Source organism: Somniosus microcephalus, chromosome 13 (assembly GCF_052327205.1).
Source record: "Somniosus microcephalus isolate GS21.2 chromosome 13, FLI_Smic_1.0, whole genome shotgun sequence".
Lineage (NCBI taxonomy): Eukaryota > Metazoa > Chordata > Chondrichthyes > Squaliformes > Somniosidae > Somniosus > Somniosus microcephalus.
Window position 1 is genome coordinate 191,229,598 of NC_140999.1, and position 144,179 is coordinate 191,373,776.

The window sequence follows — 144,179 nt, forward strand, 5'->3', positions numbered from 1 at the left end:
TATAACCAGGAATAACATCAGAATGACAAAGTGACAACACAAGAGAAGCTTCAACTAACATTTCCTGGGTTGTAAAAAGAAAATTCTCTTCAAAGGTATTTTGCCAGGGCCTTAAGTGGAATATAAATTAGATGCAACAATTAATTTTTCCTATTCAGTATAAAATGAATGGAGATTTATTGTGAAGTAAAGGGATGAGCAAAGTATTAGCAAAAGTGCATAAATATACTACTCAATATGATTCTATAGTAAGTTTCAAAGGGCAATTGGACATGCACTTGAAGAGGACCAGTCTTCAGGGCTATGGGGAGAAAGCTAGGGAGTGGGACTAATTGGAGAGCTCTTTCAAAGGGATAGCACAGGCAAGACAGGCCGAATGGCTGTAGGATTCTATGAGGCAGAAATTCCGGTCCCTACGGGTGAGTACACAGTGTGTACCCACCCGCAGGGCCAACGGAAATGCCGGTTTCAGGCATGCACTGCGCATGCGCTGGAAACCGGCATTTCCGATCTGTCAAGAAAGCTCTTGACAGATCCTCTGGCTGCCCTGGAGAAGGGCCTCTGCGGGCAGAGAGTTCCATTTTTTGGAGACCCTCCGCCCGCAGAAAACACTTACAATTCTTGCGCCTGGTAAAAGCAGGTGCAAGGCCTGCTTTTACCAGAGTAAGAGTTGAAAAAAAAGTTTAAAACATTTTTTTCCACTGATTTATCATTTAAAAATACTTTAAAGAAAGGTAAGTTTATTTTTATATAAAATGTTTGTTTAAAATACTTAATTTATGTAATTTAAAGTAATTTTAAAAATGTGATTAAAAAAAAAGTTATTTCAAGTTTGACTGTTTTTGGGGGTGACCTCCATTCATATAATTCGCAGGTCTTCCTGTCAAATGTATGAAGGGAGATTCCCTTCTCTGATTGGCTCCCCATGGCCCACGTGATGCTGGGGGACGCTGCGAACCGCCTGCGCCTCGGGGATACGTGGGCCCTGCGCACCGGCAGTTTGGAGAGGCCCAGCAACGGAACTCTGTGCCTCCCGGGAGCCCTCCGGTCCAGGCGCAGATTTTAATTTTTTTTTCCAGATCGTAGCCCTCCGCCCGCGGGAGGCCTGCGAACGGAATTTCTGGGCCTATATTGTGCGGAATCCTGGAATTCCATTTCCACAACGCAACAAATTTACTGAAGTAATATTATGATGTGGGCATAACTGGCAAGGCCAGCACCTCTTGTCTACCCCTGGTTGCCCTGTTGTAGCAGTTTGATATAACTGGGTGGCTTGCTAGGCCACTTAAGAGGACAATTAAGAGTCAACCATGTTGGCGTGGGACTGGAGTCACATATAGGCCCAGACCGGGTAAGGACGGCAGGTTCCCTTCTCTAATGGACATTCGTGAATCAGGTTTTTTTTTTAACGACAATCCGACAGCTTCATGATCCCTTTTACTCAGACCAGCTTTTTATTTCTAGATTTTTAAAAATTCTAATTCTCAAACTCCCATGGCAGGATTTTGAACTCCCGCCTCTAGATTACTAAAATAAAAAACAGAAAATGCTGGAAATACTCAGCAGGTCAGGCAGCACCTGTGGGGAGAGAAACAGCGTTAACGTTTCAGGCCGATGACCCTTTGTCAGAACTTGGAGAAGTTGGAGATGGAACAGGTTTTTAAGCACGTCTAGGGGCTGGGAAAGGCGGGAGGGGAGGAAAGGACAAAAGGGAAGGTTATTTCAGATTTCCAGCATCTGCAGTATTTTGCTTTTCTCTAGATTACTGGTCCAGTAACAACAACTACCCTATCCTAATTTACATTACTGACTCACAGTAAGAATATGACACACTTTGCCGAGTTCTGAGCCTCACGTGCACTGTGACAGAAGGAAAGAAGGCAAAATCATGATATATCAAAGACAAAATTGCTTCATTTCTGTCACAATTTATGGTCGTTTTTTGCTTTTGCGAGCTGTATGCAGTCAGTCAGACCCGAGAGTGACCAGGGACTTTGTTTTGCTTTTTGAGCAGTGCAATTTTGCACAAGTTTGAAAATGAATGGGTTAGTATTCTACTGCATAGATGAGAGTGGGTGTAATATCCCTCACCATTGCACTAAACACAATCCAACAACAGGGGGCAGCCTTTATGCATGAAATTGACCCACCGTTTTTACTAATCTAACTCCGTAAAGCTCAGACATTGAAAGAAACAGTTTCAAGATATTGTACCGGTTTAATTGCTAGCTGCATACTCTAGTTAAGGTCTTTCTGATCTAATCGAGGTGTTTAAAAAGATTCAGGGATTCGCTAGGGTAGGTACAGGGAAACTATTTCCTCTGGTGGGGGAATCCAGCGCAATCTTACGATTAGAGCCAGGCTGTTTAGGAGTTGAAATCAAGAAGCACGTTTTTTTTGTTGCACAAAGGGTAGTGGAAATCTGGAACGCTCTCCCCCAAAAGGCTGTGGATGCTGGGGGCCAATTGGATCTTCTAAGACTGAGTTAAAACGAGTTACAATCTGTAACATTTGCCAGTTCAGGCAACAGGGTCACCGACCTGAAACGTTGACTCTGTTTCCCTCTCCACAGATGCTGCCTGACCTGCTGAGCGTTCCCAGCAATTTCTGTTCATATATTTCAGATTTCCAGCATCCGCAGTATTTTGCCTTCTGTATAAATAAGGGTATCGAGGAATATGGAGCAAGGGCGGGTAAGTAGAGTTGCGATACAGATCAGCCACGATCTAAATGAGTGGCGGAACAGGCTCGAGGGGCTGAATGGTCTCCTCCAATTCCTATGATCTGGGGTTAGATTTTCATCTTTACATCCTGGATATTAGGCTATTTCAAAGAACTCACCATGTCTGGATTATTAGTCCAAGCTTCTAGATCACTAGAAAGACTTGTATTTATGTAGAATCGTAGAATCACACAGCACAGAAGGAGGCCATTCAGCCCATCGTGCCTGTGCCGGCTCTTTGAAAGAGCTCTCCAATTGTGCCTTTCACAACCTCAGGACGCCCCAAAACACTTTACAGCCAAAAAAACTGATTATCTGGTCATTATCACATTGCTGTTTGTGGGAGCTTGCTGTGCGCAAATTAGCTGCTGCGTTTCCCACATTACAACAGTGACTCCACTTCGAAAGTACCCCATGAAGTGCTTTGGGACATCATGAGGTCGCGAAAGGGCATCGTATAAACGCAAGTTCTTTCTTTCAATCCTTTAAAAAAGGCAAGTCCTGTTAAATTCTGAATCTTTCAGCCCCGCTGTTTTTAAAAATAAAGACATCTTGGGAGGTTCAGTGCTGGCAGGACACGGGCTCCTGGGTGTGGTTTGCATGTTTTTAATCTTAGAATACCAGCAGGGAGGAGGTGCCAAGAGAGGGCTTTGCACTCTTCCCCCCGCCGCCCCCCCCCCACAAGGAGCAAGGGAAAATCTGAGCTCGGTCAATCAAGCTGGTGCTGAGTCCCTGCCAGCCCTGGATAACAAAGACCATTGTTAGACACATGGGAACAGGCCGATTCCTTGTCTTCATATCAGGGGAGCCCTGTAGACTTAAGAGATCCTTGTTCAACAGAGAAAAAAGTGGGCAGGTGGGCGTTTGTTAAATAAACCTACCTAAATTGTCCCCATCAACTGTTGCACTTATAGTTTGAATCTAGTTCCATCAGGCTCGTAACTTCCAACTGTTCACCAGAAGGAGGCTTGACTTCCCGATTTAGTCCAGACTCACCAGTGTATATGCCAGCAATCGTACAATTAAGAGGCACAGTGGGGAGGGCCCTGTTTCTTACTTCTCCGATTAAATTACATCGGTAAAGCCAATTCAATAAAGTGGAAATTCATTTTTTTTTACATATATCCATTTATACACATGTTTGGGTTGCTTGAAATGAAATGCCGAGGCCCTAAGCTCTGGAATTCCCTCCCTTAACCTCTCCGCCTCTCTCTCTTTTCCTTTTAAGATGCTCCTTAAAGCCTACCTCTTTGATCAAGTTTTTGGTCACCTGTTCTAATAACCCCTTATATGGCTCGGTGTTTGATGATGCTCCTGTGAAGCGCCTTGGGACTTTTTTGCTACTTTAAATGTGCTAGAGAAATACAAGTTGTTGTTGTTGAAATGAGCAAACTGCACGCACAGCAAGCTCCCACAAACAGCAATGAGATAAATGACCAGATTATCTGTTTTAGTGATGTTGGGTGAGGGATGAATATTGGCCCCAGGACACTGGGGAGAACTCCCCTGCTCTTCTTCGAAATAGTGCCCTGGAATCTTTTACGTCCACCCGAGAGGGCAGATGGGACTTGATTTAACGTCTCATCCAAAAGATGGCACCTCCGATAGTGCAGCACCTCAGGAAGGATACACTGGCCTCGGAGGGGGAGCAGCGCAGATTCACCAGAATGATACCGGGGGCGAAAAGGGTTAAATTATGAGGACAGGTTGCACAGACTGGGCTTGTATTCCCTGGAGTATAGAAGATTAAGGGGTGCTCTAACTGAGGTGTTTAAGACGATTAAAAGATTTGATAGGATAGATAGAAACTATTTCCTCTGGTGGGGGAGTCCAGAACAAGGGGGCGAAACCTTAAAATTAGAGCCAGGCCATTCATGAAGCACGTAGAGAGCGTTACCAAGAGAGAGTTACCAAGAGAGCGTTACCATGAGAGCGTTACCAAGAGAGCGTTACCAAGAGAGAGTTACCAAGAGAGAGTTACCAAGAGAGTGTTACCAAGAGAGCGTTACCAAGAGAGAGTTACCAAGAGAGAGTTACCATGAGAGCGTTACCAAGAGAGCGTTACCAAGAGAGTGTTACCAAGAGAGCGTTACCAAGACAGCGTTACCAAGAGAGCGTTACCATGAGAGCGTTACCAAGAGAGTGTTACCAAGAGAGCGTTACCATGAGAGCGTTACCAAGAGAGCGTTACCAAGACAGCGTTACCAAGAGAGCGTTACCAAGAGAGCGTTACCATGAGAGCGTTACCAAGAGAGCGTTACCAAGATAGCGTTACCAAGAGAGAGCGTTACCAAGAGAGAGCGTTACCAAGAGAGCGTTACCAAGAGAGCGTTACCAAGAGAGCGTTACCAAGAGAGAGTTACCAAGAGAGTGTTACCAAGAGAGCGTTACCAAGAGAGCGTTATCAAGAGAGCGTTACCAAGAGAGAGTTACCAAGAGAGCGTTACCAAGAGAGCGTTACCAAGAGAGAGTTACCGAGAGAGCGTTACCAAGAGAGCGTTACCAAGAGAGCGTTACCAAGAGAGAGTTACCAAGAGAGAGTTACCAAGAGAGCATTACCAAGAGAGTGTTACCAAGAGAGCGTTACCAAGCGAGCGTTACCAAGATAGCGTTACCAAGAGAGAGCGTTACCAAGAGAGAGCGTTACCAAGAGAGCGTTACCAAGAGAGAGTTACCAAGAGAGCGTTACCAAGAGAGCGTTACCAAGAGAGCGTTACCAAGCGAGTGTTACCAAGATAGCGTTACCAAGATAGCGTTACCAAGAGAGCGTTACCAAGAGAGCGTTACCAAGAGAGCGTTACCAAGCGAGCGTTACCAAGCGAGCGTTACCAAGATAGCGTTACCAAGAGAGAGCGTTACCAAGAGAGAGCGTTACCAAGAGAGCGTTACCAAGAGAGCGTTACCAAGAGAGCGTTACCAAGAGAGAGTTACCAAGAGAGCGTTACCAAGAGAGCGTTACCAAGATAGCGTTACCAAGATAGCGTTACCAAGAGAGCGTTACCAAGAGAGCGTTACCAAGAGAGCGTTACCAAGAGAGAGTTACCAAGAGAGCGTTACCAAGCGAGCGTTACCAAGATAGCGTTACCAAGATAGCGTTACCAAGAGAGCGTTACCAAGAGAGCGTTACCAAGAGAGCGTTACCAAGAGAGCGTTACCAAGCGAGCGTTACCAAGATAGCGTTACCAAGAGAGAGCGTTACCAAGAGAGAGCGTTACCAAGAGAGCGTTACCAAGAGAGCGTTACCAAGAGAGCGTTACCAAGAGAGAGTTACCAAGAGAGCGTTACCAAGAGAGCGTTACCAAGAGAGCGTTACCAAGAGAGAGTTACCAAGAGAGCGTTACCAAGAGAGCGTTACCAAGAGAGAGTTACCAAGAGAGCGTTACCAAGAGAGCGTTACCAAGAGAGCGTTACCAAGAGAGCGTTACCAAGCGAGCGTTACCAAGATAGCGTTACCAAGAGAGAGCGTTACCAAGAGAGAGCGTTACCAAGAGAGCGTTACCAAGAGAGCGTTACCAAGAGAGCGTTACCACGAGAGAGCGTTACCAAGAGAGAGCGTTACCAAGAGAGCGTTACCAAGAGAGCGTTACCAAGCGAGAGCGTTACCAAGAGAGAGCGTTACCAAGAGAGCGTTACCAAGAGAGCGTTACCAAGAGAGCGTTACCAAGAGAGAGTTACCAAGAGAGCGTTACCAAGAGAGCGTTACCAAGATAGCGTTACCAAGATAGCGTTACCAAGAGAGCGTTACCAAGAGAGCGTTACCAAGAGAGCGTTACCAAGAGAGAGTTACCAAGAGAGCGTTACCAAGCGAGCGTTACCAAGATAGCGTTACCAAGATAGCGTTACCAAGAGAGCGTTACCAAGAGAGCGTTACCAAGAGAGCGTTACCAAGAGAGCGTTACCAAGCGAGCGTTACCAAGATAGCGTTACCAAGAGAGAGCGTTACCAAGAGAGCGTTACCAAGAGAGCGTTACCAAGAGAGCGTTACCAAGAGAGAGTTACCAAGAGAGCGTTACCAAGAGAGCGTTACCAAGAGAGCGTTACCAAGAGAGAGTTACCAAGAGAGCGTTACCAAGAGAGCGTTACCAAGAGAGCGTTACCAAGAGAGCGTTACCAAGCGAGCGTTACCAAGATAGCGTTACCAAGAGAGAGCGTTACCAAGAGAGAGCGTTACCAAGAGAGCGTTACCAAGAGAGCGTTACCAAGAGAGCGTTACCACGAGAGAGCGTTACCAAGAGAGAGCGTTACCAAGAGAGCGTTACCAAGAGAGCGTTACCAAGCGAGCGTTACCACGAGAGAGCGTTACCAAGAGAGAGCGTTACCAAGAGAGCGTTAACAAGAGAGCGTTACCAAGAGAGCGTTAACAAGAGAGCGTTACCAAGAGAGCGTTACCAAGAGAGCGTTACCAAGAGAGCGTTAACAAGAGAGCGTTAACAAGAGAGCGTTACCAAGAGAGCGTTAACAAGAGAGCGTTACCAAGAGAGCGTTAACAAGAGAGAGTTACCAAGATAGCGTTAACAAGAGAGCCTTACCAAGAGAGCGTTACCAAGAGAGAGTTATCAAGAGAGCGTTACCAAGAGAGAGTTATCAAGAGAGAGTTATCAAGAGAGAGTTACCAAGAGAGAGTTACCAAGAGAGCGTTACCAAGAGAGAGTTATCAAGAGAGAGTTATCAAGAGAGCGTTACCAAGAGAGTGTTACCAAGAGAGAGTTACCAAGAGAGAGTTACCAAGAGAGCGTTACCAAGAGAGAGTTACCAAGAGAGAGTTACCAAGAGAGCGTTACCAAGAGAGAGTTATCAAGAGAGAGTTATCAAGAGAGCGTTACCAAGAGAGAGTTACCAAGAGAGAGTTACCAAGAGAGAGTTACCAAGAGAGCGTTACCAAGAGGGCGTTACCAAGAGAGAGTTATGTAGAGGGCGTTTCCTACAGGACATTGGTGTAGAGGGCGTTATAGGGAGGGCGTTACATAGAATAGTCTGTGGTTAAGTTAAAAATTAGGAATAAAAAGTGGAGTTAGCTGGAACAATTTCACTCAGAGCAATTGCTTTGTGGAAGGGGAATTCTCCACAATCCCGCCCGATTGAGGGAAAATTCAGGGGGTGAGGCCTACCTGCTCTGACCAGGATTTCCCTGCTGCTGCCTTTGCTGGGAGGCCCCTGGCCGCGCCTTCTGTACCTGCCACACGCAAATGGTGGTTGGGGCCATGGAGCCCGTGTTCCCGCTCGACGTCCTTCCTGTCTGTCCCACTTACCGCCTCCCAAGGCCGCCAATGTGGAAGGAGGCGTTAGTCCCCGAGCTCCCCCAATGGAAGGAGAGGACCTCGTGTCAGCTTCCTCTCCTTCCATTGGGGGACCAACACCTACCCGCTGATGGCCTCAGTCTCGGCCGAGGCCTTCAGTGGGAGCTGTGCCACCATCGTTCGGACATTCTGCCCATTTTAAGGTCCCTGGCCTCCTCTTCTGGTGCTGATACGACCCCCCGTCCCCCCTCGTCTTGCCCCCCACCTTGCAGGATCACTGGCATTTTCCACCGCCAGACTGACGGGCTCCCCCTTGAAGGCAGGAATCCGGCCACGCACACGGAATGATCTCCGACTCAGGAAAATGGGTCTGGTTGGGGCAGATCCAGAGGGCGGATGGAATTTCCCCTCATTCTCCACCCGAAACCGGGCGGGATTGTGGAGGAGCATTCCCCTTCCACAAAGCAATTACTCTTTGGGTGAAATCGTTCCACCTAACTTCTCCCACCTCCCCGAACACCACACTGAAGAGGAGAATTCCTCCCTTCCCATGGAATGAGTTACTGGGAAAGGAGGGCATTGAAGCTAACACTGTAAATGGGTTCAAGGGACAAATAAGATACATTTCTGGAGAGCGAGGTGGCTCAGGAATGTAGTGAGAAGGTAGGTGGGTCTTTCAAAAAGGGAAGGGCTTGTCTAGGCTGAATAGCATTTTCTATTTCTTAACAGTTGTTATGTTCTTAAAGTTCTCACACACTGGATAGAAATCAAGAGCAGGAACCCCAGACTGATTTTCCCCTCATTAGCCTAGGGGTATTGAGATTAATTGTTGTCTAGCTCATCTGACAATAATTTAGCACCGAGCTTTCTCTCAGTTCAAGTCCATGATCCAATGCAATGTGGGACTCTGTCTCTCACACCAATCGCATTCCTAGACTTCATCTCCATATAGTGCACATGGGTGCAGTTTCATTCATAAAACTCTTCCGAATTATCCCAAGAGACTTTAAAAGATGCTCTTAGTTACTCTGGGAGTGTCCAACATTTTCTTTACGAAAGCGAATGCTAAGACCCGAATGTTAACCCCACCTCCCCGACGAAAATGGGATGGGCGGGGGTCAAGTCTGGGCGGTGTCCTTACCTCCACGTTTGTGCCACGCTCCCGCCCACAATTAATTTAACTCCTGGGTTTCGGAGGTGCTTGCGGCAGGCAGGCGCGGGCCCACTAAATGTGCAAAAGTCGGAGGGGTCCTTCATCGCAGTTAGGAACCCAACGGCATTTTAACTCGGGATCGCGCGAGTCACGCTGAGGGCTAGAATCGCTGGAAAAACATGCCGGCCAACAGGATCGGGGCCAGAAAAATTATTAAAATTACTTTTTGTGTGGGGGGGGAGAGACAAGGCAGAACCAGGGAACTATAGGCCTATTGGTTTGACTTCAGTTATAGGTAAGATGCTCGAAGTGACCATAAAAGATGCTCTATATGATCACCTTGAGAGAGAGAAGGGTTTTTCACGGACACTCAACCTGGCATCTGGGAAATGGTCATGTCTTACTACTTTGTTTGAATTTTTTGAAGAAGTCACCAGGTTAGTTAATGAGGGTAGCTCAGTAGGCATTGTCTATCTGGATTTTCAGAAAACATTTGATAAGGTCATTGACAAATGTTTCTCCACAACATAATAGACTGATTTCAAACATGAGCTAGTCTCGGATAGCCCCATCTTATCCTACTTTCTCTCTCTTATGTGCAGGGACAGCACGGGTTAGATACAGAATAAAGCTCCCTCTACACTGTCCCATCAAACACTCCCAGGGAAGGCACAGCACGGGTTAGATACAGAGTAAAGCTCCCTCTACACTGTCCCATCAAACACTCCCAGGGCAGGTACAGCACGGGTTAGATACAGAGTAAAGCTGCCTCTACACTGTCCCATCAAACACTCCCACGGCAGGTACAGCACGGGTTAGATACAGAGTAAAGCTCCAACTACACTGTCCCATCAAACACTCCCAGGGAAGGTACAGCATGGGCTAGATACAGAGTAAAGCTCCCTCTACAGTGACCCATCAATCACTCCCACGGCAGGTACAGCACGGGTTAGATACAGGGTAAAGCTCCCTCTACACTGTTCCATCAAACACTCCCTGGGCAGGTACAGCACGGGTTAGATACAGAGTAAAGCTCCCTCTACAGTGACCCATCAATCACTCCCACGGCAGGTACAGCACGGGTTAGATACAGAGTAAAGCTGCCTCTACACTGTCCCATCAAACACACCCACGGCAGGTACAGCACGGGTTAGATACAGAGTAAAGCTCCAACTACACTGTCCCATCAAACACTCCCAGGGAAGGTACAGCATGGGCTAGATACAGAGTAAAGCTCCCTCTACAGTGACCCATCAATCACTCCCACGGCAGGTACAGCACGGGTTAGATACAGGGTAAAGCTCCCTCTACACTGTCCCATCAAACACTCCCTGGGCAGGTACAGCACGGGTTAGATACAGAGTAAAGCTCCCTCTGCACTGTCCCATCAAACACTCCCAGGGCAGGTACAGCACGGGTTAGATACAGAGTAAAGCTCCCTCTGCACTGTCCTATCAAACACTCCCAGAGCAGGTACAGCACGGGTTAGATACAGAGTAAAGCTCCCTCTACACTGTCCCATCAAACACTCCCTGGGCAGGTACAGCACGGGTTAGATACAGAGTAAAGCTCCTGCTTTGATTCAACCAATGTGCTTGGATCCCATTCTCATGAGAGCTCCCCCTACCGTCTGATTTCCCCCCTCCTAGTTTCCCAATACCATCCATGCTTTGATATTGCTGGTTGATTTTGGATTGATGGCTCAATATGATCCAAGTTACAACTTGGTCAAAATAATTTTACAGAGGATTCTTCCAACTGAGAGACAGGAGAGAAATTATTTTATGCAGCGTATTGTTATGATCTGGAATGCATTGACTGAAAGGTTGGTGAAAGCAGATTCAGTAGTATCTTTCAAAAGGGAATTGGATATATACTTGAAAAAGAAAAAAAATGCAGGGTTAAGGGGAACGAGCCGGGAGCTAGCCACGGGTATTAAAGGCTCCGGAACCAAGGCGGGTAGACAGAGTTAAGATACAGATCAGCCATGATCTGATTGAATGGCTGAACAGGCTGAATGGCTTCTTCCTGTTCCTATGAGTGGGACTAATTGGAGAGCTCTTTCAAAGAGCTGGTACAGGCACGATGGGCCGAATGGCCTCCTGCTGTACTGTAAGATTCTACGAGAAGGCAAACAAACCTACCCACGAGTCTGGCAAATGGCGCAAGCCCTTGAGATGCCAACCAACACTGGGTCGGATTTTCCGATTGGAGGCTTCCTACGGGCGGATGTCTCCGATCGGAAAAAAATCTAAGAAACATAGAAGATAGGAGCAAGAGTAGGCCAGTCGGCCCCTCGAGCCTGCTCCGCCATTCAATGCGATCATGGCTGATCATCCAAATTCAGTACCCGGTCCCTGGTTTCTCCCCATACCCCTTGATCCCTTTAGCCTTAAGAAATATATCCAACTCTTTCTTGAATATATTTAATGTATTGGCCTCTACGGCCTTCTGTGGTAGAGAATTCCACAGGTTCACCACTCTCTGGCTGAAGAAATTCCTCCTCATTTCTGTCCTAAATGGCCTACCCCTTATCCTTAGACTGTGACCCCTGGTTCTGGACTCCCCGACCATCGGGAACATCCTTCCTGCATCTAGTCTGTCCAGTCCTGTCAGAATTTTATAAGTTTCAATGAGATCCCCTCTCATTCTTCTAAACTCCAGCGAGTACAAGCCCAATCGACCCAATCTCTCCTCATACGTCATTCCTGCCATCCCAGGTATCAGCCTGGTGAATCTTCGCTGAACTCCTTCCATGGCAAGAACATCCTTCCTCAGATAAGGCGACCAAAACTGCACACAATACTCAAGATGTGGTCTCACCAAGGCCCTGTACAACTGCAGCAAGACATCCTTGTTCCTGTACTCAAACCCTCTCGCTACGAAGGCCAACATGCCATTTGCCTTCTTAACCGCCTACTGCACCTGCATGCTTACCTTCAGCGACTGGTGCACAAGGACACCCAGATCTCGTTGCACTTCCCCTTCTCCCAATCTAATGCCATTCGGATAATAATCTGCCTTCCTGTTTTTGCCACCAAAGTGGATAACCTCACATTTATCCACGTTATATTGCATCTGCCATGCTTCTGCCCAATCACCCAACCTGTCCAAATCATCCTGGAGTTTCTCGGCATCCTCCTCACAGCACACACGCCCACCCAGCTTTGTGTCGTCTGCAAATTTGGAGATATTACATCTAGTTTCCTTGTCTAGATCATTAATATATATTGTGAATAGCTGGGGTCCTAGCACCGATCCCTGTGGTACCCCACTAGTCACTGCTTGCCACTCGGAAAAAGACCCGTTTATTCCAACTCTTTGCTTTCTGTCTGCCAACTTACCTCCTGGCTCCGTAGGTACCGAGACATCTGCTCCTGGGTCTCTCCTGGTGTATGTGCGCAGAGGCCCCGGTATCCCAGGGGCGCAGGCGGTTCGCAAGCGTCCCTGGGGTCACGTGGGCCATGGGGAACCAATCAAAGATGGGAATCCCCCATCATACTTTTGACAGGTCTCTCCGCACAGACCTGTCAAAAGTATGAATGGGGATCACTAAAAAACAGTTAAACATGAAATAATTTTTTTTTAAATCATGTATTTAAAATTACATTAAATTAAATATTTTCAACAAAAATGTAATTTCTTGAAAAAAAGAATTAAAGTTTTTTACGAGGCTAAAAATAAACTTACCTTTTTTAAAAGTATTTTTAAATTATAAATGAGTGAAAATTAAAAAAAAAAAAATTTTTTCACTCTTATTCTGGTAAAAGCAGGCCTTACGCTGCTTTTACCAGGTGTAAGATTTCTAAGGGTTTTCAGCGGGTGGAGGTTATGCAAAAAGTGGAACTCTCCCCCCGCAGAGGCCCTTCTCCAGGGCAGGCGGAGGATCTGTCGAGGATTCTTCACAGATCGGAAGTGCCGGGTTTTAGCGCGTGCGCTGTGCATGCCTGAAACCGGCACTTGCGAGGCCCCTACGGGTGTGTACACACCCGTGAGAGTCGGAAAATCTGGCCCAGTAATAACTGGGCACTTTGGATGCCACTCGGGGAATCCAGAGAGGAGAGGATGCAAAAAAATCAAAAATAAATCTTTACCCCCCCCCCCCCCCCCCAATGAACGAAGTCGATGTCTGCACAGGGGAGAACACGGGATGGAACACTGCTGGCAGAAATTAGGCAACATCAGGAGAATAAACATGCTGTTTTGAGTTGAGGAGAGTGCTGTCACGTAAACTTTCATGTGTTTTTTTTCGCTTGTGGTTTTTGTAACAAAACGTGAGGATTCACAGTGAAGTGGTGAGTTCACTTTCCCAACGAGGCCCCCGTCCATCTCGCACAACCCTGACACACGATGGCTTTGCCCCCTCGCCTATCTCCTTACTCACAGAGCGCTACCAGTTACAGAACGTGACACCAGGCATTCTGTTCAACAGATTGCTCCCTCTTTACCGGCCTGGAATACTACCGAGCATCTGAGGAATGAAGCTGAGTTTGCTGGTTTGGGGATTCTAGAACCAGGGGGCATAGCCTAAAAATTAGAGCCAGGCCTTTCAGAAGTGAAGTTAGGAAACACTTCTACACACACAGGGTGGTAGAAGTTTGGAACTCTCTCCCGCAAACGGCAATTGGTGCTAGATCAATTGTTAATTTTAAATCTGAGGTTGATAGATTTCTGTTAACCAAAGTTATTAAAGAGATAAGGGCCAAAGGCGGGTATATGGAGTTATGTCACAGATCAGCCATGATCCCATTGAATGGCGGAACAGGCTCGAGGGGCTGAATAGCCTCTTCCTGTTCCTATGAATCCCACTATGAATTAGGAGTTCACAGCAACACCGGGGCCAGTTTTTACTCGGGGAAAGTCAGGGTTAACGGTGGGTGAGTGTCTGAAAACAGCCTTCCCGCACAGCTTTACAACATTACCAAAGTGACTACACTTCAATAAGCACTTCATTGGCTGTAAAGCGGCTTGGGACGTCTGGTGGTCGTGAAAGGCACTTAATAAATGTGAGTCTTTCATAAGCCCCAAGTCCCGCTGTGACTTTCATGGAGCCCTATGGCTTGACACAGGTGGTCGGCCTCTTTCCCCCGTCCGTACCGGGGTCCTACTGGCGTAGTTAGGACCCGTGAAATGGCCAGAATTTTTTTTTAAAGTTGAATTATTATTTTTGGCGGAGCAATTTTTCAACCGACCGCTGCCCGACTCTCTGCCTGAGAAATGAGGCGGCCAGCAGCTTAAAGTGGTAGTGAGGGCACCATTCACGATCCATCCATTTACACCAGGCTTTGAGAAGCCTAACCAGCGTATCAAAGATTCTCCGGCCCGCTGCCGGCTCATTCGAGGTCTCATTGGGATCGTCTCCCACCCACCCCCCCCACCTAGACCTGATCGACGGCCAATTTTCTGTCCTCCCACAACCAGCAAGCTGCAGCGAGGGTAGGGTGTGGAGTGGGGCAAAGACTCCTGCACTCTCCACGGGATGCCAGTGGACCATTTCTCTCTTAGTACGCAGCAGAACATTCACGGCGGCAGAATTGGATGGCACACTTTTCTTGAAATAACAACAGGAAACGCTGGAAAAACTCAGCAGGCCAGGCAACATCCGTGGAGAGAGAAACAGAGTCAACGTTTCAGGTCGAAACCCTTCGTCAGGACTGGAAAAAAGCAGGAAATGAAACAGATGAAGAAGCAAGTAGGGGGCTGGGAAATGGGGGAGGGGATGAAAGAACAAAAAGGAGGTCTGTGAGAGGTGAGGAGACATTATGAAATATTCAAGGTGAGACGAGATGGTAATGGGACAATTAAAGAGACAAAGGATGGCTCTAGATGAAGTGTGAAATGCGCTGGCAGAGTGAAAGACCAGCTGCCATGTGGGGGGGAAAAAAAAGGAAAAGGCACAAACCAAAAGTGTGGATAAAAAATATATATAAAATTATAATAGGGGCCGAGGTTATGAGCTGAAATTGTTGAACTCGATATTGAGTCTGGAAGGCTGTAAAGTGCCTAATCGGAAGATGAGGTGCTGTTCCTCGAGCTTACGCTGAGCTTCCGTGGAACAATGCAAGAGGCCAAGGACGGTGAGGTCCGAGTGGGAATGGAGCGGTGAATTAAAGTGACAGGCGACCGGAAGCTCGGGGTCACCCTTACGGATTGAATGGAGGTGTTCCGCAAAGCGGTCACCCAATCTGCGTTTGGTCTCCCCAATGTAGAGGAGACCGCATCGTGAGCAGCGAATACAGTATACTAAATTGCAAGAAGTACAAGTAAATCGCTGTTTCACCTGGAAGTGGTGTTTGGGGCCCTGGACAGTGGGAAGGGGGGAAGTATAAGGGCAGGTGTTACATCTCCTGCACTTGCACTTTTCTTGAAGATGGTTTTTGTGGCAGTTGTACAGATGCTGAGGTGCTGCCTGGCTGGCTCTGCCCATTAGACCAGCCGCTGGCCCCAGGCCAGAACGACACAGGCTGCTACCAACCCCGTGTAATTACAGGAAGTGAGCTCGCTGTGCAGTGGGCTGTTCAAGCCACACATAGTCTGGGCCTCAGATGTTCCCCGCGTTATGCCCGTCAGCTTCTTGTAAAAGGCAGATCAGAAGATACACAATGAGAGGGGCTCTGATACAGGGAGACACCGACTGGTTCTTCCTCAACACTCCTTCTTGGGCCAGTTTCGTGAGAGTGCAGCCTACGTCATGCCTGTTGCCTTGGTTTCACCTGCCAATCTCACGGTTACAGTAGCCACGAAATATCAAAGCTGACAGATACACTGTGACCTAGTTATTGCATCCTGTAACATTGTACACACAAGCCAAGTCTCCTACTAAGCATAACATAAGAAATAGGAGCAGGAGTAGGCCATTCGGCCCTTCGAGCCTGCTCCGCCATTCAGTAAGATCATTGCTGATCTTCAACCTCAACTCCACTTTCCTGCACTATTCCCATATGCCTTGGTTCCCTTAGTATCCAAAAATCTATCGATCTCAGCCTTGAATATACTCAACGACTGAGCATCCACAGCCCTCTGAGGTAGAGAATTCCAAAGACTCACAATCCTTTGAGTGAAGAAATTTCTCCTCATCTCAGTCCTAAATGGCCGACCCCTTATTCTGAGACTGTGACCCCTGGTTCTAGACTCCCCAGCCAGGGGAAACATCCTCCCTGCATCTACCCTGTCAAGCCCCTTAAGAATTATATATGTTTCAATGAGATCACCTCTCATTCTTCTAAACTCTAGGGAATATAGACCTAGTCTACTCATTGGACAATCACCTGACTCCCGGGCTGGGAAGCATAGTCACGGACGTATGTTGTCTACATCTGGGTGAGGTTATCAGTCACCAGCTGGGAAGAATCTCCAGTATCCGCAGGCGGGGAAGATCCAGGATAATCAGTCAGCGGAAAGGTTCGAGCAAAGACCAATGCAAGAAGTGGCACTCAGTTTACGTAACAGTTTCCAACAACTTCAGTTTGCTCTTCAGTCTATCGGTGCATTCAAATAATGTGGGCACCATAGATGGACATTTAAGGATGGCATTATAAGTCCTTGCAGAATAACAGGCATTGACTGGCATTGTTACATTTCGGTGGTGAGACATCACCTAACTATTAATTGAACGGAAGTCCTTTCTGTTAATGTCGGCGATGGAGTTGACGTGAGAAGCTTTGATGCCTGTATGGTGCTATCTATACTCATCGTTTTCTCATCATTGAATCTTCCCTGAATCCAGTTCCGAACTTGCTGTTCAGTCCCAGCCAGCAGTACATCCCCTAAAGTACGTTTCCTTTGGCTGATCCTTTCAGATGAGACGTTAAACCGAGGCCTCGCCTGCCCTCTCAGGTGGATGTAAAAGATCCCACGGCACTATTGGAAGAACAGTTCTCCCCGGTGTCCTGGTAAAATATTTATCCCTGAACCTACATCAATAAAAAAAAGATTACCTGGGTCATTTATCTCATTGATGTTTGTGGGAGCTTGCTGTGCGCAAATTGGTTGCCGCGTTTCCTACATCACAACAGTGACAACACTTCAAAGGTACTTCATTGGTCGTGAAGCGCTTTGGATGTCCTGAGGTCGTGAAAGGCGCTATATAAATGTAAGTCTTTTTGTATTTGTCCATTCTGCTGGTATCGGATTCCACGCCATGGGTCTCACATTCCACTGTGAACCCCCCTTATTTGAAATAGTGGCCGTGGGATCTTTTACTCCCACCTGAGAGGGCAGACGGGGTCTCGGCTTGACATCTCATCCGAAAGACGGCACCTCCGACAGTGCGGCGCTCCCTCAGTACTGCACTGGGAGCGTCAGCCTTAGATTTTTGCGCTCAAGTTTCTGGAGTGAGATTTGAACCCACGACCTTCTGACTCGGTGGCGAGAGTCATACTCACTGAGCCACCCACCCCCCATTTTACTTTCTATTGACTTCGATGGAGGATAAAATTGGGGCGGGGTATAAAATGCGCGCCCACCTGACCGTTAGTTCCCTGCAGGACGGTTTAGGTTAAAATTGCCCCTAAAGGTCAAAAGGAGCTGCTGCACAAGGCAGATAGTTGGAAGGTGGGCAGAGGCACTGACCGTCCATAGGTTCAGCTTTCTGCCTTATTTGTTAAGGGCATCAAGACTCCCATTTGTCCACCTGAGAGGGCAGACGGGGCCTTGGTTTGATATCTCATCTGAAAGACCGCACCTCCGACAGTGCTGCACTCCTTCAGTACTGCCCCTCCGACAGTGCGGCGCTCCCTCAGTACTGCCCCTCCGACAGTGCAGCGCTCCCTCAGTATTGCCCCTCTTACAGTGCAGCGATCCCTCAGTACCGCCCCTCCGACAGTGCAGCGCTCCCTCAGTACTGCCCCTCCGACAGTGCAGCACTCCCTCAGTACTGCCCTCCGACAGTGCAGCGCTCCCTCAGTACTGCCCCTCTGACAGTGCAGCGCTCCCTCAGTACTGCCCCTCCGACAGTGCGGTGCTCCCTCAGTACTGCCCCTCTGACAGTGCGGGGCTCCCTCAGTACTGCCCCTCTGACAGTGCGGCACTCCCTCTGTACTGCCCCTCCGACAGTGTGGCACTCCCACTGTACTGCCCCTCTGACAGTGCGGGGCTCCCTCAGTACTGCCCCTCTGACAGTGTGGCACTCCGTCAGTACTGCCCCTCCGACAGTGCAGCACTCCCTCAGTACTGCCCCTCCGACAGTGCGGCACTCCCTCAGTACCGCCCCTCCGACAGTGCGGGGCTCCCTCAGTACTGCCCCTCTGACAGTGCGGCGCTCCCTCAGTACTGCCCCTCCGACAGCGCGGCGCTCCTTCAGTACTGCCCCGCCCACCGTGCGGTGCTCCCTCAGTACTGCCCCTCCGACAGCACGGCGCTCCCTCAGTACTGCCCCTCCCACCGTGCGGTGCTCCCTCAGTACTGCCCCTCCGACAGTGCGGTGCTCCCTCGGTACTGCACCAGAGTATCAGCTTAGATTATGCACTCAAGTCTCTTGGAGTGGGACTTAAACCCACGACCTTCTTGTAGTGATCAATAACATGTCATTCTGTGGTGGACACTAGGTGGAGCAGTAGAGCTGTATAGAACTGTATGTATAAAACTACACTACCCAGCTGTATAGATATTAAGACTACATTACCCATGAGGCTAGGCTACCCACAAGGCAACAGTCAAGATGGCAGCCTGCACACAGAAGCACAAGGCTGCATCTCTACAGATACTGTACCAAGTCCACATGGCTCAATAAAGTAACTAGCAAAAGCTAGCTGTGTTCATAATAAGAATGTCTAGTTATTAATGAACATAACATGGTACCAGGGTGGTGAAGATCTGCTGAAAATTGTGAAAAGCGACATGGAGAATTTGAAGCCACCAGAGCGTTTGAATCTCACAGAAAAAATCGACTACAACTGGCAGACTTTTAAACAGCAATTCGAACTCTACATTGCAGCCATCGGATTCGGTACGAAGCCAGACGCAAGGAAGATAGCGTTGCTGCTTATGGTTGCAGGCCCACAGGCGATAGAGGTATTTAATACATTTGTATTTAATCCAGAGGAGAACAGAGAAAAATTAGAAGATGTGCTAAAAAAATTTGATGCACATTGCTCTCCCAAAAAGAATGAGACCTATGAAAGATACATCTTCTGTTCTCGAACACAGCAACAAAATGAGACTTTTGTTAGCTTTATAACTGATCTGAAACTGAAAGCACAGACATGTAATTTCTCTTAGCTCAAAGCATCCATGATTCGTGACCAGATTGTGTTTGGTATTCATGATAAAAAAAGTCAGGGAACGTCTGTTGAGAGAAACCGAACTAAATTTGGAAAATGCAGTGAAAATATGCCAAGCCAGCGAGCTAGCTTGAAATCACGCGAAGACTTTCAGTGAAATCAATAATGATGCGAATGTAATGAGTGATAATGCTGCTGTCGGTGCTGTGTCCTACAAGGGGAAGAAACGTGGGCAGAACAGAAATGAAAAGCAATCGGAGGATGAAATTTTTAATTGTAAACGCTGTGGTTACAAACACCAGTTAAGACAATGCCCAGCATTTGGAAAAATGTGCACAAAGTGTAATGGAAAGAATCACTTTGCCAAACAATGCTTTTCAAAAGTAAAAACGACGAAAGGGCAACGAGTTAATGTGATTGAGGACACTGATTTAAGTGAGACATTTTTTGTAGGAATGGTGTCGTGACGATATCAAAAAAGATACAGAAAATGTGCAGCCCTCAGAAATAGACAATGCTGAACATAAAGTTAATGCAGTAAAAGAGGACAAATGGATGATCCCACTGCAGATAAATGGAGCATTAGTTACATTGAAACTGGACACTGGGGCAAAAGCAAACTTAATCAGTATGAGTGACATTAACAATATGAAAGAAAAGCCCAAAATACAGAAAAAGTCAGTACTACTGAAGGACTATAATGGACAGAAAATAGATAGCTTAGGTGTATGCAGACTTAAAGTGACAGTCAAAGACAAAGTGCATCATCTCATGTTTACTGTTGTGGCTGAAAGGCTTGATTCACTACTGGGTGACAAAGCTTGTGAAGACTTAGAACTGGTCAAGAGAGTCTACCGTATAAACTGTGCCATAAGCAGACCAGATGACTCAGGTGATGAAGCAGAGAGCCCATCAAGGATGAAAAGGCCAAAGGGTATCCATGTCTTCAAAAAGCCTAGTTTCTCCAAGAAGAAAGAAAAAGACTTCAAGGTCAAAGAGAAGCCAAAGGAAGAAAAGCACAAAGAGGAAAAACACAAGGAGAAAAAGTCCAAAGATATAACCGCAGCAGATGTTGTTAAGCAGTGGAAAGAGAAAAAGAAAAAGAAGAAGCCTGCACCAGAGCAGGAAGCAGTTCCGGTGGATACTCCTTCTTCCCTCAGGCCAATCTTTGGTGTTCCATTAGCCGAGGCTGCTGAGAGGACTATGCTGTATGATGGGATCCAGCTGCCAGCAGTTTTTCGAGAGTGCATTGACTACATTGAGAGTTATGGCATGAAGAGTGAAGGAAACACTGAAACCTTCTCCAAGCAAAGATCGCAAGGAGACCTCAATCTATACAAGAGCAGATTGATGACAATGCCGCAACTGCATCTTGTCATTCACCGCCAGAACAATCTCATGAAGACACATCAGACTTACCCGTGTTGAGAAGATCCACACGTGAAGTAAAAGAGCCTGATAGACTTAATCTTTGAGTACAATGTAAAGCTTTGAAAATGTGTTGACTGTTTTGAAAATGTTTATGTTTATAGAGCACTAACAAAAGTGTTACTGATATTATCTTTATTGTTTTCTTGAAAGTTGATTGATATTGATTTTGTTAAACCTCCAAAGAAAGGGGGATGTAGTGATCAATAACATGTCATTCTGTGGTGGACACTCGGTGGAGCAGTAGAGCTGTATAGAACTGTATGTATAAAACTACACTACCCAGCTGTATAGATATTAAGACTACATTACCCATGAGGCTAGGCTACCCACAAGGCAACAGTCAAGATGGCAGCCTGCACACAGGAGCACAAGGCTGCATCTCTACAGATACTGTACCAAGTCCACATGGCTCAATAAAGTAACTAGCAAAAGCTAGCTGTGTTCATAATAAGAATGTCTAGTTATTAATGAACATAACACTTCTGAGTCAGAGGCGCGAGAGCTACCCACTGAACCACTGTTGACACCTAAAAGAAGAAGGTGACGGCAGAAGGGGAGCTGAGAAGCAGGGGTGTAAAGTACAGGGAAACAAGCCTTTTGGAATATAGAGTTATAAGGGTAGTACGGGAGATAGCATCTAAAGCAAGGGCAGCACCCTGCACCGCAAATATGCTAAAAGCAGCTGAAGCAGTATAAGTCTCTGGGCTGACATTGCAGGGGCTGATGAGTGGATTCATTAAATAGGACCCTCAAAGTTTCATAGGATAGGGTAATCCACTCTGGGCCCAGTTGGTAGCCAGTCTGCAAACAGCAGCTGGCAGCAGGAGTTAAAGGGGAAGATGGAGAATGGGAGAAGTTTGGCGATAGATAAATCGAGGAGGCACGCTAATACGCATGGAGATCATGTGCCACATCGGTGGGGTGCGAGGGTCTCAGAATGGCACGGACAGCGGTCGGAGCAGATTGCCAGGCTGCCCTATTGGTGTGTGGTCTAAAGACAAAAGTAGGAAAAAGAGAAAATATTAATGAGACGCTGTGGTTAAGGTTCTGACTGCAAAGAGGTTCCAGTTATTTGCTAATTATGCAGCCGTCCCTTTATCTTTTTGCTTTATTGGAAGACAGATCAGAGTGCATGTGTGCCCATAGGGGAGGCTTCATCTGTGGGACTTGTGACGTGATTCTCTGAATTTTGAAGACCAGCCCTTGGTCAGTGTAGGAGGTGAAGTGGAAAGTGTGCTGTGGAAACAGAACAGGCAGTCACTGTGCACAATGTTTTGGTTTCTTAACCTGAGTATAATTTTGCTCATTCAGGAGAAATAAAACAACGTGCGACCTGTAATTAAAGTACTAAAATGGCGGTCGGGGGCGACTCTGTCATTAGCACAGGCTCCCTCTGGGCTGCCTGCTGATTCCATTGACAGTAAACTCCAATTTTTTTTTTGTTGCAAATCGAGGGAGTATTTTGGATGTCGTTTCAGAATGAAACGATTTAAATGTTAAAACGTTAGTGACTCATAGGCTTTATTGAAAGGTAGAGGATAAGAGACAGAAGCTTGTGCGAGTTTGATCTTTGGAATTCACATAGGGGTGAATTGAGACCTTGCGGGTTATTTCTCAGAATCTGCACGGTGGTCTCTGGGTGCTAATCCCAATGCCGCTTGGCTAAACCGCCTAATTCAACCCGTTCTGCCGCCATTCAAATCGCCCGTCTGTGTCTATTTTCTAAAAGAACTGGCATTTTCCGCCACTGCCAATGTTACACACGGACCAGGGGTTGGGCGGGGGGAACGGTTCTGCTTATTCTTTTCAATCTCCCGCCTCAGTCCTGCGGCCGCGGCGGGTCAGGCTGGAGGAGCCTGCTGAGGGTTCCCAGTGCTGGAATCCCACTCACTTTTCGCAATCTTACCTCACCGGCTTCCGTTCCCATTCTCGCACAAAAGGGGAGCAATCAAAGGCAGCAAATACTTCCGCCCATCCCCGAAACATTATTCGATCCAGGACATGCGAAGACAGCAGCGACCTGGCAGGGAGCTGGGCGACTCGATAAATCATTAATTAGAGGAAGGTGAAACAGAGGGACCAATGAAAGCGAGAGCTGGGGTGAAGGTCAACGCTTCACTCCTTTTACCGTGGGTGAGAGTAAAGGTTAATAAGAACATAAGAAATAGGAGCAGGAGTGGGTCATTCAGCCCTTCGAGCCTGCTCCACCATTCAGTAAGATCATGGCTGATCTTCGACCTCAACTCCATCTTCCCGCACTATCCCCATTTCCTTTGACTCCCTTCATATCCAAAAATCTATCGATCTCTGTCTCGAATATACTCAACGACTCAGCATTCACAGCCCCCCTGGGATAGAGAATTCCAAAGATTCACCACCCTCTGAGTGAAGAAATTTCTCCTCATCTCAGTCCCAAATGGCCGACCCCTTATCCTGAGGCAGTGACCCCTTGTTCTAGACTCCCCAGCCAGGGGAAACATCCCCCCATCATCTACCCCGTCAAGCCCTGTAAGAATTTTATATTTTATATAATTCAGCGGTTTCTGCTGTGCTCTGGGCTGTTGTGTAAATCCCTTCCTTTCAATTGCCCAGGTATTGTTACTGCACTTCCACTAGCCTGGGTCTCTGAGTGGGATTTAATTAGCAATGTGTTTCAAGGGGGTTCAGCTCCCACCTCAGGCTAATGCAAGATAACTGCACCAATGGATTTTTTTGTTTTGTTCTTCCTCTCTTCTGGATTTTGCAATTGTTCTATACCTTTCTAAATCATTGGTTAGGCCTCAGCTGGAGTATTGCATCCAATTCTGGACACCACACTTTAGGAAGGATGTCAAGGCCTTGAGGAGAGTGCAGCGGAGATTTAAAAGGAAAGAAAGAAAGAAAGAGAGGGGAGAATTCCGCTGCTCTACTTGGATATAGTGCCATAGAATCTTTTACATCTATCTGAGAGAGCAAACGGGGCCTCGGTTTAACATCTTATCTGAGACACAATTCTGACAGTGCAGTGCTCCCTCAGTACTGCCCCTCCGACAGTGCAGCGCTCCCTCAGTAGTGCCCCTCCGGCAGTGCAGCACTCCCTCAGTACTGCCCCTCCGACAGTGCGGCGCTCCCTCAGTAGTGCCCCTCCGACAGTGCAGCGCTCTCTCAGTACTGCCCCTCCGACAGTGCTGTGCTTCCTCAGTGCTGCTTCTCCGACAGTGCTGTGCTTCCTCAGTATTGCCCCTCCGACAGTGCGGCGCTCTCTCAGTACTGCCCCTCTGACAGCGCAGCGCTCTCTCAGTACTGCCCCTCCGACAGTGCAGCGCTCTCTCAGTACTGCCCCTCCGACAATGCAGCACTCTCTCAGTACTGCCCCTCTGACAGTGCAGCGCTCCCTCAGTGCTGCTTCTCCGAAGGTGCTGTGCTTCCTCAGTATTGCCCCTCCGACAGTGCGGTGCTCCCTCAGTGTTGCTTCTTCGACAGTGCTGTGCTTCCTCAGTATTGCCCCTCCGACAGTGCGGCGCTCCCTCAGTACTGCCCCTCCGACAGTGCGGCGCTCCCTCAGTACTGCACTTCTGACAGTGCAGCGCTTCCTCAGTATTGCCCCTCCAACAGTGCAACCCTCCCTCAGTACTGCCCCTCCGACAGTGCAGTGCTTCCTCAGTATTGCCCCTCTGACAGTGCAGCGCGCCCTCAGTACTACCCCTCCGACAGTGCGGCGCTCCTTCAGTACTGACCTTCCGACAGTGTGGCGCTCCCTCAGCACTGCCCCTCCGACAGTACGGCGCTCCCTCAGTACTGCCCCTCTGACAGTGCAGCGCTCCCTCAGTACTGACCTTCCGACAGTGTGGCGCTCCCTCAGCACTGCCCGTCCAACAGTACGGCGCTCCCTCAGTACTGCCCCTCCGACAGTGTAGTGCTCCCTCAGTACTGCCCCTCCGACAGTGCGGCGCTCCCTCAGCACTGCCCCTCCGACAGTGCAGCACTCCCTCAGCACTGCCCCTCCGACAGTGCAGCACTCCCTCAGTACTGCCCCTCCGACTGTGTGGCACTCCCTCAGTACTGCCCCTCTGACAGTGCAGCGCTCCCTCAGTACTGCCCCTCCGACAGTGCAGCACTCCCTCAGTACTGCCCCTCCGACAGTGCGGCACTCCCTCAGCACTGACCCTCCGACAGTGCGGCACTCCCTCAGTACTGCCCCTCCGACAGTGCGGCGATCCCTCAGTACTGCACTGGGAGTGTCAGCCTAGATTACTTGCTCAAGTCCCTGGAGTGGTGACCGTGAACCCACGACCTTCTGACTCAGCGACAAGAGCGCTACCCACTGAGCCACAGCTGACACAATGAATTTACTGATGGTTCTGCGATATTTTGCACTTGCTGTCTTAATTTACTGCAGCTGGAGCAGGCCATGTGTTGTGGTCAGTTCTGGTGCAGGTTTGTGAATGCTTGTCACACACGTTGGATGCAGAAACTCATCTCAAGAGTGAAAAATGTCTCAAAAAATGGTGAGACCGAGCTAGCAATTGGAGCATGGTCGAACCGGTAAAGCAGCTGACTTTCACTGGCTGGTTACTGTCTGCTCCTCTCCTCCATGGCAAAGTGTAATGTTGGGATGTCTCAGTTCAAAGGAAGTGTTGAGAAGTACAGGGAGTTAAACCCAGTGAAGAGTCAAGCCTGGGGGGTGATGCACTAACAGAAAGCTCAGCACTGGATTTAGAATCCGTCGAACCGCACTGTGAATCTCTCGGTTACAATGAGGAATCTCTGGGGTAGATGTGTGTGATAGTGTAAAACGGGTGATCGCGACTCAACAGCGCGTTTTACATCTCCCCACTGTAAGGTTTTGCAAAATTTCGGAAATTTTGGCAGCCCCCGAAGATTATTTGATTAAAAGAAAACCTGGTTGGAATGTACCTTAAAAACCCAGGGCATCAAAAATGGCTGTCAGGCCTCGTGGCAGAAGACAAAGGCAGCCTGTCTGAACATTTCCCATCACTGACTGAAGTACTTGAGGTACTTAAAACTGTCAATCAACTGCGGTTTAGGAAGTTCAACAGAGGAACAAAAGGATTGTTTGTTTACACGAGCTCTCTACAATGTTGACTCAAGGGCTTAAGTACATAAAGCTGTCAATCAGTTGCGGTTGGGCGGTAACAACAAGACAATGGATTGTTTACAAAGCACTTGAGTGTTGTTGACTGAACACTTAAGGATTTGTTTGTCCAGCACTTGAGACATTTTAAACTGAGCACAAACCAGTTTAAACAAATGGGAAACACATTCAAACCCATTACAGTCAATGGGGACAGATCGGTCCCTTTTGTATAGCCCAGATACATCCAGATTTGGGCGCGAAGATAACGGCTCCCAATGGGGTATAAAGATAGCCCCTCAGGAAGCCATTCTCTCTCTCTCTGCCGCCTTGCTTCCGATGCCCTGCCCACAAGAGGAACAGCTCAACAGCCCGCCCAAAGAAGTGGAATACCAGCAGTTACTTTTGAATTACTGGGGTATCTCTACTTCGGGGCGGTGAAGAATCTAAGACAGACTGCAGGGGCACGGAGCAGGCGTTCACTGGTGAGCATAAGCTTTCTGGCCCATTACAAGGCAACCTAGATAGGTATTAGGGGTGGGAATTAAAGGGAAATTTTGTTAAATTGTAATTTTAGTCAATTTTTCCTTGATGTGTCCGCTTCTCCTCCCCATTAAGCAAAAGTGTGCTGTATTAAGTAAAGGTGTGCTGTATTAAGCAAAGGTGTGCTGTATTAAGTAAAGGTGTGCTGTATTAAGCAAAGGTGTGCTGTATTAAGCAAAAGTGTGCTGTATTAAGCAAAAGTGTGCTGTATTAAGTAAAGGTGTGCTGTATTAAGCAAAGGTGTGCTGTATTAAGTAAAGGTGTGCTGTATTAAGTAAAGGTGTGCTGTATTAAGCAAAGGTGTGCTGTATTAAGCAAAGGTGTGCTGTATTAAGTAAAGGTGTGCTGTATTAAGCAAAGGTGTGCTGTATTAAGCAAAAGTGTGCTGTATTAAGCAAAGGTGTGCTGTATTAAGCAAAGGTGTGCTGTATTAAGTAAAGGTGTGCTGTATTAAGCAAAGGTGTGCTGTATTAAGTAAAGGTGTGCTGTATTAAGCAAAGGTGTGCTGTATTAAGCAAAAGTGTGCTGTATTAAGCAAAGGTGTGCTGTATTAAGCAAAGGTGTGCTGTATTAAGTAAAAGTGTGCTGTATTCATCATTATTTTCAATTTATTCTTTATTTCAATAAGTACTGGTCTTCTTTGCACCCAACCACGAGTCTCGTTTTGTCTACATCGCTACTGAAATAAGTCCAGCGGTCAGAACCAGAAAAGGGAGCGATTCAAAACCGCACGGGGCCTGGAGCAGCTCAGATACTTCTGACTGGCTAGAGACAAACCCCAGGGGCAACCAAAACCAAAATCACACCTAACCCCCCCCCTTTTTCTACACCCCATTTTAATTTTAATTGAAGATCTGGAACGCGCTGCCTGAAAGGGTGGTGGAAGCAGTTTCAATGGTAGCTTCCAAAAGGGGAATTGGATAAATACTTGGAAAAGAAAAGAAACATTTGCAAGGGCTACGGGGAAAGCGAGGGAGAGTGGGACTAATTGGATAGCTCTTTCAAAGAGCCGGCACAAGCTCGATGGGCCGAATGGCCTCCTTCTGTGCTGTATCACTCTATGATTTTATGTAAAACGGGCTGCCGATTCGCTGTCACCAGTTTTACATTATCGTACAAAGTCAAAATCTACCCCTCTGTCTCTGTTTCTAAGGTACAGTTCGTTCCTTTAAGCCTCTCAGACCAGGACAGTACATCCAGATAAACCACACTGTCACACTCCTCCCTCAGCCTGTGTAATTCTGTACTCTGGGTGTTATGATTGATTCTGTAATAATATTGATTAAATCTATTCTCGAAAAATCAGCAAACACACGCACACATTTAGACAAACACACACTTACACACACAACTTGGCTCTCTGGCAACTGCGCTAAAATGCTGTATTTAGTATTTACTTATTTAATCGCACTTGTTAAATTTACTACGATTTCTGTATCCAGTTCCAATCTATGTATCTTCAATGATGTCAGTAATCTGCCACTGAAAGCTACAGGGTGGATTCTCCTCCACAAGAGGGCAATGTGGAGCATTCAAATTTCTCTTTCTCGCATGCATGCACACACTTATACACTCACACACTTATACACACACACTTATATATACACACACACACTTATACACACACACACTTATACACACACACTTATATATACACACACACTTATACGCACACACTTATACACACACACACTTATACACACACACACACTTATACACACACACAGACACACTTCGACACAGACAAACACACACTTATACACACACACTTATACACACACACACTTAAACACACACACTTATACACACACACACTTAAACACACACACTTATACACACACACACTTTAACACACACACTTATACACACACACAGACACACTTCGACACAGACAAACACACACTTATACACACAATAGAAACATAAAAGATAGGAGCAGGAGTAGGCCATTCGGTCCCTTGAGCCTGCTCCGCCATTTAATGAGATCATGGCTGATCATCCAAACTCAGTACCCTGTCCCTGCTTTCTCCCCATATCCTTTGATCCCTTTAGCCTTAAGAAATATATCTAACTCCTTGAATATATTTAATGAATTGGCCTCAAGTACCTTTTGTGGTAGAGAATTCCACAGGTTCACCACTCTCTGGGTGAAGAAATTCCTCCTCATCTCTGTCCTAAATGGCTTACCCCTTATCCTTAGACTGTGACCCCTGGTTCTGGACTCCCCCGCCATCAGGAACATCCTTCCTGCATCTAGTCTGTCTAGTCCTGTTAGAATTTTATACATTTCAATGAGATCCCCTCTCATTCTTCCAGCGAATATAAGCCCAATCGACCCAATCTCTCCTCATACGTCATTCCTGCCATCCCAGGTATCAGTCTGGTGAATCTTCGCTGCACTCCCTCCATGGCAAGAACATCCTTCCTCAGATAAGGCGACTAAAACTGCACACAATACTCAAGGTGTGGTCTCACCAAGGCCCTGTACAACTGCAGCAAGACATCCTTGTTCCTGTACTCGAACCCTCTCGCTACGAAGGCCAACATACCATGGCCTAGAAATTCAGTCGCGTTTGCGCCCACTTAGGGGCGAAAGAGTGGGTTGCGCCGGAAGTTTTTTAGTGCCCGAAATTAAGTTGGTCCCTAACAGCGGCGTTAGCCGGTAGCGCTGCGCCGGCACCGATGACGTCATCGGTGTGCGCAGCGCCCCGGCTCCAACGCGGTTCCGTGCCGAAGGCCAAATTCAGTTGCGGCCGCCTCGCCCGCAGCGGCCGCAAACAACGTTTGAAAAATGGGGCCTTGCAGCTCCGAGAGGCCGGCGCATAAAGGTGGAGGGGCGGCCGGCCGCTTTCCCGGCGGCCGCATGGCCTCACCTCCCTCCCCGGACTCCTGCACTACCCCCCCGCGGCATTGCTGTCTGACTCCCGCGAGCCCGGCACTTCTCCGTGGTGCCGGGCTCATTTGCCGGGGGAATCCAGCGGCGATCTCACGGCTGCAGGCAGCTCCTCCTTAAGAGAAGGAGGAGGCCTGCAGTACCCCAGCCTGCCGCACCGCATCGGGTGGCGCAGCGGCAGCTGGACGCCTGAAATAGACTTTCATCGCCCCAAGCGAGGCGGCCAAACCCTGCAATAGCGCCCGCCTCCGTCTTGGCCCATCGCAACTGAATTTCAGGCGGGCGCTACGGGAATCCGGGCGAGCGCTAAATTTCGGGCGCTAAAGACCTGGCGGGGCCTTACTGAATTTCTAGGCCCATTTGCCTTCTTAACTGCCTGCTGCACCTGCATGCTTACGTTCAGCGACTGGTGCACAAGGACACCCAGGTCTCGTTGCACTTCCCCTTCTCCCAATCTATTGCCGTTCAGATAATAATCTGCCTTCCTGTTTTTGCCACCAAAGTGGATAACCTCGCATTTATCCACATTATACTGCATCTGCCAAGCATCTGCCCAATCACCCAACCTGTCCAAATCATACTGGAGTTTCTCGGCATCCTCCTCACAGCACACACGCCCACCCAGCTTTGTGTCATCTGCAAACTTGGAGATATTACATCTAGTTCCCTTGTCTAGATCATTAATATATACTGTGAATAGCTAGGGTCCTAGCACTGATCCCTGCGGTACCCCACTAGTCACCGCCTGCCACCCCGAAAAAGACCCATTTATTCCTACTCTCTGTTTCCTGTCTGTTAACCAATTTTCAATCCATGCCAGTATATTACCCCCAATCCCATGTGCTTTAATTTTGCACACTAACCTTTTATGTTGGACTTTATCAAAGGCCTTCTGAAAATCCAAATACACCACATCCACTGGTTCTCTCTTATCTATTCTACCAGTTACATCCTCAAAAAGCTCCAGTAGGTTTGTCAAACACGATTTCCCTTTCATAAATCCATGTTGACTTTGTCTAATCCCGTTGATATTTTCTAAGTGTCCTGTTATCACATCCTTTATAATGGACTCCAGCATTTTCCCTACTACTGATGTTAGGCTAACCTAGAGAGAACCTATAGTTCCCTGTTTTCTCTCTCCCTCCTTTTTTAAATAGCGGGGTTACATTTGCCACCCTCCAATCTGCAGGAACTGTTCCATAATCTATAGAATTTTGGAAGATGACAACCAATGCATCCACTATTTCCATGGCTACCTCTTTTAGTACTCTGGGATGCTGATTATCAGGCCCTGGGGATTTATCAGCTTTCAGCCCCATTAATTTCTCCAGCACTATTTTTTTACTAATACTAATTTCCTTTAATTCCTCCTTCTCACTAGACCCTTGATTCCCTAGCATTTCTGGGAAGTTATTTGTGTCCTCTTCCGTGAAGACAGAACCAAAGTATTTGTTTAATTGCTCTGCCATTTCCTTGTTCCCCATTATAAATTCTCCCGTTTCTGACTGTAAGGGACCTACATTTGTCTTCACTAATCTTTTTCTTTTTACATACTTGTAGAAGCTTTTACAATCTGCTTTTATGTTCCTTGCAAGTTTACTCTCATACTCTATTTTTCCCCTCTTAATCAATGTCTTGGTCCTTTTTTGCTGAACTGTAAACTGCTCCCAATCCTCAGGCTTGCTACTTTTTCTGGCAACTTTATATGACTCCTCTTTGGATCTAATACTATCCTTAATTTCTTTTGTTAGCCATGGTTGGGCCGCTTTTCCTTTTGTGTTTTTGCACCAGAAAGGAATGTATAACTGTTACAATTCATGCATTTGCTCCTCCATCGATCCGATGTAGTCCTTTTTACACACTTAAACAGCACCTTTCATGATCTCAGGATGTGACAAAGCACTTTACAGCCAATTAAGTACTTTTGAAGTGGAGTCACTGTTGTAATGTAGGAAAAGCGGCAGCCAATTTCCACACAGCAAGCTCCCACAAACAGCAATGAGATAACAACCAGATAATCTGTTTTTTTAGTGATGTTGATTGGGGGATAAATATTGGCCAGGACACCGGGGAAAACTCCCCTGCTCTTCTTTGAAATAGTGCCATGGGATCTTTTACATCCACCTGAGAGAGCAGACGGGGCCTTGGTTTAATGCCTCATCTGAGAGACGGCACCTCCGACAGTGCAGTGCTCCCTCAGCACTGCACTGCCACGTCAGCCTGGATTATGTGCTTAAGTGGAATTCCCACAGAACGGGTAGACTAACTCTGCCAAGCAGCAATGCCCAAACCATCTGGTCCTACACTTCCACAATCAGTTCTTCAAATGACATCTCTTGCCATCTAATGCTGAACTCCTGCGATATTGTACCCAAGGATAAATGCTAAGAACCACGTTCACAGAGGACAGTGTGTTAGAATGTAGTGCTAACCAGTCTGGTAGAAATTGTGAACCGGAGGCTGTTGCGCTAGTAATTTCTGCGATGCTTTCTCCCCGATCTCTGGCAGTAACCTCGGCAGAAACTCCAGGGGAATTTCTAACCCCTTTCCAGCTGGCATCTAAATTGCCTCGTTTTGGGCAACGTATCCCAGCGCTGAATAACTGCTCCTACCTGTGGTGTCTGCTGCTCCCCTGGTGACGGGGAACAGCTCATCTTGTGGTGTCTGCTGCTCCCCTGGTGATGGGGAACAGCTCATCCTGTGGTGTCTGCTGCTCCCCTGGTGACGGGGAACAGCTCATCCTGTGTGGGTTTGGCTTGTGCCTCAATCCAATGTGCTGCATTTAAACAAACAACAGGTTTGTTATCCCGAGCAAAAGCACGGCTGGTTGCTGCTTTGAAGCCTTCTGTGTGTGTGTGTATGTGTGCCCTGTAATTGTTCCCTGTCTCACTCACACACACACACATCAACAACAACACCAATTTGCATTTATATAGCACCTTTAGCATAGTAAAAAAAAAGTCCCAAGGCGCTTTACAGGAGCGTTCTCAGACAAAATTTGACACCGAGCCACATGAGGAGCTATTAGGACAGGTGACCAAAAGCTTGGTCAAAGAGGTGGGTTTTGAGGTGCGTCTTAAAAGAGGAAAGAGAGGTTTAGGGAGGGAATTCCAGAGCTTGGTGCCCAGGCAGCTGAAGGCTCGGCCACCAATGGTGGAGCGATTAAAATCGGGGATGGGCAAGCGGCCAGAATTGGAGGAGAGCACAGATCTCGCAGGGTTGTGGGGCTGGAGCAGGTTACAGAGATAGGGAGCGGCAAAGGCCATGGAGGGATTTGAAAACAAGGATGAGAATTTTAAAAATGAGGCATTGCCGGACCGGGAAAGTAGGTCAGCGAACGCAGGGGTGAGGGGTGAACAGGACTCGGTGCGAGTTAGGGTACGGGCAGCAGAGCTTTGGATGATCTCAAGTTTACGGAGGCTGGAGGTGGGAGGTTGGCCCAGCAGAGCTTTGGAATAGTCGAGTCTGGAGGTAACAAAGGCACGGTGAGGGTTTCAGCAGCAGATGAGCTGAGGCAGGGGCGGAGATGGGCAGAAGTATGTGTGGAAGTTGGTGATAACACCTCCCGCCTCTCCCCCCCCGCCACCCCGCCCTCGCCCCCCCCCCCCCCACATCACTCCTCACCCCATAACCGTTGGGTTGATGTGACGGTGGAGCATTTTTTAGCAGGTGCTTTTTCTGGCAGGTCTAATCACAATTAGTTATTGTTTCTTAAATGCCTGAAAGCAAAATCGGTTGAAAGAATGTATTTAATTTAACAATTGCACGTTGCACAACCGATTACAACACTCTCAAAACAGTGACTACATCCAAAATAGTTTACTTGCGTGCAATATCCCTCTTGCTGTTGCTGTGTGTGGGACTGTGTCATTAGAGAACATTTCCTGTAACATTGGGCTTGTGAGCATCAGCAACAACAGGAGAATTCAATTACCTTTTAAACAGAACGTTTTTAAAGGGGACTGGAATTCATAAGAAACAAGAAAAACTTTTGACCAGTCCTTTTTTTTCATTTGCCACCATAAAACGATGATGGGATGTGATGTCATGGTGATAGATGTTGTTGACCTTTTATTTTAGCCCCGCCCCCCAATAAATAAGCTCAGCCAGAGATGTCTTTGTGAAGTTTACATCTCTTTAAGTGCAAGAAATGATTGAGGGCAGTCACTTACCCCCCTCCGATCCCGGCTGCCTTCCCACTATGTCCCGATGTTAACCGGCAGCAAGGCAGCGGGTTCTCCTTTAAATATGCAAATTGGGGGCCTGGTGACATTATCGGTCTGAACTGCGGGGGGGGGGGGTGGTGGGAGCAGGAATGGCCACTCCGTCAGGACAGACCTCCCAGGAGGTGGATCGTAGGTCAGTAGAGGCCCAGGCAGGTAAGTGTGAAAAATATAATTGCTGTGCTTCTCCGGGCCTCACAAGGAAGCCTTGGGCCCCCCTCGCTCCACCAATCACAGCCAGAGATCCCCACTCTCTCCGCCAATCACAGCCAGATATCTCCCCTCTCTCTGCCAATCACAGCCAGATATCACTCCTCTCCCCCCCAATCACAGCCAGATATCCCCCTCTCTCCACCAATCACAGCCAGAGATTCCCACCCTCTCCACCAATCACAGCCAGAGATCACTCCTCTCCCCCAATCACAGCCAGAGATCTACCCTCTCTCCGCCAATCACAGCTAGAGATCCCCCCTCTCTCTGCCAATCACAGCCAGAGATCCCCCCTCTCTCTGCCAATCACAGCCAGAGATCCCCCCCTCCCCCCAATCGGGGCCAGAGTTCCACTCTCTCCCCCAATCACGTCCAGGTCCTCCCCACCTCCTTCCAATCAGATCCAGGACCCCCCCCGCCAACCTCCTTCCAATCACGGCCAGAGTTCCCTCACTCCCCCCCCCAATTGCGGGCAGGGACCCAAGCCCACGGGTCCCTGGCTGCGGCCACCTGCCACTGAATTCCCGCTCCTGAAGAATTTAAGTAAATGTGGCATGGCCTGTTAAGATCCGCGTCCCCGGTCTCCTCGGGTACACCTCCCCCTTTTCAGAGCTCGACGTAATGAACCCAGCCCCTCCCCCCTTTAAAATCAGGGCCAACATCTCCACAGGAAAACATGCCACAGCAACGGCTAACAAGATACAGAGGTTGTCAATCACAGTGTCTATATTATCCGTGCTTCTGGTTATATTAGGTTCCATTAGTGCCCAGATTATGAGCTCCAACTTGAAGTAAAAGTTAGCGTTCGGTGGTCAAGGTAACTGATTAAAGTTTCAGGTTAATGGGTTGACCAAGCAATGAGCTGCCCGTGTGTAACTACCAACATCAATGGTTGCACAATCCCAGAATATGTTGACACATCTGTGCACACCTCTGTGCTCGCTGACCTACATTGGCTCCCGATCCGGCAATGCCTCGATTTAAAAATTCTCATCCATGTTTTCAAACCCTACCATGGCCTTGCCCCTCCCTATCTCATAAACCTCCTCCAGCCCGACAACCCGACAGATCTCTGCGCTCCTCCAATTCTGGCTTTCTGCGCATCACAGATTTCGATCGCTCTACCATTGGCGGCTGGGCCTTCAACCGCCCGGGCCCTAAGCTCTGAAATTCCCTCCCTGAACCTCTCCACCTCTCCTCCTTTTAAGACCCTCCTTAAAACCTACCTCTTTGACCAATCTTTTGGTCACCTGTCCTAATATCTCCTCATGGGGCTTGGTGTCAAATTGTGTTTGATAATCGCTCCTGTGAAGTGCCTTAAGACATTTTATTACGTTAAAGGTGCTATATAACTACAAGTGGTTGTTGTGTGCCGCACACTAGAGAAGAATGGAGCTCATCATTGACCATGAGCTTCTTCCACAGCCTGCCGGTTGGATGTGGTAAGCTACCCTGTATGAACAGATGGAAAGTAGATGCTTTGGCATCTGTAGCACATGTCTTCAATAATTATATGCTTGTGGTTCATTCTTCCTGGCACTTGGACCTTGAAAAGACAAAAGAGAACTGTGTTTAATGAGTTCCGGGCTTCCGAGGAGCAAATATTAAAAGTTCTGAGGACGGAAACATAGGCCATTAACTGAGAGGCAGCAATGAAAGAGAAAATAACCACAGAGAGATACCCAGAGGGGTTAGAAAAGAATCAGTTACAATGTATGCTATGGAGAAGGAATGAGTAATGTGCGATCTAAGGTGAGTAGGATGGTGAAAACCCTTTGATGCAAAAATGATGGGAAATGAGAAAAATGGAAATGCGAGGCACCTCTGAGTCAGAAACATAGAAACATAGAAGATAGGAGCAGGAGTAGGCCATTCGGCCCCTCGAGCCTGCTCCGCCATTCAATGCGATCATGGCTGATCATCCAAACTCAGTACCCTGTCCCTGCTTTCTCCCCATATCCCTTGATCCGTTTAGCCTTAAGAAATATATCCAACTCCTTCTTGAATATATTTAATGAATTGGCCTCTACTGCCTTCTGTGGAAGAGAATTCCACAGGTTCACCACTCTCTGGGTGAAGAAATTCCTCCTCATCTCTGTCCTAAATGGCTTACCCCTTATCCTTAGACTGTGACCCCTGGTTGTGGACTCCCCCGTCATCGGGAACATCCTTCCTGCATCTAGTCTGTCTAGTCCTGTCAGAATTTTATAACTTTCAATGAGATCCCCTCTCATTCTTCTAAACTCCAGCAAGTACAAGCCCAATCGACCCAATCTCTCCTCATACGTCATTCCTGCCATCCCAGGTATCAGCCTGGTGAATCTTCGCTGCACTCCTTCCATGGCAAGAACATCCTTTCTCAGATAAGATGACCAAAACTGCACACAATACTCAAGGTGCGGTCTCACCAAGGCCCTGTACAACTGCAGCAAGATATCCTTGTTCCTGTACTCAAACCCTCTCGCTACGAAGGCCAACATACCATTTGCCTTCTTAACCGCCTGCTGCACCTGCATGCTTACCTTCAGCGACTGGTGCACAAGGTTGTGGGTTCAAGCCCCACTAAAGGGATATCAGCACATAATCCAGGCTGACACTTCAGCGCTTTACTGAAGGAGCGCTGCACTTTCGGAGGTGTCGTCTTTCGGATGAGACGTTAAACTGAGGTCCCATCTGCCCTCTCGGGTGGATGTAAAAGATCCCACGGCACTATTTCGAAGAAGAGCAGGGAAGTTCTCCCTGGTGTCCTGGCCAATTTTTATCCCGCAACCAACATCACTAAGAAAAAAAACCAGATTATCTGGTCGTTATCACATTGCTATTAGTGGGAGCTTGCTGTGCGCAAATTGGCTGCCGTGTTTCCTACATTACAACAGTTACTACACTTCAAAAAGTACTGAATTGGCTGTAAAGCTCTTTGGGACATCATGAGGTTGTGAAAGGCGCTATATAAATACAAGTTCATAATTTCTTTTTTTTGATTAAGGGAAATTGGAAGGAATTTTGATGTTTGTTCACTCCTCCCAGGAAATCAGAACAGTTGAAAACCTAAAGAGTGATGGTGGGAAGTCAAGGGGCAGAATACCAAGGTCTGACTAGGATCACCATTACAATCTTTGTTAAGGAGAAAAACAGAGATATTCGTCAAACTGCTGTCAAGAGGAGTGGGCATCAGCTGAGTATGAAGAGAAGCTAAAGCTTAAGGGGTTAAATTTCCATGGGGGTTTTCCCGACTGTCCTCTGTAAGTTTGACGGAAGACCCATGGGAGCCCCAGTGATACGGCCAAAACCGTGTAGAGCTGGGGAGATGTCTGATCTCAGGGAAGCAGCTAAGATAAGGCTGGCGTACAAATTGGAATACTAAGTACCTGTCCCAAGTAAGCAAGAGAACGCCCCTTCATAATACAGGAAACTCTTTCGTATCCGGCACCGACGGGACCGGGATGGTGCCGGTTGATTAAAAATTCCGGATGACGGAGAGGGTTATCTACCGAGGCTATTTTTAACAAACAAAAATTAAAAAATCAAGAAATGTGCAGTATACAGTAATTGGGTACTCACCTACAGAATGTTGTGTTAAATGGATGGTGGAAGAAGCTTGATTAAGTACAGTACTGCCAGTTGAGGGTAATCCATAACTCTTTAATTGCTTAACAGTAAAACAAAACTTATAAACGACTGTATACTGTAGTTTTCGGAGTGAGAATTTTGCCGGTTAATAGAGAATTCCGGATATTTAGGTGCCGTTTAAACGAGAGTTTCCTGTAGTGCCGTGGGGTCTTTCACTTCTCCCTGAGAGGGGCAGACGGGGCCTCGGTTTAACGTCTCATCCGAAAGACGGCACCTCCGACAGTGCAGCGCTCCCCTAGTACTGCCCTGGAGTGTGTCGGCCTAGATTTCTTGTAACTTTACTTTGCCATATTCAGTGTTGGAAGTGTATAACCGTTATGTAGTTGTCTATAATGGCAAACACATGGAAGTCTGTAGAAAGCTGCAAAGTCTCAGCAGCTGTCAGCATATCAACTGTCATGCATCTCACCCCAGTTTGTACTGGTGGCCCATGGAATCCAACCACACGACAGTGCGAGACATCATGTGCATGCCAAAACAGTTCGAACCTTGTAAAAAGTTGTGCCTTGGTTTGGTGTGTTTGATAGTTTAGATGCCTACACACACACACGCACGCTGTCAGGCAGGGCACACCGACTAGCGGTAAAGAGAAGGAAGTCTAACTGAATTTCCCTCCACCCTATTATACTGAGCCCGATTGTAGCCTCTTCCCCCTCTTATGTTCATTAATAACTAGACATTCTTATTATGAACACAGCTAGCTTCTAGCTAGCCATTTATTCAGTACACGTTCTCTAGGTACAGTATCTGTAGAGATGCAGCATGTGTGCTCCTGTGTGCAGGCTGCCATCTTGACTGTTGCCTTGTGGGTAGCCTAGTGCCTCATGGGTAATGTAGTCTTAATATCTATACAGCTGGGTAGTGTAGTCTTATATACATACAGCTATATACAGTTCTACACAGCTCTACGGCTCCACCTAGTGTCCACTATAGAATGACATGTTATTGATCATTACACCCCCGACCACCTTGGCTGAGGTTAACCTACTCAGAACCCATCAGTGATCGAGCCTGAGAACTTTCAGTCTATACGTTTTCGGTGGGTTATTTATAAGTATATGCTTCCGACATGTCTTCCTTTTTCCTCAACCGAGGATTCCCCTCTACTGTAGTTGACACAGCCCTTGACCGGGTTCGTTCCATTTCCCACACTTCTGCTCTCACCCTTTCCCCTCCCTCCCAGAACCACGATCGGGTTCCCCTTGTCCCCACCTTTCACCCCACCAGCCTTCACATTCAACGGATCATCCTCCGCCATTTCCGCCACCTCCAACGAGATCCCACCAGCAAACGCATCTTCCCCTCACCTCCCCTTTCAGCATTCCGAAGGGACCGTTCCCTCTGCGACACCCTGGTCCACTCCTCTATCACCCCCAACAGCCCTTCTCCTTCGCCCGGCACCTTCCCGTGCAAGCGCAGGAGATGCAACACATGCCCTTTTACCTCCCCCCTTCCCACTGTCCAGGCCCCAAACACCCCTTCCAGGTGAAACAGCGATTTACTTGTACTTCTTGCAATTTAATATACTGTATTCGCTGCTCACGATGTGGTCTCCTCGACATTGGGGAGACCAAATGCAGATTGGGCGACCGCTTTGCGGAACACCTCCGTTCAGTCCATAAGGGTGACCCGGAGCTTCCGGTCGCCTGTCACTTTAATTCTCCGCTTCACTCCCACTCTGATCTCTCTGTCCTCGGCCTATTACATTGTTCTAATGAAGCTCAACGTAAGCTCGAGGAACAGCACCTCATCTTTCGATTGGGCACTTTACAGCCTGCCGGACTCAACATTGAGTTCAACAATTTCAGATAATAATCCCTGCCCCCATTTTTCATGCTGTATGATTTTGCCATCCCCATTTGAACATTTTATCTTTCCTGCCTCTTGCATAAGCACAGGATGTTCTTTCAATTCCTTCCTCCCCTCCTAACGCCCCCCCACTCCCTGTCTCTGCACCTGCTTAATATCTTTTCCATCTCCAGCTTTTTCCAGTTCTGACGAAGGGTCCCAGACCTGAAACATTAACTCTGTTTCTCTCTCCACGGATGCTGCCTGGCTTGCTGAGTATTTCCAGCATTTTCTGTTGTTATTTATAAGTACAGGTGGGGGGGGGGGCGGCTATTTTCAAAGTGCACGTTGGCGATGCGGAACCGTGCTTGCCAGCAGTGCGTATTGGGAAACTACAGGCAGCGTGCCTGTGATTTTCCGCGAACATCCATTGTAAGTTATTGACTCAACACCTCGACTTTCCCCCTGGCATCCTTCTGAAACACCACTCAGATACAAGCTTCCACCCCTTCTCTGTCTCCTTGATTCCAAGGGGGTGTCAGCCATGGCTCAGTGGGTAGCAAGCACTCTCGCCTCTGATATCAGATGGTTGTTGAGTTCAAAGTCCCACTCCAGAGACTTGAGCACATAATCTAGTGCAGTGCAGTGCTGATGGAGTGCCGCACTGTCGGAGGTGCCATCCTTCGGATGAGGCGATAAACCGAGGCCCCGTCTGCCCTCTCAGGTGGATGTAAAAGATCCCACAGCTACTATTCAAAAAAGAGCTGGGGAGTTCTCCCTGGTATCCTGACCAATATTGATCCCTAAACCAACATCACTAAAACAGATTATCTGGTCATTATCACACTGCTGTTTGTGGGAGCTTGCTGTGTGCAAATTGGCTGCCGCGTTTCCCACATTACAACAGTGACTACACTTAAAAAAGTACTTCATTGGCTGTAAAGTGCTTTGAAATGTCCTGAAGTTGTGAAACGCGCTGTAGAAATGAAAGTCTGTCTTTTATTAGAAAGTGAAGTTAAAGAGACAAGGGGGAAAAGTTTGGTTGGTTTGCGCCTCCCATTAGCACCTTTCTTTCTTTCTCTTTCTTTCTCTTTCTCCCTTTCTTTCTCTCTCTCCCTTTCTCTATTTCTCTCTTTCTTTCTTTCTCCCTTTTCTTTCTTTCTCTCTTTCTCCCTTTCTTTCCCTCCTCTCATCTCCTGCAATTCCACAACTGTACCAGAGGGCACAAGAGGAGGAAAATGATCAACTATGAGGATGAGAAGAAGACAGGGAGGATGATGATGAAGAGCGAGCTGACAGGCTCAAGCCCGTTCAGAAGTTCTTTAAATTTGAAAAGGTTGAATAAAGCTGGGAACCGGGAAGGACTCGCTCTTCCTACCCTGAAGGATATTGCCCCAAACCAGGAGGCACGCTCGTATTTCCCACATTGGCTGCTTCACGTGGGCTTTGATGGTTAGTCTCTGATGGAAGCTCAAAGCTTTCTTTTGTTTCCTGAGTCCACTTGGAATTACATCAGCAGCAGAAATATTTTGGCGCAATATGACTAAGACCTTCAAGGGCGTGGAAGTTACAGTGGTTATTATGGGTGACAGTCTTGTCTGTTTGGAGAATTAAATCCAGTGGTAATGAATGTCTGGAGACAGTATTCAGCACTCTGCTGGAGTTGGGACTGAAATTAAGCAAAAATAAATGCCAGCTACATGAGCATGGCATGGAAAACTTTGGACCATCTCATCAGTCTTATGGATGATTGAAAAAAGAACCACTCGAATTTCTGTAGCTCCTTTCACAACCTCAGGAAGTCACAGGCAATGAAGTACTTTTTGAAGGTAGCCACTGTTGAAATGTAGGAAATGCAGCAGCTAATTTATGCACAGCAAGCTCCCACAGACAGCAAGGTGAATAATGACCAGATGATCTGTTTTAGTGATGTTAATTGAGGGGTAAATATTGATCCAGGAGACCAGGGATAGCTCACCTGCTCTTAGAGTCATAGAGTCATAGAGTTTTACAGCACAGAAAGAGGCCCTTCGGCCCATCGTGTCTGCGCCGTCCATCAATCCCTGTCCAGTCTAATCCCATTTTCCAGCATTTGGTCCATAGCCTTGTATGCTATGGTGTTTCAAGTGCTCATCCAAATGCTTCTTGAATGTTATGAGGGTTCCTGCCTCTACCACCCTTTCAGGCAGTGAGTTCCAGATTCCAACCACCCTCTGGGTGAAAAAGTTCCTCCTCAAATCCCCTCTAAACCTCCTGCCCCTTACCTTGAATCTATGCCCCCTTGTTATTGACCCCCCTACTAAGGGGAAAAGTTCCTCTTTATCTACCCTATCGATGCCCCTCATCATTTTGTACACCTCAATCAGGTCCCCCCTCAGCCTTCTTTGCTCCAAGGAAAACAACCCCAGCCTGTTTAGCCTTTCTTCATAGCTGAGGTGCTCCATCCCAGGTAACATCCTGGTGAATCTTCTCTGCACCCTCTCCAAAGCAATCACATCCTTTCTATAGTGAGGCGACCAGAACTGCACACAGTACTCCAGCTGTGGCCTCACCAGCGTTTTGTACAGCTCCATCATAACCTCCCTGCTCTTATATTCTATGCCCCGGCTAATGAAGGCAGGTATCCCATATGCCTTTTTAACCACCTTATCTACCTGTTCCGCTGCCTTCAGGGATCTATGTACATGTACACCAAGGTCCCTCTGACCCTCTGTACTTCCTAGGGTCCTACCACTCATTGTGTATTCCCTTGCCTTATTTGTCCGTCCAAAATGCATCACCTCGCACTTTTCAGGGTTAAATTCCATTTGCCACTTTTCCGCCCATCTGACCAACCCGTTTATATCATCCTGTAGCCTGAGGCTTTCCTCCTCGCAATTTACCACCCCACCAATTTTCGTGTCATCTGCGAACTTACTGATCATACCTTTTACATTCTCATCCAAATCATTTATGTAGATCACAAACAGCAAGGGACCCAGCACCGATCCCTGAGGTACCCCACTGGACACAGGCTTCCAGTCACAGAAACAACCTTCGACCATCACCCTCTGCCTCCTGCCACTCAGCCAGTTTAGGATCCAACGCGCCAAGGCACCCTGGATCCCATGGGCTCTTACCTTCTTGACCAGTCTCCTATGCGGGACTTTCTTCTTCGAAATAGTGCCATGGGATCTTTTGCGTTCACCTGAGAGAGCAGACGGGGCCTCGGCTTAACATCTCATCTGAAAGGCGTCATCTCTGACAGTGCAGCGCCCCCTCAGCACTGGCACTGGAGTGTCAACCTAGATTTTTGTGCTCAAGTCTCTGGAGTGGGGCTTGAAACCCACAATCTTCTGACTCAGAGGCGAGAGTGAGACCCACTGAGTCACTGGCTGACTCTCTTAAGTACTTGGATACTTGGCCAGCTTTCTACCAGATTTGGAATTGGGCCTAGGAACAGGCATTTGAGAAAGTTAAAAAAATTATATAATTAACAACAATGCCAAAGTGTAAAGATGTAAGCAAAGCTACCGGGCACACAGTTGTGCTTTGGGAGGATTGTTGCTGCATCACCATAGAAATCAGCTTTTATCAGAAGTGGAAAAAAAATATCATCCTTGGGTAAGGGCTTGTTGATTTATTGATTGAATTTATTGGATAATTACAGGGGTTAAGCACTCGATGCCCTCCATAAACTTCTCCGTTTCTCTACCTCTCCTCCTTTAAGACGCTCCTTAAAACCGACCTCTTTGACCAAGCTCTTGTTCACCTGCCCTAATATCTCCTTATGTGGCTCGGTGTCAAATTCTGTTTGGTAACGCTCCTGTGAACCGCCCTGGGACGTCTTACTGTGTTAAAGGTGCTGTATAAAAGCGTTTTGTTGATGTTGTTGATGATACCAATAATCAACAGCCAAGATTTGGACAAGGCATCATGAAGATTGCAACGTCTTAGAATCATAGAACCTTACAACATAGAAGAAGGCCATTCGGCCCACCGTGCCCTCTGCCAGCTCTTTGAAAGAGCTCTCCAATTAGTCCCACTACCCCCCTGCTCTTTCCCCATAGCCCTGCACATTTTTCCTTTTTAAGTACATATCCAATTCCCTTTTGAAAGTTACTATTGAATCTGCTTCCACCGCCCTTTCAGGGAGCGTATTGCAGATCACAACAACTCGCTGTGTGAAAAAATGTCTCGTCTCCCCCTGCTGTTTTTGCCAAATATCTTAAATCGGTGTCCTCTGGTTACTGACCCTCCTGCCAATGGAAACAGTTTCTCCCGATCTACTCTATCAAAACCCACCATGATTTTGAACACCTCTATTAAGTCTCCCCTTAAACTGCTTTGCTCTAAGGAGAACAATCCCAGCTTCTCCAGTCTATCCACACAACTGAAGTCCCTCACCGCAGGTACCATTCCAGTAAATCTCCTCTAGACCCCCTCCGAGGCCCAGAATTGGGCACAATACTCTAGTTTGAGGGCTAATCAGTGTTTTATAAAGGTTTAGTGTAACTTCCTTAGCGTAACTAAGTGAGTGGGCAAGAACATGGCAAATGGAATAAAACGTGGAGAAATGTGAAGTTATCACTTTGGTAGGAAAAATAGAAAAGCAGAGTATTTTTTAAATGGTGAGAGATTGGGAAATGTTGGTGTTTAGAGGGACCTGGATGTCCTTGTACCTGAATCACTGAAAGTTAACATGCAGGTACAGCAAACAATTAAGAAAGCAAATGGTGTGTTGGCCTTTATTACAAGAGGATTTGAGTATAAGAGTAAAGGGACTAAAAATTCGGTTGCTTTGCACCTCCCGTTAGTGCCCTAAGAGGGCGCTAATGGGGCGCAAAGCAACTAGCACCTACGAGCGGCGCCACCAACGCCTCCCGCGAAATTCAGTGGGAGGTTAGCGACGGCGGTAACCGTTAGTGCCCCGCGGCGCTGCGCCGCCGGCGATGACGTCATCACCGTGCGCAGCGCCCCAGCCGTGATCTTCGGTAGCGCCCCCTGACTTACCGCTGGACGCTATATCCGACAGGGTCAGGGGGGCCTACCTGCGGCCGGGGCGGCGCAAATTAAAGTGGAGGTGCCGGGCGGCCATTTTTGTTGCTGGCCGCCTGCCAGCACCTGCCCCCATTGCCGTCCCCGGCCTCCTCTGCAGCCCATCCGCGAGGTGCCGGCTGCACCCCACCTCCCTCTTGGGGCGCTACCAATGAATTTCGGTCGCGGGGGTGCTAATTCTTTCGGGGCGCGACCCAATTTTTCCTCCAAGATGCCTTACTACAATTATATCGGGCCCTGGTGAGACCACACCTGGAGTATTGTGTACAGTTTTGGTCTCCTTACCTAAGGAAGGATATACTTGCCATAGAGGGAGTGCAATGAAGGTTCACCAGACTGATTCCTGGGATGGGGGGAGATTGTCCTATGAGGAGAGATTGAGTAGACTAGGCCTATATTCTCTGGAGTTCAGAAGAATGAGAGGTGTTCTCATTGAAAAATACAAAATTCTTTCAGGGCTTAACAGGGTAGATGCAGGGAGGATGTTTCCCCTGGCTGGAGGGTCTAGAACCAGGGGTCACAGTCTCAGAATAAAGGGGTCGGCCATTTAGAACTGAGATGAGGAGAAATTTCTTCACTCAGAGGGTGGTGACTCTTTGGAATTCTCTACCCCAGAGGGCTGTGGAGGCTCAGTCGTTGAGTATATTCAAGACAGAGGTCGATAGATTTTTGGATATTAAGGGAATCAAGGCGTATGGGGATAGTGCAGGAAAGTGGAGTTGAGGTAGAAGATCAGCCATGATCTTATTGAATGGCCATGGTGTGGAGATGCCGGTGTTGGACTAGGGTGGACAAATGTAAGAAATCACACAACACCAGGTTATAGTCCAACAGCTTTATTTGAAATCACAAGCTTTCAGAGCGCTGCTCCTTCGTCAGGTGAAGTGGAGAGATGCATAAAAACACAGCTTATATAGTCAGAGAATAATGTCAGATGTTTACAGGTGATCTTTCCAACTGCCATTTATCACACCTCGGCAGAGAGATAATCACAGCAATCAAAGGTGCGAATGGTGTCCAAACAGGTTAGTCAGGAAAACATTACATCAAAGAACAATGAGGTGGGGTCACAAGGGGTCAAATGTTGCAGATGCTGGGGTCTGTATGAAAAACAAAAAAACAGACAAAAAACATTTTTTTTGCTGGAAATCACAGCAGGTCCGGTCGCATCTGTGTGGAGAGAACAAGCCAATGACGACTCGAGTCTGGATGACACTACATCAGGTGGGGTTACATGTAGCGTGACATGAACCCAAGATCCCGGTTGAGGCCTTCGTCGTCCAGTACTTCCCCGGAGCAGAGAAACTACGCCATGTTCTTCGCAGCCTTCAACATGTCATCGATGACGACGAACACCTCGCTAAGGCCATCCCCACGCCTCCACTACTCACCTTGAAACAGCCACCTAACCTCAAACAGACCATCGTTCGCAGCAAATTACCCAGCTTTCAGGAGAACAGCGACCACGACACCACACAACCCTGCCACAGCAACCTCTGCAAGACGTGCCAGATCATCAACACAGATACCATCATCACACGTGAGGACACCACCCACCAGGTACGGTACATACTCATGTGACTCGGCCAACGTTGTCTACCTCATACGTTGCAGGAAAGGATGCCCCGGAGCATGGTACATCGGCGAGACCATGCAGACACTGCGACAACGGATGAACGGACACCGCGCAACAATCGCCAGGCAGGAGTGTTCCCTCCCAGTCGGGGAACACTTCAGCAGTCAAGGACATTCAGCCTCCGATCTTCGGGTAAGCATTCACCAAGGCGGCCTTCGAGACACACGACAACGCAAAATCGTCGAGCAGAAACTGATAGCCAAGTTCCGCACCCATGAGGATGGCCTCAACCGGGATCTTGGGTTCATGTCACGCTACATGTAACCCCACCTGATGTAGGGTCATCCAGACTCGAGTCGTCATTGGCTTGTTCTCTCCACACAGATGCGGCCGGACCTGCTGTGATTTCCAGCAAAAAAAATGTCTTTTGTCTGTTTTTTTGTTTTTCATACAGACCCCAGCATCTGCAACATTTGACCCCTTGTGACCCCACCTCATTGTTCTTTGATGTAATGTTTTCCTGACTAACCTGTTTGGACACCATTCACACCTTTGATTGCTGTGATTATCTCTCTGCCAAGGTGTGATAAATGGCAGTTGGAAAGATTACCTGTAAACATCTGACATTATTCTCTGACTATATAAGCTGTGTTTTTATGCATCTCTCCACTTCACCTGACGAAGGAGCAGCGCTCCGAAAGCTTGTGATTTCAAATAAAGCTGTTGGACTATAACCTGGTGTTGTGTGATTTCTTACATTATTCAATGGCGGAGCAGGCTCGAGGGACTGAATGACCTACTCCTGCTCCTATTTCTAATGCCTCTATTAATAAACCCAAGGATCCCGAATGCTTTTCTAACCGCTTTATCAACTTGCACTGCCACCTTTTTATGTGCTTTATGCTGTTTAGTGTAAAATGGGAGCATGTTCCAGGGAAAGAGATACCTGTAGTTGACGCACTATCCAGGAACCCAATTCAGGATACAGGTGGATTGGACACAAGCCGATATTGATGCAGTTAAGGACTTAGGGGGGAATTTTCTGGGGGGTCAGCGGGCGCGATCGGTGGCGGGTCGGGTGGGATAGTGTTTTTTTTTTGACAGTGGGTCGGGACCCCGCTGTGCATCTGCTGCGACGGGCCTTTCCCAAATGTCGGGTCTGTCAGCACTGAGCAGACCCGACAGGCAGCGGCGGGGGAGGCAGTTCAGGTCATTATTAACTTGTTAACAGAGGATTAAGAACTATTTTGAGCTCGCCAACGGGGTCCATGCTGCTCAGGGATCACATCTGTTAAGCTGGGTGGGAGTTGAATGGCTATTGAATCAGCTCATTACTTGACAGCTTGAAATGTGCTATAAAAGCTCCCATCTCACAGCTGTTCACTTTCCAAGCTCAGAAGCTATTGCTTACTGCATTTGGAAGACAGATTGAGCTTTATGCAGGTTGCAAGTGTTTGGAGCAAACTCTCTATCCAGTGTCACCTCATTGGAACAACCTCTCTCACCACTGACAGATCGCTTTTGTCATCTCAAGTTCACCTGCCATCTATCATCTATTCTATCAGCATGGGTACAGTTTATACTCTCTCAACTTGGTCCTCAGAATTCCACCACGATCAGCCCCAACACCAGCAGCACCAGGCACACCAGCAGCACCAAAAACAACACCAATCTTCTCCACAATCAACTGATGCTGCACAGGACACAGGGCATCAGCACCCGACCACATTGCTGCCTGGGATGCCAGGGATGGCCTCACCATGGCCAGATTTACTTCACTTGACGCTGTACACCCTGGCCGCAACATGTTGTGCCAGGTTAACACCACCCCACACCAGCACCACAAAGCATCCCTACAATGCCCAAACCATTCCTTTCACACTCATCAGCATTGCGGGGGGTAATGTTGGGCCAGATATTCCGATCCCTACGGGTGGGTACGCGCTGTGTACCCACCCGTAGGGACATCGGAAATGCCGGTTTCAGGCATGCACTGCGCATGCGCTGGAAACCGGCACTTCTGATCTGTCAAGAATGGTCTTGACAGATCCTCCGCCTGCCCTGGAGAAGGGCCTCTGCGGGCAGAGTGTTCCGCTTTTTGGAGACCCTCCGCCCACAGAAAACCCTTACAATTCTTGCACCTGGTAAAAGCAAGGCGTAAGGCCTGCTTTTACAAGGATAAGAATTGAAAAAAGTAAAAAAAAAACTTTAAAAAAGGTAAGTTTATTTTTAGCCTGATTAAAAACTTTAATTATTTTTTTCAAAAATTTAAATTTTTGTTTAAAATAGTTAATTTATATAAAGTCAAATCATTTTAAAAAGTGGTGTTTTAAAAAAAAATTATTTAAAGTTTTACTATGTTTTGGGGGTGATTTCCATTCATAGATTTGACAGGTCTTCCCTTCTCTGATTGGCTCCCCATGGCCCACGTGATCCCAGGGACGCTGCGAACTACCTGCGCCTCTGGGATACCTGGGCCCTGCGCACCGGCAGTTTGGAGAGGCCCAGCAGAGGAACATCTGCGCCTCCCGGGAGCCCTCCGGTCTTGGCGCAGATTTTTCCAGATCGCAGCTCTCCGCCCGCGGGAGGCCTGCGATCGGAATATCTGGGCTGTTATGTCTCACCATTCACTGCAACTCACTAAGCCACTTCCAAAGGTGCACACAGATCTGTCCAAAAACGCAAAGTGTTGAAAATAAAGATGTTATTGTTTGACAGCACATTTAGAGAAACTTCACATGAACATTGTCTAAAACACACAAGTACCTACCCTTGTGTGTTGTTAGTTAGTATGATTGGACTAGGATGATAGTGAGTGTGAGGGGTGGCTAGTGAGATGGGGAAGTGATAATGTAGATAGAGAGGGATGGGTGGAATTGCAAGGTAATTTGGTATGAGTAAGGATGTGCAGGAGTAGGGTAGGGAAGGTAGAGTGATGGGGATGTGAAGAGTGGCACAGCAGGATGAGGTTGAGTGTGGCTTTGCAGTAACGTTTCATGATCTACCGAGATCATTGAAAGGTTTGCGCCACTGCAGCCTAGTCCTCCTAATGACATCCCTGCTTGTGCCCTCCTGTGCAATGTGCAACCAGGTTGCGTTGGTCTCCTGGGATGTCTCTTCCTCCCATTGGAAGAGAAAAGGACCTCCCTGCGTGCTGTGACTCATGTCAGAGGCCGGGATGGAGCCAGCAGTGAGGCCGCAACCCACCACCGACCTCGCCCGCCACCAACCCGCCAAGGTAGGAAAAATCATGGCTAATGTCTCAGAAAAGAGCTACACTTCTAAGAGGAACAACATTTGCAGACAGATATCCTCAAATGGATCTCGAGTGTACTACAGAACGGTGGCATAAGTATATGTAGTACAACAACAGAAAATGCTGGAAAAACTCAGCAGGCCAGGCAACATCCTTGGAGAGAAACAGAGTCAACGTTTCGGGTCGAAACCCTTCGTCAGGACTGAAAAAACACAGGAAATGAAACAGATTAAAAGGCCAGTTTGGGGTCTGGGAAATGGGGATGAAAGAACAAAAGAGAAGTGAAGAGACATTAAGAGGTATTCAAAACCAGACGAGATGGTAATAGGACTAGTAAAGAGACAAAAGACGGCTCTAGATTAGGTGTGAAATGCACTGGCAGAATGAGAGATAGCTGCCATGTGGGAGAGAGAAAAAGGGGGAAGGGCACAAAACAAAGGTGTGGATAAAAAATATATAAAAATGTAATAGGGGCCGAGATTATGATCTGAAATTGTTGAACTCGATATTGAGTCCGGAAGGCTGTAAAGTGTCTAATCGGAAGATGTTCAACAATTTCAGATCATAACCTCGGCCCCTATTACATTTTAATATATTTTTTATCCACACCTTTGTTTTGTGCCCTTCCCCCTTTTTCTCTCTCCCACATGGCAGCTGTCTCTCATTCTGCCAGTGCATTTCACACCTCATCTAGAGCCGTCTTTTGTCTCCACTAGTCCTATCACCATCTCGTCTGGTTTTGAATACCTCTTAATGTCTCTTCACTTCCCTTTTGTTCTTTCACCCCCCATTTCCCAGCCCCCAAACTGACCTTTTAATCTGTTTCATTTCCTGTGTTTTTTCAGTCCCGACGAAGGGTTTCGACCTGAAACGTTAACTCTGTTTCTCTCTCCACGGATGTTGCCTGGCCTGTTGAGTTTTTCCAGCATTTTCTGTTGTTATTTCGGATTTCCAACATCCGCAGTATTTTGCAATCGTAAGTATATGCAGTGTTCCTGATAAATTGTGAGAATATTGTGGTGTAGGAGGACTCCCAGTACTGAGTGGTTGGTTAGTGTAGTGGAGCAGGTGTGTAATCCCTGCTACAGTGAGGAGCGAGATTCGTGACAGTATCCATGAGAGGTGCGAAAAGAAAAAAGAAGGAACTTGCATTTATATAACAGAACCTCAGGACGTCTCACAGAATCACACAGAATCACAGAAACCCCACAGTGCAGATAGAGGCCATTTCGGCCCATCGAGCCTGCACTGACACATATCCCACCCGATCCCCGTAACCCCTACACCAACACATATCCCACCCTATCCCCGTAACCCCACGTATTTAATCCCCCTAACACTAAGGGTCAATTTTTTATCATAGCCAATCAACCTAACCCGCACATCTTTGGACTGTGGGAGGAAACCGGAGCACCCGGAGGAAACCCACGCAAACACGGGGAGAATGTGCAAACTCCACACAGACAGTCACCCGAGGCCGGATTCGAACCCGGGTCTCTGGCGCTGTGAGGCAACAATGCTAACCACTATGCCACCGTGCTGCCAAACAAAGCGCTTTACAGCCAATGAAGCACTTTTTGAAGTGGAGTCACTGTTGTAATGTAGGAAACGCGGCAGCCAATTTGCACACAGCAAGATCTCACAAACAGCAATGTGATAATGACCAGATAATCTGTTTTAGTGATGTTGGTTGAGGGATAAATATTGGCCAGGACACCGGGGAGAACTCCCCTGCTCTTCTTCGAAATAGTGGCCATGGGATCTTTTACATCCCCTTGAGAGAGCAGACGGGGCCTCGGTTTAACATCTCATCCGAAAGACGGCACCTCCGACAGTGCAGCACTCGGAGTGTGTGTTCAAGTCTCTGCAGTGGGACTATGAACCCACAATCTGCTGACTCAGAGGTGAGAGTGCTGCCCACTGAGCCACGGCTGACCGTGAAGGTTTGATGATGTGCCAAGAAAAGGACAGATCTATCCATGTGGTGCCCAGGCATCAGCCAGGATATCAGAGAGAAAGTTTCTTCATGGGAGTTCTGTCAGCTTAATTAAACTAACTCAAAAAGAACGATCCTTTGATGACAGGGGCATTACCAGAGAGGCCTTGGGAGGAGACTTTAGTGGGTTGTGCGAGCACAGACGTAACTTGCAATTAGCGACGGCTATTTCAGACTTTTCAAAATAGCTCATCCATCGGATATAACAAGTCATCACGCTATTGGAAAGTTTAAGAAGATATAAAGATCTAAAACTGGTTAGGCCCCAGCAGGAGTATTGTGTCCAATTCTGGGCACCGCACTTTAGGAAGGATGTTGAGGCCTTGGGGAGGGTGCAGAGGAGATTTACAAGAATGGTTCCAGGGGATGGGGCAGCACGGTGGCATAGTGGTTAGCACTGTTGCCTCACAGCGCCAGGGACCCGGGTTCGAATCTGGCCTCGGGTGACTGTCTGTGTGGAGTTTGCACATTCTCCCCGTGTTTGCGTGGGTTTCCTCCGGGTGCTCTGGTTTCCTCCCACAGTCCAAAGATGTGCGGGTTAGGATGATTGGCTATGATAAATTGACCCTTAGTGTTAAGGGGATTAAATACGTGGGGTTACGGGGATAGGGTGGGATATGTGTAGGAGTTACGGGGATCGGGTGGGATATGTGTCGGTGCAGGCTCGATGGGCCGAAATGGCCTCTATCTGCACTGTGGGGTTTCTGTGATTCTGTGATTCAGTTACGTGGAGAGACTGGAGAAGCTGGGATTGTTCTCCTTAGAGCAGAGAATGTTGAGAGGAGATTTGATAGAGGTGTTCAAAATCATGAAGGGTTTTGATAGAGTAAATAAGGAGAAACTGTTTCCAGTGGCAGGAGGGTCGGTAACGAGAGGACACAGATTGAAGGTGATTGACAAAAGAACCAGAGGCGAGATGGGGAAACACGTTTTTATGCAGCGAGTTGTTGTGATCTGGAACGTGCTGCCTGAGAGGGTGGTTGAAGCAGATTCAATAGGAACTTTCAAAAGGGAATTGTATAAATATTTGAAGGGGAGAACAAGTGCAGGACTATGGGGAAAGAACCAAACTCTACCAAAGAGCCAGCACAGGCGTAATGGGCTGAATGGCCGCCTGCTGTGCTGCATCCTTCTATAATGCTATGATGTTTCCTTATGTCAAGTGTCAGCTGTGGCTCAGTAGGCCATGCTCTCGTCTCTGAGTCAGAGGTTTATGGGTTCAAAGTCCCACTCCAGAGACTTGAGCACAAAAATCTAGGCTGACGCTCCAGTGCAGTGCCGAGGGAGTGCTGCACTGTCGGAGGTGCCGTCTTTCAGATGAGACGTTAAACCGAGGCCCCGTCTGCTCGCTCAGGTGGGTGTAAAAGATCCCATGGCACTATTTTGAAGAAGAGCAGGGGAGTTCTCCTCGGTGTCCTGGCCAGTATTTATCCCTCAATCAACATAACAAAAACCAGATTATCTGGTCATTATCACATTGCTGTTTGTGGGAGCTTGCTTGTGCCACATTTCCTACGTTATAACAGTGACTACACTTCACAAAGTACTTCATTGGCTGTAAAGCACTTTGCGACGTCCGGTGGTCGTGAAAGGTGCTATAGAAATGCAAGTCTTTCTTTATTGTGGTATTCCTGTGGAACCTTTTTACCATTCATGAAACACAGTCCATATCCACAGTTTTGGACACCCAGAATGTAGTGTCACTGCGTACAGATTACTACCAGTCCCTATTATCCATCAGCTCACTGACGGCCTGAGAGGGTTATATCAACTACAAAAAGAATTCTGAAACAAGTGGACTCTTTTCTAGTGTTACTCAATTAACGAGCAATGCTAATTGCTGCTACAGGTAATTACCCAGCTCTGTCAAAGATAGGAAGTAAGATTAAAAACACCGGCCCCTAAATATCCATGGCCGTTCGGGTCTATTCCTGCCCCAATGATGGCGGAGGGATGCTGGGAACAGCTGGAAATTAGCTGGATACACGGTTACGCCTGGTTGTGACCTAACGTTGAACTTTCCAGGTAGGTGGGGGGCAGGGACTCCGACCGCTGGAGATTCCGTACCTCAAGCTTTCTTTGGTTTCTGGCTCGATCTGACACCCAGCTCTACCTCACTTCCACCTCTCCCGACCCCGCCACTCTCCCTCCCCCTCCCCCGACCACTCCACTCTCCCGACCCCTCCACTCTCCGACCCCTCCACTCTCCCGACCCCTCCACTCTCCGACCCCTCCACTCTCCCGACCCCTCCACTCCCCCCACCCCTCCACTCCCCCCACCCCTCCACTATCTCGACCCCTCCACTCTCCCGACCCCTCCACTATCTCGACCCCTCCACTATCTCGACCCCTCCACTCTCCCGACCCCTCCACTCTCCCGACCCCTCCACTCTCCCGACCCCTCCACTCTCCCGACCCCTACACTCTCCGACCCCTCCACTCTCTCGACCCCTCCACTCTCCCGACGCCGACACTCTCCGACCCCTCCACTCTCTCGACCCCTCCACTGTCCCGACCCCTCCACTCTCCCGACCCCTCCACTATCTCGACCCCTCCACTCTCCGACCCCTCCACTCTCCCGACCCCTCCACTCTCCCGACCCCTCCACTCTCCCGACCCCTCCACTCTCCCGACCCCTACACTGCTTGCCCGACATCCAGTACTGGATGAGCAGAAATTTCCTCCAATTAAATATCGGGAAGACCGAAGCTATTGGGGGAAAAATTCGGTTGCTTTGCGCCTCCCGTTAGCACCTGGGGTGCAATGCAACTAGCACCCGGGCGCGGTGCCGCCAACGCCTCCTGCGAAATTCAACGGGATGTTAGCGGCGGCGGTAACCGTTAGTGTCCGCGGTGCTGCGCCGCCGGCGATGACGTCATCGCCGTGCACAGTGCCCTGCTCGCGCCCCAGCCATGATCTTCGGTAGTGCCCCTGACTTACCGCCAGACGCTATGTCCGATGGGGTCCGGGGGGCCTACTCGCGGCCGGGGCAGCGCTAGTTAAGGGGGAGGTGGCGGGCGGCCCTTTTTGTTGCTGGCCACCTGCCAGCACCTGCCCCCGCTGCTGTCCCCGGCCCCCGTGAAGCCCCCCACCCCTCCCCGCGGGGAGCTGGCTGCTCTCAGTGAGCCCGGCCCTCCTCTTGAGAGCCGGGCTCATTTGCCGGCATTCCCGATCCCTGGTGGCCCAGCTGGGTGCCAGGACGCGCTGCACCAGGCCCCTGCCCTGCAGTACCGCGGCACGGCGCCCTGGCGAAGTTAGCGCCCCAAAGGGGGCGTGACTCAATTTTTCCCCCATTGTCTTCGGTCCCCGCCACAAACTCTGACCCCTAGCCACCGACTCCATCCCATCCCTGGCAGCTGTCTGAGGCTGAACTAGACAGTATGGAGGGTAACGAGACGTTACCACGTGGAGCAGTGCGAACGTCTTTTTGCCCCTCGTGCATGCCCAGCGCCAAACCTAACAGAGGCTTCAAATTCCTGGTTTTCTGTTCCCTCTGGCTACACTTGTACCCGTGGCCTGGAGAGACCGCAACTCCTGGGGCATTGCTCTTGGTCGCTAGACCTCCCCCTCCCCCAGTGATTGCGGCCTATTCCTGTATCTAACAGATGGTATTTTTTGGTTTATTGAGACTGTAATAATCATTCGCCTGTCAACCACTGGTGTCGACCGTGGCTCCGTGGGTGGCACTCTCAGCTCTGAGTCAGAAGGTTGTGGGTTCAAGTCTGCGCTCCAAGCACTTGAGCACAGAAATCTAGGCTGACGCTCCCAGTGCAGTGCTGAGGGAGGGCTGCACTGTCGGTGGGGCCGCCTTTCGGATGAGACGTTAAACCGAGGCCCCCGTCTGTCCACTCAAGTAAAGGATCTCGTGGCACTATTGGAAGAAGAGCTGGGGAGTTCTCCCCGGTGTCCTGGGGCCAATATTTATCTCTCGACCAACATCACTAAAACAGATTATCCGGTCATTATCTCATTGCTGTTTGTGGGACCTTGCTGTGCGCAAATTGGCTGCTGCGTTTCCCTACATTGTAACAGTGACTACACTTCAAAAAGTACTTAATTGGCTGTAAGGTGCATTGGAATGTTGTGAAAGGCGCTATACAAATGCAAGTTCTTTCTTGCTTTTCTGTTTGCTAACTGGCTGGTTCTTCACTGCGAACTTGCGAATGATGGAGATCCCAGACCATCCCACTTGATTCACTGCCACTAACTGGCGTGCCTTTCATCGGGATTTTATTGATAGCCCCCTGCACGGCAGCTAATGTTTAGCGCTCTTAGCCTGTTTACTAAAACCACCGCCTCGCTTGGCTGACGCGCCACAGAACGTTTTCATTTTTGTAGATCCTGTCTTTGCGGCAGGGGTGGTCGGGACCTCTTCAACTCGGACCTCCCTCCTCCTACATTGGTACTAACGCGGCTTCCGAGAGGTGTAAAGAATGCCAGATTGAAGAAAGTCAGGTTGCCCACCTTGTCGGGCCCTCATCACATTGGCAGGTAATCTCAGCTTTTCAAGGGCTGCTGCAGATTTGGGAATTTCCCCCACAAGCAAAAATGGAGGGAACAATCATTTTTTAAAAATTAATCTCTCCTAAAGGCTGCTTGCCTCAACATCCGCCCTTCAACCTTAAGGATGGACAGTCTGGTTTGCGGGCTTGGCTATTGATAGAGTCAGTGCTGTTCTACGTTCAGCTGGTATTGGTGAGATATCGATCAATGGGTTTTTCACTCCCTTCCCTCATTGACTTTAGTTTCCTGATTTGAGCAGGATTCTCCTGATTTCAGGCCAATGTTGCTGCTGTCTTGATCTAATAACAAAAGGGGTAGAGTTTCTGCTTTGGGCGCAACTTGGGTGTTCGGGGCGCAAATTGTGGCCGAAATTGCACCCGTTTTTTCTCTCGTGTTTCCGCTCAAATTCGTTTGCCTATCGGCGAATGCGAAACCAACAATACTCCAGCGGAATCACGTGGCGCTTTAATGCGTAATATATATTTTTAAAAATTTGCTTTAAAAAAATTCCGATGATATATTTAAGAGTGGTAACTTGGTGCAGTTTGATTAATAGAGCTGAAAATGGGATTATCAAAATAAAAAAAACAGGGTGGACAAAGGGTGAGCCAGTGGATGTGGTGTATTTGGATTTCCAGAAGACATTCGATAAGGTGCCACATAAAAGGTTACTGCATAAGATAAGAGCTCACGGAGTTGGGGGTAATATATTAGCATGGATAGAGGATTGGCTATCTAACAGAAAGCAGAGAGTCGGGATAAATGGGTCATTTTCCGGTTGGCAAACGGTAACTAGTGGGGTGCCACAGGGATCAGTGCTGGGGCCTCAACTATTTACAATCTACATTAATGGCTTGGATGAAGGGACTGAATGTAATGTAGCCAAGTTTGCGGATGATACAAAGATGGGTGGGAAAGCAAGTTGTGCAGAGGACTCAAAGAATCTGCAATGGGATATAGACAGGCTAAGTGAGTGGGCAAACATTTGGCAGATGGAGTATAATGTGGGAAAGTGCGAGGTTATCCACTTTGGCAGGAAAAATAATAAAGCAAATTATCGGTTGATTCCGGAGATGAGGGGGTTGACTTATGAGGAAAGGTTGAGTAGGTTGGGCCTCTACTCATTGGAATTCAGAAGAATGAGAGGCGATCTTATCGAAACATATAAGATTGTGAGGGGGCTTGCTCGGGTGGATGCGGTGAGGATGTTTCCACTGATGGGTGAGACTAGAACTAGGGGGCATAATCTTAGAATAAGGGGCTGCCCTTTCAAAACTGAGATAAGGAGAAACTTCTTCACTCAGAGGGTAGTAAATCTATGGAATTTGCTACCTCAGAGAGCTGTGGAAGCTGCGACATTAAATAAATTTAAAGCGGAGATAGACAGTTTCCTAGCTGATAAGGGAATTAGGGGTTACAGGGAGAGGGCAGGGAAGTGGACGTGAGTCTAGGTTCAGATCAGCCATGATCCTATGGAATGGTGGAGCAGGCCCGAGGGGCCGTATGGCCTACTCCTGCTCCTACTTCTTATGTCTTATCTTATGTTTATTTAAATGGAGAGAGATTACAATATGCTACAGTTCAGAGGGACCTGGGGGTCCTTGTGCATGAAACACAAAAAGTTAACATGCAGGTACAGCAAGTAATCAAAAAGGCAAATGGAACATTGAACAACTTCTCCTTTAACTCCACTCATTTCCTCCAAATTAAAGGTGTTGCTATGGGTACCCGCATGTGTCCTAGCTATGCCTGCCTTTTCGTGGGCTATGTGGAACAATCTTTGTTCCAGTCCTACTCAGGTCCCCTCCCTCACCTCTTTTTCCGATACATTGATGACTGTATTGGTGCCGTTTCCTGCTCTCGCCCCGAACTAGACAATTTCATTCACTTTGCCTCCAATTTCCACCCTTCCCTCACCTTCACATGGTCCATCTCTGACTCTTCCCTTCCCTTCCTCGACTTCTCCGTCTCCATCTCTGGGGATAGGTTATCGACCAATATTCACTACAAGCCCACTGACTCCCACAGCTACCTGGACTACACTTCCTCCCACCCCGCCTCCTGTAAGGGCTCTATTCCATTCTCCCAGTTTCTCCGCCTCCGCCGCATCTGCTCTGACGATGCCACCTTCCACACCAGTGCTTCCGACATGTCTTCGTTTTTCCGCAACCGAGGATTCCCCTCTACCGTGGTCGACATGGCCCTCGACCATGTCCGTTCTATCTCCCGCACTTCTGCCCTCACCCCTGCCCCTCCCGGAACCACGATAGGGTTCCCCTTGTCCTCACCTTTCACCCCATCAGCCTCCGCATTCAACGGATCATCCTCCGCCATTTCTGCTACCTCCAAAGTGATCCCACCACCAAACACATCTTCCCCTCCCCTCCCCTTTCAGCATTCCATAGGGACCGCTCCCTCCGAGACACCCTAGTCCACTCCTCGATCACCCCCAACAGCCCTTCCCCTTTGCCTGGCACCTTCCCGTGCAAGTGCAGGAGATGTAACACCTGCCCCTATACCTCCCCCCTTCCCACTATCCAGGACCCCAAACACCCCTTCCAGGTGAAACAGCGATTTACTTGTACTTCTTGCAATCTAGTATACTGTATTCGCTGCTCACGATGCGGTCTCCTCTACATTGGGGAGACCAAACGCAGATTGGGTGACCGCTTTGCGGAACACCTCAGTTCAGTCCGTAAGGGTGACCCCGAGCTTCCGGTCGCCTGTCATTTTAATTCACCGCTCCATTCCCACTCAGACCTCACCGTCCTTGGCCTCTTGTATTGTTCCACGGAAGCTCAACGTAAACTCGAGGAACAGCAAATCATCTTCCGATTTGACACTTTGCAGTCTTCCGGACTCAATATCGAGTTCAATCATTTTAGATCATAACCTCGGCCTCTATTACTTTTTTCCTTTAAATTTTTTCCACCCCTTTGTTTTGGGTCCTCCTTCCCCCCCACCCCTCCTTTCCTTTTGTTTCTCTCTCTCACCTGGCAGCTGTCCTTATCCTGCCAGTACACTTCACACCTAATCTCAGCTGCCTTTTGTCTCCACAGGCCCATTACCATCTCATCTGGCTTCTAATACCTTTTATTGTCTCCTTTTCTTCTTTTGTTCGATTGCAGCTTTGCCTTCAATCTTTTTATTTTCTTTCCAGTTTTGAAGAAGGGTTTCAACCCAAAACGTCAACTCAAATTTCTCTCCACGGATGTTGCCTGACCTGCTGAGTTTTTCCAGCATTCTCTGTTGTTATTTTATTTTATTTTTTTAAAATGGAATGTTGGCCTTTATTTCAAGAGGGTTGGAGTATAAAAGCAGGGAAGTCCTGCCACACCTTGAGTACTGCGTACAGTTTTGGTCTCCTTATTTAAGGAAGGATATAATTGCATTGGAGGTGTAATGATCAGTAACATGTCATTCTAGAATGGTACACTAGGTGGAGCTGTATGTTTAGTAGGGGGCTACCCACAAGGCAGTAGTCAAGATGGAGCCTGTACACTAGTCCACATGGCTGAATAAATGACTAGCTCAAGCTAGCTGTTCATAATGAAAACGTCTATTTATGAACATAACATGGTACCAGGATTGGTAATATCTGCTGAATATTGTGAAACACGACATGGAGAATTTGAAGCCACCGGAGGGTTTGAAACTCACGGGGAATGTTGACTGCAATTGGCAGACTTTCAAACAACAATTCGAACTCTATATTGCTGCCATCGGGTTCGGTACGATGCCAGATGCAAGGAAAATAGCGTTACTGCTCACGGTTGCAGGCCCGCAGGCGATAGAGGCATTTAATACGTTTGTATTTGATCAAGAGGAGGATAGAGAAAAAATGGACGATGTGCTAAAGAAGTTTGAAACACATTGTTCTCCCAAAAAGAACGAGACCTATGAGAGGTACATGTTCCGTTCATGGACACAGCAGCAAAATGAGACTTTTGATAGCTTTGTGACCGATCTGAAACTGAAAGCACAGACATGTAATTTCTCTGAACTGAAATCATCCATGATTCGTGACCAGATTGTGTTTGGTATTCATGATAAAAAGGTCAGGGAACGTTTGTTGAGAGAAACTGAACTAACATTGGAGGATGCTGTGAAAATATGCCATGCCAGTGAGCTAGCTCGGCAGCACGCAAAGACTTTCAGTGAAATTAATAATGATGCGACTGTAATGAGTGACTGTGCTGCTGTCGGTGCTGTGTCTTACGAGGGGAAGAAACATGGGCAGAACAGAAATGCAAAGCAATCGGAGGATGGAATTTTTAATTGTAAACGCTGTGGTTACCAGCACCAGTCAAGACAATGCCCAGCGTTTGGAAAAATGTGCAAAAATGTAATGGAAAGAATCACTTTGCCAAACAATGCTTTTCAAAAGTAAAAACAAAGAAAGGGCAACAAGTCAATGTGATAGAGGACACTGATTTAAGTGAGACATTTTTTGTAGGAATGGTGTCATATGACAATATTGAAAAGGATACAGAAAATGTGCAGCCCTCAGGAATGGACAATGCTGAACATAAAGTTAATGCAGTAAAAGAGGACAAATGGATAATGTCACTGCAGGTAAATGGAGCATTAGTTACATTGAAACTAGACACTGGGGCAAAAGCAAACTTAATCAGTATGAGTGACATTAAAAGTATGAAAGAAAAGCCCAAAATACAGAAAAAGTCAGTACTACTGAAGAACTATAATGGACAGAAAATAGATAGCTTAGGTGTATGCAGACTTAAAGTGATGGTCAAAGACAAAGTGCATCATCTCATGTTTTCTGTTGTGGCTGAAGGACTTGATTCACTACTAGGTGACAAAGCTTGTGAGGACTTAGAACTGGTCAAGAGAGTCTACCATATAAACTGTGCCATAAGCAGACCAGATGACTCAGTGGATTCTGTAGTGAGTAATTTCCAGGATGTGTTCCAAGGATTTGGAGTTCTGCCATTCACTTACAAGATCCAGCTAAAGGAGGATGCTCAGCCAATGGAACATGCTCCACGAAGAGTTCCAGCACCCCTGCGTGACCGGCTCAAGAATGAACTGGACAGAATGACCACACTAGGAGTCATCAGGAAAGTCGAAGAGCCAACAGACTGGGTTAACTCCATGGTATGTGTAAAGAAAAAAAACAATGATGTAAGAGTATGCATGGATCCAAAGGACTTAAATGCAAACATAAAACGTGAACACTACCAGATTCCCAAGCAGGAAGAAATCACCAGTGAAATGTCAGGTGCCAGATACTTCACAAAACTCGATGCCTCACAAGGATTTTGGCAACTAAAACTGGATGAAGAGAGCACCAAATACTGTACCTTCAACACACCATTTGGCAGGTATTGTTTCCTCAGAATGCCTTTCGGGATAATATCTGCATCTGGAATCTTTCATAGAGTGATGGAACACATAATTGAAGGTCTGGAAGGAGTTCGGGTCTATGTTGATGACATCATCATCTGGGGCTCCACACTGAAAGAACACAATGAGAGACTGACTAAAGTGCTACAGAGCATACTCCGGAATGGACTGAAGCTCAACAAAGCCAAGTGTCAGTTTGGCGTCCAGGAAGTCACTTTCCTAGGAGATAATCTATCTGGTAAAGGAATAGAGCCAGATATGGAAAAAGTAAACGCCATACTCAAAATGTCCCGACCCACTGACAAAAAAGGAGTGCTACGCATCATGGGGATGATAAACTTCATTGGAAAGTTCATTCCTAACTTGTCAGCCAAGACAGCCTGTCTGCGAGACCTGGTACATAAAACAAATGAGTTCGCATGGACAGAAAGACATGAACAAGAGTGGATGAACCTCAAAACAGTGCTGACAACCACACCTGTACTCACCTTCTTTGACCCAACAAAGAGAATCAAAGTGTCAACGGATGCATCAAAAGATGGCCTAGGCACGGTCTTGCTACAAGCAGAGGGTGAAGAATGGAAGCCTGTTGCCTATGCCTCCAGGTCTATGACTGACTCTGAGTGTCGGTACGCCCAGATTGAAAAGGAATGTCTAGGCTTGGTAGTTGGACTAGAAAAGTTCCATGGCTACATATATGGACTTCCCACCTTCACAATTGAGACAGACCACTGCCCACTGGTTGCCATCATAAAAAAAAATCTGAATGAGATGTCTCCAAGGATTCAACGACTCATGATGAAGCTGCAAAGATATGACTTTGAACTGATCTACACACCAGGCAAACACATAGGCCTAGAAATTCAGTATAGCCACTTTTGGGGCGGTAAAGTCGGGCGGCCGCTAAAGTTTGCGCCCGGCGCAAAGTCGAGCCCCCTTCGCCGATATTCAGTTGCATCGCCCTAAGAGGTTGCTGCTGCGCTAAAACAGGCGATGCACGACTATCATTAGGCGCTAAGCCGGCAGCCCGGGGTGCTAACACCGGAAGTTGGGCGCAGGGCAGGTGCGGCGAGCTGCTGATTGTCGGCAGACACTCTGGCTCCGGTGAGCTCTTAAAGGGGGAGGGTGGATTTGTTTTTTTGAAAGGCCGAAACTAGTGTATTTGTGTTTTTGGGGAGGGCTTCTCTCCATCAGTTTGTTATGTGGTACCGGTCTTCTTCCTCTTCCTCCTCCTCCTCCTCCTCCTCCTCCCAAAGAAGGAGTGTTGCAAAACGGCTGCCTGTTCTACTGCAGGAGTGCCCTTTAATTTGCGCTCCCCGCGGCCCGCCTCGGCTGTGTACCGTTCCACTTCACAGTCGTTCGGGCCGCCAGGCGCACAATGGGGCACCGCGAGTGAAGTTCCGGTTCCGGGCGCACAAAGGGCGTTGCACGACGAAATGACGTCATGATCTGCGCGCGCAGATGAGCGCGTGCAATGACTTTGCGCCGGCGCTAAATGTCTACTGAAGTTGGGGCGAGGCGCAGATCGCGCTGCACCCGGGCGCTAAGCGCCTAGCGCTCAAGATCTACTCCTCCTAAGGCGCTAATGGCTGGCGCAGCCAACTGAATTTCTAGGCCATAGTGTTAGCAGATGCGCTATCCCGAGCACCCACAATGAGTCATGTGAGCTCTACTGAGGAAGACGTGGATGTTCATGTGAGTATGATCACTGCTGCGCTGCCCGTGTCAGACACAAAATCAAAGCAAATAGCAGAAGAAACAGTAAAAGATACAGTGTTACAAACAGTAATAGAGAACATTCATCATGGTTGGCCAAAAGGTTCCTGTCCAAGGTACTATAACATCAGGTCAGAGTTAAGTGTCACAAGTGGACTATTACTAAAACAGAACAGAATAGTCATTCCACAGGCTCTACGTCAAGACATGCTCAAAAGGATTCATGAGGGACACCTCGGAATTGAAAAATGCAAAAGGAGAGCAAGAGACACTGTTTATTGGCCTGGCATAAATAAGGACATTGAGAACATGATAGGCATATGTGAGACATGTCAGAAACACCAAAACAAACAAGCAAAGGAACCAATGATAGTAGCTGACTTACCAACAGCACCATGGCAAAAGGTTGGTATGGACCTCTTTCATTTGAATGGTAAAGACTATCTAATAGTGATTGACTACTATTCTAACTATCCTGAGATGGCGCTGCTCTCAAGCACATCAGCAAGCAGTGTTATAATGCATGTTAAATCCATTTTCGCCAGACATGGAATTCCCAGGATTGCTGTTAGCGACAATGGTCCGTGCTTCAACTGTAAGGAGTGGCAGCAGTTTGCAGCACATTATGACTTTCAACACATCACATCCAGTCCTCTGTATGCTCAGTCGAATGGTAAGGCAGAGAAAGGTGTTCAAGTTCTCAAGCAGCTACTGAAGAAAGCAACAGAAAGCAAGTCTGATCCTTATCTCGCCCTGCTGAGCTACCGAGCCGCCCCTTTAGACTGTGGTTCTTCATCTGCTGAACTCCTAATGGGTCGCAAGTTGCATACCACGCTACCCTGCTGTGCAAAAGAAAAGCAGAGTGAAGAACTGAGACAGAGACTTCAACTGTTAAAGCTGAAACAGAAATCACACTATGACAAGTCATCCAAAACTCTGAAACCATTGACAAGGGATGATGTTGTCAGGATTGAGGATCCCGATGCATGGAACAGGAAAGCTACAGTTCTTGAGGAAGTAGGACCAAGGTCATACACTGTTAGAACTGAGGAAGGACAGATTCTCAGGAGGAACCGCCGTTCCCTCCTGAAAACATAAGAAACTATCCAAGAGCAAATCAATGACAATGCCGCAACTGAATCTTGTCACTCACCATCAGAACAATCTAACACAAACACACATACAGGCTCTCATGAAAACACATCAGACTTACCTGTGCTGAGAAGATCCACACGTGAAGTAAAAAAGCCTGATAGACTTAATCTTTGAGTACAAAGAAAACTATAATAAAAGAATGAAAAGCTTAGAGTTCATAAAGTAAAGCTTTGAAAATGTGTTGACTGTTGTGAAGATGTTTATGTCGTTATGATTGATTGATATTGATTTTGTGTAACCTCTAAGGAAGGGGGATGTAATGATCAGTAACATGTCATTCTAGAATGGTACATTGGTGGAGCTGTATGTTTAGTAGGGGGCTACCCACAAGGCAGTAGTCAAGATGGATGCCTGTACACTGGTCCACATGGCTGAATAAATGACTAGCTCAAGCTCGCTGTTCATAATGAAAACGTCTATTTATTTATGAACATAACATGAGGCAGTTCAGAGACGATTCAGTAGGTTAATTCCAGAGATGAGGGGTTTGATTTATGAGGAAAGGTTGAGCAGGTTGGGCCTATACTCATTGGAATTTAGAAGAATGAGAGGTGATCTTATTGAAACATATAAGATACTGAGGGGGCTCGACAGGGTAGACGCAGAGAGGATGTTTCCCCATGTGGGGAAATCTAGAAGGGGCATAGTTTCAGAATAAAGGGTCGCCCTTTTAGAACTGAGATGAGGAGGAATTTCTTCTCTCAGAGGGTCGTAAATCTGTGGAATTCTCTGCCCCAGAGAGCCGTGGAGGCTGGGTCATTAAATACATTTAAAGTGGAGATGGACAGATTTTTGCAGGATAAGGGAGTGAAGGGTTATGGGGAGCGGGCAGGGAAGTGGCTTTGAGCCCAAGATCAGCCATGATCTTATTGAATGGCGGAGCAGGCTCGAGGGGCCAAGTGGCCTATTCCTGCTCCTATTTCTTATGTTCTTATTTTTAATCACAGTGTCAATCCTACACCAGTGAGTAACCTGATTTTACATTACTGAAAATTACTTTTAAAAACTATACAGAACCATTTGCTAGTTATATCGGGGCAGAGTAGTCAGTTTTTTTTATTTAAAAAAGTTTACATTCAAAAGCTTTTAAAACGTGCCGATTAATTGTCCTGGCGCCCAAAAGAAGCAGCTTAATTTTTGCCGCCTCCTCGAATTGCAAACGAGCGCAATTGGCGGAAACTCAGCGTGGTGATTAATTCGATCTGGGGGGGGGGTGGAGGGGGGGTGTGTGGATAGTTTTGTGGGCGGGGACAGCTTCCAGCGCGATGTTTTTTAATCTGACCCAAAAGATCGCAAAAACTCGATTTGCGCTGAACATAATTTGCGCTTAAAATTCCGCGATCTTTCGCACCGGATAAAAATCCCCAGCACAACCGAGCGGAAACTTTACCCCAAAATCTCTTGCTACTAACCATCCCATCTCTGTGGACAGGGAGGATGCGGAGAACACACAAAGCAGTCTGACTCGTCACATGGCCGATGTATGACCAGTCGAGCCGACGCCAAATCAACCATTGATCAGTCATCTAACTGGTCAAATCAGGGCTTGTGTTCTTTAAGTGTAACTTCCGTTATTTATATATACAATCAATGTTCTTCGGATGTGATGTCAAACTGAGGGCCCGTCTGCCCTCACAGGGGATATAAAGGTTCCCGTGGCACTATTTCGAAGAGCAAGGGAGTTCTCCCCGGTGTCCTGGGGCCAACATTCAACCTTCAATCAACATCACTAAAAAACAGATTATCGGGTCGTTATCACATTGTTGTTTGTGGGAGCTTGCTGTGCGCAAATTGGCTGCCGCGTTTCCTACATTACAATGACAATTCAAGAAAAAGTACTTCATTGGCTGTCAGGATATCTTGAAGTCATGAAAGGTGCTATATAAATACAAGTCTTTCTTTGTTTCTTTGACACGGATGCTCTTTTACAAAGACTGTGGAAGCATTTCTGATGTGGCGTGCCTTATATCCAAGATGCTCGTTACCTGACCCTATCTTGTTTGATCATATAATCCGCACCGTCCCAAACTATCTCTGCTGTATTTTAAACGTGATTGCACTTTCCCATCCACTCCAGCACTCTTAAGAGTTAACCAGTCCCTTGCCTGTAAGTAATTAGTGGGATCTTCAATGTATAAATGTAGGGGGCCTGGGATACTCAGATCAGCCTAGCATGACCAAGTAAATTACAGGAGCCAACTCCTGTATGTTTCTCTTCCAGTGAAGCCACTGATTGGTGATTCATGTCATCTGGCCTTCATTCCCCGATAATCTAGCCCTGAGGCAGAAGGAGCAAAGCCTAAACTGTTAGCAGATTGTCCAGTGTCCTCAAGTCAAAGTCAGTTATTAAGTGCAGGAGATGCTTCAATCCTTGAGTGTGGTAACAGTGCAGCTGTTGGGATCATGCACAAGTATCTCCTAAACACAATCCAGATACCTGTACACCGTCACCTCACGGATAAAGACATAATCCTCATTTCAAAGGGAAGCATCTGTTGTAAATTTTATACTCACGCCCTAGTCTGTTCACTTATAATATGGAACTCGGGCACAATGTTACCCTGTTGAATCACTTTCCAGTTTCCTGAGGTACAGACGACATAATTGGACAAGAGTGTATTTTATTATGGCCTTGCATGGTTCAGAAATAGCAGAAATTTTAGCCTTAGACTCGCTAAGCATAGAATTTTCCTTATGGTCACTCCCTGGGTGGCGCCAATTTCACAGCGGGGAGACCGGCCAATGTCCACCCTTTCCGGCATGAGCTTCCAGCTCTAACACTGGGTAATTATCCACGCTCCGGCCCCCCCCCGCATGATTCAATAGTAACTTTCCCAAAAGGGGGAATTGGAAAAATTCTTGAAAAGGAAAGATTTGCAGGGCTACGGGGAAAGAGCAGGGGGGAGTGGGACTAATTGGAGAGTTCTTTCAAAGAGCTGGCACAGGCACGATGGGCCGAATGGCCTCCCACTGTGCAGTAAGATTCTATGATTCGGTGATTATCCCATGTCTCCTGTTATTGGAATGCCATTGACGTGGGCCATAAAATGAGGGAATGTTGGCAGTTGCGTTAGTTACTTTGCTCCCTAATCGCAACAGTCGACAGTAAGAAACACAAAGGCCCGCTGAGGAAGCTAATTGTTTAACCGGGTGGGGGTGAGGGGGGCGGTTGGAGGATGGAGGTCATGTAATGAAATCTACAGGGATAAGTCTAATTAGAATTGGCAACCCTAATCGCGGAGAGTTAAAATTCCCCCTCCCAAGTTGACACGAATGACGTATGTCCAAAATAGTTCAATAATGTTGCTCATGTGCTTTTAATTTATTTCTATTTCCGTGTGTTTGCTAAATCCCTCTTGTACTTTTGCTTCGATGCAGCACCATTATATCTTACAGCCTCATTTGAGAGGAACTACCCCTCAATTATTATATCTATAGACGAGCTCATCCAGCCTCTCCGCTCCTTCATATTTGTGTCTCGGTACGAATGCAGCCAATGCTGGAAGCAACAGGCAAACCCAATGGACACGGTCAGCCCAGCCTGTCGGACTCTACTGGCACCTTTGATTTCCTAGGGAAGGCCCTTAAAGGAATTCTTGTCTCATCCTGTGGGATCGGAGAGTCATACGGAAGTCATTTCTGACAGAGTTAACAAGACACGGCCCACTCTGGTGTGGAAATGAAATAAAGGTTTGCTCTAATACGTACTCGGCAGGCCAGGGCAGCATCTGTGGAGCGAGAAACAGAGTTAACGTTTCAGGTCGATGACCTTTCGTCAGAACTGGAAGAAACGAGAGATTTTACAGTTTATAAGCAAGTTCAGAGCCAGGGATAAGGGGAGTTGGGGGGTGGGGGTGGGTGGGGGTGGGGGTGAGTACAAAGGGGAAGGTCTGTGATAGGGTGGCAGACAGGAGAGATTAAATAACAAAAGTCCCTCATAAGAGACTGTTAGCTAAAGCTGAAGCTCACGGAATTGATGGAAAATTATTGACCTGGTTAGGAAATTGGTTGAGCGGCAGGAGACAGAGAGTGGGGATAATGGGCCGGTACTCAAATTGGCAGGATGTGACTAGTGGTGTCCCGCAGGGATCTGTGTTGGGGCCGCAACTATTCATTGTATTTATTAATGACTTAGAGGATGGGATAGAGAGCCACATATCCAAGATTCCCAATGACCCAAAGATAGACGGCATTGTGGGCAGTGTAGATGGAAGCATAAAATTAAAAAGAAATATTAATAGATTAAGCGAATAGGCAAAACTGTGGCAAATGGATTTCAATGTAGCCAAATGTGAGGTCATCCACTTTGGTCCTAAAAAGGATCGAACAGGGTACTTTCTAAATGGTGAAAAGCTAAAACCAGTGCATGCCCAAAGACACTTGGGGATTCAGGTACATCGATCATTAAAATGTTGTGCTTTCATCCCCTCCCCCATTTCCCAGCCCCTAAACTTGCTTTTAAATCTGCTCCATTTCCTGCTTTTTTCCAGTTCTGACGAAAGGTCATCGACCTGAAACATTAACTCTGTTTCTCTCTCCACGGATGCTGCCTGGCCTGCTGAATTTTTCCAGCGTTTTCTGTTGCGATCATTAAAATGTCATGGACATGTCATGACAAGTACAGAAAATAATCAAAGAAGGCTAATGGAATGCTGGCCTTTATATCTATGGACTAGAATACAAGGGGGTAGAAGCTGTACAAAGCCCTGGTTAGACCACACCTGGGGCACTGTGAGCAGAATGATACCCAGACTCCAAGGGTTAAATTACGAGGAGAAATTACACAAACTAGGGTTGTATTCCCTGGAATTTAGAAGGTTAAGGGGTGATGTGATCGAAGTTTTCAAGCTATTAAGGGGAAGTGATTGGATAGATAGAGAGAAACTATTTCCGCTGGTTGGGGAGTCTCGGACTAGGGGGCATAGTCTAAAAATTAGAGCCAGACCTTTCAGGAGTGAAATTAGGAAACACTTCTACACACAAAGGGTGGTAGAAGTTTGGAACTCTCTTCTGCAAATGGCAATTGACGCTGGATCAATTGTTAATTTTAAATCTGAGATTGATAGCTTTCTGTTAACCAAAGGTATTAAGGGATATGGGCCAAAGGCGGGTATATGGAGTTAGGCCACAGATCAGCCATGATCTCATTGAATGGCGGAGCAGGCTCGAGGGGCTGAATGGCCTCCTCCTGCTCCTATGGATGATGGTGCAAGGCAAAAGGGCGTTGCAATGGGACCAGTAAAGAAACAAAAGCTGGGTCTAGAGGAACTGTAAATGGCAACAGCAGAACCATTAGCAGCGCCTGCTATCCGAAAAATGGGAGTGGTGGTTATGAACTAAACATTTTGAGTCCAGTAGGTTGTGAAGTGCCTAACCGAAAGAAGAGGTGCTGTTCCTCGAGCTTACGTTGAGCTTCATTTGGAACTGTGGAGGAGGTTGAGGTCAGAGTGGGAGTGGGGAAGGAGAATTAAGGTTTGTTTTAAAAACTCTGGAGTGAATTTTAACCCCCGAAAACAGGTGGTTTGGGGTCGGGTGAGATATAAAATTATTTTAAATCAGTTGTTTGTCCCCTGACTCCACATGCCCTAACCTTTGACATGAGCCTACCGTGTGGTACCTTATCAAACACACACATGCTCACATACATGCTCACACTCAAGCACACATACTCAAACATACACACACATGCTCACATACACACTCACACTCACTCACATACATGCTCACACTCAAGCACACATACTCAAACATACACACAATGCTCACATACACACTCACACTCACTCATATACATGCTCACACTCAAACACACATACTCAAACATGCACACTCACGCTCAATGACACACATGCTCACATACACACTCACACACAAACACATGTACACACTCACAGTCACATTTTCTACGGTACATTAAATATGTTAAATAAATTAACAACGGCTTCTATTTGACTCCTGGGCACCGCCACATTGCTAGATATTGTCACCTGGAATCTCTGTGAGGATTGTCTGGCGGGAGATCAGCAGATCTCCCTTGGGGAAACGGCTGGCTTTGCAGTTTCTCCAGGAATTAAGCCATCTTCCTCCAAGGTTACAACGGGAGATGTGGAGAAACCTGCGGAAGTCAAGGAGCCTGTTTGTGTGACCTCACACTCCAGTTCATAGGTACCGAGGGTGACATAAGAAAACTACTAGGCACTTGGTCGGAGTGTTAAACAAAGCTTTAATCAACTGTTTTTCAACATGGAGATCCAGTTGTGTCCTTCACTAGTTCCTGTTAAAGAATGTCCTGAGCAAGCTGGGCCCATTCCTGAGTATTTATACTCTCCCTGGACAGCGCCACCAGCAGGCCGCCCGGTATTACTTCATAAGTCATTTCCCCATGAGTGACAAGATTCATGTCAGAGGGTTTGGCTGTGGGGGCAGTGGTCGGTGTGGAGGATGAGAGAAACATCTAGGGAGAGGCTACAAACGTAAGATCCGCTTTAAGGGCAAGGACTTGGAGTCATAGAATCGGAGAATAGTGCAGCACTGAAGGAGGCCATTCGGCCCATTGAGTCTTGATGCGCCTCCCACACGTTTCATCAGGGCATTGAGTGTCTGAAACACAATTCGGGATCCTGACCTTGTTCCGGGTCTAATGCCTCATTTGCATTTTTCTCAGCACAACAGGCGCCCCAAGATTGCATTATGAAGCGTGATGCACCACATGACAGAGCAGCCCTCAGTCCCCAGTGACGCACGGCACCAGTGGCCAATGCTCAGCACCGAGCATTGAATCATGGGCCTCCACAGGCGAGTCTAACTCTGACATTTGCCCCTTTAATTAAAAAATACATTTACTGAAATTTAAACCGGTTTAAAATCCACATATTCTAAAGATTATTTCAGCCTTAAACAGTGTCTTTATCCATCCTCCATTCACTAATAATGAGTATTGAATATTTGTGAATGTGCCCAGGCCCAGTTTAATGAGGTACTAAATCCAAACATTCCCACATTCCTCCGGTTTATCAAGATTGGTCAGAAATGAAACATCTTCAGCCCAAGAAATAAATTATTTTAAATGTCAGCCTGAAGTACTTAGAAGCGGGCAAACCAGGCAGTTTCCAAAGACTCAGAGTTAACAAAGCAATTGTCAAAAGGCAATCAACTGGAAAAACACAGAGTGCAGAAAAGCGCCATCACGAAATCCTGCAAAAACTTCAACAAACGGACTTAAAACCATATCTAATTGATGTGAAGGGTAACCAACTGGTGAGTAATACACAGAATTACGTAATACTTACAGCACAGAAACAGGCCATTCGGCCCAACTGGCCTGTGCCGGTGTTTATAGAAGATAGGAGCAGGAGTAGGCCATTCGGCCCCTCGAGCCTGTTCAGCCATTTAATGAGATCATGGCTGATCATCCAAATTCATTTCCCTGTCCCTGCTTTCTCCCCATATCCCTTGATCCCTTTAGCCTTAAGAAATATATCTAACTCCTTCTTGAATTAATGAATTGGCCTCAACTGCCTTGTGTGGTAGAGAATTTCACAGGTTCACCACTCTCTGGGTGAAGAAATTCCTCCTCATCTCAGTCCTAAATGGCTTACCCCTTATCCTTAGACTGTGACCCCTGGTTCTGGACTCCCCCGCCATCGGGAACATCCTTCCTGCATCTAGTCTGTCTAGTCCTGTTAGAATTTTATAAGTTTCAATGAGACCCCCTCTCATTCTTCTAAACTCCAGCGAATATAAGCCTAATCGACCCAATCTCTCCTCATACGTCATTCCTGCCATCCCAGATATCAGTCTGGTGAATCTTCGCTGCACTCTCTCCATCTTTATGCTCCACACGAGCCTCCTCCCACCCCTCTTCACCTCCCCCTATCAGCATATCCTTCTATTCCTTTCTCCCTCATGTGTTTATCCAGCTTCCCCTCAAATGCATCTACGCTATTTGCCCCAACCGCTCCCTGTGGTAGCGAGTTCCACATTCTCACCGCTCTCTGGATAAAGAGGTTTCTCCTGAATTCCCTGTTGAATTTATTAGTGACTCTCTTATATTGATGGCCCCTAGTTCTGGTCTCCCCCACAAGTGGAAACATCTTCTCTACGTCTACCCTATCAAATCCCTTCATAATTTTGAAGACCTCTCTAAGGTCACCCCTCAGCCTTCCCTTTTCTTGAGAAAATAGCTCCAGCCTGTTCAATCTTTCCTGATAGTTATAACCTCTCAGTTCTGGCATCATTCTAGTAAATCTTTTTTGCACCTTCTCCAATGTCTCTCTATCATTTTTATAGTATGGAGACCAGAACTGTTCACAGTACTTCAAGTGTGACCTAACCAAGGGTTCAATACAAGTTTAACATAACTTCTCTGTTTTCAATTCTATCCCTCTAGAAATGAACCCGAGTGCTTTAGGCCGGATTTTCTGATCGGAGGCTTCCTACGGGCGGATCCGATCTGGAAAAATCTACGCACTTACCTGCTGGCTCCGTAGGTCCCGAGACTTGCGATCCTGGGTCTCTGCTCTACGAAATACGCAGAGGCCCAGGTATCCCAGGGGCGCAGGCGGTTCGCGAACGAACCTGGGATCACGTGGGCCATGGGGAACCAATCAAAGAAGGGAATCCCCCTGCACACTTTTGACATGTCTCTCTGCATAGACCTGTCAAAAGTATGAATGGGGATCGCATTTAAAAACACAGTTAAACGTTAAATACATTGTTTTTTAAATCACGTATTAGGTAAAATTACATTAAATTGAATATTTTAAACAAAAGTTTATCTTTTGGAAAAAAATAATTAAAGTTTTTTACGGGGCTAAAAATAAACTTACCTTTTTTAAATGTATTTTAAAATTATAAATGAGTGAAAAAAAGTTTATTTTTTTATCTTTTAAAACTCTCATGCTGGTAAAAGCAGGCCTTACGCGGGCTTTTACCAGGTGTAAGATTTCTAAGGGTTTTCAGCGGGCGGAGGTTGTGCAGAAAGCGGAAATCTCCACCCGCAGAGGCCCTTCTCCAGGGCAGGCGGAGGATTCTTGACAGATCAGAAGTGCCGGGTTTTAGTGCATGCACTTGGCATGCCTGAAACCGACACTTGCGAGGCCCCTACAGGCGGGTACGCACCTCGTACGCACTCATGGGGGGTCGGAATATCCGGCCCAATGTTTGCTTTTTTTTTAATGGCCTTTTAACCTGTGTCGCTACTTTTAGAGTAATAAGGTCGATCCCCGGATTGGCTGTGTCACAATCGCTGGTGCCAATGGGGAAGAGTTGGGGGGTTGGTGTAGGCCACAGGCTCAGTTCACAGAGAGCGGTATTTTTGCGTCCAGGTCCATTTGCATGCAGAGGATTATTGCACATTTCTTACTGCAGCAGCAACAAAAGCAACAATAACATCTTGCATTTATACAGCGCCTTTAACGTAGCAAAACATCCCAAAGAGCTTCACAGGGAGCGATCATCAATGTGAAACCCAACCACATAAGGAGACATTAGGGCAGATGACCAAAAGCTTAGAGAGGTGGAGAGGTTTAGGGAGGGAATTCCAGGGCTTAGGGCCCAGGCAGCTGAAGGCACGGCCGTCGATGGTGGAGCGATCAAAATCGGGGGATGCTCAAGAGGCCAGAATTGGAAGAGCGCAGAGATCTCGGAGGGTTGTAGGGCTATAGGAGGTTACAGAGATAGGGAGGGGTGAGGCCATGCAGGGATTTGAACACAAGGATGAGCAAAGCAAGGTCTCAGCAAAGCTCTCCCAGAAAGTGTTGAAATGGCTGCCAAGTACCCGGTGGTGACATTTCCTGAGTTTTCCACTTGGAATGTGCTGACCTCATTGAGCGCACATTTTAAACAGGAGCCGGGGAGGACCAATCGTAATCACTGTGTCAGCCGTGGTTCAGTTGGTAGCACTCTCTCGCCTCTGAGTCAGAAGGTTGTGCTCAAGTCTCGGGAATGAGGCTTGAGCCCACAGCCTTGAACCCAAGCCCCTGTGCTGACACTATTAGATGGAAGACTGGGTATATCTGCAGTTTGACCTATGATGACTCCAGAATAGCACAACACAGAAGGAGCCCATTCGGCCCATCGAGTCTACGTCGACTCTTTCGAAGAGCACTTAGTCCCACTCCCCTGCTCTTTCCCCATATCCCTCCAAAGTATTTATCCAATTTCCTTTTGAAGGCTACTATTGACTCTGTATGGAACACCCTATCAGGTAGTGCAGTCCAAATCCTCACCACTCGCTGCGTAAAAAAGCTTTAGTTGCATAAAAAAATTAAAAAACGGAAGTTACATCTCCAGAGGGTTGGAATACAAAAGTGAGGAAGAAATACTTCAGTTGTACCTTGGTCAGACCCTGCCTCCTATTCTTCTTCTTCTTAGGCAGTCCCTCGGAACCGAGGATGACTTGCTTCCACATTAAAAATGAGTTCTCAGGTGACTGATGAGTCCAATGCGGGACCTACAGTCTCTGTCACAGGTGGGGCAGACGGTGGTTGAAGGGGCAGCTGGGTGGGGTGCTTGGGTTGACGTGCGCTCCTTCCGCTGTTTGCACTTGGCTTCCGCTTGCTCCCGGCGAAGAGACTTGAGGTGTTCGGCGCCTTCCCGGATGCTTCTCCACTTTGTGCGGTCTTGGGCCAGGGATTCCCAGGTGTTGGTGGGGATGTTGCACTTTTTCAAGGAGGCTTTGAGGGTGTCCTTGAAGCATTTCCTCTGCCCACCTGGGGCTCTCGTGCCATGTCGGAGCTCCGAGTAGAGCGCTTGTTTTGTGAGTCTCGTGTCGGGCATACGGACGATGTGGCCCGTCCATCGGAGCTGATCGAGCGTGGTCAAAAGCTTCGATGCTGGGGGTGTTTGCCTGAGAGAGAACACTGACGTTGGTGCGCTTATCCTGCCAATGGATTTGCAGGATCTTGCGGAGGCAGCGTTGGTGGTACCTCTCCAGTACTTTGAGGTGCCTGCTGTACATGGTCCATGTCTCTGAGGCATACAGCAGGGTAGGTATCACTACTGCTCTGTAGACCATGAGCTTGGTGCTGGGTTTGAGGTCCTGGTCTTCAAACACTCTCTTCCTCAGGCGACCGAAGGCTGCACTGGCACACTGAAGGCGGTGTTGGACTTCGTCATCGACGCCTGCCCTTGTTGACAGTAGGCTCCCGAGTTATGGAAAGTGGTCCATGTTGTCCAAGGCCTCATCATGGATTTTGATAATCGGGGAGCAGTACTGTCTGCGGGGGCAGGTTGGTAGAGGACCTTTGTCTTACAGATGTTTCGTGTAAGGCCCATGCTCTCGTACGCTTCGGTGAAGGTGTTGACGATGGTTTGGAGTTCGACCTCAGAGTGTGCGCAAATACTTCAGTTGTACAGAGCCTTGGTCAGACCCCGCCTCCTATGGTGATGGTGTGAGGACTTTGGATTCCATGGTTTGTGAGTTAAGTCTTATCAAATTCTCCATGCTGGGTATCAGCCTATGCCACAGATCTCATGGGCCTCTATTCAGGACTGGTTGAGAAGCTGCTGATCAGCTTTTGCATATTTTCTAGCTTGGCCTGAATGGAATCTTCCCCTCCAGCCCAATGCTTCAGGACTTTGCTCTCTCTCTATTTACCTGTGCTTGTTGAGAGCTCGTGGGCCAGAAATTCGGGTCGGAGGCTTCCCGTGGGCGCAAGCCCCCGACCTGCACTTACCTAGTGCGCCAGCCGTTGTGCTGTGGGCATGCATGGGATTCCGATCCTGGGCCTGCTCCAGCTGCCGGTGTGCAGTGCTTGCGTATCCAAGGGGTGCAGTTAGTTCGCAGCATCCCCTGGGATCACGTGGGCCATGGGGAGCCAATCGGAGCAGGGAATCTCCATTCATAGATTTGACAGGACCTGTCAAATCTATGAATAGAGATCGGCCCCAAAACCTAAGTAAAACTTCAAATACATCTTTTTTTTAAAGGAACGGAAGTTCCGGTTTCCAGCGCATGCGCAGTGCATGCACGAAATCGGGACTTTCGTTGGCCAGACGGGTGAGTACACAGCGCGTCTTTTGTTTTTCTTGGACATTAATCGTAGAGTGGGATGGAATGGCGGCCTTGGCCCAGAAATTCGGGTCGGAGGCTTCCCACGGATGCAAGGCTCCGACCTGCGCTTACCTTGCGCGCTGGTCGTTGAGCTGTGGGCCCGCGTGGAATTCCGATCCTGGGCCTCCTCCAACTGCCGGCGCACAGTGCTTGCGTATCCCAGGGGCGCAGTTAATTCGATGCGTTCCCTGGGATCACGTGGGCCATGGAGAGCCAATCAGAGCAGGGAATGCTTCATTCATAAGTTTGACAGGAACCTGTCAAACCTATAAATACTATAAGCCCCAAAACATCACTAAAACCTCAAATAAATTTAAAAAAAACATCACATTTTAAAAATAAACTATAAATTACATGAAATAACTATTTTAAACAATAATTTAAATTTTTGAAAAAATGAATTGCATTTTCTAACGTGGCTAAAAATAAACTTACCTTTCTTTAAAGTATTTAAAAATAATAAACCTGTGGAAAAAATGTTTTAATTTTAATTAATTCACCACTTACCTTGTTAAAAGCAGGCCTTGCGACTGCTTTTTACATGTCTAACTTCTGGAGACTTACCTTCCCGGAGAAACCTGGAAAAAAAACGTAAGTTCGATGCGCACACGCTGCCTCTCCGGCGCACATGTTCCACCTCTGAACCCCTTCTTTCAGGGGAACGAAAGTTCCGGTTTCCTGCGCATGCGCAGTGCATGCACAAAACCGGCACTTTCATTGGGCCTACGCGTGAGTATCCCATGCGTACTCACCTGTGGAGGCCCGAATTTCTGGGCCAATTAATTCAATTCAATTCAATTCAATTTTATTTGCCATATGTAACTAGTACTAGTACAAGTACAATGGAATGCTTACTCCCGTAGGGACACGTCAGCTATTCTTACAGCGCCGTGTTCAGAAAGTCAATACAATGGCATCCAGTGGCAGTGGGAGCACGATGTCCCTCAGCCGCTCCGTCCTCCTCGTCACCGCGGCCTCCTCCTCACTGTTGCCGGCTCCACGTGTGGTGGCCTGCTTCTCCCGCTCACGATCCGACCTCTGGCCGCCATGCCCGGCTCCCCTCCTCCCAGTCGGACTGCGAGCTTCCCGCCATGGAGCTGCCGGCCGACGTGCTGTAGCGGGTCGTCGTGGCTGTTGCTGCTGCTCGTTGCGCTGCGCTGCCTCCGCCCGACTCGCCGAACACATCGTCGGGATGTAAATGCTCCGGTCGCCGCGGCCTCCTCCTCACCGTCGCCGGCTCCACGGTCCGACGGCCCGGGGCCTGCTTCTCCCGCTCGCGGTCCGGCCTCTGGCCGCCATGCTCGGCTCCCCTCCTCCCAGTCGGAATGCTTATATTGATGACCCCTAGTCTTGGACTCCCCCACAAGTGGAAACATCTTCTCTCATGTCTACTCTATCAAATCCCGTCATAATCTTAAAGACGTCTATGAATGGGAAATTAAAGAGGAGCAGCCCAGGACAAGTGATTTGTTTTCCTCTTCTGTGACTGACAACCACTAAACATTCTTGACGCTGTCCTTAATCATATTTTTCCTGCTGGCTTGCCAGAGCACTTGCAATAATCACTAAATCCCATGATTATCACAGAGATGACAGTGATTGTAGAGTTCAAAAAATTAAACCAGGTGTTCCTGCTGCTTTCAGTGCCCTCCCACCTGTCTCTGATTCATGCCACACAGGGCTGACATTTTGGGATTTAATGAAAAGAATTCCATCGCCATTCAGCCCCGTCACAGAAGGAATAACGAGGCCCTGTGCTGTGACAGCTGTGGACACTCGCTGGCCAACACGGAACAATCTCCTAGCACTCAAAGAGCTCTCTTATATTGTATGACTGAAAGTTCCCAGAATTATAGTTGGAATTTCCTCATTGACCATTTTTGTGGTTAAGGCACCCCATGATTGGGAATGTTCATTTACTCATATCCAGGCATCTGCAGACTACATAGGATTCCATAGGATATACGGCACAGAAACAGGCCATTCGGCCCAACCAGTCCCAACCGTTTACGCTCCACTCGAGCCTCCTCCCGTCTTTCCTCATCTAACCCTGTCAGCATAACCCTCTATTCCCTTCTCCCTCATGTGCTTATCTAACCGCCCCTTAAATACAGACCACCATGATGGGTGTAACAGAAAGAGCGTTATAGCTGAGAGTCTGATAATCAGGGTGTGGTGTAGCTGAGAGTATGTTCCTCGGAACACAGGAGCAGGAGGAGGCCATTCAGCCCCTCGAGCCTGTTCCGCCGTACAATTAGATCCTGGCTGATCTGTAACTTTACTCCATTTACCCGCCTTGGTTGTGTAACCCTTAATATCCTTCATAACAAAAATCTATCAATCTCAGCTTTGAAATTTTCAATTGACCCCCCGGCCTCAACAGCTTTTTGGGGGGCAGAGAGTTCCAGATTTCCACCACCCTGTGTGTGAAGAAGTGCTTCCTGACATCACCCCTGAACAGCCTGGCTCTAATTTTAAGGTTATGTCCCCTTGTTCTGGACTCCCCCCACCAGAGTTATAACTAAGCCTGATAATCAGGGTGTGGTGTAACACAAAGTGCGTTATAGGAAAAATTCAGTATCGCCCCATTAGTGCCTGGCGCTAATTATCGCCTCCGACAGCAAACTTGGCTTTTATCGCCCCTGGAGGTGATTGGAGCGCTAAATCAGGCGCTTCACACCTGTCTTAAGGCACAAACGCTGAGGAGTGAGGCGCTACCTCAGAGTGCTGGCGAAGCAAGGAAGGGCAAATCAAAATAAACCTGCAAAGTGCTGCTCAGTACCCTAAACTCCTTCACACAGCATTGAATCTCTCCAGAAGTCTCTCTCTCTCTCAGAATGCGTGGTGCAAAAATGTCACCGACAAAAAAAGGCAGGAAGCGGTCGCCTTTAAATAGCGCTCCCCTAGTCCCTTCCCGACTGCATAACGCTCCCCTCAACCTGTCGTTGCTAGCGGCAGGCGGTAAGGCAGGGGGCGCCACTCAATATCCGGCCCAGGGCGCTAACGGGGCGTTGCGCACTCGACTGACGTCACAATCTGCGGGCGCAGGAGATCGTGGCGGTAGTGTTTAGCGCCGCCGCAAAATGTCTAGTTAATTTCGCGAGCGGTGCAAACATCGCCGCGCCCGGGCGCTAGTTGCTTTGCGCCCCAATTGGCGCCCTCTTAAGGCGCTAACGGGAGGTGCAAACAACTGAATTTTTCCCCCACAGAATTTTACAGCACAGAAGGAGGCCATTCGGCCTGTCATTCCTGTGCGGGCTCTTTGAAAGAACTGCCCAATTTAGTCCCACTTCCCAGCTTTTTCCCCATAACTCTCTTAGTCCTCTTCAAGTACATGTCCGATTGCCTTTTGAAAGCTCCCATGGAATCTGAGTCCAACACATAGTGCGTTCCAGATCTTAACAACCCCCTGTGTGGAAACATTTCTCCTCAGGTCCCCTCTTGTTCTTTTGCCAATTATAACCGGGAGCCTGAGAATGAACATGGGACTTAAAGAGCCAAACATTTTTCTCCACGCACAGGACTCGCTCCACTAAAGTCTGTGGCCGTGTGGTGCAGGGTTCGTGCTGAGGTATCATTTCATTTGTTTTCCACTGCAAGAACACGTGGAAAACCAGCCAACAATTCAGATCAAGAGCTGGCCTGGATTTTAAGCCCTATTCTCCCGATCTGTCACAAACAATTTTCCTTGTTAAAGTGTTCTTTAATAAAAAAATAAATACAGTTTAATCAAGCTGATTTACTCCATCAAAATGAGGTTGTTTGATTCTGGGAACCATGATCCCCAACACGTGCAGTGTTAGCTCAATCCTAAGAGTGAGGGTTTCAACATCCAATCGCGGGGTCATTTTGCACTGACCAACCGTCGTCAGAAAGAAAGAACGACTTGTATTTATACAGCGCCTTTCACGACCTCAGGACGCCCCAAAGTGCTTTACAGCCAATGAAGAACTTTTGAAGTGTGGTCACTGCTGCAACGTAAGAAACGTGGCAGCCAATTTGCACACAGCAAGATCCCACAAACAGCAATGTGATAATGGCCAGATAATCTGTTTTTGTTATGTTGATTGAGAGATAAATATTGGCCCCAGACTGATACCTGGGATGGTAGGAATGACGTATGAGGAGAGATTGGGTCGATTAGGCTTATATTCGCTAGAGTTTAGAAGAATGAGAGGGGATCTCATTGAAACTTATAAAATTCTAACAGGATTAGACAGACTAGATGCAGGAAGGATGTTCCTGATGGCGAGGGAGTCCAGAACCAGGGGTCACAGTCTAAGGATAAGGGGTAAGCCATTAAGGACTGAGGTGAGGAGGAATTTCTTCACCCAGAGAGTGGTGAACCTGTGGAATTCTCTACCACAGAAGGCAGTTGAGGTCAATTCATTAAATATATTCAAGAAGGTGTTAGATATATTTCTTAAGACTGAAGAGATCAAGGGATATGGGGAGAAAGCAGGGACAGGGTACTGAATTTGGATCACATTGAATGGCGGAGCAGGCTCGAGGGGCTGAATGGCCTACTCCTGCTCCTATCTTCTATGTTTCTATAACTCCCCTGCTGTTTTTTGAAATAGTTTACGTCCACCTGAGAGGGCAGATGGGGCCTCAGTTGAACATCTCACCTGAAAGACGGCACCTCCGACAGTGCAGCACTCCCTCAGCACTGCACTGGGAGCATCAGCTTGGATTTTGTGCCCAAGTGCCTGGAGTGCGGACTTGAACCCACGACCTTCTGCCTCAGAGCTGAGCGGGCTACCAACTAAGCCACGATCGACACCGATGGTTGATAGGCGAATGATTATTACAGTCTCAATAAACCAAAAAATGCCAGCTGTTAGATACAGGAATAGACCACAATCACTGGGGGAGGGGGAGGCCTAGCGACCAAGAGCAATGCTCCTGGAGTTGCGGTCTCTCCAGGCCACGGGCACAAGTGCGGCCAGAGGGAACAGAAAACCAGGAATTTGAAGCCTCTGTTAGGTTTGGCGCTGGAAGTGCGCGAGGGGCAAAAAGACGCTCGCACGCTCCACGTGGTGCCCTCCATACTGTGGGTGCTCTGGGGGCGAGTCCCAGATACTCTGGGAATTGCTCTGCTTTTCTCCATTGGAACGAGCTCATCCATGTAGTGCTGAAACAAGTTGGAGCAGAGGGTGGGCCTTCCATCACAGCCACAGGAAGTGCCTCCCTGCATCTCTTTGAGGAGCATCGCCCTCCGAAGTGCCTCCTTAAAGCTGTATCACCCTCGGAAGGGCCTCCCTGCACCTTTTGAAATATGTATTGCTCTCGGAGGAGCCGCCCTCCATCTCTTAAAGCTGTATCGGCCTCGGATTGAAAAGTATAATTTTATTTAAATTTTTTACTTTGCAGTTTTCTTGTTAGATTGATTTTGCAGCATTTTTGTTACCAGTCCCAGTTACTGTTTGTCTTCATCTGGCACCATCCCGCCGTTTTTATTTCTCACCGTTCTCGACGTACAGAAGTCAGTCAGATGCTCGGATCTGAAACACTGACCAACTTAAAAGATGGCCCCAGGCGTTTTTCGCCTGGTTCGCAAGATTTTGGGATGCAGCTTGTGAGTAATCTGAGACATGACGTGTGGCAAGTGTAGCTTTTTAAAAAATTCGTTTATGGGATGTGGGTGTCGCTGGCAAGGCCCAGCATTTATTGCCCATCCTTGGTTGCCCTTGAGAAGGTGGTGGTGAGCCGTTTTCTTGAACCGCTGCAGTCCGTGTTGTTGTGTCTCCTTGTGTTCTTTACTACTATGTAATACAGACATTTTTAACTCATTTAGTTTACGACTTTCACTCAGTTGTATTCTTGCTTTTATGATGTTGCTGCCGCATGGTGCGGAGTGATACAAGATTTCCGACCTTGCACTGCCACTGCCTTTCACAGTGTGCCGCATAGCAATATAAATACACTAACCAAAGTAGTTCCATATAACGATGTAACAAGTAGTTCCATTTAACGATGTAACAATATAACGATGTAACATCCCTCTTTCTCAAAAAAACTAAAACATGAAATTTAATTTAATTTTAAAAATATTATATCTAAACTATTATATTGTTGTGTATGTACCCTTAAGAGAATAACTGGTCTCAGACTGCAGTACTGGCAGTGACCACCCCTGTATAAAAGGAGCTAGAGAGCCTCTGTTGGTTAGTTTCGTTTATGCCTTTCACCAGTAAAGACTTGTTTGTTTCTCTCCTGCTAGTCCGTGTCTCAATCATTCACGGACTTAGCACTGGCAACGTTAGAAACGAACTTACCTGCAGCTCAGCAGCAGCTCCGACGACGTGTTGAAGGTCGGAGCCAGAAGAAAGAAGAAAAAAAAAAAAATAGGCCATTGAAACTCGAGAAACGGGCGTCGACCATCAATCATCGATTTCAAAACTTGCAGGAGAGACTGTCCAGAGCCAGGCTGGGTTCCTCGGTCCATGGTTTCCCAGCTAATCGGGCTGGTGGCAGGTAGTGCTCTGATCCTTCCTGGGCTGCAACGGGGCCGGGCAGCGAGTCGGGATGCAAGGAGAGAGAAAGAGGGTGGAGCATACAGGGCGCGGCCGGTGTTTCGAAGCTGGGCAGCGTTTGGACCTCAGAAGAGGGAGGGAAGTGTTCCAGAGGGTCCGCTCCACGACGGGAAAATAATAAAAGAAAAAGAATACGCGCAAGAAACCGTGGAAAGCAGCGCTAACAACAGCGGGGAAGAAGGAAAAGCACGGGAGGCGCCATTTTGTTAAATCGGAGAAGAAGGCAAAGCGCGGGAGGCGCCATTTTAGATTTGCAAGATGCCGAAGACTGGCTGTATCACTGCTTTTGATAATACATTAGAGGACTGGACCACGTATGTGGAAAGAGTCGAGGTATATTTCGAGGCAAATGAAATAGCAGAGGGGAAAAAGGCATCAATATTGCTAAACGTAATGGGCGCTAGAACGTACGGCCTATTGCGGGATCTGATTACTCCAGCCAAACCGAAGGCGAAGAGTTTTAGCGAAATTGTTGCTGTTCTACAGGAGCACTTAAACCCTGCACCGCTGTTGATAGCAGAAAGATTTAAGTTCCACAGGAGAACTCAGCACAAAGATGAGAGCAATGCTGAGTATCTTACGGAACTACGCAAGCTATCAAAGCACTGCCAGTTCGGAGCAGGACTGGCAGAAACCCTACGGGACAAATTTGTCTGTGGACTCCTGAGTGAAGGAACACAGAAGAAGTTACTCGCAGAAAAAGAGCTGACGCTAGATAATGCTTTCAGCGTGGCAGTATCGTATGAAGCAGCAGCCAGGGGAGCTGCAGAAATTCAACAAAAACCACAGGAATACGGCACCCACGAAATGACACGGGGATTTGCAAAATGTTATCGCTGCGGCAGAACTAACCATGACCAGAAGGACTGCTGGTCCAAAGACAAAATATGCAGACAATGTGGGAAGATTGGACACATTGCACGAGTTTGTAGGTCTGGGAAGAAGACCAGCGACAACAAAAAGGCTACTAAGGAACCGTACAAGAAAGTACAAAAGATGAGCGATAGTGAATCCGAGAACAGGAGATTAAGCTGTCTCAAACTTCACAATGTAATTGCAAAAGAGGATCACCGAACCATTTGGGTCACCCTCATGATAGCAGGGTCCCAAGTTAAAATGGAATTGGATACAGGATCAGCGCTAACTGTCATGAATCGACGAGACTACGAGCGGCTATTTTCACATATACCCTTGAGAGAGACATCCATCATCTTGACGACGTATACGGGGCAAAAAGTATACCCCAGAGGAAAAATAAGGGTGCCTGTCGAATACAATGGCAAGAAAATACAGAAATTGTATCTCTACATACTGCCAAATGGTGGACCACCGTTATTGGGACGGGAATGGATCAGGAAGATAAACTTAGATTGGCATTCCATTCATGCAATGACGGGGGATGGTAAAAAAGATGAAGACGTCACTCCTGGACGATTGTCAACAATCTTAGCTAACGCCAAAGAGGTATTTCAACAAGAACTGGGCACGCTTAAAGGCGTAACCGCCTCGTTAAAAATAGAAGAGAATGCAGTTCCCAAGTTTTTCAAAGCGAGACCGGTACCATATGCAATTCGTCCAGCCATCGAGGCAGAGCTGGAGAATCTGGAGAAGGCGGGCGTGTTGTCTAAGGTCGACTGGAGCGAGTGGGCGACACCCATCGTTCCTGTCATGAAGAAAAAGTTAAGCAATAAGTCCGGAGAGCCAAGGAAGATTCGCATCTGTGGGGATTTCAAGGTGACGGTGAACCCTGTCCTTCACACAGTACAATATCCTCTTCCAAGGATAGAAGACATCTTCGCCTCACTGTCTGGAGGGAAGCGTTTTACAAAAATTGACCTGGCACAAGCATATTTGCAGATGGAGGTTGAAGAGTCCTCTAGGAAGTATCTCACGATAAACACTCACAAAGGTCTTTACCAGTATCATCGATTGGTATTCGGAGTAGCATCGGCTACGACGATATGGCAAAGAGCGATGGAACAAGTCCTGCAAGGGATTCCGGGGACTCGGTGTTACTTGGACGACATCCTTGTAACAGGTGAAGATGACCGTGAACACCTTAACAACCTAGAACAGGTGCTCACTAGACTACGGGAACATGGGCTGCGAGCCAACCGCCCCAAGTGCGAATTTTTTAAGAAACAGATATCGTATTGTGGCCACGTGATTGATGAAGAGGGGTTACATAAGTCCCCTGACAAAATTGAAGCAGTTGTTAAGGCCCCAGCGCCTGAAAATGTGTCGCAACTGAGGTCATTCCTCGGGTTGGTGAATTACTATCATAAGTTTTTGCCGAATTTGTCGACAATTCTGCATCCACTGAACGCCCTGCTACGAACGGGGGTAGCATGGAAATGGAGCGATGATTGTAAAAGTGCTTTTCAGAAGAGTAAGGACTTAATCACTTCGAAGGAAGTATTGGCTCACTACAACCCAGCACTGCCAATCAGGCTGGTGTGTGAGGCGTCTCCCTACGGCATTGGGGCGGTACTGTCACATAAATTCCTTGATGGTTTGGAGAGGCCGATAGCTTTTGCGTCACGCTCGTTAACTTCTGCCGAGCGTAACTACGCCCAGATTGACAGAGAGGCCCTCAGCCTAGTGTGGGGGGTGAAGAAGTTCAATCACTATCTGCACGGTCAAAAATTTACTCTACTAACCGATCATCAACCTCTTGTCTCCATTTTCAACCCTCAGAAGGGCGTACCGATAATGACAGCACAACGGCTGCAGAGATGGTCCCTTTTCCTAGGGGTACACCAATATGACATCGAGTACAGGGGAACTAAACAGCATGGAAATGCTGATGGATTGTCACGTCTACCATTGCCGACGGTGGACGAAGAAGACCTTGCAGTGGATCCAATGGAGTTATTCCACTCGACCATAGTCAAATGTCTCCCTGTGACGAATGCAAACATAGAAAAGGAAACACGGAATGACCCGACACTATCACGGGTCTATGATTTAACGGTGAAGGGATGGCCAGCACATGGCGAACCACTGCTGCCAGCATTTTCGCCAAGAAGAGAACAGCTGTCAGTGTGCAGAGGAACCTTGATGTGTGGATCCAGAGTAGTAATTCCACCTAAGTTGACGGATAGAGTGCTCAATGAGCTTCATGAGGGTCATCTGGGTGGGGTAAAAATGAAGAGCTTAGCCAGAGCGTTTGTGTGGTGGCCGGGAATCGATAGAGAAATCGAAGAGATGACCAAGAGCTGTGCAGGATGCCAGAAGGTCCAAAACGCCCCACCACAAGCTCCTCTGCATCCATGGGAGTGGCCCTCATCTCCATGGCAAAGGGTGCACATTGATTTTGCTGGTCCCTTCATGGACTCGATGTTTTTAATTGCAGTGGATGCACATTCAAAGTGGCCAGAGGTAATAAAAATGTCCTCAACCACCACGGAAAAAACTATCGCAGTTTTACGAACCATATTCGCCAGGAATGGGCTGCCTGAACAGATTTGCTCTGACAATGGACCACAGTTTGTGTCTGAAGAGTTCCGGAGGTTCTTAAAGAACAATGGTGTTAAGCATTACACATCTGCCCCATATCATCCAGCCACTAATGGATTGGCCGAGAGGTTTGTCCAAACATTCAAGAAGGCTATCAAGGCAATGTGTAATGAAGATATACCCCTACAACACAAGGTGGACAACTTCTTGTTTGCCTACCGGAATGCGACACATGCGGTTACCAACCAAACTCCAGCCATGATGTTCTTCAATCGAAGACTACGATGTCGCTTGGATTTGGTTAAGCCAAACGTCCGAAGAGATGTGGAGAACAGGCAGTTTCAGAATATGAATGAAAGGCCGACCAGGAGTTTTAAGATAGGTCAACCAGTTTTGGCCCGGGACTACCGCACTGAGAAATGGCAGCCAGGAACGATTTGTACACGACAAGGACCTCTCATGTATACCGTGGACGTTGGGGAGAGCATTGTAAGACGCCATGCTGACCAGATTCTAGAGTCACTGGAAAACGTCAACTCCACACCACGATCTGATACACCTGGTAATGAAATCGATGTTCCAATTTCAGCTACCGCAGAACCAGTAATATTGGAAGCAGATGAACCAAACAACGACATTGATTCCGACTCAACATTGCCAGAAGAACCTGATACTCCAAAAAGGCGTTATCCAGACAGAATCAGGAAGCCTCCTCAAAGACTGAACTTATAATTGATTAAACTTAACCAATGTATCTAGCAACAGTAATTGTGATTGTAATTCGTTATCATTAGTTGTTAAATGAATGTTATGTACTGTTTATCTAAAAGGGGAGGAATTGTTGTGTATGTACCTTTAAGAGAATAACTGGTCTCAGACTGCAGTACCGGCAGTGACCACCCCTGTATAAAAGGCGCTAGAGAGCCTCTGTTGGTTAGTTTCGTTTATGCCTTTCACCAGTAAAGACTTGTTTGTTTCTCTCCTGCTAGTCCGTGTCTCAATCATTCACGGACTTAACAATTACCAAATACAAAGAACCGTGAGTTTTCTTTTTTTATTCGCGATATCGCTCAGGTGGTTGGATGTTGCCCCTCTATCTTGTGGATTTGGTGGTGACCACTCCTCTCTGCGGTGTTTTGGTGTGTTCCGCTCTTGTTGTTGTTGTTGTTGCTGTCGCACTTGGAGTTGGAGTGTGCATGCTCGTGGTTGTTTGATTTGTGGCGCTTGTTTCTGGCATTGTACTGCTTGTGGTAGCTGGTGTTGTCAATGTTGCTGATGTTGTCTGCTGCTTAACCAGTTCAGGTGAAGGTCTGATGTGGAGTCTGTTCCATCTGTATTGGTTACCAGGTTCGGTCTCTACGAAGTAGGATCTTGGAGTATCAGCTTTTCCAATGACCTTGGCTGGATTCCAGGTTTTCAACACCGGGTCTTGCACATGCACTGATTGCCCATTCAACAATTCTGGTAGCATCTTTGCATGTTTGTCATAATGTTTGCTCCCTACGACTTGTGCTTCTGCCAGCTTCTGTCTGAAGTCCTCCTGGTCCTGGGGAGGATGTATTTTTGCTGGTAGGGTAGTCTTAAACTTCCTCCCATTCAGCAATTCCGCAGGTGATTTCATGTCTGCTTTCAGTGGTGTTGATCTGAGTGATAGGAGGGCAAGGTCTTGGTCTTCCCCCATCTCACTGCTTTTGATAAGAGTTCTCTTGACAGTCTGGATCTGTCTTTCGATGAACCCGTGTCCCCTTGGGAAATGTGGGGATGAGGTTACTATTTTGAACCCATACTTTTCTGCCAGAGCTCTGAATTCACTCGCTGTGAACTGGGTTCCATTGTCACAGATTACCTTTTCCGGGATTCCTTGTTCAGCAAACAAGCTATTTGCAATTCTGGTGGTAGTTGTGGCTCTCAGATCTTTCATCCTTCTCACAAAAGGAAACTTGGAATAGTAATCTGTCACTATGAGATACCATTCTTGATTGCACATGAAGAGATCTGCCCCAACAGTGTGCCATGGTCTTGACGGTATTTCACTAGTTATCATCTCCTCTTTCTGTTGTGCATTTCTGGCATATACCACATGCAGAAACCATCTGTTCGATATTTTTGTACATGCCTATCCAGTATACAGCTTATCTGGCTCTCAGCTTGCATTTCTCCATTCCTATGTGGCCTTCATGTATTAGATGGAGAAGTTCTGTCTGCATCGTCTTTGGCACGATGATCATCGATCCAGCAAGGAGAATACCGTCTTCTATTGCGATGTCATCTCTAATCATCCAGTATTGACGAATTGTCGCCTGTACCTGCTGGATTCTCTCCGGCCACCCCTGTATCACTTGTGTGAGTAGTTGCAATTCCTCATCTTTGCTAGTCTCATCTCTGATTTGACTGAGCTTTGTAGGGGTAACACTCACTAGGTGGTGGATTTTTACTGTTAGACCCTCCACCTCGTGTTTCTCATATGGTGACAATCGAGACAACGCATCTGCTAGCACCATTTCCTTTCCTGGCTTATATTTAAGCGTGAAGTCGTAGCTTTGGAGCCTTAGAAGTAGTCTTTGCAGTCTTGCACAGATTCTTCTTGTAGATCTGTTCTAGTGGACGATGGTCACTCTCTATTGTAAACTGCCTTCCATACAGGTATGTATGGAATTTCTCGCATCCGTACACTACTGCTAATAGTTCTCTTTCTATGTTGGCGTATCTCGTCTCGGCTGATGTCAAGGCCTTTGATGCGAAAGCTATTGGCTTTCCTTCCTGCACAAGAGCTGCCCCTAGTCCTCTGGTAGAAGCTTCTATTTGTAGAGTGACTGGTTTTCTTCTGTCATAATATGACAGGCTTGTTTCTTTGCACAACAATTCTTTAAGTTGTTTGAAATTCCTTTCATGTGATTCAGACCACTGGTATTTGGCGTCTTCTTTCATTAGCTCTCTGAGATTTGTTGTATGTTCCGACATGTGTGAGATGAAAGAACTCATGTATTGGACCAAGCCGAGGTAACTCCTCAGCTCTTTCTTATCTTTGGGTGGTTTCATTTCAGCAATCGCCGCAATCTTCTCTGGATTTGGCTTGACTCCCTCTGGTGTGTAAATCATACCGAAGAATTGGCATTCCTTGACTTTAACTATGCACTTATCGGCATTTAACTTGATGCCAGCCTTCCTGGTACGCTCCATGGCCTCATGTAGGTGCATATCATGGTCTCTTTCATCTGCTCCATAGATCTGAATATCATCAGCTATTCCTATAGCTCCTCCACAGCCTCTGTATGTCTTGTCTACTTTCTGTTGAAAGATATCTTGACTGACCTTTAACCCGAATGGTAGCCGCAGGAATTTGTAACGCCCAAATGGTGTGTTGAATGTTGTCAGTGTTGTTGATTCCTCATCCAACTTCACGTTCCAATATCCATTTCTGGCATCTAGTTTTGAGAAAACCTTGGCTCCTGCCAGTGATGGCGTAATTTCCTCTAGCGTTGGGGTGGGATAGTGGTCCCTCTTTATCGCCTGGTTTAGATCTTTGGGGTCCAAACATATTCTGAGACGCCCATTTAGCTTTTCTTGTACCACAATTGAGTTTACCCAGTCTGTGGGTTCAGTGACCTTTACGATCACTCCCTTTTCTTCCAACTCCTTTAGCTCTCTTTCAAGCTTTGTCTTCAGCTCGATGGGTACTTTTCATGGAGCATGGATAACGGGCTTTATCTCTGGATCGATGGTGATGTGGTATTGGAAATCTCCAAAACATCCCACTGTATCATCGAAACATTCCGGATACATGTCTATCAAGTCTTTTTTACTCTTGATTTGTGGGCGATTCTCCAGCGGGATGTTGCTGTCTATCCTCAGTGACGTTTCCGTCAGCTCGTGATTCACTGAGATCAAACTCAACTTCTCGCAGCTGTTTAATCCCAGGATCGCTGGCCCCTCAGTGTCGGTGACATAGAACATGCAGTTGATGTTCTTTCTTTTATGTGTCCCTTTGACGAAGGTTGTTCCGAGTTGTTTAATCTCATTCCCCCCATATGCTGTCAGCGTGACATTACTTGCCTTTAAACAACCCTTTTACGGGTAGCCATCTTCTCTCAGGTTTTCGGAAAAGATCTGCTGGTACAGTCTCAATGGGAGAATGTTGCTCTGAGCCCCTGTGTCCAGCTTCAACTTTAAGTTGATGGTTGTGGGCTGACCTTTGACCCTCTTTTTGATTTGGATGAAAGTGTGCAATTCTCTCTTTGGAGTATTTTTCGCTCTGGACATCTCATGAAGCTGTACCTTTATGGTTTCGATGTTTAGTGTATTGTCATGACCATAATCATCATCATCCTGTTCATCTATGGCATGGATATTGTGTTTCTTTCTCTGGTTCTGCTGTCCGCCTTTGTTTTTGATGTATGTTCCTTCTTTCTTCGTTCTACACCTCTTTTCCCAGTGGTTTAGTTTGCCACATGCATTGCAGCTTGTTCCATATGCTGGACATTTCCTCCTGTCTGTATAATCGTGCGGTCTTCCACAGTTTCTGCACATGTTTCTCCCGTTGTCATGTGCATGTCTTTGTGTGTTGTACTTTTCTCTCACTGTATCCACTTTGTTGTCCATCTCAGAAGCCGTCCGCATGTCAGCCGTTTGAGAAATCAGCGTTCTCATTTGCTGCTTCATGGCTTCATGAGCTCTCGCAGTTTCTATAGCCTCTGTTATTTCGAGCTTTTCTTTCCCTATCAGGGCTTTTTGTACCTCTGCATGCACTGACCCCCATATCAGCTGGTCCACAAGCCTTTCCTCCTTTTCCTTAAATGCGCACTTGCTGGCTTCATTTCTCAGCCTTGTCAGGAAATTGTCAGCTGTTTCACCGGGTTCCTGTCTTAGACTCTGGAATATGTATCTGTGTATACGGTGATTGGATTTAGGCTCTAGATGGTTGCTGAATTTCTCAAAGATTGTCGCAAGGTTTTCCTTTTCCTCTTCAGTCAAACTCCAGCTATTATACAAATCTAGACCTTTTTCTCCTGTCCACAACAGAATGTAACTAACCTTTTCTTCGTTGGCAGTACCCTTCAGGAAGCTTTTGAATGTAAGGTCACATTTCTGTTTGAACTTGCAGAATGCCTCCACTATATCGTCGACTTCCCAGTTCATGAGGGGTTGCATTTGCGCAGTCAGTGCAGTAGCAGCCGCCATCTTATTTGCCCGTACGATTCAGGCTCAATCAACACAGACACCGGCACTCACGATCAGCTCATATATTCACTTTTCGTCTTATTCGTAGTTCGTATGGCACAAGTTGTACTCACGTATACCGCTGCCACCATGTTGTGTCTCCTTGTGTTCTTATTACTATGTAATACAGACACTTTTAACTCATTTAGTTTATGACTTTCACTCAGTTGTATTCTTGCTTTTATGATGTTGCTGCCGCATGGTGCGGAGTGATATATGATGTCCAACCTTGCACTGCCACTGCCTTTCACAGTGTGCCGCATAGCAATATAAATACACTAACCAAAGTAGTTCCATATAACGATGTAACAAATAGTTCCATTTAACGATGTAATAATATAACGATGTAACACGTGTGGTGAAGGTGCTCCCACAGTGCTGTTAGGTAGGGAGTTCCAGGATTTTGACCCAGCGACGATGAAGGATCGGTGATATACTTCTAAGTTAGGATGGTGTGTGACTTGGAGGGGAACTTGGAGGTGGTGGTGTTCCCATGCGCCTGCTGCCCTTGTCCTTCTAGGTGGAAGAGGTCGCGGGTTTGGGAGGTGCTGCTGAAGGATCCTTGGCAAGTTGCTGCAGTGCATCTTGTAGATGGTACACACTGCAGCCACAGTACGCCAGTGGTGGAGGGAGTGAATGTTTATGGTGGTGGATGGGGTGCCAATCATGTGGGCTGCTTTGCCCTCGATGGTGTCGAGCTTCTTGAGTGTTGTTGGAGCTGCACTCATCCAGGCAAGTGGAGAGTATTCCATCACACTCCTGACTTGTGCCTTGTAGATGGTGGAAAGGCTTTGGGGAGTCAGGAGGTGAGACACTTGCTGCAGAATACCCAGCATCTGACCTGCTCTTGTTGCCACAGTATTTATGTGACTGGTCCAATTAAGTTTCTGGTCAATGGTGACCCCCAGGATGTTGATGGTAGGGGATTCGGCGTTGGTAATGCCGTTGAATGTCAAGGGGAGGTGGTTAGACTCGCTTGTTGGAGATAATCATTGCCTGGCACTTCTGTGGTGCGAATGTTACCTGCCACTTATCAGCCCAAACCTGAAAGTCATTCAGGTCTTGTTGCATGCCGGCATGGACTGCTTCATTATCTGAGGAGTTGTGAATGGTGCTGAACACTGTGCTGTCATCAGTGAACATTCCCATTTCTGACCTTATGTTGGAGGGAAGGTCATTGATGAAGCAGCTGAAGATGGTTGGGCCTAGGACACTGCCCTGAGGAACTCCTGCAGCGATGTCCTGGGGCTGTGATGATTGACCTTCAACCACCACAACCATCTTCCTTTGTGCTAGGTATGACTTCAGCCAGTGGAGCATTTCCCCCCCCCCCACGATTCCCATTGACTTCAGTTTTACTAGGGCTCCTTGATGCCACACTCAAATGCTGCCTTGATGTCAAGGGCAGTCACTCTCACCTCACCTCACCTCTGGAATTCAGCTCCTTTGTCCATGTTTGGACCAAGGCTGTAATGAGGTCGGGAGCCGAGTGGTCTTGGCGGAACCCAAACTGGGCATCAGTGAGCAGGTTATTGGTAAGTAAGTGCTGCTTGCTAGCACTGTCGATGACACCTTCCATCACTTTGCTGATGATTGAGAGTAGTCTGATGGGACGATAATTGGCCAGGTTGGATTTGTCCTGCTTTTTGTGGACAGGACATACCTGGTCATTTTTCCACATTGTCGGATAGCTGCCAGTTTTGTAGCTGTACTGGAACAGCTTGGCTAGAGGTGCGGCTAGTTCTGGAGCATAAGTCTTCAGCGCGATAGCCGGGATGTTGTCGGGGACCATAGCCTTTGCTGTATCCAGTGCGCTCAGCCGTTTCTTGATATCACGTGGAGTGAATTGAATTGGCTGAAGACTGGTTTCTGTGATGGTGGGGACCTCAGGAGTAGGCCGATATGGATCATCCACTCGGCACTTCTGGCTGAAGATGGTTGCAAATGCTTCAGCCTTGTCTTTTGCACTCACGTGCTGGGCTCCACCATCATTGAGGATGGGGATATTCATGGAGCCCCCTCCTCCCATTAGTTGTTTAATGGTCCACCACCATTCACGACTGGATGTGGCAGGACTGCAGAGTTTTAATCTGATCCATTGATTGTGGGATCGCTCAGCCCTGTCTATAGCATGCTGCTTCCACTTTTTAGCATGCATGTAGTCCTGTGTTGCAGCTTCCACAGGTTGGCTCCTCGCCATGCTTGGGAGTGTTGTGTCCATGTATAATAAGACACAGACTGCAGGAGAACGGTACAACAGGTGTTTACTCAACGTGGCTCACGCTGGAACTGGGCTGTACAGATTACTACTCCGTGCTATATACAGGTGTGGTCACTGCCGGTACTGCAGTATACATGAGCTGTAAAAGATAGTTCCCCCCTTAAAGGTACATACATTACAATTCCTCCCCTTTTAGATTAACAGTACCATAACACTCATTTAACAATTAAATATCAAACTAATTACAATTAACGCTTTTAACATGCAACATTAGCTGAAAATAGTCTATTTATATATTCAGTCTTTGGAGAGGCTTCCTGATCCTTTCTGGATAGCACCTTTCCCAAGTGTCTTGCTCTTGGTGCGGAGGCGATTCTGGCCCCCTGTCGTCGGTTGCTTCATCAGCTTCCGATGCTACTGTTTCTGGGGTAGATGTGACCTGTACGTTGGGTTCATCACCAGGTACGTATGGGCAAGGCATGGGGTTGACTTGTTCCTGTGACTCTAGGATCTGGTCAGCATGGTGTCTCACGATGCTCTCCCCAACGTCCACTGTGTACATTAGTGGGCCCTTCCGTGTGCATATCGTTCCTGGCTGCCATTTTTCTGTTCGGTAGTTGCGGGCCAAGACTGGTTGCCCTACATTGAAGCTCCTTGTTGGCTTCTCATGGATGTGCTGGAATTGCTTACTCTCAACATCTCTTTGTACGTTTGGTCTGAGCAAATCCAGGCGAGAACTTAACCTTCGGTTAAAGAACATCATGGCTGGGGCCTGGTTGGTGACTGCATGTGTCCACCTTGTGCTGCAGCGGAATGTTGTCATTGTACATAGCCTTTATTGCCTTCTTAAAGGTTTGTATGAACCTCTCAGCCAATCCATTTGTGGCTGGATGATACGGGGCGGATGTGTAATGCCTTACTCCATTCTTTTTCAAGAACCTCCGGAACTCTTCGGACACAAACTGTGGTCCGTTGTCGGAGCAAATCTGTTCTGGCAAGCCATTCCTGGCAAAAATGGTCCGTAGGACTGCAATAGTTTTCTCCGTGGTGGTGGAGGACATTTTGATGACCTCAGGCCATTTCGAGTGCGCATCCACGGCTATTAAAAACATTGAGTCCATGAATGGACCAGCAAAATCAATATGCACCCGTTGCCATGGAGATGAGGGCCACTCCCATGGGTGTAGAGGGGCCTGTGGTGGTGCATTTTGGACTTTCTGGCATCCTGAGCAGCTCTTGGTCAGGTCCTCGATTTGTTTATCGATTCCCAGCCACCACACATAAACCCTGGCTAGGTTTTTCATTTTTACTCCTCCCAGATGACCCTCATGAAGCTCATTGAGCACTCTATCCCTTAACTTGGGTGGAATTACCACTCGGGATCCACACATCAAGGTCCCCCGGCACACTGACAGCTGTTCTCTCCTTGTCGAGAATGCTGGCAACAGTGAGTTGCCATGTGCTGGCCATCCCTTCACCGTCAAATCATATACCCGAGACAGTGTCGGGTCATTTCGGGTTTCCTTTTCGACACAAGCGTTAGTTACCGGTAGGTATTCAACTATAGTCGAATGGAATATTTCGACAGGATCCACTGCTGGTGCTTCCTCCGCAGTAGGCAGTGGCAGGCGTGATAGCCCATCAGCATTTCCATGCTGTTTCGTGCCCTTATTTTCAATCTCATAGTGGTGTGCCCCTAGAAAAAGTGACCATCTTTGTAGTCGTTGCGCAGTCATCACCGGAATGCCCTTCTTCGGATTAAAAATGGAGACAAGAGGCTGGTGATCAGTCAGCAAGGTGAATTTCTGCCCGTGCAGATAGTGATTGAACTTTTTCACTCCCCACACTAGGCTGAGGGCCTCCCTGTCAATCTGGGCGTAGTTACGCTCGGCTGAGGTTAGTGATCGTGACGCAAAGGCTATTGGCCTCTCTGAGCCGTCCGAGAATTTGTGCAACAGCACCGCTCCAATGCCATAGGGTGACGCATCACATGCCAACCGAATTGGTAATGCTGGGTTGTAATGGGCCAATACCTCTTTCGATGTGATTAGTGTTTTGCTCTTCTGGAAAGCTCGTCTACATTCGTCACTCCACTTCCATGGCACTCCAGTTTGCAGTAGGGTGTTCAGTGGGTGTAGTATTGTAGACAAATTTGGCAAGAACTTAAGGTAGTAGTTTACCAGCCGGAGGAACGACCTCAGTTGTGACACATTTTCCGGTGCTGGAGCCTTGACTACTGCCACAATCTTCTCTGGGGACTTATGTAACCCCTCTTTATCGATAACGTGGCCACAATACGAGATCTGTTTTCTAAAAAACTCGCTTTTGGGGTGGTTAGCTCGGAGCCCATATTCCTGCAATCTAGTGAGCACCTGCTCCAGGTTGGCAAGGTGATCACTGTCATTTTCGCCCGTGACCAGGACATTGTCCAAATAACACTGGGTCCCTGGGCTCCCTTGCAGGACTTCTTCCATTGCCCTCTGCCAAATCGCCGGAGCTGATGCTACCCCGAATACCAGCCGGTTGTATTGGTAGAGACCTTTATGGGTGTTGATTGTGAGGTATTTTTTTGATGCTTCTTCTACCTCCATTTGCAGATATGCCTGGGCCAGATCAATCTTAGTGAAGCGTTACCCTCCAGATAGCGAGGCGAAAATATCTTCAATCCGCGGAAGTGGATATTGTACGGTGTGAAGGGCCGGGTTCACTGTTACCTTAAAGTCCCCACAGATGCGAACCTTCCTTGGTTCCCCAGGCGTGCTGCTCAACGAGTTTTTCATCACAGGGACGATGGTTGTAGCCCACTTGTTCCAGTCTACCTTGGACAGTACACCTGAACGTTCCAGACTCTCCAGCTCTGCTTCGACGGCTGGGCGGCTCGCATAAGGTACCGGTCTGGCCTTAAAAAATTTTGGGCTTGCGTTTTCTTCAATTTTAATCGTTGCTGTCATGCCTTTTAGTGTTCCAAGTCCTTGCTGGAAAACTTCTTTCGCGTAAGTTAGGATCTTTGACAGTCGCCCAGGTGTGACGTCGTCATTCTTTTTGTCAGCCACAGTCAGTGCCTGTATGGAATGCCAATCCAGTTGTATTTTCCGGATCCATTCACGTCCCAGTAATGGTGGTCCTCCATCTTGCAATACATACAGGTCTAGTTTTGGTGTTTCCTTACCGTTATATATAACGGCCACCCTTATTTTTCCTTTGGGGTAGATTTTTGCCCCGTGTACGTCTTCAAAATAATTTTTGTGTCTCTCAAGGGTATGTGTGAGAATAGCCGCTCGTAGTCCCGTCGGTTTATGACTGTTAGGGCTGATCCTGTGTCCAATTCCATCTTTACCTGGACTCCTGCTATCTTGAGAGTGACCCAAATGGTTCGGTGATCCTCCATTGTGATCACATTATGTAGTTTCAAACAACTCAGTTCCCTGCTTTCGGAGTCGTTATCACTCTTTTGTTCGTCTGAACTATTCTCCGTCATCTTATGTACCTTCTTGTACTTTCCTTTGGTAGGTTCCTTATTGCTGCTTTTCTTTCCCAACCTGCAGACTCGTGCTATGTGTCCTACTTTTCCACACTGTCTGCACACTTTGTCTTTGAACCAGCAATCATTCTGGTCGTGTGTTGTTCTGCCGCAGCGATAGCACTTCTCTGTTCTATATGACATTTCGTTTGTGCCATATTCTTGCGGTCTCTGTTGTATCTCTGCAGCGCCCTGTGCTGCTGCTTCATATGATACCGCAATGCTGAAAGCCTTTTCCAGCGTAAGGTCCTTTTCAGATAAAAGCCGTTTCTGGGTTCCTTCACTTTGAAGCCCACACACAAACTTGTCCCTTAAGGTATCTGCCAGTCCCGCTCCAAACTGGCAGTGTTTCGATAGTTTGCGCAGTTCTGTTAAATAATCAGCATTGCTTTCATCCTTATGCTGGTTCCGTTTGTGAAACTTGAATCTTTCTGCTATCAGCAGCGGTGTGGGGTTTAAATGTTCCTGTAGTATCGTTACTATGTCTTCAAAACTCTTTTCCATTGGCTTCGTTGGGGTTACTAGATTTCGTAATAAACCATACGTCTTTGCACCCATTAAATTTAACAATACCGACGCTTTCTTGTCATCTGACACCTCATTTGCCTTGCAGTATACCTCTATTCGTTCGACATATGTAGTCCAATCTTCGCCTTCATTGTCAAATGCGGTGATACTGCCACTCTTCGGCATTTTGGGCGTGGTGTAAAATGGCGTCTCCCAATGGCTTAAAATGGCGTCTCCCACGCTTTCCTTCCTCCCCCGCTGCTGCCAACGCCGCTCCCGGTGGTTCTCGTGGCAATGGCGGCGCTGTAGGTTTCGCGCGCTTCTCCTGCGCTGCTGCCAACGCCGCTCTCGGCGGTCCTCATGGCAATAGTGGCGCCTCGCAGGTTTCTGCGCGTCTCTCTCTCCCTCTCTTCAACGCTGCTCGGCCCCTGAACACCGGCTGCACCCTGTGCGCTCTGCCCTCTCTCTCCCCCGTCGACGCTGCTCGGCCCTTTGCTGTGCCACTCGGTTGGGCTCTAGCCCGCCGCTGTCCAGGAAGGGTCTGCGCACTACCTGTTGCCAGCCCATTTCGCTGGACCACCTCCACTGGAAAGCCAAGCCTGTCTCTCGACAGCCTCCCCCGCAATTCTCGAGTCTCTGCTGGATGACTGGGCGGTTGCCCGTGTTCGACGCCCGAGTCTCTGGCCTTGACCTCCAATCCACTGATCTCCAGGAACGAATCCCCGGGAGGTGATGCAGAGTTGCAGGTAGGTTCGAACTTGCCTTGTCGCCAATGTTGAGTCCGTGTATAATAAGACACAGACTGCAGGAGAACAGTACAACAGGTGTTTACTCAACGTGGCTCACGCTGGAACTGGGCTGTACAGATTACTACTCCGTGCTATATACAGGTGTGGTCACTGCCGGTACTGCAGTATACATGAGCTGTAAAAGATAGTTCCCCCCTTAAAGATATATACATTACAGGGAGGAAGAAGAAACTTTGGATCTAAGGTTTCCAAAGCTCTCAAATAGAAGGATAAACTGATGGGGTGAGATGAAGCAAGGTGGAAGGAGGCTCGTGTGGAGCATAAACACCGGCACGGACCAGTTGGGCCGAATGGCCTGTTTCTGTGCTGCAAATACTGTGTAACTGAGAGAAGGAAGATTTCTGATTTGGTGCAGGGTAGATGAGGAACCAACCTCATAACTCGAGTTCAAGATATGTGAGCTGTAGGAAGCGGATTAAAAACACTAAAACACATTGAGGTTGGTTTAAGAAAGGTTTCCAATCCTGAAAAGGCTCACTTCCAGCAACAGCGCTACGGGTCAGGACCGGACTAAGTGATGCCAGATTTTATTGGGACCAACTTGCAACACAATTGTAAATTCTTTCACAGTTAATGTTTTCCGCTGGTTTTCCCACAGTGGACAAGAGCAGCACGGCCAGCAACAGATAGGCAGATGGGATGGAAAGTGCTGGAATTACACAGCAGGCCCAACAGTGATAGTTTGATGCCTTGTTTGACTTGCTCTGATTCAACCAACACGGTACCCTGTCTTTTATCTTTCAGACACTGACTGACCTGCTGTGTGCTTCCAACATTTGGGTTTTTTCTATTCAGATCATTTGGAAGAAAAATGGGGGGAAAAATTCGGTTGATTTGCGCCTCCCGTTAGCGCCCTAACGCCTCCCGCGAAATTCAGCGGGAGGTTAGCGGCGGCGGTAACCGTTAGTGCCCTGTGGCGCTGCGCCGCCGCCGATTACGTCATTGCTGTGCGCAGCACCCTGCTCGCACCCCGGCCGCGATCCCCTGAATTATCGCCGGACGCTATGTCCGACAGGGTCAGGGGGGCCTACCTGCAGCCGGGGCAGTGCAAATTATAGGGAAGGTGCCGGGCGGCCATTTTTGTTGCTGGCTGCCTGCCAGCACCTGCCCGCTTTGCCGTCCCCGGCCTCCTCAGCAGCGCCCCCCCCCCCCCGCAGAGTGCCGGCTGTGCTCCATGAGTCCGGCACTTCTCTTGAGCGTCAGGCTCTTTTGCCGGCACTCCGATCCCTGGTGGCCCAGCGGGGCCCCGGGTCGCGCTGCGCAAGGCCCCTCCCCTTTAATAATGGGAGGAAGGCCTGCGATACCGCAGCATGTAGTGCCACGATATTCACTTGCAACGTCCCAAGAAGGTGGCGGGGCGCTTCAAGTCGCGCCCCGCCTCCCTCTTGGGCGCTACTGGTGAATGTTGGGCGCGGGTGTGCTAACTTTGTCGTGTTTAGCGCCCTGGTGAAGTTAGTGCCCCAAAGGGGGCGCGACCCAATTTTTCCCCATGCTCTTTCATCAACTCCTTTAAAATCCCAAAAGTTTATTTCATTTTCATAGAAATTTAGTAGAAACTAGTGTTAATTATCACAGGTAGCTCCGTTACAGGTAGCTCCATTACAGGTAGTTCCATTACAGGTAGCTCCATTACAGGTAGCTCCATTACAGGTAGTTCCATTACAGGTAGCTCCATTACAGGTAGCTCCATTACAGGTAGTTCCATTACAGGTAGCTCCATTACAGGTAGCTCCATTACAGGTAGTTCCATTACAGGTAGCTCCATTACAGGTAGTTCCATTACAGGTAGCTCCATTACAGGTAGCTCCATTACAAGTAGCTCCATTACAGGTAGCTCCATTACAGGTAGCTCCATTACAGGTAGCTCCATTACAGGTTGCTCCATTACAGGTAGTTCCATTACAGGTAGCTCCATTACAGGTAGTTCCATTACAGGTAGCTCCATTACAGGTAGCTCCATTACAAGTAGCTCCATTACAGGAAGCTCCATTACAGGTAGCTCCATTACAGGTAGTTCCATTACAGGTTGCTCCATTACAGGTAGCTCCATTATAGGTAGTTCCGTTACAGATAGTTCCATTACAAGTAGCTCCATTACAGGTAGTTCCATTACAGGAAGCTCCATTACAGGTAGCTCCATTACAGGTAGCTCCATTACAGGAAGCTCCATTACAGGTAGTTCCATTACAGATAGCTCCATTACAGGTAGTTCCATTACAGGTAGTTCCATTACAGGTGGTTCCATTACAGATAGTTCCATTACAGGTAGTTCCATTACAGATAGTTCCATTACAGGTAGTTCCATTACAGGTAGTTCCATTACAAGTAGCTCCATTACAGGAAGCTCCATTACAGGTAGCTCCATTACAGGTAGTTCCATTACAGGTTGCTCCATTACAGGTAGCTCCATTATAGGTAGTTCCATTACAGGTAGTTCCATTACAGATAGCTCCATTACAGGTAGTTCCATTACAGGTAGTTCCATTACAGGTAGTTCCATTACAAGTAGCTCCATTACAGGTAGTCCCATTACAGGTAGTTCCATTAGAGGTAGTTCCATTACAAGTAGCTCCATTACAGATAGTTCCATTACAGGTAGTTCCATTAGAGGTAGCTCCATTACAGGTAGTTCCATTACAGGTAGTTCCATTACAGGTAGTTCCATCACAGATAGTTCCATTACAGGTAGTCCCATTACAGGTAGTTCCATTACAGGTAGTTCCATTACAAGTAGCCCCATTACAGGTAGTTCCATTACAGGTAGTTCCATTACAGGTAGTTCCATTACAAGTAGCTCCATTACAGGTAGTCCCATTACAGGTAGTTCCATTACAGGTAGTTCCATTACAAGTAGCTCCATTACAGATAGTTCCATTACAGGTAGTTCCATTAGAGGTAGCTCCATTACAGGTAGTTCCATTACAGGTAGTTCCATTACAGGTAGCTCCATTACAGATAGCTCCATTACAGGAAGCTCCACTACAGGTAGCTCCATTACAGATAGCTCCATTACAGGTAGTTGCATTACAGGTAGTTCCATTACAGGTAGTTCCATTACAGGTAGTTCCATTACAGATAGCTCCATTACAGGAAGCTGCATTACAGGTAGTACCATTACAAGTAGCTCCATTACAGGTAGCTCCATTACAGGTAGCTCCATTACAGGTAGTGCCATTACAGGTAGTTCCATTACAGATAGCTCCATTACAGGAAGCTCCATTACAGGTACTACCATTACAAGTAGCTCCATTACAGGTAGCTCCATTACAGGTAGCTCCATTACAGGTAGCTCCATTACAGGTAGTTCCATTACAGGTCGTTCCATTACAGATAGTTCCATTACAGGTAGCTCCATTACAGGAAGCTCCATTACAGGTAGTTCCATTACAGGTAGTTCCATTACAGATAGTTCCATTACAGGTAGCTCCATTACAGGAAGCTCCATTACAGGTACTACCATTACAAGTAGCTCCATTACAGGTAGCTCCATTACAGGTAGCTCCATTACAAGTAGCTCCATTACAGGTAGTTCCATTACAGGTAGCTCCATTACAGGTAGCTCCATTACAGGTAGCTCCATTACAGGAAGCTCCATTACAGGTAGCTCCATTATAGGTAGCTCCATTATAGGTAGTTCCATTATAGGTAGTTCCGTTACAGATAGTTCCATTACAAGTAGCCCCATTACAGGTAGTTCCGTTACAGATAGTTCCATTACAGGTAGTTCCATTACAGGTAGTTCCATTACAGATAGTTCCATTACAGGTAGCTCCATTACAGGTAGTTCCATTACAAGTAGCTCCATTACAGGTAGTTCCATTACAGGTAGTTCCATTACAGATAGTTCCATTACAGGTAGTTCCATTACAGGTAGTTCCATTACAGAGAGTTCCATTACAGGTAGCTCCATTACAGGAAGCTCCATTACAGGTACTACCATTACAAGTAGCTCCATTACAGGTAGCTCCATTACAGGTAGCTCCATTACAGGTAGCTCCATTACAGGTAGCTCCATTACAAGTAGCTCCATTACAGGTAGTTCCATTACAGGTAGCTCCATTACAGGTAGCTCCATTACAGGTAGCTCCATTACAGATAGTTCCATTACAGGTAGTTCCATTACAGGTAGTTCCATTACAGGTAGTTCCATTACAGATAGTTCCATTACAGGTAGCTCCATTACAGGTAGTTCCATTACAAGTAGCTCCATTACAGGTAGTTCCATTACAGGTAGTTCCATTACAGATAGTTCCATTACAGGTAGTTCCATTACAGGTAGTTCCATTACAGATAGTTCCATTACAGGTAGCTCCATTACAGGTAGTTCCATTACAAGTAGCTCCATTACAGGTAGTTCCATTACAGGTAGTTCCATTACAGGTAGTTCCATTACAGGTAGCTCCATTACAAGTAGCTCCATTACAGGTAGTTCCATTACAGATAGCTCCAGTACAGGTAGTTCCATTACAGGTAGCTCCATTACAGGTAGTTCCATTACAGGTAGCTCCATTACAGGTAGCTCCATTACAGATAGCTCCATTACAGGTAGTTCCATTACAGGTAGTTCCATTACAGATAGCTCCGTTACAGGTAGTTCCATTACAAGTAGCTCCATTACAGGTAGTCCCATTACAGGTAGTTCCATTACAGGTAGTTCCATTACAAGTAGCTCCATTACAGATAGTTCCATTACAGGTAGTTCCATTAGAGGTAGCTCCATTACAGATAGTTCCATTACAGGTAGTTCCATTACAGGTAGTTCCATTACAGGTAGCTCCATTACAGATAGCCCCATTACAGGAAGCTCCATTACAGGTAGCTCCATTACAGATAGCTCCATTACAGGTAGTTGCATTACAGGTAGTTCCATTACAGGTAGTTCCATTACTGGTAGTTCCATTACAGGTAGTTCCATTACAGATAGCTCCATTACAGGAAGCTCCATTACAGGTACTACCATTACAAGTAGCTCCATTACAGGTAGCTCCATTACAGGTAGCTCCATTACAGGTAGCTCCATTACAGGTAGTTCCATTACAGGTAGTTCCATTACAGATAGCTCCATTACAGGAAGCTCCATTACAGGTACTACCATTACAAGTAGCTCCATTACAGGTAGCTCCATTACAGGTAGCTCCATTACAGATAGTTCCATTACAGGTAGTTCCATTACAGGTAGTTCCATTACAGATAGTTCCATTACAGGTAGCTCCATTACAGGAAGCTCCATTACAGGTAGCTCCATTACAGGTAGTTCCATTACAGGTAGCTCCATTACAGGTAGCTCCATTACAGGTAGCTCCATTACAGGAAGCTCCATTACAGGTAGTTCCATTACAGGTAGCTCCATTATAGGTAGCTCCATTATAGGTAGTTCCATTATAGGTAGTTCCGTTACAGATAGTTCCATTACAAGTAGCCCCATTACAGGTAGTTCCATTACAGATAGTTCCATTACAGGTAGTTCCATTACAGGTAGTTCCATTACAGATAGTTCCATTACAGGTAGCTCCATTACAGGTAGTTCCATTACAAGTAGCTCCATTACAGGTAGTTCCATTACAGGTAGTTCCATTACAGATAGTTCCATTACAGGTAGTTCCATTACAGGTAGTTCCATTACAGATAGTTCCATTACAGGTAGCTCCATTACAGGTAATTCAATTGCAAGTAGCTCCATTACAGGTAGTTCCATTACAGGTAGTTCCATTACAGGTAGCTCCATTACAAGTAGCTCCATTACAGGTAGTTACATTACAGGTAGTTCCATTACAGATAGCTCCATTACAGGTAGTTTCATTACAGGTAGCTCCATTACAGGTAGTTCCATTACAGGTAGCTCCATTACAGGTAGCTCCATTATAGGTAGCTCCATTACAGATAGTTCCATTACAGATAGCTCCATTACAGGTAGCTCCATTACAGGTAGTTCCATTACAGATAGTTCCATTACAGATAGCTCCATTACAGGTAGCTCCATTACAGGTAGCTCCATTACAGGTAGCTCCATTACAGTTAGTTCCATTACAGATAGCTCCATTACAGATAGTTCCATTACAGATAGTTCCATTACAGGTAGCTCCATTACAGATAGTTCCATTACAGGTAGCTCTATTACAGGTAGTTCCATTACAGTTAGTTCCATTACAGATAGCTCCATTACAGGTAGTTCCATTACAGGTAGCTCCATTACAGATAGTTCCATTACAGGTAGTTCCATTACAGGTAGCTCCATTACAGGTAGCTCCATTACAGGTAGCTCCATTACAGTTAGTTCCATTACAGATAGCTCCATTACAGATAGTTCCATTACAGATAGTTCCATTACAGGTAGCTCCATTACAGATAGTTCCATTACAGGTAGCTCTATTACAGGTAGTTCCATTACAGTTAGTTCCATTACAGATAGCTCCATTACAGGTAGTTCCATTACAGGTAGCTCCATTACAGATAGTTCCATTACAGGTAGCTCTATTACAGGTAGTTCCATTACAGTTAGTTCCATTACAGATAGCTCCATTACAGGTAGTTCCATTACAGGTAGCTCTATTACAGGTAGTTCCATTACAGATAGTTCCATTACAGATAGTTCCATTACAGATAGCTCTAGTAGTTCCATTACAGTTAGTTCCATTACAGATAGCTCCATTACAGGTAGTTCCATTACAGGTAGCTCTATTACAGGTAGTTCCATTACAGATAGTTCCATTACAGGTAGTTCCATTACAGATAGCTCCATTACAGGTAGTTCCATTAGAGGTAGCTCTATTACAGGTAGTTCCATTACAGATAGTTCCATTACAGATAGTTCCATTACAGAAAGCTCCATTACAGGTAGCTCCGTTACAGGTAGTTCTATTACAGGTAGCTCCATTACAGGTAGTTCCATTGCAGGTAGCTCCATTACAGATAGTTCCATTACAGGTAGTTCCATCACAGATAGTTCCATTACAGATAGTTCCATTACAGGTAGTTCCATTACAGATAGTTCCATTACAGGTAGCTCCATTACAGGTAGCTCCATTACAGGTATCACTTTGCTCTTTGTGGAAGCTTGCTGTGCACAAATTGGCTGCTGCGTTTCCTACATTATAACAGTGACTACACTTCAGAAAGTAATTAATTGCTTGTAAAGTGCTTTTGGACATCATAAGCTCTACAAACGTGCGGAATATTAAAAAAAGCTGTAAAACATAAATTTAAAATAAAACTTGAATAATCTGAAATATTAAACCAAGATGTCCATAAGTGAGAGGGAGATTTATGTATTCCTGCAGTCTATCAGATCTGGTGAGGGCTCTTGGCTTTGTTGCATTATTAAATCTGAGGGGATGGAATGATTTGCGATCCTGGAATCAGGCCTTGGGGTGGATGAGCGATTGTTGTTATGTGATCCATGGGACGGCAAGATTTGAACGCTTGCAGTGTGAGGTGAGCCTTTATTAGATTCCAAGCAAGCAGCAGGCCATTAAAGAGAGAGTCCCCACTCGGTACACGCCTGGCCCCCATCTTGACTCAACCTTCAGCGCGAGGTTTCCTTTCTTTGACACAAGTTTTTGCAGTGCTGGGAAACAGAACCTTACAGCACAGGAGGCCATTCGGCCCATCCTGCCTGTGCGGAGACTTCGGGGACAGCTGCTGAATGATACCAGCCTGGAATGTACATTCAACGCAAGCGGAGTTATGACACACGAGCTGAAATGTTGGCAGAGAACTGACATATAATTTTAATTGGACTGCCTCCAACCTTGCTTTACACCCGGGTCACATGTGACACAGGAATCATTTTCAAAGAATTTACTTGAATGGCGACACTGTGAATTTTCTTTAACTTTTGAATTCTGCGCTCTACCAGGTGAAGGGTTTGAGTGTTGGAGAGTGAGACCCTTTCCACTTCAGGCACACATCAAGCAATCCATGTCCTGTGTCATCCAGTTAGATTGTTTGTAAACCCTCGTAAACTGGAGGCCATCCAAAACTTTGCTGCCTGTATTCTAACTCGCACCACGTCTCGTTCCCCCACCACCCCTGTGCTCGCTGACCTACATTGTCTCCCGGTCCAACAACACCTTGATTTTAAAATGATCATTCCTTTTTTTCAAATCCCTCCATGGCCTCAGCTCTCCCTATAACCTCCTCCAGCCTTATAACCCTCCGAGATCGCTGCGCTTCTCCAAATCAGGCCTCTTGCGCATTCCCAATTTCCATCGCTCCACCATTGGCGGCCGTGCCTTCAGCACTGGAATTCCCTTCCGATTTCTTCGAAATAGTGCCGCGGGATCTTTACACTTCCACCTGAGGGGATCTCAGTTTAACATCTCTTCTGAATGACGGCACCTCCAACAGTGCTGCATTGAAGTGTCAGCCTAGATTATGTGCTCAAGTCCGTGTGACTCGGAGGTGAGTGTGTTACCCACTGAGCCACAGCTGACTCACGTAGGAAGCGACTAATACTGTATTACAGTACCTTTGACTCATTTATTTTTTGAAACTGTAGTCACACTAACATGAGACATAAAAGCACTCAGATGGAAGTGACTACAGAGCAAAGATTTGTGCTTTAAGCAGAGCAATCAAGCTGTATATGCCTCAGACCTCTGGCAGGTCCAGGGAATTTCTGACCTGACAGGGCCGCCCACTTTTATGTTTTCATCCCACACAGTATGACACTGAAGTGAACCATAGTATTACGGCAATAAACTCTAATGCTACAACACTACATTGAACCTTAACATAACAATACAGCTACTCACAGTACTGTAGTTTTATTCCTGTACTTTTGAAATGTGGAAATCAACACAAAAATTAAATAATTTCAGTTCCACTTATCGAGTCTGTCTTCGTTCCACATTCTGTTCTTCCCAAGTTTTCTTTTATATTCTTATATAATTTAACTTCACTGTTACTTTAGGTCTACAATGAGAAAGGCCTGTTTCTGTGGCCTCTCTATCTCTGCAACCTCCTCCAGCCTGACGACCCTCCAAGATTTCTGCACTCTGGCTTCCTGCGCAATCCTGATTTCCATCGCTCCACCATCGGTGGCCGTGCCTTCAGCTGCCAAGGCCCAAAGCTCTGGAATTCCCTCCCTAAACCTCTCTGACTCACTACCTCTCTCGACTCCTTTAAGACACTCCTTAAAACCGACCTCTTTCCTGTCTTAATATCTCCTTCTGCGGCTCGGTGTCAAACTTTGTCTGATTACACACCTATGAAATGCCTTGGGACGTTTTACTACATTAAAGGCGCTATATCAATACAATCTGTTGTTGTCCCACAAACAGCAATGAGAACAACCAGTTAGTCTTGCTACAACTGTGAGACCACACCTGGAGTACTGCGTACAGTTTTGGTCTCCTTATTTAAGGAAGGATATACTTGCATTGGAGGCAGTTCAGAGACGATTCACTCGGTTGATTCCTGAGATGAAGGGGTTGTCTTATGAAGAAAGGTTGAGCAGGTTGGGCCTATACTCATTGGAGTTTAGAAGAATGAGAGGGGATCTTATTGAAACATAAGATTCTGAAGGGGCTTGACAGGGTAGATGCAGAGAGGATGTTTCCCCTCGTGGGGGAATCTAGAACTAGGGGGCAGTTTCAGGATAAGGGGTCACCCATTTAAAATGGAGATGAGGAGGAATTTCTTCTCTCAGAGGGCTGTGAATCTTTGGAATTCTCTTCCCCAGAGAGCTGAGGAGGCTGGGTCATTGAATATATTCAAGGTGGAGGTAGACAGATTTTTGAACGATAAGGGAGTCAAGGGTTACGGGGAGCGGGCAGGGAAGTGGAGTTGAGGCCAAGATCAGATCATGATCTTATTGAATGGCGGAGCAGGCTCGAGGGGCCGAATGGCCGACTCCTGCTCCTATTTCTTATATTCTTATGTTCTTATGGAGGTGTTGGTTAAGGGAAAGATGTTGGCCAGGAAACTTTGCTGCTCTTTGGCTGGTGTGGTGGAATATTTTAATGCCTTCAGTTTAATACATCGTTCAAAAGATGGCACCCCTGACGGTGCAGCACTCCCTTGGTAGTGCATTGATATATCTTTTAGGCTACATTATTATCATAGAATCATTGAATAGAATCATAGAATGGTTACAGCACAGAAGGAGGCCATTCGGCCCGTCGAGCCCATGCCGGCTCTCTGCAAGAGCACTTCAACTAGTCCCACTCCCCCGCCCTTTCCCCGTAGCCCTGCAAATTTCTTTCCTTCAGGTACTTATCCAATTGCCTTTTGAAAGCCGCGATTGAATCTGCCTCCACCACCCTCTCGGGCAGTGCATTCCAGATCCTAACCACTCGCTGCGTAAAATAGTTGTTCCTCATGTCGCCTTTGGTTTTTCTGCCAATCACATTAAATCTGTGTCCTCTGGTTCTCGACCCTTCCGCCAATGGGAACAGTTTCTCTCTATCTACTCTGTCCAGACCCCTCATGATTTTGAACACCTCTATCAAATCTCCTCTCAATCTTCTCTGCTCCAAGGAGAACAACCCCAGCTTCTCCAGTCTATCCACGCAACTGAAGTCCCTCATCCCTGGAATCATTCTCGTAAATCTTTTCTGCACCCTCTCTAAGGCCTTCACATCCTTCCTAAAGTGCGGTGCCCAGAATTAGACACAGTACTCCAGTTGAGGCCGAACCAGTGTTTTATACAGGTTCATCATAATTTCCATGTTTTTGTACTCTATACCTCTATTCTTGAAGCCCATGATCCCGTAAGCTTTTTTAATTGCTTTCTCAACCTGCCCTGCCACCTTCAGCGATTTGTGTACATATACCCCATGGTCTTTCTGTTCATGCACTCCCTTTAGAATTGTACCATTTAGTTTATATTCCTCTCTTCATTCTTTCTACCAAAATATATCACTTCACACTTTTCTGCGTCAAATTTCATCTGCCACGTGTCCGCCCATTCCACCAGCCTGTCTGTCCTCTTGAAGTCTATCACTCTCCTCCTCACTGTTCACTATACTTGCAAGTTTTGTGTCATCTGCAAATTTTGAAATTGTGCCCTGTACACTCATGTCCAAGCCATTAATATATACCAAGAAAAGCAGTGGTCCTAGAACCGACCCCTGGGGAATACCACCGTGTATACCTTCCTCCAGTCTGAAAAACAACTGTTCACCACTACTCTCTGTTTCCTGTCACTTAGCCAATTCCGTATCCATGCTGCCACTGTCCCTGTTATCCCACGGGCTTCAACTTTGCTGACAAGCCTATTATGCAGAACTTTGTTGAACGCCTTTTGGAAATCCACGTACACCACATCAACCGCATTGCCCTCATCAACCCTCTGTTACCTCATCAAAAAACTTGATCAGTTGGTTGAACACGATTTGCCTTTAACAAATCAGTGCTGGCTTCCCTTAATTAATCTACACTTGTCCAAGTGACTGTTAATTTTGTCCCTGATTATTATTTCTAAAAGCTTCCCCACTACTGAGGTTAAACTGACTGGCGTGTAGTTGCTGGGTTTATCTTTACACCCTTTTTTGAACAAGTGTGTAACATTTCCAATTCTCCAGTCCTCTGGCACCACCCCCATTTCTAAGGATGATTAGAAGATTATGGCCAGTACCTCTGCGATTTCTTCCTTCACTTCCCTCAGTGTCCTAGGATGCATCCCATCCGGTCCTGGTGACTATTCTACTTCAAGTACAGCCAGCCTTTCTAGTACCTCCACTTTATCAATTTTTATCCCATCCAGTATCACCTCTACCTCCTCCTTCACTATGTTTATGGCAGCATCTTCTTCCTTGGTGAAGACAGATGCAAAGTACTCGTTTTGTACCTCAGCCATACCCTCTGCCTCCATGTGTAGGTCTCCTTTTTGGTCCCTAATTGGCCCCACCCCTCCTCTTACTACCCGTTTATTATTTATATGACTATGGAAGACTTTTGGATTCCCTTTTATGTTAGCTTATTGTACATTATTGTGCTGTACATCCTATATATGTATGTATGTAATTGCTGGTGCTTGCTTGATTTCCTTATGGGTTCAGGGGAAGATTTTCCCAAAGTTTTTCCTGACATTGGCGAAGGTTTTTTTTCTCCGTTTGTTTTAAAAAAAATAGATTTATGCATCTATGATGTGACCATGTCAGTCTGCACAGTTCTAGGCTACAAATGGCTGAAAAATCATAGAATGATACAGCACAGAAGGAGGCCATTCAGCCCATCGTGCCTGTGCCGGCTCTTTGAAAGAGCTCTCCTATTAGACCCACTCTCCCCTGCCCTTTCCCCATAGCCCTGCAAATTTTTCCTTTTCAAGTATTTATCCAGTTTCCTTTTGAAAGTTATTATTGAATCTGCTTCCACCGCCCTTTCAGGCAGCGCGTTCCAGATCAGAACAACTCGCTGCGTAAAAACATTCTCATTCTCCTCTGGTTCTTTTGCCAATTATCTTAAATTTGTGTCCTCTGGTTATCGACCTTCCTGCCAGTGGAATTAGTTACTTCCTATTTACTCTATCAAAACCCCTCATAACTTTGAACACCTCTATTAAATCTCCCCTTAACCTTCTCTGCTCTAAGGAGAACCATCCCAGCTTCTCCGGTCTCTGCACTGGCTTGTGGAGCTACTTTTCATACAACCAGGCCCGTCCATTGCACGGTGGACCTCACGATCCTTCCCCCACCACTAGCGATGCCAACTGGTGAGGAATTAATTGGACTGTAAAAGGAGAGATGCAGAGTATGGGGAGTGGGGGCGGGGGGCGGAGGGGGGGGGGGGGAGGAGAGAGATTTAGAATTATCCAAGGCAAAAGCAAATTATTGGGCTGAACTGGGGAGAAGAATTCTAAATTGTTAATTAGCTGACACATTTTCATTGTATTTGTAGATTTAACATGAATCAAATCCAAAATTCCCTCCAGCGATTTTGTTGCGAGGTATTTTTGTCCATGCTTCCAGTTTAAAATCAAAGTCCACGTTGGAGAATAATTGGCAATTGCAGTACTGAGAATGATTGCTGCAGTTATCCATTTCATGCAGTGGCTGTTTGCTAGTGATAAAGTAATCACAGTATGCAGCTGAGAGCTTGCGAGCCCAACACCCCTCAGGTGTGTAAATACCAGTCAACGAAACCCACTCAATTAGCAAAAATTAGCTCAAGCCTTCAAATTAAGAAGGAAAGCGGACAAGAATCGTGCACACCACACGCTGGAGGACTTGAGAAATTATCGCGTCAAAGGCCGGGATTTTCTTCCTGGGGGCGAGTTTGCGTCGGGAACGGTAGTGGGCGGGTTCCCGTCCCGCGACAGGCTCCTGCCGGCCTGCTGACACAATTTTCCGCTGATTGGCCGAGTTAAGCCCGCCGTGTGGGTTGCCCGCCCTGATCACAAGGTGTGGGTCTGGTCAGCTGATATTCTGATGAGTTTGCAGCCGGTATATTTAAGGGGGGCTGTTTTCCCCCCATTAGATCTCAGGTCGTTTCTGGTGCTTCTGATTGCTGCTTCTCACCACCATGCCTGCAGAGAAACAGAAGGCAGCTCCCCGCTTCAATGCGGACTCCCTCCATGTTCTTGTGGAGGGAGTCAGAGGACGTGGGGAGGTCCCGTACCCATCTGATGGAAGAAGGAGACCTCCTCAGCAGACAAAGGCAGCCTGGCTGCGAATAGCTGAGGAGGTCAATGCCAGGTCTGTGTACAGACGCACCTGGGTCCAATGCAGGAAAAGTTTCAATGATCTCCTGCGTTCTGGAAAAGTGAGTATAAAAGGTTACTTACTTTAATACTGCCGTGCCTGTCATCACATCCCCATCACTCTGCATTGCTAACCCTACTCCTGCACATCATAACTCAACCTAACACCCCTTGCACCATCCCCCATCCCTCTCTCCCTATGCATAGAATCACTTCCCCATCTAAATATGCACCCCTCACACCTACACTCAAGGTTATGCACTGACAACAACTAACAACTCAAAAGGAGGGAACTTCGGTATGGGAACCCACTCCTTCACAGTCTCCCTCTAAACATCGATCCGATCCATTCTTTACACTCATTCCAATACTCTCACTAAAACTCCACTTCTTTCCCTCATTGCAGGAAAAGAGAGGCCACAATAAGAGGGAGAGGGCAAGAACAGGAGGAGGACCACCATCCTTATCACAGCTGACCAACGCTGAGGAGGCTGCTCTGAAATTGAACGATCGGTGGAACAGCTCGAAGTGGGGGACGGAGAGACGGGCTCAGTTGAACAACCTAGTGATAGAATGCTTCTCCATCCATCTTATTTGACTTTCATGACTGACACATATGGCATCTGATGTCATGAGAAACTGAATGCTCATCATGTGCACAATGGGATGTGTCTGCAATCTACATATCACATGTCTAAATCATGGCTTTACTCTCCCACAGGACCATCAAGAGCCCCCCTCCCTACTGCCCAGGAGGAAGAGCTGGAGGACTTCTCAGAGGATGCTGCGTCAGCAGAAATGATTGCACCCAGCACCAGCGCAGTGGCGCACACCAGGGTGGGTTGTTCGCGAGATAGAGTAGTGTTGTTACCTGGGGTATCACAACACACGGGTGAGCAAGAGCAGATGCTGGAGACAGGGACAGCAGTGGAGTGTCCTAGTCGGAGGCCGCAGGACGCTCCCAGCTCTGCTCAGCTGCATTTAGACACTGAGCCTCCGGGGCCATCCAGAAAGAGAGCAGTGCTGGAGTTTCAGGACCAAGTGCAGGAGGCTCTGACTGGGTTTGCAACCACGGTGACTGCGAGTGTGCAGAGAATGGAGGAGTCCATCTCAAACATGAGCAATGCCGTGGGGCATGCAATGGCGAATGTAGGTCCCGCCACGGAAAGGATGGCAAACTCCATAGAGGACATAAATCGCCAGACTGAAATGAACATGGTGACTCTTCTAAATAGATGGTCAGCTATGGAGGATAGATGGGCATCTATCGTGGATATGAAGCAGAGGTACATGGGTGTCCCCGTTATAAGGACTGTCAGTACAGAGACGGGTCCTCATGGCCCCACTGATGTGCAGCCAGCTGATCTCCAGCTACTTGCTAGCAGTGAAGTGTGGGTGGCCCATGAAAGGGATGATGGTGGGAGGCGACATGCAAGTGGGGGCTCCTCTCCAAGTGCTCCAACTTCCATCCCTTTGCCAACCCCTCGGTCAGAGCCCCAGATGACTGCTGGAGCAGTGATGGCCAAGTCTGCCCCTGTGTAGCCGCAGGAGGAGCAGCCTTTGTCGGGCCATCAAAGGCTCCAAAACCCAGAGGATGACCGCCAAAGGCGTCTAAGCAGGCGCAGCAGGGAAGTGAGCAGGCTGTCTCTACATCTGCTGAAACCACAGGGGTAGCACAACGTAGAAGCACGCGTAAGAGAAAGCTGACACATAAATGATCAGAAGGGTACTCACTTGGGTGTTCTCACAGAATGCAATGTTAAGTTTCTGTTCTTTTATTATGTTGCAATAAATTAATCTTAATAAATTGTATGTTGGCCTTTATTACAAGAGGATTTGCCTATAAGAGTAAAGACATCTTACTGCAATTGTATAGGGCCCTGGTGAGACCACACCTGGAGTATTGTGTACAGTTTTGGTCTCCTTACCTAAGGAAGGATATACTTGAGTGCAATGAAGGTTCACCAGACTGATTCCTGGGATGGGGGTATTGTCCTATGAGGAGAGATTGAGTAGACTAGGCCTATATTCTCTAGAGTTTAGAAGAATGAGAGGTGATCTTATTGAAACATACAAAATTTTTACAGGGCTTGACAGGGTAGATGCAGGGAGGATGTTTCCCCTGGCTGGGGAGTCTAGAACTAGGGGTCACAGTCTCAGAATAAGGGGTCGGCTATTTAGGACTGAGATAAGGAGAAATTCCTTCACTCAGAGGGTGGTGAATCTTTGGAATTCTCTGCCCCAGAGGGCTGTGGAGGCTCAGTCGTTGAGTATATTCAAGACAGAGAATGATAGATTTTTGAATATTAAGGGAATCAAGGGATATGGGAATAGTGCAGAAAAGTAGAGATGAGGTAGAAGATCAGCAATGATCTTATTGAATGGCGGAGCAGGTTCGAGAGACCAAATGGCCGACTCCTGCTCCTATTTCTTATGACAGAACGAACTTGCATGTATATAACGCCTTTCACGACCTCAGAATGTCCCAAAGCGCTTTACAGCCAATGAAGAACTTTTTTGAAGTGTAGTCACTGTTGTAATGTAGGAAACGCGGCAGCCAATTTGCGCACAGCAAGCTCCCACAAACAGCAATGTGACGATGAGCAGATTATCTGCTTTTTAGTGATGTTGGTTGAGGGATAAATATTGGCCAGGACACCGGGGAGAACTCCCCAGCTCTTCTTCGAAATAGTGCCATGGGATCTTTTTTGTCCACCTGAGAGGGTAGACGGGGCCTTGGGTTAACGTCTCATCCGAAAGACGGGGCCTCCGACAGGGCAGCGCTCCCACAAAAGGGCGATAAAAATGCTCGGCAATCCCGTGTATTGAACTGGGAAACAGATTCTATCCGACGAGTTTAAAATGATACTTCCCAGAATTGGGATTTGTGGAAATTGTCTTGGAATGAAATCAAACATTGACGATCACTGGCCAGTATCCAGCCACTTCAAACAAATAGGGACATTGCAACATTAACCCATCAGGGAGTCTCATGAATCTTTATGAGCCAAAACCAAATGTAAACCATTGCAAATCTCTTCCCACAAACACCCTCACACCTAACAGTGTGATAAACATCAGTGATTTACATCACAAGCATTCACAATAGCCTTCCACTATCAGAGTAAAGCTACATCCATCATGACACATTACCTTACAAAGAAAGAACTTGCATTTATATAGGGTCATGTCTATTGGCAACACCAGATTTTTGATTGGTCCCCTTGGAGGACAAGAGACACCCAAGTTTGTCCGGAATGTGCAATTTGATCCAGTCTTGTCAGACTACAGAATGTGGAAGTCTAGTTAGCTTTGTGAAGATCTTCTGTTAATAATATTCTGTAATTGTAATTATAGATGCCCTTGGCTGGTAAAGTAAAAGACATGGGCCTAGAAATTGGCCTCCTTAGCGCCTCCCGTTATCGCCTCCAGGGGGCGATAACAGGGCGCTAAGCACTTACTGACTGGGCATGGCGAGAAGATTGGCTCCCGCTATATTCGGCGGGAGGTTTGTGGCAGCGGTAACACTTTGCGCCCCGATCTCGTTCGCTCGGAGATCGTGAAGACATCGCCGTGCGCATTGCCCCGGTAGCGCCCCGCACCCGAACTTCGGTTCCGCCCCCTGTAGCATCGGCGGGTGACACACCGACAGCTGCAGGAGGCGTGCGTCGGGAGGCCGGGCGCTTCGGGCGTGGGGGGGCGATGATTAAAGGCGAGGTGGCCGAGGTAAGTGAAAAAAATTCTGAAATGCTCTTTCTTTTTTTTTCCAGTTTTCTTCGCCAGCGATCGATCAGACCGGCACTCTGCTGCCCTGCATTGGGCTGAACGGGCCGGATCGCGGCTGTTGTCGGGGACCAGGTAAGTTTTGCCCATGCAGAGCCTGCAGCGATGGCACCTTCCCTTTAAGGGAAGAGCCTTCCAACGCGGCAGTGCTGCACGGCCCAGCGTACAGCGCTGCTCACCCACCGCCCCGCCTGCTACCTGTCGCGCTCCAGGAAGGATGTGGAGCGCCTGATTCCACCTCCTTCCTGGAGCGCAAACCCCGAATTTTTTAAAAGTTGACAAACATTAGCGCCTGGCACTAATTTTTTCAACTTTTAAAAGTTAGCGCCCCAAATGGGACGATACCGAATTTCTCCCCCCTTTAAACTCTAATTAGTGGGTGTTATGAATCTTATGATCCATGAAGAAAGACTCACGAAATAACACTGGATGGCCAGCTGGTGGCGCCGTCCAAGGAGTATAAATACTCGGGCGTGGGCCCAGCTTGCCCAGGACATTTTGTAAACAGGAACTAGTGAAAGATAACTAGACCTCCATGTTTTGAAACAAGTTGATTAAAGTCTTGATTTATACTCGGACCAAGTGTGTAGTGAGTTTTATTACGACAATGGGTTAATGAATCCTTTGGAGTTTTATGGGTTTTACTCTTTCTGGAAGTGATAAAAATTCTTTAATTCTGAATGAAGTGACTGTGTGTGTCGTCCGTGTGTGGTGTGCAGGTGTTTTGCTCATGAGTGCTGCTCCTATGGTAGCTCTGGATTGTTGCAGATTGGACTGCAGGTTCAGGCCGGAACCTTGTGTGGGAGCCGAACGCGATGCAACCGGAGCGCCGAGCTGGCGCGCTTGCAAACCCGTGGGCGGTAATGGCGGCGCCCAGGAGCCGCGCGTGAACTCCATGCTGGAGCCAGAGAACGCGAGAGGCGGCTGAGTGAGCAGGGACACCCTGAGCCCCCAACACCGCCAAAGCCCAGGATCCTCACACACCCTCGCCGAGGCTGCAAGTTGGCAAGCTCGACCAGGTGAGCCGGGGCTTTAAACATTCGTCCTGGGCCCGGGCCCGGCCCGGGTTTCTGCCCTCGGCTGATTATCGCTGGGGGTCCCCCACCCACACCCAGACTCCCACCCCGAGGTCACAGCCTATTGCTCAGGCCTGCGCTCGCCAGCCTGCCCCACCGATCGTTAGCGTTGGTCGGTCAGGGGCCCTCCGGTGCGCAGGCGGAACCGCAACGTCGGTGCGCATGCGAGGTTCAGGTGGGGGCGGGACTTTGTTTAGGCCCTGCCCACCCGCACCCCCCATACAGGCGCAGTCGCAGAAGGACGCAGAAGGCGGTGCAAATAATCGCAGTGTTTCTACAGCGCTTTTCATGACCTCAGGACGTTCCAAAGTGCTTTACCGCCAAGTAAGTACTTTTTGAAGCACAGTCACTGTTGTAATGTAGGAAACACGGCAGCCAATTTGCGCACAGCAAGATCCCAGAAACAGCAATGAGATAAATGATCAGATAACCTGTTTTTTAACAATGTTGGTTGAGGGATAAATATTGGCCCCAGGACACCGGGGAGAACTCCCCCCTGTTAAGTCTGTGTGTTATAGTGAGAATTACTACACAGACCACAAGAGTAAACTTTAACAGGTCTTTACTAGTTGAAGGTCAGGGCGGAACTGCCCAATAAATCATTACACAGCACTTATATACCGGCGTGGTCACCACCGGTATTACAGTATACAGCAGCCAAGATAAAGTAGTGCAACCCTTAAATAGTTCTCTTAAAGGTGGAACGGTTACATACACTACAATCCTCCCTTTTTAGCTTAACAGTATATATTCCCCATTAAACATAACATCATAACATATATACACAACTTCATGTAAAAACAGTTCACAAGTTCAGTCTCTCTGGAGGCTTCCTGACTCGGTCTGGATAACGCCTCGGTGGTGTAATAGTTTTCGGTGATGTAGTAGGTTCTTTTGGCAAGGTCGATTCGGCTTGAATGCCAGTGTCGGGTTCATCTGATTCCAGTATCACCGGATCAGAGGTAGATCCTATGGGTATCTCTGCTTCATCATTAGGCGTATAGAGTTGTGGAGTAGGTTGTCCCTTTTCGGATGACTCTATGATCTGGTCAGCATGGCGCCTTATTATGCTTTCACCAATGTCCACGGTATACATCAGCGGTCCTAGTCGTGTGCAAATAGTTCCAGGCTGCCATTTCTCGGTACGGTAGTCCCGGGCCAAAACTTGTTGACCTATCTGGAAGGTTCTAGTTGGCCTTTCATTCATGCCTTGAAATTGCCGGTTCTCTACGTCCCTTCTGATGTTTGGCTTGATCAAATCCAGCCGGCATCTTAGTCTTCTATTGAAAAACATCATGGCGGGAGTTTGGTTTGTAACCGCATGCGTTGCATTCCTGTACGCCAACAAGAAGTTATCTACCTTATGTTGTAGATTTATGTCTTCCTTACCCATGGCCTTTATGGCCTTCTTGAAGGTCTGGACAAACCTTTCAGCTAATCCATTGGTGGCGGGATGGTATGGGGCGGACGTGTAGTGCTTAACCCCATTGTTTTTTAAGAACTTCTTGAATTCTTCGGACACAAATTGCGGTCCATTATCAGAACAGATCTGTTCCGGCAGCCCATTCCTGGCAAATATGGTCCTTAATACTGTGATGGTTTTTTCCGTGGTGGTGGAGGACATCTTTATTACCTCCGGCCACTTGGAGTGTGCATCCACCGCGATTAAGAACATTGAGTCCATAAATGGACCAGCAAAGTCGATATGTACCCTTTGCCATGGAGATGAGGGCCACTCCCATGGATGTAGAGGAGCTTGTGGTGGGGCGTTTTGGACCTTCTGGCATCCTAGACAGCTCTTGGTCATTTCTTCGATGTCTCCATCGATACCTGGCCACCACACAAACGCTCTGGCTAGGTTCTTCATTTTCACTCCACCCAGATGCCCCTCGTGAAGCTCCTTTAGCACTTTATGCTGGAGTTTGGGTGGAATCACCACTCTGGATCCACACATCAAAGTTCCTCGGCACACTGACAGCTGTTCTCTTCTTTGCGAGAATGCTGGCAACAGTGGTTCGCCATGTGCTGGCCATCCCTTCACCGTTAAATCGTAGACTCGTGAGAGAGTCGGGTCATTTCTTGTTTCCTTTTCGATCGTAGAATTTGTTACTGGTAGACATTCCACTATGGTTGAATGGAACATTTCCACTGGGTCCACTGTAGGCGCCTCTTCTACCATTGGCAACGGTAGGCGTGATAAACCGTCAGCATTCCCATGCTGTTTTGATCCTTTGTATTCTATGTCATATTGGTGTGCCCCTAGGAAAAGGGACCACCTCTGTAGCCTTTGCGCTGTCATAATGGGAACGCCCTTTTTAGGGTTGAATATGGATACCAACGGCTGGTGGTCTGTCAGCAGTGTAAACTTCTGGCCCTGCAGGTAATGATTAAACTTCTTTACTCCCCACACCAGGCTGAGAGCCTCCCTATCTATCTGAGCATAGTTGCGCTCAGCGGAGGTCAATGATCTGGATGCAAATGCGACTGGTCTTTCCGAGCCATTTGGCAACTTGTGTGAGAGTACTGCTCCAATACCATAAGGAGAAGCAACACAAGCTAAACGAATAGGTAGCGTTGAGTTGAAGTGGGCCAACACTTCCTCTGAGGTGATCAATGCCTTGCTTTTGCGGAAGGCCTTCTTACAGTCCTCGCTCCACTTCCATGGTACTTCTTTCTGCAAAAGAGCATTCAGCGGGTGCAGCACCGTGGATAGATTTGGCAGAAACTTATGGTAATAGTTAATCAACCCTAGGAACGACCTCAACTGGTATACATTTTCCGGAGCGGGAGCCTTCACAACAGCTTCGATCTTGTCAGGTGACTTGTGCAGCCCCTCCTGGTCAATGACATGACCACAGTACGAGATCCGTTTCTGAAAGAACTCACATTTCTGGCGATTAACTCGAAGGCCATATTCCTTCAACCTGGTGAGCACCAGTTTCAAATTTGCAAGGTGTTCCTCATCGTCATCTCCTGTAATCAGGATATCGTCCAAGTAACATTGAGTGCTTGGAATTCCCTGTAATAACTGCTCCACGGCCCTCTGCCAAATTGCTGGAGCCGAAGCCACTCCAAAAACCAGTCTATTATATCGATACAAGCCTCTGTGCGTGTTGATTGTGAGATACTGGCGCGACTCTTCCTCAACTTCCATCTGTAAGTACGCTTGCGCCAGGTCTATCTTGGTGAAGCGTTTCCCACCAGACAATGAAGCAAAGATAGCCTCAATCCTCGGAAGCGGATATTGCACCGTGTGAAGCACCGGATTAACTGTGATCTTGAAGTCTCCACAGATGCGGACCTTCCCCGGTTCCCCTGGCTTGTTACTCGATGAACGCTTCATGACGGGAACAATGGGCGTGGCCCACTCACTCCAGTCCACCTTAGACAGTACTCCTGAACGTTCTAGCCCTTCCAGCTCAGCTTCCACAGCAGGTCGTATCGCATAAGGTACCGGTCTGGCTTTGATAAATTTTGGGGTTGCATGTTCTGCAATCTTGATTTTTTGCCTTAATTCCTCTCAGTGTTCCCAGTCCCTGATGGAACACCTCTTTAGCCTCATCCAATATTCTGGACAATCATTCAGGTTTGACATCTTTTTTTCCGGAATCTACCATTATTGCGTTTAGGGAGTGCCAGTCCATATTTATTTTCCTGATCCACTCCCGTCCCAGAAGTGGTGGACCTCCCTCAGGTAGTACATATAAGTCCATTCCTTGGTGTTCTTTGCCCTTGTGTACCACCTTGACTTTTATCTTTCCGATGGGGTATACTCTTTGCCCCGTGTATGTCTGCAATACTATCTTCGTATCCCGTAGGGGAATATGTTTGAATAACCTTTTGTAATCTTGCTTATTCATGACCGTCAATGCCGATCCGGTGTCCAATTCCATCTTCACTTGGACACCTGCTATCTGCAGTGTGACCCAGATAGTTTGTCGGTCAGCTTCCTTACTCACATTGTGAGTTCTCAGACTACCCAGTTCCTTGCTGTTGGAGTCTGAATCCGAATTCTGTTCATCCGAACTCTTCTCAGCCACCTTATGTACCTTTCTGCACTTTTCCTGCGGTGACTTTTTGTTGCTGGTCTTCTTTCCTGACCGGCATACTTTAGCTATGTGACCAAGCTTGCCACATTTCCTACATTCCTGGTTTTTAAACCAGCATTGGTTCTGATCGTGTGTTGTCTTTCCACAACGATAACATTTCGTTGTACCCAAAGCCATTTGATCTACGCTGAGTACCGCTGCCTTCAGCTGCATTTCCGCAGTGCCTCTCGCTGCGGCTTCGTGCGATGCTGCAATAGTGACAGCCTTATCAAGTGTAAGATCATTCTCTTCAAGCAGCCGCTTTTGTGTTCCTTCTTTCGACAATCCACACACGAATTTTTCTCTCAGTGCCTCTGTCAGGCTTTCCCCAAACTGACAGTATTTCGCTAGCTTACGCAGTTCAATAAAATACTCCGCGTTGCTTTCCTCTTTCAGTTGCGTTCTCGCATAAAATTTAAATCGTTCCGCTAACATCAGCGGTGTGGGGTTCAAATGATTTTTCAGGACAGCAACAATTTTAGCGAAAGTCTGATCTGCCGGTTTAGCTGGTGATAGAAGATGCTTCAATAGCCCGTATGTCTTCGCACCCATTGAGTTTAGTAAGGTTAGTGCTTTATCTTCATCTGATATTTTATTTGCCTTACAATATATCTCTATGCGTTCTACATACGTGGCCCAATCTTCAACATCGGGATCGAAATCGTTGATGTTACCACGCTTAGGCATCCTCGCAATCTTCTTGAGAAACAAAAAGAAAATTTCCTTTTATTTTTTTGTTTTTCAAAATGGCGGTTTCCCGCGCTTGTCTTCTTCCCCCGCCTACGAAAATGGCGGCTTCCCGTGTTTGCCTTTCTCCCCCGCTGGCTGTAATGGCGATTGCCGTATTGCTGCGTTCGCCCTCCCCAGCGGTTCTCGAAACGTGCCTCCCAGCCCCTCTTGCAGTCCGGTCCTTTCCCCCCCCCCCCGGCTGCGGCTGAGTTCTCCGCGGTTTTTTTATTTTCTCCCGCATCTCGAATCGTGCCTCCCAGCCCCTCTTGCAGTCCGGTCCTTTCCCCCCGGCTGCGGCTGAGTTCTCCGCGTTTTTTTAAAATTTTTTTTATTTTCTCCCGCGCCTTACGCTGACCCGGTCGCTGCGCCTCGCGGCCTCGGTAGCTGCCCGGCCTTTTTCACCGGTCGCGGTCGAGCTCTCTCTCGACGCTGTTGCGTCTCCCCAGCCCGCTTGCAGCCTGGTCTTTCACACCGGCTGCGTTTGTATTCACCGCGGCTCCCGTGCCTTCCGCTGCCCCAGTTTCAGCGCCTCTGGCCCCGACTTCTGTCCGGTTCTTTTCCCTGGCCATGGTCGAGTTCTCCGCCCTTATATCCTCCGTTTTTTTATTTTCTCCCCTACTTCACAGATCGGCTTACCCACCACCGTGATAGAAGGGATGATCACTGCCTGGTCCTGATGGAAGGCATCGTGTCAGAATTCTTCCTTTGCTCTGCAGACCCGAGTCTTCTCTCAGCAGAATGATGAGGGCGGATGCCTCCTCTCGACGCCCGTTAAACTGCCTTGGATGTATCTCGGCTGCAGGGTAAGATCGTACTCGTCGCCACTGTTAAGTCTGTGTGTTATAGTGAGAATTACTACACAGACCACAAGAGTAAACTTTAACAGGTCTTTACTAGTTGAAGGTCAGGGCAGAACTGCCCAATAAATCATTACACAGCACTTATATACCGGTGTGGTCACCACCGGTATTACAGTATACAGCAGCCAAGATAAAGTAGTGCAACCCTTAAATAGTTCTCTTAAAGGTGGAACGGTTACATACACTACACCCCCTGCTCTTCTAGGATCTCTCAGCTGTATCGGCCATTAAGCGGCCCCTTTAAGGACCCCTGGTTATGCCATTGTTAGACCCGGTTATCCTCACAAGCATATAAGAACATAAGAACATAAGAAATAGGAGCAGGAGTCGGCCATACAGCCCCTCGAGCCTGCTCCACCATTCAATAAGATCATGGCTGATCATCGACCTCAACTCCACCTTTCCGTCCTATCCCCATATCCCTTGATTCCCCTAGAGTCCAAAAAATCTATCAATTTCAGCCTTGAATATACCCAATGATTCAGCATCTTCAGCCCTCTGGGGCAGAGAATTCCAAAGATTCACAACCCTCTGAGTGAAGAAATTCCTCTTCATCTCGGTCTTAAATGGCCGACCCCTTATCCTGAGACTGTGCCCCCTAGTTCTAGACACTCCAGCCAGGGGGAAACAACCTCTCAGCATCTACCCTGTCAATCCCCCTCAGAATCTTGTATGTTTCAATGAGATCACCTCTCATTCTTCTAAACTCCAGAGAGTATCGGCCCATTCTACACAATCTCTCCTCATAGGACAGCCCTCTCACCCCAGGAATCAATCTAGTGAACCTTCGTTGCACCGCCTCCAAGGCAAGTATATCCTTCCTTAGATAAGGAGACCAAAACTGTGCCCAGTACTCCAGGTGTGGTCTCACCAAGGCCCTGTACAATTGGAGCAAGACTTCCTCACTCTTATACTCCAACCCCCTTGCAATAAAGGCCAACATGCCATTTGCCTTCCTTATTGCTTGCTGTACCTGCATGCTCGCTTTCTGTGTTTCTTGCACAAGGACACCCAAATCTCTCTGAACACCAACATTTGAAAGTTTCTCACCATTTAAAAAATATTCTGTTTTTCTATTCTTCCTACCAAAGTGAATAACCTCACATTTCCCTACATTATACTCCATCTGCCACCTTACTGCCCACTCACTCAGTCTATCTATATCCCTTTGCAGACTCTGTGTTCTCCTCACAGCTTACTGTCCCACCTAGCTTTGTATCATCAGGAAACTTGGATACATTACACTCGGTCCCTTCATCTGGGTCATTAATATAGATTGTAAATAGCTGAGACCCCAACACTGATCCTTGCGGCACCCCACTAGTTACAGCCTGCCAACCTGAAAAAGATCCGTTTATTCCTACTCTCTGTTTTCTGTCCGTTAACCAATCCTCTATCCATTCTACTATATTACCCCAATCCCATGAGCCCTTTTCTTGTGTAATAACCTTTTATGTGGCACCTTATCGAATGCCCTTTGGAAATCCAAATATATTACATCCACTGGTTCCCCTTTATCTACCCTGCTAGTTACATCCTCAAAAAACTCTAATAAATTTGTCAAACACTATTTCCCTTTCATAAAACCATGTTGACTCTGCCTAATCATGTTATGATTTTCTAAGTGACTTGTTACCAATTCCTTAACAATGGATTCCAGCATTTTCCTGACGACTGATGTCAGGCTAACTGACCTGTACTTCCCTGTTTTCTCTCTCCCTCCTTTCTTGGATAGCGGTGTTACATTTACTACCTTCCAATCCGCTAGGACCATTCTAAAATCTAGGGAATTTTGGAAGATCAAAACCAATGCATCCACTATCTCTGCAGCCACCTCTTTTAGAACCCTAGGATTTAGGCCGTGAGGTTCAGGAGATTTGTCGGCTTTTAGTCCCATTAGTTTCTCTAGTACTTTTTCTCTACTTAGATTAATTAAGTTAAGTTCCTCACCCTCATTAGACCCTTGGTTCCCCACTGTTTTTGCTATGCTTTTTGTGTCTTCTACTGTGAAGACAGATACAAAATATTTGTTTAGCATTTCTGCCATTTCCTTATTCCCCATAATTTTTCCTGTCTCAGCCTCTAAGGGACCAATGTTTACTTTTGCTACTCTCTTTCTTTTTACATTACATACGTATAGAAGCTCTTACAATCTGTTTTTATATTTCTTGCTAGTTTTCTCTTATATTCTATTTTTTCACTTTTTCTCAATAAATTGGTCAACCTTTGCTGGTTTCTAAAGCTCTCCCAATCGTCAGGCTTACTACTATTCTTCGCAACATTATAAGTTTCTTGTTTCAATCTAATGCTATCCTTAACTTCTTTAGTTAGCCACGGTTGGATCACTTTCCCCGTGGAGTTTTTGTTTCTCAATGGAATGTATTTTTGTTGAGAATTATGAAATATTTTTTAAAATGCTAGCCACTGCTTATCTACCGCTATACCTTTTAATCTATTTTTCCAAACTACCTTAGCCAACTCACGTCTGATACCTGTGTAATTGGCTTTATTTAAGTTTAAGACTCTAGTTTCAGACTTAGGGAAGTCACTCTCAAACTTAATATGAAATTCTATCATATTATGATCACTCTGCCCCAGAGGATCCTTTACTATGAGATTGCTAATTAACCCTGTCTCATTACACAATACAAGATCTAAAATAGCCTGTTCCCTGGTTGGTTTCATGATGTATTGTTCTAGGAAACTGTCCCGAATGCATTCCATGAACTCGTCCTCCAGACGACCTTTGCCAATTTGATTTGTCCAGTCTATATGAAGATTATTGCATTACCTTTGTTACAAGCTCCTATTATTTCTTGATTAATATTCTGTCCAATGGTATAGCTACTGTTAGGGGACCTATAAACTACTCCCACCAGTGTTCTGTGGCTGGAACACGCAAAATAAAGCCAGTTTCTGCAAGAGACCTAGCCCCTGTTCATCCAATCTAACATGGGGTTGGACAAATTTCAGGTGTCTTTGGGGCCTGGGATGTAGCCCCACAAAATTGGCCCTTTGTGCGCCCATTTTGTGCCTGGAAAACGGGTGTGACGAGGTCCAATTTCTCGGCCACTGATTTCATTTCTCTGATTTCCCTGAAAAGAATGAGTCACCTCTGGATTCCAGAGACCCCAATGTCTCTCAGTCAGATACTCAGCTCACCCATTGCGTCAAACAATCATTGCCTGCGTTTGGACAGCAGATGTTTGCACTCAAAGTGAGCTCGGTTGAAGTGCCTCCTTGCACTCTATCCAGACAGCAACAACATTTAACAAAAGATCTTTTTTTTTTGCATGAGTGTTTTGCAACCTGGCTTCCTGTTCCGTGGCTGGAACACGCAAAAGTTTGTGCTTTTTAAAATTGGCCCAGAAATTCGGGTCGGGGGCTTCCCGCGGGTGCAAGCCCCCAACCTGCACTTACCTAGCGCGCCGGCCGTTGAGCTGTGGGCCCCCGTGGAATTCCGATCCTGGGCCTGCTCCAACTGCCGGCGCGCAGTGCTTGCGTATCCCAGGGGCGCAGTTAGTTCGATGCATCCCCTGGGATCACGTGGGCCATGGAGAGCCAATGGTAGCAGGGAATGAATGGAGATAGCAATATTTTGATAGGTGACACAGATGTTATTCTAAGGCCATTCCTAGGGCCCAAGAACATTTCAAGTTCAGACCCAAGTTTTTGTTGAGTTAGCTGGCCTCAGCCTGCTGGTCATGGCTGGAGGAGAATTGAAGTCATCTTCAGTCATCTTGCTGAGATTGGATGTGTCGAAGTGCCACATCCACTGTGCAGGTTCACATAAAGAATGGCACTTGGATTATGTTCCGGACGACTGCCACCGCATGCGTAGGACTACTGAATTATGGTGACTTAAGTCAAATCTCTGCTGGGACTCTACGATATTTTACTGGTGTTTTAGGGATCAAATTTTGCAATTTGGTCTATTTTTCCATGAAAACCATTGATCAGTGGCCTTCAGTGAGTCGTTGGCTTCAAGAAAGGAGCTTAAAGGAGGAAATTGAAGCAGGAAAACAATGAAGGGGAAAAGCAATTCTTTATAAATATCAATTCTTGTAGCACAGTTGAAGATCCACTGCAAACCAGAAAAATAGCATATATTTAAAATCCTAAATGAGCTACATTTGCTCAGCAGCTTGGTTCTGTGCCCAGAAGGAATGCTTACTGATTGGTGTACAACAGAGTAGTCTTTCAGCATAGGATGCATAGAATGGATTTGTCTAAAAATTGCAAATGTTATTTTTATTCCCCATTTTTCTGTCCTTTTTTATCTGAAGGTATTTACTCCTTTTTGGTGCATAGTTGCATGCGTGCCAGAAGCTCTCCAATACCCTGGTCAAATAACCTGTATTGTGCGGGCACCACAGGCAACCCCAGTCCTGTCCTCGCCTCAAGGCCACACCTGCTCTCCCAGGGGGCTTTGCATGGATGACTTCCATGATCAGGAACCCTGTCTTTCAGTTCTATCTCCAATCCTAGCAGCTGTAGTGCCATTGTTGCTGCTTCAACTAAGATCAGCTGCCCCAGCACCGAATGGGACCTTGTTTGTCTTTGTATCCCTCAGCTACTCACTGGTCAAGCTCACTGAGCTATTTGCAGCGCTCAATTAATAATGACAAAAACTATTCATTACTTGTCATGTGCCATGATGCAGCTGGGAAATTGCCTTCCTCTTTCAAGAGACATTTTGGCTGAAACCTACGTGGCCTCCTTATTTGTAGTCTATAGGAATGTCTCCTTAGCATAGGCCATCTTAATTTTATTTCCCCCCAGTTCATCATCTTCCACAGTGTTTGTGGCACTGAGAATTGGACTTTGTCAAAAAAAAAAGGCGCTCAAGTGATTAATTTGAAGTTTCTTGTACCTCACCTGTTGGGTTGATTTGGAAACAGTTTACTGCCTGATAAATGTCTCCTAATAACCATAAACTTTGAAGGATCTGAATTGTCACTTGGATAGTTTTAAGCCTTAAAAAAGGGCTCTGAACCAGATAGGAATGGAAAAGACCACTACATTCCATCTGACCAGTGAGTATTGTGTGCAGTTTTGGTCGCCTTATCTGAGGAAGGATGTTCTTGCCGTGGAGGGAGTTCAGCGAAGATTCACCAGACTGATACCTGGGATGGCAGGAATGATGTATGAGGAGAGATTGGGTCGATTGGGCTTATACTCACTGGAGTTTAGAAGAATGAGAGGGGATCGCATTGAAACTTATAAAATTCTAACAGGACTAGACAGACTAGATGCAGGAAGGATGTTCCCGATGGTCGGGGAGTCCAGAACCAGGGGTCACAGTCTAAGGATAAGGGGTAAGCCATTTAGGACAGAGATGAGGAGGAATTTCTTCACCCAGAGAGTGGTGAACCTGTGGAATTCTCTACCACAGAAGGCAGTAGAGGCCAATTCATTAAATATATTCAAGAAGGAGTTGGATATATTTCTTAAGGCTAAAGGGATCAAGGGATATGGGGAGAAGGCAGGGACAGGGTACTGAATTTGGATGATCAGCCATGATCTCATTGAATGGCGGAGCAGGCTCGAGGGGCCGAATGGCCTACTCCTGCTCCTATCTTCTATGTTTCTATGTTTCTGTGCTTCATTCATAAGTTTGACAGGAAGAGCTGTCAAACCTATAAATATATAAGCCCCAAAACATCACTAAATCTTCAAATAGATTTTTTTTTAAATCACATTTTAAAAATAACTATAAATTACATGAAATAACTATTTTAAACAGTCATTTACATTTTTGAAAAAATGAATTACATTTTCTAACGGGGCTAAAAATAAACTTACCTTTCTTTAAAGTATTTAAAAATAATAAACCTGTGGAAAAAATGTTTTAATTTTAATTAATTCACCACAAGCCTTGCGCCTGCTTTTTAAAAGTGTAACTGCTGGAGACTTACCCTCCGGGAGAACCCTGCAAAAAGAACGTAAGTTCTATGCGCACGCGCTGCCTCTCCGGCGCACGTGTTCCACCTGTCAACCCCTTCTTTCAGGGGAGCGGAAGTGCCGGTTTCCCGCGCATGCGCAGTGCATGCACGAAACTGGCACTTTCGTTGGGCCTATGGGTGAGTACCCTGTGCGTACTCACGCGTTGGGACCTGAATTTCTGGTCTATTAATTTCCTGATCTTCTCTTCTGGAGATGCTGCCTCAGACTGGGGTTACTGTCCAATGGGTGTTGTCCATCTCTTGCATCCGTGCTAAATGGCTGCTGTTGAGGTGTGAGCCTCAACAGTGAGAGTCCATGAGGATTGTTAGCTCCCGTTGGCCCAATTGGTAGTACTCTTGCCTCTGAGTCAGAAGGTGTTGGGTTCTAAAGCCCCACTCCAGAGACTTGAGCCCATGATGCAGTTCAAGTGCACTACAGAGGGTGTGCTGCACTGTCGGAGGTGCCGTCTTTCGGATGAGATGTTAAAACTCTCAGGTGGATGTAAAAGATCCCATGGCACTATTTCAAAGAAGAGCAGGGGAGTTCTCCCCGGTGTCCTGGGGCCAATATTTATCCCTCAACCAACATCACTAAAAACAGATGATCTGGTCATTATCACACTGCTGTTTGTGTGACTTAGCTATACGCAAATTGGCTGCGTTTCCTACATTACGACAATGACTACACTTCAAAAAGTACTTCATTGGCTGTAAAGCGCTTTGAAATGTCCTGAAGTTGTGAAAGGCGCTGTATAAATGCAAGTCTTTCTTTTATTAGAGAGTGAAGTTAAAGAGCCAAGCACTGTTGCCCTCTTAACCTGAGTGTCCCTCAGTCTGCAGCTGAGGAGTAATGGCAGACCTGTGCATCTAAAGGCTGCACAGCAATTTCCTGGTGGATCAGCTGCTTACACCCATTTTACACTGGTTTTACGCCAATGCCCGCACCAATGGGAACGCAAATAGGCAGATCTGAGAAATCCATGTCTAGCTCCCTCCCGAATGGCTAACGACAGGCGCAATTGCTTTTTAAAAGTGGCACCACGGAATATCTCACTTCAAGCAAACTCTAGGGCAATGATGGGGCGATGAGTGTCCTACAGGAGCAGACCAGGTTTATTGATCTAGAAGTTAGTCAGACTGCGGGGGCTTCTGTTCTACCAGCATATTGAATTGTATGTGGTCAAGATATTAACAAGTACTGTACTCAGAACCTGGACAACGTACTCGATAAGTGATGGGACTCTTGGATGAAACAGTCAGGTTGGGAAACCTTTGACTACAATGCTGTGTGTGGACAATAGAAATCTCTGGACGTCCAGAGAGGTCGGATGCCCTGCCAGAATTAAAGATTGCCGATTAACACTTTATGCAATAATTAATACCATGCATCTTTTATCATGGATGATTGACAACTCCAAAATCAGATGTTTTTGAATTGATTTAAGTACTGGGAGATTCTCCCATGGTGCTCTTTCTTAATTTATATAACTTCTTTGGCACCTTAGAATAGTCGACCTCAAGTTGACATTTTGGTAAACCAGCGACCTCTACCATCTAGAAGGACAAGGGCAGCAGGCGCATGGGAACACCACCACCTCCAAGTTCCCCTCCAAGTCACACACCATCCTGACTTGGAAATATATCGGTTGTTCCTTCATCGTCGCTGGGTCAAAATCCTGGAACTCCCTCCCTAACAGCACTGTGGGAGCACCTTTACCACATGGACTGCAGTGCTTCAAGAAGGCTGCTCACCACCACCCTCTCAAGGGCAATTAGGGATGGGCAATAAATGCCGGCCTTGCCAGCGACGCCCACATCCCAAGAATGAATTTTTAAAAATGCTGTTTCGCCTCTGGGCTTTGTTTATAGGGACTATCCTGACTCGCACCAAGTCCCGTTCACCCATCACCCCTGAGCTCGCTGACCTACATTGGCTCACGGTCCGGCAGCGCCTCGATTTAAAAATTCTCATCCTTGTTTTCAAATCTCTCCATGACTCTCACCCCTCCCTATCTCTGTAACCTCCTCCAGCCCCACAACCCCCCCGAGCTCTGGAATTCCCTCCCTAAACATCTTCGCCTCTCTCTCCTCCTTTAAGATGCTCCTTAAAACCGACCTCTTTGACCAAGCTTTTGGTCGCCTGTCCTAATATCTCCTTATGGGGCTCGGTTTCACATTTTGTTCGATAATCGCTCCTGTGAAGCACCTTGGGACATTTTACTACATTAAGGGCGCTATATAAATGCAAGTTGTTGTTGTGCAAAAATTGTGACCGTGACATGTGACTGTTCTTCACTGAATACATCAAATGATATTATCTGTTACTTCCTTCATTATTGTTTTTAAAACAACAAAATTGCTGCAATTGTTTCTCAATCTGAGTAATCTCTCTTAAAGCAGAAGCACATGTCCTGTTTAAAAAATACGCAACATAATGGCCCAGAAATTCGGGTCTCCACGGGTGAGTACGCACGGGGTACTCACCCGTAGGCCCGATGGAAGTGCTGGTTTCCTGCATGCACTGCGCATGCGCGGGAAACCGGCACTTCCGTTCCCCTGAACGAAGAGGTTCAGAGGTCGAACGCGTGCGCGGGAGAGGCTGCGCGTGCGCATCAAACTTACGCTTTTTTTACAGGTTTTCCCGGGATCGTAAGCCTGCAGGATTTAGAAATGTCAAAAGCAGGCGTAAGGCCTGCTTTTTACAAGGTAAGTGGTGAATTAATTAAAATTAAAACATTTTTTCCACAGGTTTATTATTTTTAAATACTTTAAAGCAAGGTAAGTTTATTTTTAGACCCGTTAGAAAATAAAATTATTTTTTTCAAAAATTTAAATTATTGTTTAAAATAGTTATTTCATGTAATTTATAGTTTATTTAAAAAATGTGATGTTTTAAAAAAATTTATTTGAATGTTTAGTGCTATTTTGGGGCCGTAGTATTTATAAGTCTTGACAGCTCTTCCTGTCAATCTTATGAATGGCGCATTCCCTGCTCCGATTGGCTGCCCATGGTCCACGTGATCCCAGGGGACACATCAAACTAACTGCGCCCCTGGGATACGCAAGAACTGCGCGCCGGCAGCTGGACCAGGCCCCGGATCGGAATTCCACGGGGGCCCACAGCTCAACGGCCGACGCGCTAGGTAAGTGCAGATCGGGGGCTTACACCCGCGGGAAGCCTCCGACCCGAATTTCTGGGCCAATTGAGTTTGAAACATTTGCAGAATTCCCAGATGTCCGTAACAGTTGTGAGAATCTTTTAGCAAATAGGTCAGTTCGATTGACTCCTAATCCTATTACGCATTACACGATAGATCCTGGCCATTATCTGAAGCAGGCAAAAGCTGCCGCTGATCAAAGAGTCATAGAGTCGTAACGGCACAGAAGGAGGCCATTTGGCCCATCGAGTCCGTGCCAGCTCTCTGTAGAGCAATCCAGTCAGTTCCATTCCCTCGCTCTATCCCCATAGCCCTGCAAGTTTATTTCCCTCAAGTGCCTACCCAGTCTCCCCTTGAAAACATTGAGTGTCTCCGCTTCCACCACTTCCATCGGCAGCGAGTTCCAGGTCCTCGCCACTCGCTGTGTAAAAAAGTTTTTCCTCACGTCCCCCCTGTATCTCTTGCCCAAAACCTTAAATCTGTGTCCCCTAGTCCCTGTACCATCAACTAGGGGGAACAGCCTTTCCCCGTCTAGCCTATCCAAACCCGTCATATTCTTGTACACCTCTATCAAATCACCCTGCAACCTCCTTTGCTCTAATGAAAACAAATCCAGCTTCTCCAACCTGTCCTTGTAGCTAAGATCCCCCATCCCCGGAACCAATCTGGTGAATCTCCTCTGCACCCTCCCAAGGGCCTTCACATCCTTCCTAAAGTGTGGTGACCAGAACTGGACGCAATACTCCAGTTGTGGCCTAAGCAGCACTTTATAAAGGTTCAGCATAACTTCTCTACTTTTGTACTCAATACCTCTATTTATGAAGCCCAAGATCCCATATGCTTTGTGTTCATTTCATTCACTAATGATTGTCTCTCGGAACTCTTCCGCCAGGTTGTGCTGCACTCTCTTCCTCATCCCCTCATCCTCACTCTGCCGAATGGCGATCACTGCCCCACAGGGGGCGCACCACTTGTCATGTTGTCTAATCAGCCACATGTGTCTCATTGGGAATCCAGATGTGGACGAAAGCATTTCTGATTAGTAAATAAAAAATGAGTAACAGATTCCTCAGTACTCATATTCACACGGCGTGTGCATGTGAACTTGAACCTTTTTGTGCGTTTGTTGGTAAAATGGTACGCTGATAATCAGCGTGTGCGAGTGTTTTTTGATCATTGTGAGTGTCTTGGTTATTGAATGGGGGTAGATACTTGTTAAATGAATGTACACGTGTGATGTCCATTTACTGGTATTGTGTGTAAGGCGTTTTCTACTAAAACTACTGCATATTTATATAGTATATTCAAGACAGGGGTTGATAAATTTTTGCAACCTAAGGGCTACGGGGATAGTACAGGAAGGTGGAGATGAGGTAGAAGATCAGCCATGATCTTACTGAATGGCGGAGCAGGCTCGAGGGGCCAAATGGCCGACTCCTGCTCCGATTTCTTATGTTCTTAGGTTCTATATGGTTAAAATAGTGTCGCCATAGTAACACCTGTGGCTAGTCGGCAATTTCTATTGGACAACACTGCCCTAACAACAACAACAACTTACACTTATTTTGCACCTTTAGCGTGGTAAAACGTTCCAAGGTGCTTCACAGGAGCGATTATCAGACACAATTTGACACCGAGCCACATAAGGAGATATTAGGACAGGTGGATAAAAGCTTGGTCAAAGAGGTAGGTATTAAGGAGCGTCTTAGAGGAGGAGAGAGAGAGAGGTGGAGAGGTTTAGGGAGGGAATTTCAGAGCTTAGGGCCTCGGCAGCTGGAGGCACGGCCATCGATTAAAATCGGGGATGTGCAAGAGGCCGGAATTGGAGGAGCACAGCAGTCTTGGAGGGTTGTAGGTCAGGAGGAGGTTACAGAGATAGGGAGGGGGCGAGGGCCATGGAGGGATTCGAAAACAAGGATTTGAAATCAAACTCTTCCAGGGTGAAGCTTCACTGACGAGCAGTGCCTCATGTGGCTGTGGTTGAACAAGGATATAGCGACTGAGATGTGCATCCGATTCACGGGACCTGAGGCATGACAGCACTGCCCTTTCACTCCAAGCAAAGGCTGCAATCCACTCTTCTAGTTTATGTGACAGCTTCCCTGCAGCCATCCTCAGGAGACATCTCATGGATGTAACTGAAGCCCTGCTTTTTTACAGGCACCAGTGAGTACCAACCGCACTGGCAGAGACCGCTGAACTTGCTACAGAACACACAACACAGAACACACAACACGGAACACATAGAACGGAACACATAGAACAGAACACATAGAATGGAACACATAGCACTGAACACATAGCACGGAACACAGAGCATGGAACACACAGCATGGAACACATAGAATGGAACACATAGCATGGAACATATAATAGGGAACACAGAACACAGATCATACAATATGGAACACACAACATGGAACACATAATGAGGACACAGAACACAGATCACACAACATGGAACACACGACATGGAACACATAATGGGGACACAACATAGATCACACAACACGGAACACAGAACAGAACACAGAACACACAACATGGAACACATAACATGGAACACGTAACATGGAACACACAACACAGAACACATAACACGGAACACACAACATGGAACACACAACACAGAACACAGAACACGGAACACATAACATGGCACACATAACACGGAACACATAACACAGAACACATAACATGGAACACACAACACAGAACACATAACATGGAACACATAACATGGAACACACAACATGGAACACATAACACAGAACACATAACGTGGAACACGCAACCCAGAACACACAACACGGAACACATAACACGGAACACATAACGCGGAACACATAACACGGAACACATAACATGGAACACACAACACAGAACACATAACATGGAACACACAACATGGAACACACAACACAGAACACGGAACACTATGTACGATGCCCTACAATAACGATGTGTAAGATTCGAAATTTTCATTAATAACCACGCAGTAAATTAGGGTTAATAAGACAGTTTTATTGACCAAAAGATGCTTGTACAGAGAAACCTTTGATAAAAGGGCACACAAAATGGCCGCCGGACCTCGTGACCAGTTTCTGGGACCATTTGAATTTCTGTTACTGCAAGTCAGACAGGCTTGCGGATTGAGGACATTAAGCCCGCGAAAACCAGTTTCGGGAAACCGAAACTCAGGGAACTGAGCATACATATTAATTAGTTTATAAGTACAGGAGGGCAGCACGGTGGCATAGTGGTTAGCACTGTTGCCTCACAGCGCCAGGGACCCGGGTTCGAATCCGGCCTCGGGCGACTGTCTGTGTGGAGTTTGCACATTCTCCCCATGTTTGCGTGGGTTTTCTCCGGGTGCTCCGGTTTCCTCCCACAGTCCAAAGATGTGCAGGTTAGGTTGATTGGCTATGATAAATTGACCCTTAGTGTTAGGGGGATTAAATACGTGGGGTTACGGGGATAGGGTGGGATATGTGTAGGGGTTACGGGGATCGGGTGGGATATGTGTCGGTGCAGGCTCGATGGGCCGAAATGGCCTCTATCTGCACTGTGGGGTTTCTGTGATTCTGTGATTCTGTGATAGTTTTGGGTAGCAGGATGAGGCCCATCAAGAAATGGGCGGACAATTGAACGAACATTTAAACCCATTTACTGTACAAAGAAAAGCCGTTTAACAGCCATCAAGGGCAATCTCCAGACCGATCAATATACAAACCGAGTTACGGTGACAAAGCAAAGACATCATCGGCCCAGGAAGGCCAGTTCAGCCATCACCGACTCCCGTTATGAAGACAAAACACCCCTGCAGAGAATTCTGCCTGCCAAAAATATTACAAAGACAGGACTATGATCTGGCGGGAGATAAGAATGTTCCAAAAAGGTATAACTGTGGATTGAAAAGGTCCATCAGTAGCTTCACTTCTGGTACGCTTCGGGAAGTACGCTCAACGCTTCGTAGCTTGGCTTCACTTCACGCTTCGGAACTTCTACAGTGGCTTCACTTCGGTTTTCATTTCTTCAACGCTTCGTAGCTTGGCTTCACTTCACGCTTCGGAACTTCTACAGTAGCTTCACTTCGGTTTTCATTTCTTCAACGCTTCGGGACAGACTCTTCGGTTAAGGCAGCACTTCGGTTTCGGAACGTGGTCGGTGTTCGGCCAGGCAAGGCTCGGCCACGACGGGAAGACGACGAGGGTGGCCCGGGTACTTTTGTCGGGAGATCATCGACAACCGAGGCCGAAGGAGAAGACACCCTCGGGAAAAATGACGATCCAGGCAGGAGAAAAAGGACACTCCGGGCCTAGCACTCCAGTGCCTCAACAGCCCTTCGGTAACGGTAACACAGGTGCATTCAGTGCTTCAACACCACGCCGGTAACGGATCCATCCGTGGCGAGCGCTCACCAAGGCTGCATCGGCAGCCTCATCGCGGGAGAACCAAGAGGAAAACAAGCTGCGCCAGAAGTTTCCAAATCCACGTGACGACGGAAAGCTGTGCCAAAAGGGCTGCGAACCCCTTTTCGCAATTCTGAAAGTGGTGAGCATGATCCCGAGTTCCTCAAGTCGAAACTTAGTTAGGTCTAGGGGAGGGGGTTAAGGGTAGTTGTAATGTGTTACCCCTTTTACGATGTGCCCTGTGTTCCCCATTTCCATAGAGTTAAGTTCATAGATGTGTGCATGCTTGTAGTTGCTTTAATCTGTGCTTATGACATGTATTTTATAATGCTGCAAACTGTTCAATAAAAGCATCCATTTCGTGTTATTCAACCTGGTCTATTGAGTTTTCTCTGCACTACAGTTCTCTGCACCTAAGTCCAAGGTCTAGAACCGTAGGGAAGAGTGGGTCGAACCACTCAAGGGTAATTATTGCAAGAAGCCTGGCAGGAGACCAGAGCTTGCAAGAGAAACCCCCTACAGATGGTGTAGCAATTACACGGGACTCTGCCACCGTCTCACTTGGAATCCACTGTTGCTGCTACAAAAACACTAGGATGACGTTCCAAATCCCTCGCACCACAGAAACAACACATTTTATAGCAATATTTGTTGAGGCAGCACCGAGCCAGATCATCCTGTAAAATAACAGTTGGAAATGTCTTCCTTTTATTTTAAAACTTGGCAATTCCCAAAAATGCAATAACCAGGTAGTTTATACAATTTAAACGTGAACATCTGCTGCCCTGTCACTCATTCCTGCCTCTGGAGGGTTTCAGCTCTTTCCCAAGATTGGCTTTAGGAGAATTAATTTTTTTAAAGTATTCATTTTGTACAAACAGTATCAGTTTGAACTGAGTTGGAGTCAAAACACGTTGCAGTTAGGGTGACAATTTCTGGAGCATTGATTTCCCCCCAGTATTGTATTCTCAACCTGGGACAGGCTGCACAGACTGGGCTTGTATTCCCTCGAGTGTAGAAGATTGAGGGGTGATCTAATTGAGGTGTTTAAGATGATTAAAGGTTTCAATAGGGTCGATCGAGAGAGAAACTATTTCCTCTGGTGGTGGTGGGGTGTCCTGAACAAGGGGGCGTAACCTTAAAATTAGAGCCAGGCCGTTCAGGGGTGATGTCAGGAAGCACTTCTTCACACAAAGGGTGGTGGAAATCTGGAACTCTCGCCCCCAAAAGGCTGTGGTTGCTGAGGGTCAATTGAAATCTTCAAGACCGAGATCGGTAGATTTTTGTTCGGTAAGGGTATCGAGGGATATGGAGCAAAGGCGGGTCAATGGAGTTGAGGTGCAGATCAGCCCTGATCTGATTGAATGGCAGGGCAGGCTCGAGGGGCTGAATGGCCGACTCCTGCTCCTATGTTACTAAAGCAACTTGTTACAAGATTAATTTAAAAAGAACGGAATTGAACAGATGGGAAAATAACAATCTCACTAAGTACCCTACCTAGCTAAGCGGTGTTAAAAATCATTCTTCACGTCTGGAAAAGATTACTCATTAATTTTTTTTTTTACATTTTACAGCTTATAATTCAACAGCATGGATTAACATGGAATCAGAGAAAGAAATTATATTTTTGTGTATCTAAGATAATATACTGCTGGATCACTGCTCCAGTAGGAAGCTTGGCAGGTTCTGAATCCAGATGTGAAATGCCAATTGGCAAGGTTGCTTGTTGTTGAGTGACTTGTTGGCAGGTAACATTTCCAGATCTTACAATTTGTATAAAAAATATTATTTTGCCTGATTTGATCTAGATTGACTGTGGGCTCGGTGCAATCACAGTTGAAATGTTGGCATGTATTGTGTTTATACACTAATTCTGATTTTGTTTCAAGAGAGTTAGACACTCTGAGATGTATTTTTCATTGACAGTGTGATTGCCTGATTATGAAGTCCCCTCAGAATAGTCGCCTGAATTTCTGGAACCTTGGAACGATTGATGCATTTGAAAGGAAAGTGAATCTCTAATAAACCTGTAGTCTTACAGAACTAATACAAGAACTTGTTCAATTAAACTGAAGACAGCAAACATACTATTTTATCCAGATATATGTATTGTTTCAATTCAATAAGCTGGAAGCTGCAAAACCAGAGCCCGGTGACAAAGCGGGACATGGATCTGAATCAGGACCCAGAAACCAAATTAGAACCCAGAACCAAACAAGAATCAGGATCAAACCAGGACCTGAGCACAAACCAGGGCCTAAAATTAAACTAGAACCCAGAACAACATTTTGGATTTTGGACCTTCTCCGCTCAGGTTTTCTAGACAAGAGTGCGGCCGCCACTGAAAAGGTAAGTTGAATTTTTTTTTTTTTAATGATGTGGAGCCAGGAGGAGCTGGCGTGCGATCGACCCCCATCTCCCGTCCTTACCTGGGGGCCACTGACGGCGAGACAGGTGGCTCGAAGTCCGACTCTTCAGTCGGACGAGCTGCCTGTGGCAGTGGGACAAGCCCCTGGCAGCTCTCCGCGATTATGTGGATGAGGCCTGAGGACCAATTTCTCCTGATCCTTGGGCTTCCACCCTCAATGATCCCTGCGCCCATTTGCCGCTTGAATAAACAGGCCTCAACGAGTTTCCAGGCCTAGAACGTTTAACCAGATGGGGTAGACTTTCAGCGGAACTAAAAATCGGGCAGTTTCTATAACAGGCGGCCGATCCACATTACCTGTTTTACGCTCAGAAGCCGAGTTGACTTAAACTTTCAGAGACGTTTAGCAAGTTAAATTAAATCGTGCTGTAAACAGTTAAGCAATGAGGCCACAGGCATCAATAATCTGCCTCTTTTGTGCCACAAGATTTACTACAGCCAGATAGCTTGACACCTTGCCGAATACTCAGAGCCAATCACTGTGGAAAATGTTGGGTTTTTTATGCAGCGAGTTGTTGTGATCTGGAATGCGCTGCCTGAAAGGGCGGTGGAAGCAGATTCACTCGCATCTTTCAAAAGGGAATTGGATAAACACTTGAAAGGGGAAAAATTTACAGGGCTATAGGGAAAGGGTGGGGGGGGTGAGTGGGACTATTGGATCGCTCTTTCAATGAGCCGGCACAGGCACGATGGGCTGAATGGCCTCCTCCTGTGCTGTAAGATTCTATGATTCGGTGATAATCCCAATTCTCTCGTTATTGGAATGTCATTGACATGGGCCATAAAACGAGGGAATGTTGGCAGTTGTGTTAGTTGCTTTGCTCCCTAATTGCAATAGTCGACAGTAAGGAACGGAAAGGCCTGCTGAGGACCCTAAATAGCCACGATGAACTGTAACCAGTTGGCCTTGTCTTGTTATTGTTCTATAACTGATTGCTTGGGATGCTCTGTAACCATAGCAGATATGTGCGAAAACGCTCATGAATGCCACATTGCACTTCCTGTTATTCAGAAGCCACAGAGCGGCCTGTTTTAGTCCTGGCCCTGTGCAACGTGGCAGTTCTGTCAGAGTGTAAACGTGTGCAAGTTAAGACCGTCGAGCCTGCTCCGCCATTCGGTTAGATCACAGAATGATACAGCACAGAAGGAGGCCATTCAGCCCATCGTGCCTGTGCCGGCTCTTTGAAAGAACTATCCAATTAGTCCCACCACCCCCCACTCTTTCCCCGTAACCCTGCCAAGTGTTTTTCCCGTTCAAGTATTTATCCAATTCCCTTTTGAAAGTTACTATTGAATCTGCTTCCACCGCCCTTTCAGGCAGCGCATTCCAGATCACAACAACTCGCTGCGTAAACAAATGTTTCCTCGTGTCACCTCTGGTTCTTTTACCAATCACCTTACATCTGTGTCCTCTGGTTACCGACCCTCCTGCCACTGGAAACAGTTTTGCCTTATTTACTCGATCAAAGCCATGTGTGTCAGCAGTGGCTCAGTCGGCACCACACTTGCCTCTTGAGTCAGAAGGTTGTGGGTTCAAGTCCCACTCTAAGGACTTCAGCACATAAAGCTAGGCTGACACTCCAAGTGCAGTGCTGAGGGAGCGCTGCACTGTCAGAGGTGATGGGCAGGATTTTCATTGGGTCGTGGAGGTGGGATTGGAGGCGTGTGGGGGGTTAAAATCCTGAAATCGGGGGCACAAACCCATCCCGCCCCCAACCTGCCTCCATGCCAGTTTCAAAGGAGGCAGATACCCGACCTGTGCTGGGACCCGCCTCCCCGAGGCGGGAAGGGGATTAGTGCCAATTAACAGGCAGTTTTTAGCCTAATCCCTATTTTCATTGGTGAAGTGTGGGATTCCCGACATCTCCAAACCACGCCAAGTTAGCAAGGCGGGCCGTCGGGCTGAAGGACTTGGAGGGGTCGAGCTGTCCGGTGTTCAGGTGAGTGATGGGTGCATGAGTGCAGAGGTAAGTGTGTTTGGTGTGTGTAAAGTGTTTAAAGAAGTTTTACTTGCATGTACTTACCTTTACAGCCTTCCTTCCTTCAGGTCTCGGGAGTCCCTCATCTCACCGGCACAGAAAGCAGAATGGCCGCGATCTGTCAAAAGTTGCAGCATTCAGCTTTCTGTTCCGGAGAGATCTCTAAATCAGCCTGAGAGGAAGGAATTAACTTAGAGTACAGATTGTCAGTGTTTGACAGCTTCAAACAGCTGTGAAACGCTGATATTTCATCTGTCAATAGGTCTTGACAGATGAAATGTCAATCTGTGATGTCACCTGTTGCCGGGTGGCCCTTAATTGGCCTGCTGAGCCCGCTGGGCAGGCTCAACAAAGTCAATCAAGTGAAAATCGCGTGGATTGGCTAGAACTCGATGGAGGCGGGACTACAACCCCGAAAGTTGTAGTCCCGCCTCCTACCCGCCTCCTCAATGAAAATCCAGCCCCATGTCTTTCAGATGAGACGTTAAGCCTGCTCTCTCAGGTGGGCGTAAAAGATCCCATGGCAATATTTCGAAGAAGAGCAGGGGAGTTATCCCTGTGTTCAGGCCAATGTTTATCCCTCAACCAACATAACAAAAACAGATTATCTGGTCATTATCACATTGCTGTTTGTGGGGTCTTGCTGTGTGCAAATTGGCTGCCTCATTTCCCACATTACAACAGTGACTACACTTCAAAAGTACTTCATTGGCTGTAAAGCACTTTGAGACGTTCGGTGGTCGTGAAAGGCGCTATAGAAATGCAAGTCTGTCTTTTTTCTTTCATAATTTTGAAAATTAAAACAGAAACTGCTGGAAATACTCAGCTGGTCAGGCAGCACCTGTGGACAGAGAAACAGTTAACGTTTCCGACCGATGACCTGACCATGATTTTAAACACCCCTATCAAATCTCCTCTTAACCTTCTCCGCTCTAAGGAGAACAACCCCAGCTTCTCCAGTCTCTCCACATCACTGAGGTCCCTCATCCCTGGTAACATCCTGGTCAATCTCCCCATAACCTTCGCTGCTCTAAGGAGAACAACCCCAGCTTCTCCAGTCTCTCCACATCACTGAGGTCCCTCATCCCTGGTAACATCCTGGTCAATCTCCCCATAACCTTCGCTGCTCTAAGGAGAACAACCCCAGCTTCTCCAGTCTCTCCATGTAACTGATCTGAAGTCCCTCAACCCTGGAACCATTCTAATAAATCACCTCTGCACCCTCTCCAAGGCCATGACATCTTTCCTAAAGTGTGGTGTCCAGATTTAAACACAAATACTTCAGCTGAGGCCTAAACTGCGTTTTATAAAGGTTTGGCATAACTTCCTTGCTTTTGCACTCTGTGCCTCTGTTTGTAAAGCCAAGTATTTCACATGCTTTTTTTAACAGCCTTCTCAACTTGTCCTGTCACCTTCAAGTATTTACCTACACACAGCCCCCAGGTCCCTCTGTTCCTGCCCCCCCTGATCTGCACCTCACCTCCATTTACGCCCGCCTCTGCTCCGTATCCCTCGAGACCCTTGCTTAATAAAAATCTATCGATCTCAGTCTTGAAAGCTCCAATTGAACCCTCAGCATCCACAGCCTTTTGGCAGAGAGGGTTCCCCATTTCCCCTGGCCTGTGTTTGATTCTGCTGACATACCCTCATTACTGAAAACCAGCCTCGAGGCGAATGCTTTAGAAATTTGCAGCGAGCTCCAAAATCTATTTTTAAGATGAAATGCTTGGATTTAATGGTTTAAACAGGCTGAAGAAATCTGATGCATTTGTTCCTTTGTTGTAATCAGGTGCCAATATGGTGCATCCATTCACTCCTTTCTTATTTCAAGCACAGGAAGGCACAGGGAAGGAGTGGACAATAGGAGTGGTTTCGAATTGCTCGAGCAGAGAGCCGGCGCAGACAGGTGGGCCGAATGGCCTCCTTCGGTCCTGAAAACGGCCATGGTCCCTGGTTCCAAAATGTCAATAGACCGTTGCGATATTAAAAGCAAATTATTTCAGCTCCTCTCAGTGGCGCAATAAGTAAACCATATTGCCTGGTTAAACGTTAAGCCATACGGACCGTAAAGTCTCAGGTACCATCCCTGGCCTGTGCTGAGTTACATAGAATTACATGGAATTTAGAAACATAGAAGATAGGAGCAGGAGTAGGCCATTCGGTCCCTCGAGCCTGCTCCGCCATTCAATGAGATCATGGCTGATTATCCAAATTCAGTACCCTGTCCCTGCCTTCTCCCCATACCCCTTGATCCCTTTAGCCTTAAGAAATATATCCAACTCCTTCTTGAATATATTTAATGAATTGGCCTCTACTGCCTTCTGTGGTAGAGAATTCCACAGGTTCACCACTCTCTGGGTGAAGAAATTCCTCCTCATCTCTGTCCTAAATGGCTTACCCCTTATCCTTAGACTGTGACCCCTGGTTCTGGACTCCCCGACCATCGGGAACATCCTTCCTGCATCTAGTCTGTCCAGTCCTGTCAGAATTTTATAAGTTTCAATGAGATCCCCTCTCATTCTTCTAAACTCTAGCGAATATAAGCCTAATCGACCCAATCTCTCCTCATACGTCATCCCTGCCATCCCAGGTGTCAGTCTGGTGATTTCCAGCACAGAAACAGGCCATTCGGCCCAACTGGCCCGTGCTGGTGTTTATGCTCCACACGAGCCTCCTCCCACCCCTCTTCATCTCCCCCTAAAAGCATATCCTTCTATTCCCTTCTCCCTCGTGTCTTTATCCAGCTTCCCCTTAAATGTATCTATACTATTCGCCTCAACCACTCGCTGGGGTAGTGAGTTCCACATTAGCACCACTCTCTGGGTAAAGAAGCTTCTCTTGACTTCCTTATTGGATTTATTCGTTGATTATATTTACAGGCCCCAGGCTGAGAAATTTGGCTCCTTTGCATCTGCCGTTAGTGCCTCTGGGGGGCACTAACAGGGCGCAAAGCGCTTATTGAGCGCCCGCGAGAAATTCGGCTGCACCCCGCTAGGCCACCACGGGCGGTGTCAGCGCCAGCCTCACGGGTCGCGAGCCGGGCTGACCTCCTTGGCGGCCATCGGGCAGCCCGACACATCGTCTCGGTGCCGGGCTGCAGCCACGACACCATGCCGCCCTGGTGGGCTGGTGTGGGCCATCGGAGGCCCTGCGGAGCTCGCAGCGTTCCCTCCCCTTTAACGGAAGGGGAGAGGGACTCTGAAATGCATCAGCGCTGCGCGGGAGCGGCTGTGTAGAGCTCCGGTGCTACCGCGCTTTGTGCCCCCGACAGCACCCCGAGAGGATGTGGAGCGTCCAAGAGAGCGCTCCGCTTCCTCGCCGGGGCGGTAAGCCGAATTTAGCGACCGGGGTGGTACTTCTGCGCCAGGCGCCAAATCTCTGGTGATAATTCGATTAGCATCCCCAAACGAGGTGTAACCACATTTTGCCCCCCCTATTTTTGGACTCCCTCACAAGTGGAAACATCTTCTCTACATCGAACCTCTTTCATAATCTTAAAGACCTCTATCAGGTCGTCCTTTAATCTTCTCTTTTCTAGAGAAAAGAGCTGATCTTTGTTGAGGTTGCAATAGAAGCATTAGACAATTGGTCTGAGCACACCTGGGCCGCAGAAAGATATATTCAGCCGGATTCTCTGCTCTTGATTAATATTCAGTGACCTCTGCTGGAATGTGTAAATTTGCAGATGTTGGGCAAGAGCATGACCAAGCTAGCCTGTCATGTCCCCTGTTGTTGAATAGCCTGCTGACACTCACTGTCATGGACAATGGCTACTTGAGTCGAGGTACCCAAGGGTGCCGGTGCTCGTGGAGCTCTAAGATTATGAAAGGGTTTGATAGGGTAGACGTAGAGAAGATGATTCCGCTTCTGCGGGAGGCCAGAACTAGGAGCCATAAATATAAGATAGTCACTAATAAATCCTCAGCTCATGGTCAAATAGGATGCTGTCTGCAAATTTTAATTGACCACAACATCCTCCTCCAGTGCCGCTCCTCTGTTGTCCAGCTGGGTGGGTCTGCACTCGC

General features: G+C 47.2%; 1 protein-coding gene across 1 annotated transcript; it reads left to right on the forward strand.

The window, feature by feature from the left end:
• Window positions 1-40,362: 40,362 nt before the first annotated feature.
• On the forward strand, window positions 40,363-116,407 carry LOC147108916 (uncharacterized). The gene is made up of 4 exons (XM_086004299.1): window positions 40,363-40,576; window positions 99,930-100,574; window positions 115,467-115,542; window positions 116,248-116,407. Exons 1-4 carry the CDS (start codon window positions 40,363-40,365, stop codon window positions 116,405-116,407), a joined length of 1,095 nt encoding a protein of 364 aa, XP_085860425.1.
• Window positions 116,408-144,179: the final 27,772 nt, after the last annotated feature.

What these genes read in the sequence shown, in the direction of transcription:
- LOC147108916 (XM_086004299.1), top strand. Translation starts at nt 40,363, where the DNA reads ATGATCAACTATGAGGATGAGAAGAAGACAGGGAGGATGATGATGAAG. An exon ending in TACAAGTAGCTCCATTACAG is followed by an intron (nt 100,575 to 115,466) that starts GTAGTCCCATTA and finishes TTTTTTTTCCAG; the next exon opens with TTTTCTTCGCCAGCGATCGA. An exon ending in CGGGCCGGATCGCGGCTGTT is followed by an intron (nt 115,543 to 116,247) that starts GTCGGGGACCAG and finishes GGATTGTTGCAG; the next exon opens with ATTGGACTGCAGGTTCAGGC.